The 133615-nt window shown below is 39.3% G+C and overlaps 11 protein-coding genes across 15 annotated transcripts; 5 read left to right on the plus strand and 6 right to left on the minus strand.

Moving 5' to 3' along the window:
- Positions 1 to 25081: 25081 nt before the first annotated feature.
- On the minus strand, positions 25082 to 45542 carry LOC110947384 (forkhead box protein O1-A-like). Its single transcript, XM_022188797.2, has 4 exons — positions 44747 to 45542; positions 30395 to 30586; positions 29027 to 30218; positions 25082 to 28471 (listed from the first exon to the last, which is right to left on the minus strand). Exons 1-3 carry the CDS (start codon positions 45314 to 45316, stop codon positions 29049 to 29051), a joined length of 1932 nt encoding a protein of 643 aa, XP_022044489.1. The 5' UTR covers positions 45317 to 45542; the 3' UTR covers positions 25082 to 28471; positions 29027 to 29048.
- Positions 45543 to 48930: 3388 nt separating this feature from the next.
- mrps31 (mitochondrial ribosomal protein S31) lies at positions 48931 to 52701 on the minus strand. Its single transcript, XM_022188246.2, has 7 exons — positions 52512 to 52701; positions 50805 to 51266; positions 50442 to 50594; positions 50144 to 50287; positions 49991 to 50067; positions 49685 to 49825; positions 48931 to 49588 (listed from the first exon to the last, which is right to left on the minus strand). Exons 1-7 carry the CDS (start codon positions 52679 to 52681, stop codon positions 49353 to 49355), a joined length of 1383 nt encoding a protein of 460 aa, XP_022043938.2. The 5' UTR covers positions 52682 to 52701; the 3' UTR covers positions 48931 to 49352.
- A 226-nt stretch (positions 52702 to 52927) lies between these two features.
- Positions 52928 to 59557, plus strand: taf6 (TAF6 RNA polymerase II, TATA box binding protein (TBP)-associated factor). The gene is made up of 15 exons (XM_022188786.2): positions 52928 to 53149; positions 54660 to 54817; positions 54951 to 55037; positions 55166 to 55319; positions 55419 to 55475; positions 55575 to 55694; positions 55826 to 55947; positions 56209 to 56286; positions 56394 to 56495; positions 56603 to 56785; positions 56947 to 57021; positions 57103 to 57228; positions 57350 to 57523; positions 58508 to 58699; positions 58996 to 59557. The coding sequence occupies exons 2-15, from the start codon at positions 54662 to 54664 to the stop codon at positions 59284 to 59286; spliced, it is 1917 nt and encodes a 638-aa protein (XP_022044478.1). The 5' UTR covers positions 52928 to 53149; positions 54660 to 54661; the 3' UTR covers positions 59287 to 59557.
- Positions 59558 to 60597: 1040 nt separating this feature from the next.
- On the plus strand, positions 60598 to 73793 carry sat2b (spermidine/spermine N1-acetyltransferase family member 2b). 5 transcript variants are annotated; one of them, XM_051937257.1, is made up of 6 exons: positions 60598 to 60798; positions 60973 to 61024; positions 63158 to 63241; positions 63762 to 63863; positions 63958 to 63998; positions 72975 to 73793. In XM_051937257.1, the coding sequence occupies exons 1-6, from the start codon at positions 60736 to 60738 to the stop codon at positions 73155 to 73157; spliced, it is 525 nt and encodes a 174-aa protein (XP_051793217.1). In that variant the 5' UTR covers positions 60598 to 60735; the 3' UTR covers positions 73158 to 73793. The 5 variants fall into 5 exon arrangements, with proteins under 5 accessions (XP_051793217.1, XP_051793216.1, XP_051793215.1 ...); XM_051937256.1 differs by lacking the exon at positions 63958 to 63998 and adding an exon at positions 72792 to 72832 and having other exon boundaries at positions 60599 to 60798; XM_051937255.1 differs by lacking the exons at positions 63762 to 63863; positions 63958 to 63998 and adding exons at positions 72538 to 72639; positions 72792 to 72832 and having other exon boundaries at positions 60599 to 60798.
- Positions 73794 to 73921: 128 nt separating this feature from the next.
- On the minus strand, positions 73922 to 80382 carry cldn15b (claudin 15b). Its single transcript, XM_051937258.1, has 5 exons — positions 79550 to 80382; positions 78089 to 78253; positions 75540 to 75621; positions 75343 to 75453; positions 73922 to 75253 (listed from the first exon to the last, which is right to left on the minus strand). The coding sequence occupies exons 1-5, from the start codon at positions 79764 to 79766 to the stop codon at positions 75160 to 75162; spliced, it is 669 nt and encodes a 222-aa protein (XP_051793218.1). The 5' UTR covers positions 79767 to 80382; the 3' UTR covers positions 73922 to 75159.
- Positions 80383 to 84690: 4308 nt separating this feature from the next.
- Positions 84691 to 91341, minus strand: grk1b (G protein-coupled receptor kinase 1 b). The gene is given in 9 exon segments (XM_051937911.1): positions 84691 to 86313; positions 86456 to 86657; positions 86738 to 86862; positions 87950 to 88036; positions 88884 to 89013; positions 89015 to 89049; positions 89168 to 89441; positions 90098 to 90376; positions 91327 to 91341. Coding segments are annotated over 9 exon segments (1431 nt in total). The 3' UTR covers positions 84691 to 86029.
- Positions 91342 to 96679: 5338 nt separating this feature from the next.
- slc25a35 (solute carrier family 25 member 35) lies at positions 96680 to 107287 on the plus strand. The gene is made up of 5 exons (XM_022188749.2): positions 96680 to 97151; positions 98634 to 98699; positions 98787 to 98939; positions 101244 to 101378; positions 103284 to 107287. The coding sequence occupies exons 1-5, from the start codon at positions 96780 to 96782 to the stop codon at positions 103452 to 103454; spliced, it is 897 nt and encodes a 298-aa protein (XP_022044441.1). The 5' UTR covers positions 96680 to 96779; the 3' UTR covers positions 103455 to 107287.
- A 214-nt stretch (positions 107288 to 107501) lies between these two features.
- On the minus strand, positions 107502 to 115450 carry LOC110947541 (mannose-P-dolichol utilization defect 1 protein-like). The gene is made up of 7 exons (XM_022188920.2): positions 115271 to 115450; positions 114994 to 115059; positions 112883 to 113015; positions 112008 to 112093; positions 110615 to 110730; positions 110367 to 110477; positions 107502 to 110273 (listed from the first exon to the last, which is right to left on the minus strand). The coding sequence occupies exons 1-7, from the start codon at positions 115359 to 115361 to the stop codon at positions 110151 to 110153; spliced, it is 726 nt and encodes a 241-aa protein (XP_022044612.2). The 5' UTR covers positions 115362 to 115450; the 3' UTR covers positions 107502 to 110150.
- A 1201-nt stretch (positions 115451 to 116651) lies between these two features.
- Positions 116652 to 119056, plus strand: LOC110946729 (transmembrane 4 L6 family member 4-like). The gene is made up of 5 exons (XM_022188235.2): positions 116652 to 116893; positions 117244 to 117312; positions 118211 to 118344; positions 118425 to 118611; positions 118714 to 119056. Exons 1-5 carry the CDS (start codon positions 116717 to 116719, stop codon positions 118720 to 118722), a joined length of 576 nt encoding a protein of 191 aa, XP_022043927.1. The 5' UTR covers positions 116652 to 116716; the 3' UTR covers positions 118723 to 119056.
- A 2771-nt stretch (positions 119057 to 121827) lies between these two features.
- On the plus strand, positions 121828 to 124507 carry tm4sf21a (transmembrane 4 L six family member 21a). Its single transcript, XM_022188224.2, has 5 exons — positions 121828 to 122130; positions 122868 to 122933; positions 123741 to 123874; positions 123949 to 124135; positions 124261 to 124507. Exons 1-5 carry the CDS (start codon positions 121954 to 121956, stop codon positions 124267 to 124269), a joined length of 573 nt encoding a protein of 190 aa, XP_022043916.2. The 5' UTR covers positions 121828 to 121953; the 3' UTR covers positions 124270 to 124507.
- Positions 124508 to 125067: 560 nt separating this feature from the next.
- On the minus strand, positions 125068 to 133189 carry slc25a15b (solute carrier family 25 member 15b). The gene is made up of 7 exons (XM_022188729.2): positions 132899 to 133189; positions 130223 to 130300; positions 129484 to 129742; positions 129245 to 129382; positions 128041 to 128216; positions 127511 to 127669; positions 125068 to 126194 (listed from the first exon to the last, which is right to left on the minus strand). Exons 2-7 carry the CDS (start codon positions 130275 to 130277, stop codon positions 126073 to 126075), a joined length of 909 nt encoding a protein of 302 aa, XP_022044421.2. The 5' UTR covers positions 130278 to 130300; positions 132899 to 133189; the 3' UTR covers positions 125068 to 126072.
- Positions 133190 to 133615: the final 426 nt, after the last annotated feature.

A 133615-nucleotide genomic window follows, 5' to 3' on the forward strand; every position in this document is an offset into this window, starting at 1 on the left:
AGATAAATCTGTTAATAATCTGAATCCAACAGATTTGTGCTGGTTAGTTAGACGACTGTTAATATGTGAGAGTACTTTAGAGTACAAAGAGTAGGCTACGCAGTAGTATGTGTGTTTAGTATTGGGTGCATAATGCAGAGTATGCAGGCCTGTGACATATACTGTACGTACATCCACTTCAACTTATTGCACTTTGTGCATACACACAACTTCAGGAGTGTCCAGTGTCTGTCGCCAGATGATCATGAGTGCAGTGTTCACATATGCAGCAGTTTGGCGCCTTCTTCACAGCCAGTGAATTTCCAGCAGCGTGGGAAGTGTCATCAAGGTCAGCAGTAGGCCACTGCAGCTTTGTAATAGGACACTCCATGCTGAGCAGGGGAGGAGGAGCTCTGCAATAAGAAAAATAATGCAGGTTCAGAAGGACGAGCATTTTGTTTGGCATGCTCAAATGGATTCTTTTCACAATAACCGGATGTGCACAGCTGGAGGAAACAAACGACCACGAGGACAAGCGGCTCACTTTTCTCGACCACTGAAGTTTTGGTCGCCGTGCCTCCGTCAGGCACTTTGATGTTGCAGGTGAAGTTGGACTTGCCCTTGGGCAGGTTTTTAAACAGCAGGCGGCAGACGTTGCCTGGAAAGATGCGAGCTCTGGCGCGGTGCTTGAAGGGGGCGTGCTGCTCCTCATCTGGGTCGGTGGTGTCCAGGAGTCTGTCGCGCTGCGTGTACTTGCAGAAGGGCTCTGGTGACTCAGGGGGGACGGAATATTTGCAGTCCATCCTGAGGTGATCCTCGTCTATGGAGCAATAGGCCAACTGAATCACCTTCTGCGCTGACGCAAAGCCTGTGGACGGTACAGCACAAAGAGATGTGTGTGATCATCTTCAGAAAGTTAGAAAAAAAATCCTCTTTCGTCTGTAGGCAGATTGTCTTACCAACAAGTAACATTGCGGTGAGGATGAAGATCCTCCCAAGTTTCCTGGAAAAAATACAGATTAATCAACCAGTTATTAAACATCAGGAACGGGCAGCGAGGCCATTCATTTTGCTGTCTTTGGATCTACATCACTGAGGTTCCAAACAAATAAAGCTGACTCTGCTGTAAAGGCTCAGATTTCCCAGACACGAATACCACACTTCTGCAGAAAAGTCTGTGTCCCACAATACAACAACTGATCAGCCCCACTGTTTACGCTGCAATAAGATGAACTGCAAACTTCACTGGTGAATTGCCAACACTGACGCATTTCTGTGCTTAACCTCTCTGGAGAACAAAGGCTGATTATTCCCCTCAATGTGTTAAGAAAACACACAAAAGCAACATTTTGCTAGCTTGATGAACGCCCCACTCTTACCTTCATTCAGATATTTGCTCTAGTGCAGTGTTGAGCCAAATGTCCATGCAGGATGACAGAGTGACAGAAAGCCACCCTGAATAGCACGGCTCAGTATTTTACCGTAGCTTACATGCAACACATAATAGCACATAAATCAGTCTCACCTTCTGTGATGCATTTTGAGCCTTCCTCAGTGCTCTGCAGTGTGATGCCAGGGGTAGATACAGTAGAGGTCGGCTTATAGAAGAAACCGAGGAGAGAGGGAGGGGGACAGAGAAAGAGAGAGAGAGGGAGAGGAGGGGGAGAAAATGCTGCTCCAGTGGACTTTGGGGACATTTCTCAGTACTGTATAAGCTTTAGTATTGATTTCTATCTACTGCTTTTACCAGAGGACGGAGGATCACATGTCAATACGCCATACCTCCGATTCCACACTCAAAGATTCACGCTGCTGACTGAGAGGGGGGGGGGGAAGGAAAATGTTGTGATGGGGGTTTGATTAGCTCAGACACTTCAGCAGCTGATCTACATTTCCCCATTCAGTGCCAGTACAATGTGTGTCAGCAGTTTCTCCACCCAGCACAGATCATAGTGCATACATATTAAACAGGCAGAAGCTTAAATCCTTCTGATGGACTGAAAATCTATTACACTACGTGCATGATTAAAAACACGTGAAGTATTCTGCAGATAGATGCATCATTATTTTAACCTTTAATACAAATACATTAAAATGAATATGGCTTTTATACATGGGAGGTTAATTGCTGATTCTAAACTGCCTGTAAGTTGTGGATTTGACTTTGAGCATGAGCATGCATGGTTATCTGTGTCGGTGCTGCAATGAACTGGTAACCTGTTTTAGGCGTCGTCTTGCAAGATAAAGTGGGTTTAACTATCATTTCGGTGGATTACTCATTGCCATTCGTACTACTACACTTCTATCTTGCAGGAAAATGAGTAAAAGAATGCCTCGGCATCATCTGATAATGTACAATTAGGACATATCAACCCCTTAAATTAGCATCAAGTGAAAAGCTACAGAAAAACCAGCGGGATTTCTACTGTTCTACATCCTCATCACTTTTTCAAATACATAAATTGAGGTTCTTAAAGTAGCAACTTGAGAACTGAGGAGTTTCAGTGAAAAGCCTGGAAAATGATCGTTCTAATCCAATTCTAAGCCTGAGAGATTTGCCCAGGCACACTTCTAATTAGCTTATCATCTGTCTCTTAACAGCAATATCACTGTAGAGTTGAATACATATATATATAAAACATGGCAGAGGGTTTATCTTAGCATTGAGGGCTGTGGCTGTGTAAAATTATGCAACCTTGTCTTATGCAGATAAAACCACGAGGAACAGCTGGGATTGCATCCTGTCAAATCCACTGAGCCACAGTTTCCTCCGTCTCCGCTGAATCCTCTTCACACTGCTCATCCATTTTGTCAAGGTTCTTCCTTCACAGCTGCTGAACAACTGCCACGCTGAAGCAGTCTCCCAGGACACTGACAGGAGTGTTGCAGAGGTCCCTGAAAGACACAAACAACAACAGCACGCAGGGAGAGCAGCAGATATCAGCCGGACCACACTGTGTTTTATTTAGCATATTAACATCACGTATTCTCAGGATTGTGTCTGGCTCTTTCTGAATATGAAAAGCAGAGAGGGGAGGTTGTAGTGATCCCTGCCAAAAGTATTCATTTGAGATTCTGTGGCTGTGATCCCTGCTACTCCTCCACTGGAGGCTGCTGTTGATACACTGCAGATGAAACACGAGCCATCGCCTTTTCTTCTCCATTCATGTGCACTATATTACGAGTATTTTGCTACTATACTACTATTATTATACATGGCTATCACATTGCATGTAGTACTGATTCAGAAAAAAAATGATGTAGTTTCATTTTACAAAAGCAATTAATCCACGTTTGTGTTTTAGTTTTCTGGTTTCTAACTTCTACTACCTGAAACTGTTCACATTACTGTGCCTGATCTGACACGTTTTAGGGTGATTTCATCCTCCTGTACGGTGCAGTAACTGGGACGCCTGCTCAGAGGCAGTTTTTTTTTTTGGCCCAGACTTGGCCAGACAGATGCGTATCTGATGTTAGTCAGTCAGGCCAAGACTGGTGAAAACCTGCAATGCATGCAAATGAGGGAGTGCCTGACATATGAAGTCTGCAGAGATTGCACACATCTGTTAATGCAAAGTATTAGTCCTATTTAGAAGCTAAAATTTAAAGAAACAGGCATGTTGTGCTTTTTTTTTTAAAGCTGGGATATTTTCTTTTTGAGAGAAATTCTTTCATTTATCTGCACTTAAATTGGTAATTGTGCTTTTATTTTGAAAGAAATGGCAGCGTTATGCAGCTGCTGACTGCAGAGTTTTTTGTCTGCAAAGTTAATGAAGGGCCTGATGGTCCACACGCTGTATAATTCAGGGAGGCACCCAATAACTGACATCACTAATCAAAAGCAACAGTAACACACTCAGACTGGACGGATGTTTGCATTAATATAATGGATAATGTGGCTAATTTCATTAGTAAAATCTTATTTTATTGCCTTATTAATTGCCTGCAAGAGCATAGGATTTCATTACGGTGCTCTGCATAGTCAGAAAAACTATTTGAAAAGCAGGACATCAGTGCTAATATTGCATAAATATCCAATAATATAATGTAATTCAATACAGCAGTACCACATTGTAGCAGTGAAGTCCCTCTTTGGTCATTAATTAAACCCCCAAAAGTCATCCCTGTGCATCAAAGTTACTTATTAGGAAGTTTTCCATGTAAATTATCAGCTCCTGCCTCTCATTCTTCAAGAATACTCACCTCAATGAAATCCCCACCTTTCTCTCCACCCATCCCTCCACACTTGCTGCAGCTGGAGCACACCAGCTCACCCATAACTCTGTTCAAACACTGCAAAGCTGCTCTGCACTACACAATGGAAAGTTGTAATATTGCAGTAATTCAGCCACACATGTTTTATTCTAAAGAAGAATATTGATACAGAAAGCCCCACAAGTTGCCAGGATTGACTTTTTATGTTTGTTACGTATGGATCAGAGCTCCACAGTGGCTTGGTGGTTAGCAGTTTCACCTTGCAGCTTGAAGATCCCCAACTCACATCCAGGCCCTCCCGCAATCTCTCTGTATGGTTTGCATGTTCTCCTTGTGCACGTGTGAGTTTTCTCCGGGTACTTTGCCTTCCTCCCACAGTCCAAAAACATGCTGAGTTACCAGTTAACCTCAGTGGTCCACAAAGCAAAGTCAGGTTAGTTGGTAACTCTAAAACTGTCGATAGGTGTGAATGTGATTGTTTGTCTCTATGTGCAGCCCTGTAAAGACTGGCAACCAGTCCAGGGTGTCTCCTGCCTTCATCCTAAGTCATCCTCATTAGGATTGCAGGGGGATGACTCTAATGAGGATTTAGCAGTTTATAGGTAATGGATGGATGGACATATGGATCTGAATCTGCGTTTTCATCATCAGTATGCTGCAGTCTCAGTTTAAAATGATCCAATACGGTGTTTACTGCTTATACTGCTCAGGATATGTTTTCCAGCATCTAAAAAACATCATATGGTCATGGTAACAAGGGGAAAAAGTAGATTTTAACTTTTTAAAGTGTCAAAAATAAAAAATATACATTATGACGGAAGCGCTATCTGTGAGTGTTCTAGTCTATTCTTGGATAAATAACATGCAATATCTAAGAAGATTTTAAAAATTAAGATTTTATGACATTTTAGAACTAAACATAGGACAGCATTTTGCTGATGATGCTTCAATATTTTAACTTAAAGAATTTGTGGGAAAATTCAAAACGTTCACATCCTCTCATTAAAGAAACTTCAGACCTTTCTTCTTCTGGAGCCTATCTCTGCTGACCTAGGGTGAAGGCAAGGGACACCCTGGACAGGTCGCCAGTCTATCACAGGGCTACACATGGACACAAACAAACACACTAAACTAAATTGTCCTTTGGCAAATTAGAATAATGAATTAACCTCAGCATGTTTTGGGACTGTGGGAGGAAGCTGGAGTATCTTCAGAAAACCCACACATGCACAAGCAAAATATGCAAATTCCATGCAGAAAGATCCCAGGCAGGGACAAAAACCAGGGATCTTCTAGCTGTAGGGCAACAATACAAACAAACATGCAGTCTGAATATGCAACAGTGAAGACCATTTTCTATTATGAGTACCAGATTTCATCTAGATGTCTACTTTTTGTTTCCATCATTCTGTAATCCTGTTCAGATAAACTGCACTGCATTTGCACATGCACATGTCAATACACAACAAATACAATGTTACACAAGTACTGTTCTCTAACTGCATCAGATAAATCACTGTGAATTAAAAATATGTGAACTTCCAATAAGCTAAATCTCCCCATAGGCCTGTAGGGAAAGAGCGGTATGGAACATGGATGGAACACATTTAGAATCAAAGTTTACTTTCTAACTCTGAGCCAGAGGAGGTCTGACTTCCTAAACACGTGTTCAACACACTCTACTCCTCTTCCATCTGTCTTTTACACTAGATGTCACCAAAATATTGACTTGCTGCATTTGCCACTTTCTGCAGCGGTGCTTCCAGTTTCTGTCCTGCAGAGGGAACTCTTGTTTTGCACCAAGACTTGACAGTGCCCCCTCCTAAAAAAATAATCTAAATACCTGGACAGTGGTAGTAGTGAAGAAAGACAGGATAATTGCATGTTACATGTAACACAACAAAGTGAACACGTCAAGAAAAAGTTTACACACAGTTTGCACACATTTTAACCCACGTGAGTCAGAAATGAGTTCAATGAGGATGAAATCTCAGCTCAGAGCAGAAACTGTGACTGATTTAGTGTAAAACAATGCATTAAAGGCAAACTTTTGGATACCATTTGCAGTGTGTGTGTGTGTGTGTTTAAATGAGGGCGTCCAGTTCAGAGCACTAACAGCATCCTCAGTCAGCGCTGCTCTGATGCTGCCGTGCGTGTTGGCACATGAGCGCTGCAGGAGCTGACAGCGACCAAAAGCTCAGGTAAGAGCTGCTGTACATCTGCACAGTGGATCATTTTTCTTTTAAACATCTTATTATGGGAATTTGCCACATCTCAGGTTGAGCTGTGCATGTGTCAGCAGCATGTGTGCACGGCTGCAGTAAGGACAAGCGGCGCGCACTGACAGCTCGGCTGCAGTCTGCTGCAGTGCTCTACACTGCATGGGCGTAGTCCTGCTCTGCGTTTGGGATGCAGGCTGAGCCTCCTCCAGGCCCGCTGCTGCTGCTGCTGCTGCTGCACACAGGAGGAGGATATATGGTGCTGCTTGTGCGTAAAGGATGCATGATTACCTAGCGTGTGTGTATAGAGTGGAACATGTCGTGGTAGAGTCAGTGCTGACACTCTGAGGCTGCGTGTTTTTAACTTCGTCCTGTTGTGTCCCACGCTGAACTTTGAAGGTTATTGATCTGATCGGACAGACAGGCTGCCTACAGACATGGAGCTGCACCTACTCGTCGCGGCCTGCCTCCTGTTTGGCAGAATAATGATGACGCACCAAACTCACAGTATGTCTTTGTTTCTTATTTATTTGTTCTTTTGCTTTCTGCCCTGTCACCGCATTTTTTAACAAGGGCTGAAACTTATGACTCATCAGTTCAAGTAGAAGGACAAAATTTGATTACTGTCCCAAAATAAATGCAGTGATGCCAAAAACTCCATCTGGCAATTAAATTTATAAAAAGAAACTTGTGCGTAAATTTTGCCATCAAGTCCAAAGCAGTCAATGTTCTATGATACTGCAGCAGAGGTGTTATTACCCTGTTTGACCACAGAGGTCAGTAAAGTTTCATCAGGATTGTGTAATGGTAATGTGAAAAAGACCACAGACTGTATACAGTATGAGGTAAGGACAGATACTGTCTTAGGCCTGCTCACAAAAAGACTAGATTTAAGTGATCATACTGCACTGAACTGGATGGGAGAACATTAATATAAAATGTTATTTGTTCATTCTTCATTTCATACCTTTGCAGTTTATTTTTAATTTGTGAAAACAAATCTCATAATGATAGATTTCATTTCATGTGACACATAACAATGCATTTTATTGCTATAGCTGTGTTTTTACTTTAAGACCAGACTACACTGTAAAAACCAACACATAAACAAACAAACAAGAAACACACAAATGCAAAAAAAAAAAGATTAAATATTGGAAAATAATACCAAATACCAAACATTTCGTGAAAATACAAGGATTTTCCAATGAAAATACATCCAATTAAAATACATTTTCCAACCTAATTTTGCATAAGCTCATGTGTATTTATTTGTCTTTTAAATGTCTAATGAAGGATATTAGCATGTTTGAAAACAATTAAATTACTTTGTCAACATCACTTATTGATTACACATGTACAAGAAAAAGGAATTTGCATTCTGAAAGATCACCAAGGTTTATCGTTATTGTACACAGATGAAAAGACATTCGGTCAACATTTATGTCATGAAAACTTGTGTGATAATACAAGACGTCTCGCATTTAGCCAGCAAATTTATTTAAAATTTATTCTGTAAATTGTCACTAAATTTAAAAATATATCTACAGTATTAAACCCATATAAAGTTATGAAAAATTGGTTGATGTTTTTTAACTGTATGCCAAAAAAAGTAGTTTTTCTTTTTAAGACATTGACATTTTATGGTTTTTCAGCTGCCGATATCTAATTTTACACTAAATATGCATGTTTATTAGATATTTATGTAATTTAATCGACATTTTTGTGGGTTTTTTTCAATGGTGCAAATAAAGTCTCTTAGGTTAGTATGATCAGCAGCTGCCCAGACCAACCAGTCATCTCCATAGACTACATAAATCAAATTTTGTGTCAGCTGTTTCTCACGTGAGGTATAACTAAGTCAAGGGTCGATTAAAAGGCTTGAAAGTAGAATTGCAGACTGACATATTCTTCCTGCTGCACTGGGGTCTCACTAAGACAAAATAAGTCAATTTGATGATCAAATATTAGATCATTAACTAACAGAGATTTAGACGAGGGAGATCTAACGTTTAATAATCCACATAATCCTCTGCTCTCGTCTTGGTTGTTGATTAATGAAATGTAGGTAATCTTGGATCAGACAGGTTTTCAGAGGGTGACAGCTGTCTGGAAGCTTCATGTTAAGCCTGCACCTTTGTCTTCCGGTCTCACCTCTGGATTTTCCTGGTTTAAGTTTTCTAATAAACTCAGCCATATTCCTAGAAATGAGTGCTGCATGATCCAAAGTGGGATAAATGCTGTCTCTAGAAATCAGACAATGTTTTCCAATGAAGGTTTTCCAGCGCTCTGTGAAGCCCACTTTGTTTGCTTTGTGTTCTACGTATTTTACTGCGTTAATTTCACAATGAATTCTGAATGTAGCGTCCTATTCGCATCTCTTCCAGTGAACTCCGTGTCCACGTTTCTGTTCACTCCACGAGGGCCGCAGATGTTTCCGTGTCTAACCTACCTGGAGAGAAACGTCAGGGTGGACTGTGAGTTCCCGGCCACATACGAGATCCCTGGACCCTACTGTGAGTATCGGCAGGACAGCCGGCTGGTGGGCAGCACTTACCCCAACGCTGTCATCTACGTGTCCACGGAGGACCGCAGGAGGAGCAACGTCAGCCTGGTCAACCCCACTCTGTGCCGCCTCACCTGGGCCCCGCTGGCCGACGAGAAGCCTTACACCTACACCTGCAGGGTCTATCAGGGCGACGACTGGAAGGAGAACAGCATGGCCGTGCATCACAGTGAGTAGAGTTCTTATTTGGGTCTTAGTTTCACCCACAAACACCAGCCGAAACTATATCTAAACTCACACTCTTCTCCATTCCAGGGATTCTTCCCATCTGCTCTGCAATCAGTGTGATGTTCAAATCAGCTCCGTGGTTTCTGTCGCTGGTGATGTCCCTTCCTGTGGCCGTGGGTCTTCTCAGTCCTTGAAGTCTCACTTTCACTGGGTAAAAACAACGCAATGGGCCTTTCTCACATGATTTCAGACTCTCTATGTGTTGATCATTGGTGCTTGACTCAATATGGGGGGGATTTTATTTGATATTATTTCATTTTTAGGCAGACAGGAGAAGCCTGAAACACGAAAAACCCCTCTATCTGAATGAAACCAGATAAAATCAACCTCTCAGTGAGAATTCATTAAAAACGTACCATCGAAGTGTGAGTGCTTGTATGTAATAAACCTCACTGTCACCACTGTACCTTGAACACCATTGTTTCACAGTGCTATCAAAAAGGGGGACGAGATCAGATGACAGACACTGCAAACAAGTGTTTGTTTTCTATTATGATGGCTGTTTTAACAGATTACTTTTTAAAATCTGTTGTCCTCATCGGGTCTATCTTGTGCATAAGATTGATTAGAAACTATGTGGATGTACAAATTTGCTAAATAAATATTTATTTTATGTTTTTTTTTGAATGAAAACAGATGCTTCTTATAGATTTATATTAAAACAAATGGGTTTGATTATATACATTGACATTAAAAGTGCAGATTTTCTCTTCGCACTTATGTTATTGCAGCATATGGATATATATGTTAACAGTGGATTGGATTTATTGTGCTACAGAATCATAAAAGAGTGAAAAGTTGCAGCTTATCAGTTATACAAACAGTATGTAACCAGAGATGTATTCAGGTGGTGTTATGGCTTTTGAACTATAGTAATAAATAACAGTTGAAACACTGCCTTCTTTGCTGGCACTGGGCCTCTCTGACACCTTCAGTATCTTTAACTGGAATCTACAAGAAGTCATCTGCACATTGATTGGACCCCATGTGAAGTTTAAGCCAATATTAGAATAAATCAGCTAAACAAAAAGCACTTTTCTACTCTCCCCTGTGGACAGCAATAATGAAAACACTGACTGGATGAATATTCCTTACTTGAAGACCTTTGGAATTAGACTCTATGCTTCAGTTTTTGCTTTGCTGCTTATCCACCCCACAGCCCAAAAAGACACGGAAGTGCATGACTGTATGCAATTCTGTTAAATGACATGGGTCAGATCTGCAGCCATGTATTGATAAAATAATGATTGATGCTGCAGCTGTCCGTCAGATGGGTCTATATGAGGTCCAAGAGATGATCTGAGTGTAATATTTTACAATCACCGTTATAATCCTGCTTAAATGCTTACAAGTGCACATGTGTTAAATTGCACAGTATAAAAGATTGTTACAGCGCTTTCATTTAAATGTTTTCTGTTTTGCACCTTCCACACTGTCTGAACACACATTTCGGGCCTTTCTAGCCTCCGTTTATGCTGCTTGCTTAATTCAACTTTGGTGCTTTTTTACTTTTGTGTCTTTGATTCCTGTATTATATTGCCATCACTTTTAATGCTGCTCTGCTCACTTTGATTTGCAAGCTAGTACTTGGAATAAAGATGTCTTTATATTTTTTCAAATAGACAAATCAGCTTGTTTGGTTTCTTTTGTTCTAGCACTAAAGGTGTACTAAACAACATAGCCAAAGTATAGTAACGAATAAAGGTTATAAATTATAAAAGTTGCCTGTGTTTTCTCTGCACAAACCACTGATTCTTAACCTTCCTGTTGTCTTCATCTACGGACACCAAACAATATTGTTTCCTTGTCTGAAAAAAATTCAAACTTTCAGCAAAAAAAAAATTCTCCAAATTTCTGAAAATTTGCAAAACCTTCAGGAAGAAAATTCCAATAATTCCTTAAAAGTTTGCCTTAAGTTTTTTTTAAATCCTTCTAATTTGGCAAGAAAATTCTTGTAAATATTTTTTTAAAAAAATGAGTAAAAATCTTCCCCAAAAAATCCTAAAAATATCTACCGTGATTACATACATATCAGTAAAACTAATATTTTCTTTAAGAACATTCACATAAAAATCGTTGGATTTTAGTTGATTTTTATGTGTGAATATTTTTAAGAAACATTTTGAACATTTCTTTTTTTTCCACCAAAAAAGGTTGAAAATGTGGACATCAGCAGTTTCACTGTGAAAATACATGTTTTTTTCAACATTCTCAAATTTTAAACTGGGTCAATTTTGACCCACAGGACAACACAAGTGTTAAATATACAGTCCTGTAGCTCTTTAAGCAGTTTGGTGATGCTCAAGGCAATATGTACAGTATGTTACACAAATGATCATTTATTCACATATGCATCTACAGGAACAGAGATATACTGTACTTCTCTTCCATTGAATCCATCCAACCTGATCATTAAAACAGACAAATCTGTATAAAAGTGGACTTGATTATGAGCTTGTTTTGGAACCGAGATGCCAGTACAGGCCTCAGGCTCACACACATAACTTTCTTAAACACTAGATGTCACCAAAACATAAGGTTGCTGTATAGTCAGGCTTGGTGAAGCTTCCTGTTGAGGCCTGCAGAGGGAGTTCATATTTTATGCTACATTTAGACAGGTGCTGCACTTGGGCACACATTTTAATACTTTTACTAACCATAATATCCATCCATCCATTCTCTATACACCGCTTTATCCTCACTAGGGTCACAGGGGGTGCTGGAGCCTATCCCAGCTGACTGGGGCGAAGGCAGGGGACACCCTGGACAGGTCACCAGTCTGTCGCAGGGCTACATATACAGACAAGCAATCACACTCACATTCACATCTACGGGCAATTTAGAGTGATCAATTAACCTCAGCATATTTTTGGACTGTGGGAGGAAGCCGGAGTACCCAGAGAAAACCCACGCATGCACAGGGAGAACATGTAAACTCCATGCAGAAAGATCCCAGGCCCACCCCGGGATTCGAACCAGGGATCTTCTTGCTGCACTAACCATAATATTTACAGTTTAATATTTCTACTATACTTAATTGGTTCACTACATTTTACAGGGAACTTTTAGGATTTTTACTATGTTTTTTGACATCTTTTTAAAAAGCAATAGGATGTATTTTCATTAATGCTCCCACTGCAAATACAGAATTTAAAATTAGATCAATTTTTGTTGCTTTCTGCCACTTTTGCCTTTGCAGAAACATTCATGAGGAAGTCGGCTGCAGTTGTTGGAAAGCTCCAGCTGCATGGAGAGAAAAGGCTGGATGAACAAAAACTACAATTCATCTCTGCAGCACTGAGGCCTTCTGAGTTTTCAGTGACACGTGTATTAAACTGAAAGTGTGTGTGTGTTTGATCAGATGATTAGTGGTGCCTCTGTCACATTTCAGTGATTTTCTGGTTGGGATCGTCCACACAGGAGTGAAGCTAAATACTTAAAAAAAAAACAAAAAAAACACAAGAGCTGAACGACTGAGCCCCCATACAGAGCAGCTGTCCACAAAACTGTGGCGCACTAACAAAGCAGTCGCTGGTGGTGAAGACATGAAGAATGGCACAATGTGCGGCAGATGTCACTTCCTGTGATAAACAGAGAAACCAGTGGAAACATTTTCTGCCTGGAAATGACATGACCTCTTATATAAAGGAACGTATAAAAAAATACAGCGCTCGACTTCCTGTCCTTATGTCATCACAGTAAAAACCAACAAAAAACCCTTTCAAGGCGAACTGTGTGTTTTGCGCTCAGTTAGTAGATGAATGGAACATACCGTACACATCATACACCTTAATGGGACACTAAATCACTTCTTTAATTTCTCCTGGGGCTCTGGACTGAGCATTCTGAGAAAATAACTTGTACAGTGTCATCAAGTTCACCTCAGAATGGGACAGAAAAAGCCTATGTTACACAGCAGGGCGGGGTGTAATGTGAAGGTTCATTCGGGTGCATTAGGGTCAGTCAATGTCAGTTCAGACCGAAGTGTGGCTCCACTGTCTCTGATTTGGTTCAGAGTTAATAAATATTTGCCATTTAAGGCCCAATACTAAGCTCTGTAAAAAATATTTTGGCTGATCATACCTATGAAACTGTCTTACCAGAGCAGTCATTTTCAGGGTTCAATTTGTCCAGAAGCAGAACTCGTAACAGCAATGAAATCTAATGAGGACACAGACCACATTGTTTCCAGCAGATTCAAATGACTGAATGGGTCCAACAGAGGCCAGAATTTCATTTACTGACCCTTGAAAATAGATAAAAGTACAGATTTATAAACAAGGGTGGCATTGGAGTCTCAGAAAATTCCTGTAGGTGTATATGCATGTGGATTTATCTATATTTTTGACTAAAAATACAGTTTTGGTTGACATTTCTTAAACCTTTCAGGCCTCTAACATCAGCGGGATTTAATGTGTGGCTAGTATGAAAAGCAGTTTTTGCTATTTTATCACGTACAAAGGATAATAATAATAATAATAATAATAATAATAATAATACATCGAATTTATATAGCGCTTTTTTGGTCACTCAAAGACGCTTTACAAGATAAACAGACAGAAAGATTATGAGAAGGAAATAAAAATTATGCAAAAGCCAGATAAACAAGTGGGTTTTTAGAAGGGTTTTGAAAGTCAAAAGTGAGTCTGAGTTCCTGATGGGTGGTGGAAGTGAATTCCAGATTTGGGGGGCAGCTGCTCCAAAGGCTCGGTCCCCCAAATGATGACGTGGACTAGCTCATAGGAGCACAATAACTGGTGTGCATTGAGGTGTGTTTATTGTCATTATATGTGCAAAGTTGGCTTCCATGTTGTCTTCATGTTGAAATTTAAAAACATGTGAGGCTTATTTTGACTTACCTAAAGTTCCCGCACATAGAACTCCACATTAAAATGAAAACTGAGCAGAGAAGCTGATAATTCAACCTTTATCACAATGGATCTCTTTAAAATGGATTCCCAGGCAAGGAAATTTTATTGATGCGGTACTTTATGGACGCTAGTTTTTGGTCCCAATGAACACACGCATAAAAACCGAACAGACTGAGACATTGCAGCAACATGACTTGAACTGACACAGAATGACTGATTACTGAAAGTGTGAAATCTGGTGTTTTTGGAGACTGATACTTGCTGTGAACTTGAAGTCCAGTCAGCTTGGCCCCCGATGCATTGATTCTGACGTCACTTCTCTCTAAAATCAGAGGATCATAACTTTATCCAGCTCTGATGTGTTGCTTTAACTCACTCTTCTTAGTGCTGTCAGAGTTACTATGCCTCTGCAACAGCTAACAAATAAATCTGACATGCTTTCTGGTCCATCCTTACGTCTGTTCTATTCTCATGAGCATGAATCACCAAGAACACCCTGAAGGAATTTGGCACAAAGATCTCAAAGGTCACTATGGCACTAATCTTGGGTTCCCACCTAAAACTGTGATAATTGTATTGATCATCTGTGCTGCTGGGTTGAAAATGCGTGTGAAATGTCCACATTTTAGAATCTGTAGCTTCTCTGCAATCATATCCATATTTTAAGCATCATCTACTGTCATGACTGCTGCTTTGTGCTCCATCAGAATCAGCTACATTAGCCAACATGCAGACACAAACAACTTTACTACATGTGTTATATGAATCTGTACAGACATAGATACAAACTGACTGGTTGGCAAAGACAACCACAAGTCAATAACTCTATTTTGTTACATATCGTCACTGAGTTATTCATGTCTCACTGTTGAGCAGTAACGCTAAAAAAGACACGCATATCCCAGCGTCCAACAGCATGAGTACTAAATCAAAAAACACCAGCAGAGCTGAAAAACACATTTGGAATGTAGATCTATTTTCAAATCACCTTCGAACTCGATTGTTTGACTGTTTGAGGGGCTGCAGTCTATCCCAGATGACTTAAAGACAGATCAGCAGTCTATCACAAGGTTACACATAGAGACAAACAAGCATGCTCACATTCACAGCTGTGGACAATTTAGAATCACCAGTTAACCTCTGTATGTTTTTGGCCTGTGGGAGGAAGTCAGAGAACCGAGAGAGAGCTCATGCATACACAGGGAGAAAATACAAACTCCATGCAGAAAGGTCCCAGGTCCAGGCCGGGATGCGATCTTCTATCTGCAAGGCGACAGTGCTAACCACCGACAGGCATTATTAAAAATCTATAACAAATAGTTCAGTTCACAAACAAACTATATGGTGGTTTGTATAATTTTACCCAACAGCAATAAATCAGTTTTGACCCAGTTTTTTTTAATCTGTGTCATGTGTCCTTAAACTGCAGGAAAGTGATGCAAAAGCAGAAGTATACATTCAAATGTTGAAAATGTATGTCATCTATTGTCTTATGCACCATCTGCCCCCTTTGAACTTCTCCTTCTGTTAGCAGCTGAACACACTGACTAAACACACAGAATCTGAATAACATATGAGCTTTTTTTTCTGAAACAGAAAGCACCCATTATACTGTCACCCTTAGTGAAGATGTCGCCCTGATTCACAGGTAACCAGAGTCATTTGCCTCCATACAACTGACCTGATTTTCGCCGTTTCCTGTTCAAGAATCATTTGATGGGACTGATCAGCAGGCGGCTGCCAGGTTAATCTCATCACAAATGAATCTTCATCTCGGCTTCCTTCTGAGAGACCCAGACATACATCGCATCTCTGACGCTGGGTGTGCATGTGCATATTGTGTTTTAGATTAGCAAAGGTCCAAAAGCCCAAACCACCTAATGTCCTTGCTTTGTGCCCGGGCCACACAAACAAATTAGCCCAGCATCAGCTCGCTGTGCAGCCCCTCCAGGCGATAACCCCCTCTGATAGAAACCGTCACCAAAGGTCCATGTTATTTACACAGGCATGGCAGGAATAAACTCCATCAGCCCTGAGGCGCCTCACACAAGCGTTCATCTTCCACTCCATGCAGATGTTAATGGAGGCTCTGCTGCTTTTTCTATGAGTCGATTAGGAGCATCAGCTAGGAGAGGGAGCACAGCAGGACACATCTGTGCCATGAGATCATGTTTATGGAACCAGTCTGGTTTGTGATGTGTTGTTCTACAGAATAACCCCTGCATTCATTATCGCAAAGACAAATGTTTGGGATTTAATAAAGGCCCCCTCTGGTGAAAATGTTTTTTATCTTGTTAACACAACATAAAGGAAGCAAGCAGTCAGAGCCATGCCAGAACAGCTTCCATCTAAAAAAAAAGATAAACAAATATGGATTCATATCATCAGGGTTTCATTTAAACAAACCTATAAAATCAAGGTTTCAGGGTTTAGTGTTACCCTTTTTTAGAACTGTGTCCACTTGGAAAATGTGTGGCTAAATTACTCCAATATCGCAACTTGCCATAAAGTACAATAAAGTAGTTTTACAGTATTTGAGCAGAGTCATTGGTGAGCTGGTGTGCTTCAGCTGCAGTGAGGGTTGTGTGGAGAGAGAGGCGGGGACTTCACAGCCATTTAAAGGCAGAAATGTTTATATTCGTAAGTGCGTTTTGTGTTTGTAATTTGTAACCTTGATACATTTTCGGGTTTTAATCAATAACAATCAGAGGTTACTCACAGACTACAACTATTGTACTCGATGTACAGATAGGTTGATATCATTAAATTAGCATAAGAGTATGCTGTTAAAAACAAATCAATCCGTAAAAGCAATTTTAAATCTGACGTTAAAAACTGTTGAATACTGAAATATCAATAGAACAATGATATTTTTAGCTGGTTTACAATAACACAGTGTGATTTCACGGTCACACAATGTAAAATAACAAATTACTACATGTGAAAATACATTTTTATACATTTTTATATTTTCTGTAATTCAGTAAAACAACAAAAATATCTTCATATAAAAATAACAACTCAAAATTATTTACAGTTTTTAATCTTGCAAATCTATGCAATCTTTTTTAACAATTTACATACGGTAAAAATGTATTGGATTTTTTATCAAACAAAAAAGAACAAATCACCTTATTTAAAAAAATCCAAAACTTTGATGTGGACATTATTTACAATTTTGACCTGTTTCTTGCAGTTAAAATGAACATTTTTACATTTTTTGTGATTTTACGAGGTATTTAACAAAACAGGGTCAATCTGTAAAATACCAGCAGCTGGCTCAAAAAACTACAGGTATAAAATATGAACAAATATTATTTTTTTACCGTGTAGCATTAACTGTCAGTCATGCATCACTAACCCTAACCTGGTGTTGTTTTGTCCTAAACAACTGATGCACAAAGTCTACACTGAGTTCTGAGTTATCTAAAAACTCTGGAGTGAGCCTTTAGCATCTTTTCAAATGTAGTAATTTGCACTGATTGCTCTAAAATAATCAGTAATCTGCATATTCAGCCCTTAAATACAGACCACTGCTGACATTTCTTCATATTTTTGAGTCAACAGGTGCTGCATTATTGAGAAGTGCAGCCAGAAAGCCAGACATTGGTGTTGGAGATCTTTGTAGTGCACTCCCATTTAACATTAATCAGTTTGGAATTGCACTTAATGTGGTGAACCTCTGCATGAATGAAAAGGCAGTCAGAGTGAGTAGAGGGAGCCTGCTGGGCCTGTACTGTATGTTATGTTACCCCCCTTCTTGTTCCTTCCTTTTCTTTCTTTACATTTATGAATCAGACTCATAAAAATCCTGCATACAAGAGTTTTTGCTCAACAATCTCAACTCCTCTGGATGTTCCTTCTTCTTCAGTACTATGCACCAAAACTGTGTCTTTCCATCAGCTTCCTTTGCAGTTTTACCACCTCAAAAATTTTGTCTGTACACGCAGTTCCTCTTGGCACGGAAATTTAAAAAAAAAAAAAAAAAAAAAAAAAAAAGGGTATTTCCCAAAACATCTGCATATTTCTGTATGTCTCCCATCCCACGTGATCTGCAGTGCAGGTTTAGAGGGAGGTGAGCGCTAATGTAACAAGACAGACAAGCCGTGCACCAGTGAAATGAGTAAATGACAGCTGCTATTCCTTTAAAATCACACTTGATACACTTTACTGACCAGAGTGGCAGGAGAGGCCTAAAAACAACATCCACTTCAACCACTTCCTTCACTGTGAGATGTGTGAATGCCACTGGGTGTCTTTAACTGTCTTCTAAGAGAAACAGAGAACTGAAAAAGCCGTCACAAGTATGCCACCATGTCAGAAATGAGTCAAATAGCTTCATTTTTGTTGAATAATGAAAGTTAATGCCATCCATTATCAGGTAAACTACATTTTTTGTGACGTTACATTAATCATTAAAGACGTTAAACATCGCTGCAGGCTGCCTGTCGCTGCAGTGTGTCCTTGTTTCATGCAGGAAATGGACCTGTTATCACTGACAGCATCAGGTCTGTTTCGTTCAAAAGAAAAGCAAAGTGAGAATAAATTGATGCCACTATGATGACCTGCTTTCCGTTCTGTCACATTCGATATGTTAATTAGATATACTCGAACATTTCCTGGTAACCGAGCTTATTTTGTATCACATAAAGAATACCCTTCAGATGGCAAAAAGTAGGACACAGATGACTAATTTACAATTTGCTCACATTTACCACAGTTAAGGATCTTTTGAGCTTCATGGTTTAAGTGTTGCCCTGACTGCTGATCACCTGACTAATCTGCTGATCTAAGATCTTCATCGTGTACCTTAAATGTCACGTGGTTTTTCCATCGCTTTAGGGGCTTTTTTATTGGAGTTATATTGAAAAGGGAACATTATAGGGTCATTGTTCAGCAATGTGTTTTATAAACGAGTTAGCAACTTACCATGAAGACACCGCCTGACTCCGCACCACTGCCTGCTCGGCTGTGATGCATTCTCTGCCACATGTGCTGCATAAAGTGCTGCCAGTTTTTTAAACAATAGAGTTGGAGCCACTCTGCTGAAAAAACCACATGGTGACACTGTTTTAATATTAAACACTTTTTTTGCATTATGTTTCAGCAAGAAAAAAAAAAGCTTTCCTGCTGGTGTTTTAGATAACATATATGTTGAAAACAGTATATTGATGACAGGCCAAGAGCAGCATCCTCAGAGAGCTGAGAAAGGCCCAACTCCCCCAGGATCTGATGCTCAACTTGTGCTGGAGTGCCATCCTCATGAACTGGTGAAGGTAGCTCCCTCACCTCCACACACTCTATGCTAGCACACATTTTAATGGACACTACACACCCGGGCAACTCCCTCTTTGAACCGCTACCATCTGGGAAGTGATCCAGAACAAGCTGTGGCCTCTATCACAGCCCTCCCACCTCACACACAAAATACACCCCAGGAACTCACACACACCTACAGCCTACACACATCAGACAGTGTGTAGGAGCATACGGACTCAAGGACCGATCTACACACTTTACTCATCTGATTCACCCACAGTTTTTCACAATAAATGTCACTTTGTAACTATACACATGATTCACATCTGCTGTAATTCTGGTTACATTCTGCTACTGCTCTGACCTTTTCTGGTACTTGTCTGTTTTGTTAAGCTCTCTCTCTCTCTCTCTCTTTCTCTCTCTCTCTCTCTCTCTCTATATATATATATATATATATACACACTACCGTTTGGGGTCACCCAGATAAATTTATGGTTACCATGGAAACTCACACTTTTATTCATGTGCTAACATAATTGCACAAGGGTTTTCTAATCATCAGTTAGTGATGGTTGCTGGACATGTTCCTCTGTACCCCTATGTAGATATTCTATTCAAAATCAGCCGTTTCCAGCTAGACAATTTCTAGACTGTATTTCTGCTTCATTTATCTTCATTGAAAAAAATCCTTTTTTTTTTCAAAAATAAGGACATTTCTAAGCTCAAACTTTTGAACAGTAGTTTATATATCTAATTATATAAAAATGTGTGTGTATATATATATATATATAGCTTTTGTCTGTAATTTTTATGCATTTTCCTTCTTTTTAATATATATAAATATATTTATGTCAGTCTGATATTTGTGTATAAGGGCAAAGTCAAGTGCAATGTCAATATATATAAACACAATAAAACTGTTTCTGATATCATCTGATTGATATATCGCTCAGCCTCTCCTGTACACTGAACAAATGATGATGTTATATGTGAGGATTATAGAAACTGAATAAAATTAACAGACATGTTGTTTTGTAGATTCAAAGTGTGAAGCTGGTTTTATTTTTTGGTGTTGAATCTAGCTGTAGGTGCATCATGTGTGCCATATATCATAGACTGATGACACAACAACACAGGCCATAACTGTGATTGGTCCACCTGGCAGGAATATGTCATGTTTAGACAGCATATTGATTTGCACAAAGTTAATGCATCTGTAAAACAAAATGTAAGATGACAAAGGCTGTAAATGTATCTGGTTTGTGCTTAATGCTAACACAACATTCTACCATTAGCTGGATGCTAATTTCTTGGTTTCATCACTCTAACAATCTGCAAATAGATTCAGTCAATTCAAATGTTTTCTCTCTCTTTTGCATTGCGGTAATGTTGGTAAAACTAGCTGTTGTTGAACATTTATTAGCTGAAACAGTATTATCCTCTCCTTTGGAGTGGTCATTGACATATATGACAAAGCTCCTCCACCGCTAACTGTGTTTTGGTTGTGTAATTGCAGAGCGACACAGACATCATTACAAATACTCACAACAGTACAGGTCACTCATGAAAGCCAGCTTCTGAGTAGATTCAATGCAGAAATATAAATCAAGCTTTGTGCAGGAGGATCTAGAAACCATCCATCCATCCAGGCGCCCGCTCCTGCCTACTGCCCGGTTGACATAGCACCCGACCCTGACTTCCTGCTCTGTAGGTGGTGGGCCTACTGGGCGGTGTTACTTCTTCGGGCTGTGCCCGACCGAGCTCCACGGGACCCCAAGGCTCAGCCACCAGATGCTCTCTTGCGAGCTCCCCCCCCCAGGCCTGGCTCCAGGGGAAGGCCCCGGTTTCCCTAATCCGGGCGAGGTAGCGGCTTCACCTTTGTTTGTTATCATCAAGATCTAGAAACCAATCAATGAGAATAACAATTTCTTTATGAACATCTCTCTCTTGTTCAGAGTTTCATGTTCTATAATCATTGTATTAAGTAGAAATAGAGACAGTGTGATTCAACTAAACGCGGTTCCCACAGGTCTGTGAACGCCTCAGTGTGATTCAAAGGAAGTGCGTGCTTAGTCTGAAACTTTCTGGCTGCAGAATAGAAGGCTGCAGCCAATACATTTTGCAACATTTTGAAACAGTCATCACTGCTTCATGCACTGATGAGGGCGAAAGTATGCAGGATTCTTTCAGTCAGCTGTTTCTGTCACTTCTTATGTGCACAGGTAAAAGCAACAGCAATAATAACTTCATGCAAACACTGTCCATAGGTGTCCACCAGTATGCTATCTTGTATGATCCATTGCATGAAGACTACAAAGACACACAAGGAAGCATGACAGAGGTTTTTCACTCCAATTTTGAGTTTTGTCATTTGGAACTGGCAGAAACATTCCCAAATGTTGCACAATATTTTTTTTATCATTAAGAAAGTCTCATTCTGTTCCAACCAATAGTTATCCTATTAAACTATTGAGGAAGTGTTATATTTTCTGCCCCCCCGACATACCCCAAAATTAAACTCCCAGTCAGCCAGAAAACTGTGGAGACCGAGTGACTCAGAGTAGGAAGGAATGAAAATGTGTCCTGATAGTGATCAAAAGTTGTGGTGAAACCAGTTAGTTTGTAACTGGGGTTGACAACCTGGAAACTATTTTTGTTTGGTGATATAATGTAAATCAACAACAGCTCATTTCATTCATTTATTGCTTTAACCACAAGGACATGCGCAGATGTCTGTCAGGAAAAATGCTGCATGACTCAGTGGTTTGTTTTCACTGCAGGCAGTGCATTAATTCAAGCTATAAATGTAAATGATGCCTGCTGGTTCAAGCAATCAACACTGATCAGATCTTCAGCATTAAAAGGGAACTTCGGGTTTTTTCAACCTGGGGTCTGTCTTCATATGTCATTTCATACATGTGAGTGATGGAGAAATGAATTTTCGACATAGCTCCAGTATTTAGCCAGGCAGGAAGCTTAGCAGCTCAGCTAGCGAAAAGTATGGGGCAACTTGCCCCCCCCCCCGCGTCAAAGTCCGCCCTAACGTTCTTTTTTTCCCACACTGACCGGCTCGGATAGTCTCAACGAGTGTCCCACAACATACTAGAGATGAGAAGTGAACGAAAACCTCCACATTACTTGGTGATCGCTATTTGTTGTGGTCTGTATCCAAAGCTCAGGCGCCATACTTTTCGATAGCTGAGCTGCTAGCTGAGCTGCTAGCTGAGCTGCTAAGCTGACTGCCTGGCTAAATACTGGAGCAATGTTGAAAATTCATTTCTCCATCACTCACATGTATGAAATGACATATGAAAACAGACCCCACGTCGAAAAAAAACGAAGTTCCCCTTTAATGAGCTTTTCATTTAACAGAACTCAGACAGAGACAGAGTAAAAGTGACGAATCTATCGCTGGTAGTGATCTTGGTGTTAATTCAAGCTTCCAGACTGATACGCTTATTAAAGCCTGCAGTGGAGTATCATGTCTGCATGACTCATAGCTGCTTCACACATCAGGGAAAATATTTTTTTTTAAAGTTTAGGGTTGTAAAGCTGCACTGTCGCCTCACAGATAGAAGATCCCCGATTCATGTCCCTGCCTGGGCCTGGGATGTTACTGTGTGGAGTTTGCATGTCCTCCCAGTGCATGTGTGGGTTTTCTCTGGGTTCTCTGGCTTCCTCTTACAGTCCAAAAACATACTGATCCTAAATGACGATTGTAAATTGTGACTGTGAGTGTGCTTCTTTGTCTCTGTGTGTGGCCCCTGTCAGAGTGTCTCCTGTCTTCATCCTAAGTCATCTCGGATAGACTCCAGCCCTATGCGGTCCTAATGAGGATTAAGCAGTGTATGGATAATGGATGGATTAGTTATGGTTGTTCAGAAACAGCGGAAGGACAAATTTGTTCTTCATATGTTAGATTTTGTCTGTTGTTTTATTGCTTCCCATCCCAAAATAACAGTACAAGTGATCCTGAACTGAAGCACTTACTGATCTGAGTGACCTGATGTAACCTCTAAGAGTCTGGATAAAGGCAGGTGGGCAGCATGTGTGCTTAATGACGGGTGTCCATCCTGCACGAGCCTCATTCCTCACAATCTGCCTTGCTGCCTTCACTGCTCTGGATTGTGATTAATAACCTCAAGTCACGGTAGGTCAAGTTGTTTTTAGATAGAGTCTAAAAGTCTTGCTCTCCCCAATACAGAATAGTTCTTCCTAAACACTGAAGTAGGGGTTGATGTCGGTCAACAAGAACAGAAACTAACTTTTAAAGCCCTTCTGTAGCCACCGCTTTAACCCCTAAAAAATCCTCTTTGTATCAAAATGATAAATTTTGACATTTTAAATGCTGTCATACCTTCGTAACTCTACCCCATTGTGCAGATTCATTAAGTCCCTGTCTCTTTTTTCACCTACACTTTTACTGCAGCTTAAGCACACCAGCTCACCTACAACTCTTTTACAACTATAAAACAACTCTGAGCTAAACAATATAAAGTTATAACACAGAGTGATTCAGTCATACATGAGTGACAGAATCATGACTGAAAGCTGAACCCTGCAGGTAAACAGAATTTGTTCTTTGGTTTGTTACTTATGAAACCCTAAAAGTCTGAATCTGTATCTTTGAAACTGTTATCAGTAAACTGCAGTTTTAAGGTGAAATACTCAGTCATGATGCTGACTGCTTATTTTGCTAAAGTTATGTCTTCTAGGATATAAAAACCAACATATGGGCATGTTCACAAGGTAAGAAAAGCTTGATTTTCATCTGAGGGACTCTTTAAAGTATATGTGGTGGCTACAGCTGTCATAATGAAAATGAGCAATAAGGACTGATCACAGAAACTGTCATAGCTGGAGAAAAAAGACAATGGCAAATTTCATTTTGACCAAACCATTTAGTGATCACTTGTGCCCTAAGAATGGGTTCATTGTCATCATGAGGATGGAATGTGTCATCACAGGATAAAGGTGATAACTCAGAACAACTTTGTATTGATTTGCGGTGGCCCTTCCCTTTAAGGGCAGAAGTGGACCCAAACATGGCAGCAAAATACCACCCAAGCATAACAGAGCCAAAAGATACCCTCAATGTAGGGGTCAAGGGTTTATGTTTTACTTTTACTTTCTTATCTGTCTGCACCTTGTGGTGCATTCCTGGATGGGACACATTTTAGGGAGTAAAATTTACTCTGAAATTACATAAAATTTAAGACCTGAATCCTTCCATCCATCATCTATACACCACTTAAACCTCATTAGGGTCATGGGGGGCTGAAGTCTATTCCAGCTGACTTAGGGTGAAGGCAGGAGACACCCTGGACAGGTCACCAGTCTATCACAGGGCTACATATAGAAACAATCACACTCACATTCACACCTACAGACAATTTGGAGTCATCAATTAACCTCAGTATGTTTTATGGGCTATGGGAGGAAGCTGGAGAACCCAAAGAAAACCCATGCATGCACAGGAAGAAGATGTAAACTCCACGCAGAAAGATCCCACACCCAGGCTGGAACACAAACCAGGTCTCTTCTAGCTGTGAGGCGACAGCGCTAACCACCGATCTACTGTGCAGCCCTGTGACCTGAATACATCTCACAAAATATTATATATATGTACGCTGAAAATAATGAGTGGAAGCAATTCATACATTTGACAAGAAATTAAAAAATGCAACAAAAAAAGCACTTTAAATAATCAAAAGCGATATATTGCTGTGATAAAAACACACAACTTCAGTTCTGTTTTTGTCCTTTAATTGCAAGTGGTGATTTATGCATTCAACGGGTTACATAGAAAAACTGCATTTGTTCAAAAATACCTGGATGTGGATATCAAAGAAAAAATAAATCTGTATTTCTTTTTCCTAAAAAAAATTTGCACATTAATAACATTACAGATGAAAAAAAATGCATTACACTTTCTTTTTCTAACCAAATGTAACAGACTCAAGCACCCCTCAACTAAATCCTATTTGTGCAAGGTAACTATTTCAAAATGGTCCCGTCGCATATTTGTTTTTATTACAATTCAATAACTAGGGAAGTAGTGCTTCTATACCACAACACAATTAAATCCTTTTATAGTATACCTTTCAACGAGTTAAAAAAAAAAAACTTTCAAAATATACAATTTCACACAAATTCACGGTTGATTTAAAACCATTTACTGTGCTGTCACGTAACATTTACTATCATCTAATGGCTATAATCCTCAAGCACGAGAAAACATTAGAAATGTAAATACAGATGGGTTCAAATATGACTGGTTTCAGCATTAAGCAAATATGAAACAGACAAAAAAATATAGATATGTACAAAGCAAACATCACTTACTGAGGAAAATGGCAGGAAAAATCCCTTCAACACTTCAGAGGTAAAATATTTTGAGGTATGAGTGTTCATATATTTACTGATATAGTTTGGATTGAGATATGTAAACATCCATGTCTAATACAATCATACATAGAGTATAATGTTTCAGCACAATGACAAGTAACAAGGCCTGTAAAACTTACATGCAAAAATGTACGACTACAGAAAATAATATGTACAGCTTTATAAATCTAAGATTTGTAGGCACAGTGAATTAGCACAACTTCTTTAAATGTGTTTGGAATCAAGAAGTCTTTGGTGCACGACAACCGTAGCTGCTTAGAGGTAAATCGCAAGCAAACCTTTTGCTGTGTTGGCTACATTTTACAGACAATCATCTATTTTCAGTCAACTCGGGTTTTCACCATCAGCCTTTCCATTCACATTGCAAAAGTCAGGCAAAAATCCCCCAGATTCTCCAAAACATCCCTTTTTTTTTAGATTTCAACTTGACCTCATTTTTCTTAAAACACAATATTTTAGGGTTTCTAAATTATTGATAGTATCCTATCTTTGTCATGCATCTCTAATTTTCTGTGTCGTCATCATCATGGTTATGTGTAAAATTATAAATGCATATACCCATGCAACCACCAAAAAACAAAACAGAAGAGTAAACCAAATCCTCTAAGGTATCAAAAGCAGGACAATTGGCTACTTTTCATGTGTTTTCTTATGATTCCTATTCATATGATTGGGAATATTGACAAATAAAAATAATAGTTTTCCAGGTATTTTCACTTCTGATCATCAAAAATTAAAAAAAGTGAATCCTGTTGTATTTCGCACACTAGTTTCTCCAATATGTTTTTGAAAGATTTCCTTGCTTCCAGAATGGCAGAATTTACAGAGGTTCATCTAATCAGAGGTTAAAAAATGTTCATGACTACCCTAAAAAATTCAAAAAGGTCAAATAACTTGAGGAACGTTATTCTTTAAAGGCGTTCTCAGACACCCACATTTTCTAAACAACATAACTGGGAATTTTCACAAATACATGAGTCGAGATCAATATAAACTTTCAGTAAACCATTTTTAGAAAGCAACATCTCTAATGTATCTATAATATCCTTGTTTCAGATTAGTTTTATGTAAAAGGACAAAAAAAAACCCCAATCACTTCAATTCAATGCACACATTGTACACAGCAAGTGCATATAGCTTTACAAGCTTGCAAAGTACAAAGCATGAATCGTCCAGCCAACACCACAATAAAAACATACATAAATGCCTTCATACAGTATATGACTGATGAGTTCATTTCAGTCAGACATTAAAATGATCTTGGGACCTCTAATAACATCTGATGAAGGTTTTAATGGAGGACATATTGGTTGATATTCCACCAGAGAGCTGCATCTGCTGTCGCTGTACCACCGCACTCTGTAACATCGGAGCTGCGTGTGTGTGTGTGTGTGAATGAAAAATTTTTAAAAATTTACTGTTATTTAATTCATAATCTGCAATCTGGTGTTGCAAATTCCTGCACATAACTTACTGTCACACTCCATTCTTCTTAGGTCTTAAACGTACTATTTCAATAATGGTAATTATGCGTCATTATGCAGACGATGGACCGTTTTATGCATCATTTAGATCTAATAATTTCACTAAATTCTTAAATGTAACCCTTAAAAGCTGAAATTCCTCATTAATCACATAGAACATCAAATCTGACAGACATTTAGATTGCTGGAAAATACTATCAAGTCCTTTGGAGATTTTGGTGCCATTTTCAAATTTCACTTGTATTTCTAACCACTGGACCAAAGACTGTTGCTTGATGAGTTCAATATAAACAAATTTCCATGAAGAGCTATATAATGGCTGCTCACTGTGGTTCTTATAATAAGAATGAGGTTAAAGTAAACAGAAATCAACATTCTCCCATTTTGAACTTTATATGAAAAAATACCAGACAGTTGGGGGGAAACAACAATTCCTAACTCCTGCTTTTTGACTTTTTAGGGGTATTTTTTCATCTTCAGTGACACAGATATCCTGATTTATTACTGAATATTTTCTTACAATATACTGACATTTGCCACATCGCTGTACTATCATACCATTGTTATCATGATAGCATCATATTGTGTTCTCTCTGATTCCCACCCTGACAGTATGCTGGCTCCTTTCACCTGAAGGTGGCAAGTAAAGAACTGATTTTAAAGCCATCACCTACAGAGCAGTGTGCTAAAACACTAACGTAAAAGTGAGTTATTGTTGTGTCCCAAATGCACCTTAAAGTTCCACAGGAGGGCCTACTTACTGCTACAAAGCACAGTCCTAAAATGGAACGTAATTGTGCAGCGTTGGCCAAATGTCAGGCTGACCACAAATCATACATTTAGAGAAGTCATACCAGCTGTCTTTGTTGTCACACACATTTAGACAGTGATGTCTGCCTTGTGTAATCTACTATACTGTATATTTGCATCTGCTAAAAAATAATTGTATCTACACATATTTTCAGTTTCTGACAGACAGTTGTAAACAAGGCCAATGCAGGTTTGTCTTTGCTAGCATGTGTCCTATTTCAGTATCAGGATTTGCATAATAAGCTTCTTCTTTTTACTCCTACCTGTAAAGTATTAACATGGCTGTGCAACTCAAGATGTACATTTTTGAGAATAACTTTATGCCTGATGGTCCTTGGAAAGTGATGGAGGTGGCGTCTTTGGATTTATATTTTCCAGTCTTTGACTGAAGGTGAGCACTGGGGTGATGTTGGTAAACACCTGTGATGGAAACTGGAAAAAGTACAGAAATTTAAAAACTTCTAAGGACAGTTCATTTGCTGCCATTGTAACATGTATACTGTACCCGGCTTTGCAAAAGTTCTGTTACACGGTTTGTTGAGAGTTGAGATATCTGCTCTCCTTCATGCTGGCCACAACAAGTCTGACAAAGCCAAGCAGCTGAACATCAGCCTGATGACCGTCCACAGAGTCGCGGAGAGGCTCAAGAATGGTGAAGATCTTTCAGTGATCTTTCAAGAATGGTGAAGACCCGAAAAATCTTCACCATTCTTTAGCCTCTCCGCAACTCTGTGGACGGTCATCCGGCTGATGTTCAGCACAAAGGAGAGCAGATATCTCAACTCTTTTGACTTCCATCTTGATACAACTTCACCGGAGAAAAAAATTTGTATCAAGGACACCTGCCTATAAGGTAGAACTTTCAGTTTATTTAATGGAATTTTTCACTCCGACATGTAAACGTCTCTAAAGATCATGAAACCGAGTGTAACAGAACTTTTGCAAAGCCCGGTATGTATTTACTGCCAGAACAACTGCTGGTCTCACCTGTTTGTGTGCATCAGGTGTCTTAACCTGACACCCAGCTGTGTGTGGTCGTCTTCACTCTCTGAGAAAACCCATGAGGCGCAGCTGCAGGATCAAAATTAAAGTCCAGCGCCCCGCCGTCCATGAGGGTGTCGTGGAGGACAGACTCCAGGTCACACTCGAACCTCTCGATGGACACGTTGTCCAGGTCGCTGGGCAGCCGCTCCTGATGCTGACCGTGGGGGTGGACCGAGCTAAGCTCCCTGTAGCTGCTGTAGCCCGCCGAGCCGTCGATAGTGTGTGCTGGGTGTCCACGGGGCACCTGCATGCACGTCCTCAGGCTAGTCATCCGAGGAGGGGGACTAGTCAGACTACTCAGGGGAATCATGTTGCAGCTATTCAAGTCTCGTGGGGCAGCAGGACCCTGACTATGTATAGCTTGTGGATTTACATGAGGAACTGGGTGACTTTGAGGGGGATTCATCATTTTGACCCCATTATGACCCCCCACATGGCTCTGGCTGCTGTAAGGGGGCAACAGGCAACTTCCCCGCCCAACCTCTGACACCAGTGTATCTCTAGAGGGCATCATGTCCCTACTGGTATCTGCCTCTGTGGTCAGCAGCTCTTTGAGGAGGCCAGCAGGGCAGATATACTGGTTCTCATAAGCCCCGAAGCCCGGCTTGTTCTCTGGAAGTGTCTGCATGGGAACAGGGGACAGGGAGTTCATCCTCACCGGGCCGTACATGCACTTATGGTAGTCCTGCTGTGGCCGTGGTGTCAGGCCAGAAGAGCTGTAGGTGCTACTCTGAAGCATGGCAGCATTTGAGGAATGTGTGGACTCAGAGCCAAGCTGGGGGGTCTTAGGAGACAGCAGGTTCAGGTTATCCAGCAGACTCTCCATGACATTTTCTGAGCCACGCTGGCCCATTGATCCAGCCACCTCTGACAGGCTGGGCAGGGTGGAGGTTATCTTGGTCCCCGTCGCTCCAGGATACATCATGTGGCCATCAGCCTCGCCAAGGTCATCCTGCTCAGGGGGGAAAGGTGAACGACGGCCGCTCAGAGTGCTGGCGTCAGAGCTGGTCCGAGTCCTAAAGGAGCTCCAGGCTTCAAAGTCCTCGTTACTGTGGGAGTTTGGGCTCCCCAGCCAGTTAGAGTACTGGGAACCAGGGCTGCCTGCTCCTCCCTCAACTCCTTCCTGGAGAGCCATCTAGGGACAGAAACCCATAAAAAGCTCTCATAGACTGCCATAAGACTACCAGAGTACTATTAACAATCACCGAAGTAAATCTTGGGTCAGCAGAATCGTGAAACAAAAAAAACATGTTGCCAAAATATCTACGGATGCTAATTATAGGAGCACATTGTTAATAAAAGCGTCTGTACCTTTTTCTTTGTGGCCCTTCCTCTGCTCTTGACGAACTTATTGTTGTTGTCCATGGAGGCAGCTCTGCGTCGAGGCGACTTTCCATTCTTTCCTCCTTCTGGGTTCAGCATCCACCAGGAGCTTTTTCCTGTTCCCTCATTCTGAATGCGAACAAAGCGGCTGTGCAGGGACAAGTTGTGCCTGATGGAGTTCTGAATGGAAAAAAGAGTCAATCAGCTTGTCACAGAAACATCACAGTTGTGTGAAAGTTAGAGAAATTTCTGAATATGACATTGAGCAAAATAAAATGGCATCTGCAACATAATTGTAGAGATACTTTTCTCTAAAAACACAAGAATCCAATGAAGGAAAGTGATAAAACTACAGATAATAAATGCTAAGCTACTCTCTTAGCCCAAAAATGAAAAGAACAACACACAGAAAACAAGAACTTTAGGTTCAGAAGACAAGCTAGAGAAAAAACACAAATCATAATCCCTACAGCTGTGGAGGTGGGGGGCAGCATAGCTCAGTGGGTAGAGTGGCCGTCTTGCAACCAGAGTTGCCGGGAGAGCAAGACACTGAACCCCTAATTGCCCCTGATGAGCGGCCTTCCATGGCAGCTTCTGCCACGTGTGAATGTGACGTATAATGTCAAGCACTTTGGGTGTCTTTCAGGTATAGTAAAGTGCTATATAAGTACAGACCATTTACAGCTACAAGACGTGTATAAAATTTTGCAACTATGCTACAGAAAGAGCTAATTCAGCTTGGTTTTACCCAGCATACTCCCTTTTTACATGTGGTCACATTTTTCCTAACATGTATACACCTAAAGCCTCATTCAGTCCATTTTCTGTAATGCTATGTTATGAACCCTAAACAGGACACGGAGGCGCCTCCTGCGGTGGTTCTTTTAGGAACAAAAACAACGTTGGCTGAGGGTCAGGGAGACGATCATACAGGACACAGACATACTCTACAGTCTGGTCTTTCTGAACAAACTGTGGACCTAATATGCAACATGCTGAGCTGGACGGTGGCTGCAATAAAAGGCTCAAGTGCAGCCAGAAGGGAATTTCCCCTAAATACCCATGTGAACGACAAAGCAGCTCCCTGCAGTTCATACAACCAGATGTCCTCAACCACAAGATCCGACAGGGATATAAGAGGCATGGAGATAAAGACACTCACATTGAAAACAATAGATGGTTTGTCTGAGAGAGTCTCTGAAATGCTGAGGCTCAGCTTTTGGCAAGTATATAATTCATATTCTATTAACACAACAGAATTATATCTATCTATTTGAGCTATTGCTGAATCACTTATTTTATCATTAATACTTTCTGGTTCATTCAAATGTTTCATTGAAGTACATTAAAAAAAAACAGCTGAATAATCCACAATAAAAGCAGAAAACCAAACAAAGTAGTTGGAGTATTTTTTCTGGATGTCCACATACAAAAGTGGTAAACCACCACTACAACCACAAACTGAACGTCAGCATGAAGTGAAGGCTGAGGGAGATTTTTATTATTTTTTTTTTTACTGAAAAGAAATTTTGAGGAGGTTACGGAGTTCGAAACAAAGATGGGGAGGGTGACACAGTGAGATGTTTTTGTCGGCAGAGTTGGGGTCAATGAGTTCACTGTGTGCTGAACACGAGCTCCTCGGCCGGTGCTGACAGAGACATGCAAACAGGTTGGATAGAAAGGGAACAGAGAGAAGCATCAGATGTGACACTCTGGGGTGAACATGCTCTGTGGCTCACCATAACAGCCCTGAGTGCCCCACCACAGCACCTCAACCACCTCTTCCACTGACTTTTAAATAAGACTTCCGGTGTCAGGGGGCATCCTGCACACACACACTGAAGAGACTTGAGGTGGAGTTAGCACTCATAGTCATAGTCACAAAATGCAAAGCTCAGTCTGACTTCACTCGTGACATTTTCTCTTTTTACATGATGTCAAACTAACCGAAGACAGGAAATGAGTCATTAATGGAAGACCTGAGACCTTGGCAGACAGCTGCACAGACAGTCTGCAAACCAACCTTTTATTCCTTTAACCAAATACCATGTCTTGCTCAGACATGGCTGAGATCACTGCTGATATGCAAATGTCTGCAGCGTCTGATTAGTGCCCACAATAGATCACACACTGCATGACTGGACCCTGGAAAGGAGCATTCTCTTCTAAGCCTGGGATAATCCTCGTCTGAGACAGACCTCACCTCAGCCCAAAGAGAACAAAAGACATCCTTTGGCTCACTAATTCAGGAGGTGCCTCTTTCACACATTATTTCACTGAAAGCCTGACCTAAGGTGCCATATATGTGTCATTGTGGCTAAACTTCTTTATGCAACGCATTGTCATAGCCTTCTATTTTAACTGGCTTTGAAGTATGAAAACCTATGCACCTGTAGCTGCTCGACAGCTCATCTGAATGCGCCACATTAAGAAATATATGTGCTCTCCATTGACCTTTCTTGGCGATCAGGAACATTCCCAGACACAGATTAAAGAGGCCCTTAAGTGACATAAATATTTAATAGAGATCTATTGAGCAATAAGAGTTGAGTGTATAAGCGCCATCAACTATTTTAATATAATCTCGCTTTGCCACTGCCATTTGCTGCTCTTGACTTAAGGACGGAGGCTGTAAGCAATTATTTGCATTGCCAGTTAATCTGTCGATTATTTTTCTTCAGTAATCAATTTGTTGTTTGGGTTATAAATGGAGAGAAAATGGTGGAAATGTTATTGAGTGTTTCCCACAGCCCAAGATGACAAATGTCTTGTTTTGTCCACAGTGTTAAAGATCTTCAGTTTATTGTCCTAAAGGATGGAGGAAACCAGAAAATATTCACATTTAAGAAGCTGAAATCTGAGAATTTAGAGTTTTTATCTCTAAAAAAGTACCCAAGCTGAGTAAAATAGATGGTGATTAATTTAATAGATGACAACTAATCAATTAATCAATCTATGTAGGAACAAAATATCTAGTAAAACAGCATCTAATGCAAAGCTGTGCGACAATGGAGAATATGTCACCACATAGGTACAAGGTCAGCACCTGACATAAGGAAGGACTGACTTCTGACGAAATCTATTTTCAGTTTGTCCTTAGAAATGCCCCATTAGGCAGCATGCTGTCAACACAGGGCAGCAGTTGTCTCTCTACAGAGTTGCTGTGAGTTTGTCTGCTGCTGCCCAGCTCAGATACATGACAGAAGATCTGCGTTTAGATTACACAGAATCATCCACCATCTCACCCATCTTCAAATGCACCCACTAGTCTCTCAGTCGTCTGTAATCAATATCCTGAAGCCACACTGCAGCAGCATGAGATGACTCCTCCTACTGGACTTCAAAACAATCGAATTGACACAGCTGCCGTTTCTTGTGTAGTGAAGCATGAGGCTTGCAGTAACGGTCGCAGGATAAGTAAACAAACGGGACCCGTGTTGCAGCAACAGGTGCAGCCACAGTGAAAGTGGCCTCACTTGCAATTGGTCCAATCATTTTACATACAGCACCAGACACAACCACAGACAGGACAGAGGATCTCCCAGGAGACAGACGGCTGGAGCCCAGCTGCTTCTCAAATCACAAATTCAGTTTTGTATTAATGATGGGGGCTGATATTTAGTTAGTGATGGAGAACTAAAAGGAGGAAAGAGCTACCCTAAATGTGCATACTGCATGTAGAGAGCCCACACAGTTACAGATATCAAAAAATAAGGGAGGCTATGTAACTTTTAAATATATTTTTTCCTCTAACAAGCCAAGTGCAAATGCAAATTACAGAATGCACTTGAGAGTGTTTGTTACTAAAGTCTGCCTTGGTCTGGTAGCCTATGGTAGCTAAAGTTAGTTTAAATTTGCAAGCATCAGATGTTAGAAAAGTACAGATATGTACTTATCTATGCTTGCTAATACTACTTCACTTCATGGCATTTCTCATATCACAAAAGTAAAAACAAAGGAAAACATGAGTGTATTAAAATGCCACTAAATAACATTCTAACATGCAGAACAATTTAGCAAAAAAATGTTTTTTAAAAAAATCAGCAAATTTATTCTTTAAATAACATTGTCAGCTGTGCCAAGGCTATCCCAAATTTGCTAACATTAGCTAATGCTAGCCACCCTTAGCATAATCTCTGGTTGTATGATAGTCAGTTTATCAAACATTTAACTCTTTATTTTCTGCAGTGTGAATATGTTCATCTTCTTTGAAAATAATCACTGAAAAGGTCCTGTTAGGTGAAAACCCATTGTTTTTTGGTTGTTATAAACTTAGAGGTGTGAGAGAAAAAAAAAAGCTGTGGATATATTAGTACATTTACATCAGCCATTCCTTCTTCAGTGAAACCTAAACTCTGCCTTTGTTTACATGTTTTTGCTTCTCTCCTGTCCACTGCATTCAAATAACTTGCATGTTAATGCATCTGAATTCCTATTTCAGTGATACTTCCATGTTGAATGATAGCGCAGACAGAAAGTCACAGGTGATAGAAAGTCCTGGCCTTACACGCTCATTCACGTCCAACGTTTTTCTCCAAGCTATATTACAGACAGAGAGAGTCTCCTTCCTGAAGGGGGCTAGAACAGCAGAAGTTCAGCTACATTTATGCTACGGACACTGAAACTGTCTGTTATAACAGGATGTTTTTTGTTTTGTTTTTTTTTAAAGAAAGAGGTTATACAGTCATGGTAAAATCAACCACTGAACTGAACCCATTGAACTCTGCAGTATATTGAGCTGAAAACTGAAACTCACATTCTAGGGACATGTGAGACTTTCATTAATGTCTGACCTTTATGGTATTTATTTTTTACACTGTATTCATTTTGCAGTGATTTTGTGCTGTAAATCCTGTTTATTGTCCTACTTGGCCCCAACGATTGAGTGCAACTGCATTCAGAGCATTGTCTTTGTGTTTCTTCTGCCCAAGGGCATTTAGACAAGCGTTGCACAGAATGAGGAAACACGTGGAACAATTGTCCATGCTTCAAAATCACATTAACAGTGAAACAAGGAAGTAATCTCTGTGGCTGCCAGTAACCACAAAAAGACAAACTTCTTGACCAGTTCGTTGACCACCCACATGCTGACTTGGTCCTCGGCCATGTAGGAAATAAATACTGACTTCTGCTAACTGGTTACCTGTACAGTTCACACTCAGAATAAGCAATATATCTGACCTCAGCATGACATTATCAAGATATAGCAAGCATATGCATTACGTTTAAAATAATCAAACGCTAGGTTTTTTTTTACATTTGTAAAATAAAAATTTAAATCTTTACTTATGTTTATTTTTTAACCCCTTGAACCCCAAACATTTTTTTTTCCAAAAATTATTTTGGATTCTGTAACATTTTTGCTCAGTGTGGGCTCATTATTCGTTGTATAAATACATAAAGTTTGCATTTGTGTGGAAACAGAGTGCAAACACAGTCTGTGGATCATCCAAACAGTCACTGATTTTTTGTCATTTGACTGTTGGTCACTAATGGAATCATGGTTGCAGCGAAGAGTGCAGAATATTTATTCATTTATTTATTTATTTTTTTACAGAATCTAGTAAGAGTAACCAGTTTATTTTTGCTTAAATTTTAAATGAGACATTTCAATTATGATTTTAAGATTAGATTTGGTCAAGTTTTCCAATGAAGTATGTGAAAGACCTTAAAAAAGTTACAAATTTGACAATTCTTGTGTAATTTTGCCATATTTTTTTAAAGATAACATGCAATTCAAGCATTCTGGCAGGTGTTTTTGTTCAGAGGTGGCTCTACTAATTGATTTAATAAAATATTAAACAACATCTTTATTTCATTACAAAGCAATTCTGCTGAAAGATAACACTGAATTGTTTCCCTGCTGCCATATTTCTTATTACTGTCAAGTTAAAATGCAAAACAAGCAGGCAGTCAAAAATAATTTGCTAAAAAGTCAAATAAACTGTTATTCTTGTGAGACGTGAGTTGATGCATGTGTGAGGTCAAGATGCAGTTTCTTTAGTGCACTTCACTTTAAATCCAAGCAGTTTTCTCTGATCATGTAACTGGCACCACAAAGCAGGCAGATATTTGTTGTAACTAGGAGAATAAGAAAGTACAGCACTTGCAGAGATTACAGTAAAAGGACAAGCCACTTCCTGAGAGTGTCTTCCTGTGCACCCTCCCCCTCTTCTTCTCTGACCCAGCACGCGTGAGCAAAGTCGAAAATGAGCGTGGGACCTGAGTTTTCGGTTACGGGGCGGCAAAAAAGATGAGCACGGCTGCTGCAGAAGAAGAAGAAGAAGAAGAAGAGCCGTGCAGCTCGGTATGGACAGAGCAGGTCACCTCTTCATGGCTCCAGGCACAATGCAGGCTACTTCATTAACACACACTGAGTGACCTACTTCTGCTGTGGCTTAAAAGTGGGTTTATGAAAAGGAATGGAGAGCTTTGTGTTTGGGGGTCAGCCTTTAGATAAACAAGGAAAGAGCAAATGAGAACAGTGATATCCTAATGGCAAAATAACACATACTTAAATATTCAGAAATACCAAGGTGATTAAAAACTGGAGCTCTAATCATTCTCAGCCTAATCTTAAGAGTGACACACATTCTTTGCACACTTTCCAGGGTAAAAAGGCCAACTTGTATTTGAACTGGATTGGACACTTATCTCAATTACTTTTGATCCTGTTTCTTTTTCTTCACACGATATTTCTTTGCCTTTCCTTTCCTCTGCCTCCCCCTTGTCCTTCATACTTTGCATAATGGAGTTGAGGCCAAGCACTTTTTGTGAACTATAGAGGGGGATTATTATCCTGCGCAGACTGGAGGACAATGCAAAGATCCACATGCCACAGATTCCACAGACTCACATGTGTAGACAGCAGACTGTACACATGCCTCAACCCCCAGCCAGCCAGTCAGCTGATTGCTCCCCTCCTTCCCTCAAACCAGGGTTGCTCCTCTTTGAAAAGCCCCTGCCCCAAGCCTCCCTTTCTTCATGGGGTTACTTAAAGCTCTTAGTGTGCCTCTTAAGTTCAGGACAGGCCTCTCTTTTTAACCTTGTGATCCCAGGGCAGATAGCTGGCAGTTATTCTTTTTTTTCCCCTCGCTTCTTTTAGTAACTGTTGTCTCTTTTCAGGTCAGTGTCCTCTGTGAAGGTGATAATGTCAAAAACTTTACATCCATTACTGTCTGTTAATTGCACTGGAAATTGCTTGCAGCACTCAAGTTGTTTGCAGCTCATATGAGTGTGTTTTCCAGTTTCTACAGAGCACTAAAGTTTTGAAACCCTTGTGGATTAAAAATAATAAATTCTTAGTTCCAGGTGTCATATAACATTACTTAATGGACTTTTGGTTATTAGGAGTGGTAAATGAGAAAATCAAGCAGCAACCTCTTGTGCTGGAAAATGAAACCAACGCAGAAAAAAACAAAAACTGCAGTTCCTCCAATGGCCACTTGAGGCTGGCTCCGAAAACATCTTAATTCCCCATTGACTCCAGTGTTAAAATGTCCAACTTTACACTAGAAAAAAACATGTTTTCAGCCTAGTAAAAAAAACTGTTTTGGTCTGTATAGCTAATTTGCCTTTTCATTGCAACTGCTCAGAGGATTTATTTTGAATATAACTCACCTGTTTGAAATATGTTAATGCTGAAAGTTCAGCATAATTAAGGGCATGGCCACTAACAGGTGGGCAACGTCAGGATAGTGCATTGCTAAAACGCAATAAAGTTTCACTAGTTTCTTTCAGCAGCTGAATATCCTGTTAACATATTAGCTAATTAGTTTTTCCAACTTAATGGCCTACAGCAGGGGTCACCAACTATATTTGCCAGAGGGCCAGAATTGTACCGGACAGTCACTTTGGGGGCCGGACCCTCAAACAAAAATTAAATAAAAATCGAATTTTGGCATAACATTATTATTTGATGTTTATTTTTTATATTTTTTCCATTTCATTACAAAACTGAAGGCATTTTTAGCCTTTATGAGTCAGTGCTCCTATCACCTGTACCACAGTCAACCACTAGGAGTGATAGAGATATTTTGCCTCATCTCAAGTCAACTTTATTCACAGAGCACTTGAAAAAGAAACACCGCAGAAGTGACACGAAAAGGCCTCTTAACACGGGTAAAATGGCACTCTCTAAGGCCACGAAACGAAAAGTTGATGTGGAAAACAGATCCTTTAATAATGACTGGACTGACTGCTTTAATATTGTGGACCACATGATATTTTCTCTTTGATCCTCACAATTTTAGAATCCAGTCGCGGGCCGGACTGGACGGTTCGGCGGGCCGGATTCGGCCTGCGGGCCGCCAGTTGATGATCACTGGCCTACAGTATGGTCATTCCTTAATCTACTGCAAAAGCTCAAAGTGATTAATGTACTTCAAGCAGTTTGCACAGCAGAACAAAGGGAAGGAGGAGTTTCACAAACATATCAGAAGTCACAGAGGTTACCATATAAAAGAATGGGGTCCGCTTCATTTGCATAACTGCACAAATGTGGACATGAGGCATTTGGGACCGAAGATGGCGATGGACATAGCGACCTCACTAAGCATCAAAACTGCTGATCCAAAATGCATGGCTGATATCACAGAGGGTTTGTTTATCTGTATAGACAGTATCAGTGATCCATTCATCCAATAGTTAGAGAAACATTAACTAAAAGTTTAAATCACATGCTGGCACTAGAGTATTGAAATAGTCAATGGAATTCAACCTCTGGAATCATCAATGTCATCTTCCAAGAGATGTTGCAATATTCTAGTCTGAACTAAACTGTTCTACAGAGGAAGTTATATCTCTTGTTGAATTTACCTTTAATCTCCATAATACTGGAATATTTTTAGTTTCAAGAGTTTACATTATGTAGTTTAAACCCTCTGTATGGTTGATAATACTTGAGGTACTTGAGGACACTGGAACAATGGCTTCAGTATACAGCTGAATCCACTGGAGGAAATATTTATTCACGATGCTATCATCTACACACATTTCTTACACGAGCATTCATTTATATTTTCATATATGATGCACTCAGCCTGCCGCAGGAGAGTTTGAGTTTTGTCTAGTCTGTAGTTCCACCAGTAGTTTTCATCATGATCTGACCGGTGTTTGTTCAAATGGCGGCATAGTGAGCTTTTCCACTGTGTAACTCAGCTCATCCTGAATAAATGGCTTCAGTGTTCAGTGTCATTAGTTTCCACTGCGGGTATATGTAAACATCAGGCAGCAGACAGCCTAATCAACAGGCTGCAGTTTTGTGCTGTATGGGCTTTTTGACACCCAATGCTAGATGGCACAGTGAGATAAACCCCTTTACAGTAGACAGTTCTGCAGGCTGCCACCAAAGCTGCAGTAAATAAACCACACTTCCTTATATCTGTGCAGCAAGACAAACCAATGACTTTTATGCACCACAGAACAGTTAAAAAGTTGAAAAAGTTGTAGATAAAATATTTCCGTACATGGAATAGATGTTGAAACACGACAGAGTTTTAGCACCAGTTAAACTCACGGGTGCAGCTTCCTGTTCCATCATTTAATGTCATGGTTCACTGAGAAAAACAATGGCAGTACCAGTAAGAAGCTAAAGTACGTTGCAAGCTGCACGCCACCACTCCTAGACCCACCAATATCCCAGGGGAACCAGTCCCCCCAGTTGACAGGGCCCCTCTCTTTTGGCATCACGATCACAAAGCTGCTGCACAATTTTTAGAGGGAAAACAAATGATACGAGGGAGGCAGGAAGCTGCAGAGGCGGCAGCATCGCCCTCATCCTGCGCTCCACCCAGCTCCAGTTTTCTAGGTGGAGTGGTATAATCACTGAGGTTCAAACTGAACGCCCTCCACCCACCATGAGGTCCCTTGCTTATCTCTGTCTGTCACTACAACAGTGGACACGCATGCACGTGGATCATAAAGTCAACACACAGGTCAGGATGTGACGCAAAGCATATTAAACAGACTGATGATTTTGTTTAATATGTGGCAAGAATTTTGGAATGGAATAAAAAATGACCTCACAGACAATTAGATGCAAAAACCAAATATGGTCTCTCCTACTGATTCCTCCCCTTTTTTCCAGGCCGGACCCTCATGTTTTGCAGGGTGGGGATGTTAACACATGGCACTGTTTTCCATCCACTTGGCAGGAAATGCATCATAGTTCATTGTGGGGGGACCGTCGTGTTTTTTTAACAGGGAAGTGTAAAAATAACTATTAGCCAGCGGTTCCAAGGCCTGGCGGGAATGCCAGCGTTTAGGAATGCAGAGGTTGGAGCAAAGATGTGTTGATTTTATAGAAAGAATAAACAGGCAGGAGCGTTTTGTTTTTGATGAAAATCGATTAGGCGCACAGAATGAAGAGTGGCTACAGCAGCACCTTGTCTTCTAACATTTGGATTAGGGAAAAGGATTTGCCAAAACAGCAAAAAAAAAAAAAAAAAAAAAAAGGATCTTATTGTCCATCATTACAGGGGCAGCAGGGGGAAGTATATGATCCAGGTTCACGTGCTTGTGAAAACCGGTCCTTTGCTGAAGTGCAAGCCACAACTACACCTATATAAAGTATTCATCCTCTTAGGAAGTTTTCAACTTTTATTGCTTTTCAGTAGTGAATCAAAGTTAGTATAATATAATGAAGTTTACAGAAGAAAGACTCTTTAATGTCAAAGTGAAAGGAAATGTCAGTTTTTTTTTAAGTCTTCATACTACAATCTCTTGAGACACACTCACTGCACTCAGATGATCTCCATTTCATTAGCTGTGTTACTTCTAACACCAGTTGGCTGCAACTGTAATAAATTAAGTCACATTAAAAGTGGTGAATACTCACGCAAACATTTATTTCAGATTTTAGATTTCTAGTTAATTACTATTCTTTCCCTTTGACATGAAAGAGTCTTTTTTTGAACATTCTGAATGAATCTGAGTGCAGTGAATGTTGCATAGACATTTGACTTTACTATGTAGAGATCTGATTTCACTTTGACATTAAAGAGGCTTTTTTGGCAAATTCTTATCAAAAAGGTCAAATTAAATTAAAATGATTTAATGTTGAAAAGCAGTCAATTAAGGAAAATAACGTGTTTGAATACTTTTTATCAACAGTGTGATTCTCCAAGGAGAAGGAATGGTAAAGAAAAAAGATTAAGACCGACAAATAAAGTAAAAGAAGCATTAAAGAACTTATTCGTCTTCCTGCCTGTTACTTACAGAACCTGGGACTTAAAGCAATGTTGCCCTTACTACAAAAGGTCTCACTCCACTTGAACAAGCACAAACGCCTCCAGCAAAAGGCCTGAGAGAGGGCACAAAGGGAAGCGATAGGATAAAGGACAGCAATCCCTTTCTCCAAGCTGTAGCATCCGCTGAGGAAACTCTAGAAGACAGGGACACAAAGATATGAGCGCACAACTCAGGAATGGAGGATGTGTGACGTCGATCCCAGCATCCCCTTCTCCCAGCCCCTTCCCCTCCGACACACTCCCTAACACTGATTGAGCTGTTTGTGTCGCCTCCTGTTATTGTCAGGGGAGCTCTGGACAGTTTACTCCACGCTGTTTCCCTTTTTTTTAAAAACTGCCTGCATTCCCACCGACCAGCACATTTAAGAAAGTGCAGGTTTAGAAGTAAGAAGAAGGAGGAAAAGGAGGTTCAGTGGAGCCATAAGTCACAATATAAGCTATGATCAAACTCTCTTCACGTAGGGGTGCTAAACAATGGGAACTATATTTGATTGAGGTTTTCCAAAGGCATTTCCTGACAACTTTGAAATTACGTCTCATGAGAATGCAGGGGTTACAGGAAGGGCTGAAATATGAATTTAACTTAGATTTTGTTTGAGTATGCCTCTTCTGTTCCTCCACCTTTGGCTTTGTCTGCTTTTATTCTCAGATAATTTCTCTCCCTCTCGGCTGAGTGACTTCCTCACCGGGCGAGACAGTATTAAAACCTGGATTAACATGTTTGTGCAGGCATTAAGCAAATGTTTTTACAACTTATCCTTTGTGCTAAATATTTCCAGGGAGGCAAAGGCAGATTTCAAATTGCAGGAGGGTTTTCCATGACTCTGGAAATGCTGCATGTGTCAGTAGGTTTTGTGGTAATACAGGCTAGACTGCTCCCACGTAGGTCTGTTTGGGAATATTTGGGAATATTTAAAGGTGAATGTGAGCTCTGATTTACAAAGCCTCGCTGCATTTATTCTCCTCAGAGATTTCAAACATCATTCTGTCTTGCACTCAAACACCTTGTTAACCCTCCTGTTGTCCTCATTTCCAGGCACTGAAAAATATTGTTTCCTTGTCTGAAAAAAATGTAAAAAAGTCAGCAAAAAAAATCCCCAAATTTCTGAAAATTTGTGAAATCTTCAGGAAGAAAATTCCAATAAATCCTTGAAAAAATCCCTTAAAAGTTTTATTTAAAAAAATCCCCCAAGGCAAGAAAATTCTTGTAAATATTTTCAAAAAATGAGTACAAATCTTCAAAAAAAAATCCTAAAAATATCTAAAGTGATTCCATATATATCAGTAAAACTCCTAATATTTCCTTTAAGAACCTTAACAAAAAAAATCAACCAAAATCCAGCGAATTTTGCTGGATTTTGGTTGATCTTGTGGTGAATGTTCTTAAGAAACATTTTTAACATATCCTTTTTCCCACCAAAAAATGTTCAGAGTTTTCCCAAAAATGTTGAAAATGTGAACATCAGAAGTTTCACTGTGAAAATATTTTTTTTTCCCCACATTTTTAAACTTTAAAGTGGGTCAATTTTAACCTGCAGGACGACACCAGGGTTAACAGCAATTTTAATATTGTCTGGTTTCTTTGCCCCTCTGCGACAATAAACTGAATATTTTCCACCATTTTCTAACATTTTTACAGAACTATTTGCTTAATAAACAACAAAAACAAGCCCTATAGCTGGCAGATAAAGGTAAAGACTGCCCGTTACAGCTTCTGGATGGCAGCTGTTCTCCATTCTAAACTAGTCCAAGCCTTTTTTTTGCAGTGTTCTGCTGAAGAGCTACTTAAAGAGAGAAACATTCTCAGGTGCATGTTTGGGATGTTTACAGTCAGATGGGCTGGATGGTCCTTTGTTGCTTTCACGCTGTATATTTCCTCATTGACACAGCAGAGAGGCGTGTGCTGCCACTGACAGAGGAAACCACTCCAAAACTTCAAAGGTTACTGAGATGCCAACATTCAGCAGCCCGTTTTAAGACAAACCCATTGAACACTTCTGAAGCTGTGTTCATGGAAATGGCAAAAACAACATTTTAAACCTTAGTGCACTAAGAAAATATGTTAATGAGTCTAACTAATGAGGAGAAAATGCTTCAATTTCTATTACTGACATTTGATTATTTGGAATTAAGGTTTAAAGCTCGGTTCACAATGATATCTGCAGATCTCTGACTGGAGCAACTCTGCAGAGGTGGCAGCTATAAGTAGCTTGATTCTGCACAACCAAGTACTTGCCTGTCAGACTGGACATAATGAGTAGACACTGAACTGCTTACTGCATAATCTCCTCCCCAAACTCAGTGGTCCAAATGGGATTAAAGGATAAATTCATACTTAAGAACATAAACTCAGAAGTGCTACTGCTTTCTTTTTGAGGCTTAGTCAAAGAAGGCGATGTCTCACCACTTATGTGGCTGCTGGGAACGAAAACCTTTCGGTGACATCACTTACTGGATAGTACTCTAAACATATTCATGCAATTCATCCAGAATTATGACTTCTTTTTACTTACACCTGTGATCTTCCTGTTACATGTCAAAATGTAATGAAAAGGGTTGGTTAATTCCTGAATCTATGCAGAGAGATGGAGCCACTATAACAGTTATAGTCAGTTAAGTGGCCTTTTGCTGTTTTTTTAAAAGCAGGACAAAGACAATTAATCTAACAGACAAAAGACTCCAAAAAGGTTGAAATTGTTGCGGTTTTTCGGAACCCCCCTCGCAACTCACCTTGATATGGGAATGCTATAAGAATAAAGTTTATTATTATTATTGAATTTTGTTCTGCTTGTACACAACAACATGCAGAAGATGCAAAAGTTGCACAAGAGAAGTCAGAAGATCTGGAATCAAAATTTCAGAGCACAGCAAGCTTAAAAAAAAAAGACTCTCCCTTTTGGATTATCCAAGTGTGCTGCAAGCTGCTTTGAATGACACATTCAGCATTTAACAATGGGCTCTGTTGTTGTTTCCCTTCAACTCTGCGTTTTGCTCTTGGGCTTGGTGTTTCTTGCTGTGCAAAGTGATAAAGATGTCATCAAACCATCTCAGGTTCCTCCTAACAACCAGACGCCTGCATGCAGACACTCACCTTCCAGCCTGCAGAGCTGTTGCTGTCTCCCTTGTCCTTGAAGTAAGGCACACTCTTCACCATCCAGTCGTAAATCTGAGACAGTGTCAGCCTCTTTTCAGGCGAGCTGTCTATCGCCTTGGTAATCAGGTCAGCGTACGACATGTTGCCCCAGGCGTTACGGCGCGACGAGCTGCTCTTCCTCTGGCCGGGGCCTCCCAAAGGTGGCACGCCGGGAGGAGGCACCTGTTGCTGAGGCTGCGGAGCCTGCAGCTGCTGGAGGTGATGGTGCTGCTGGTGCTGGTGGTGATGTAGATGTACACAGTTCCCATCACGGCACTGAAACACACCGCAGGGCGCTTTCTGCTCCGTATACTCTCCATAGTCCTCCTCCAACAAGCCCAGGTTGCTGATGATGTTTCCCCCCGGCTCCTGCTGCACCGACGGCGCCGGGGAGGAGGTGTTGGAGCTGGCCGGGTCGGTGACCTCCGGGCGGGGCAGCGGCCAGGTGCAGGAGCGCGGCCGGGAGAGAGGCTCAAAGTCTGGATCAATTTCGACCGGTTGTGCCTGTGGTGGCGGTGCCTCAGCCATGTCAGGGTCACACCATAGACACTCACATAAACACAAATATCAACCACTTGAGGAAAAAAGTCACTCGGCTTAACAAAACAGAAGAAGATGATGCGTTCAAACACCAGATCCCAGAAGTGAAGCCACACGAGATGGGTGAGGTCTGCAGTTTAAAAGACAGAAAAGTTTGGTTTGAGATCTTCGCTGAAGTTCACATCATCCTGCAGCGGTTAGTTGCAACTCTCAAGTCTGCCGCTCTGTCAGAATTAACAAGAGGTGGTGCTGCGTTCAGGGACCACACACAGACTAAATACTTTGAGTTCTGCTACTTGACAGTGCATTCAAGTGCTCTTTCGTTGCCCCAGTGGGCTTGGTAGGAATTAAAATTTTCATTGTTTCAGCACTTTGGTCCCTTAAAACTTAAAAAAAGCTTAATTAACTAGATAATTAACAATTAAAACACAATTATAGGTATTTTACTTAATGTTATTAATCATTATGAAAGCTGAAGGAAATTTTCTTCCATGATTTACAGTGTACGGTGCTACCATGATGCTATTAATGACAGCAATTCAGACACAAATTAAAAAGTGAGCTATTCAACCAAGCTATTCTGTAATGTAAGCCCATTATGTCTTGTTAAACTGTTTGAAAATTCTTGTCATAAACTTTTCCTACACTGTTTGACAGCACTTAAATGCACCATATGGACAGGGGAAATGTAGTCTCCCCCTACCTCTTCAAAATATACTGCACCTGACCAATAACTATTCTTTTTTCTTTTAGAATGTTGTTCCAGTAAAATCTGTATAGAAGTGTGTTATTTTTTTTAAAAAGTGGCAGGTTATATTTGGTAGTAAGTTTTTTCCTATGCCTCCATTTTTTACCCTCTGTTTCTTATGATTTTAATATCTGAAACACTGCCATAACTTTCCCAAATGTTGTGACTCCACTTTAATGTGATGCACTGCAGGTTTGTTTTTCCATGCACAAGATAATTTTTGGATTTTGGGGTGCTTTGCAAGAGAAAACATCCAAAATGCGTTATGCTCAGTGATTTATGAAGAGATAAAAAGAAATACTGTAACCTCTCTTTGGTAAAAATGTTTGACTCGCAAATCAACAAAATGGAACAAGAACTTTGAAGTGGGCTTCATCTAGTGTTCAGATTTCTGTTGTGGAAATTAAAGCAAATTATAGAATTCTATATATACACAACATTCATTTGATATATTTTAAATGAAGTTTCAGAAAATTTGCAAAACTATATATATATATATATATATATACATTGTCATATCATAAGTGATCACTTGGCAAAACTTTAAGGTGATGTCTCTTAAAACTTTTACCCTACTCCCTGCAGTTTCTCTCTTTTATTATAATCTAATCAAAAAAATCATTTTTTTAATCATACCAGTTAAAACAAACACCACAGTACATGTAAGTGTATTGCAGAAGGAGCTTTCTAAGTTGCTGCCATATCAAGGTTCCAGACTTGATGTCTGATCATTAAAAATCCTAATTAGACGTAGAACCACGGCTGCCAGTGGCGCCATCTAGTGGTTTATATTCACACAGGACATTTCTCAGCAGAGCCAAGTTTTCTTCCACAAGAAGGTAAGGAGCGACCCTGGGAAAGCCTTGTGATGTGTGTTTTAGCTTCTGACAGAGAAAAACATATTTACATGCTTTATGCAGCGCTGCCTACAGGCATGTTGTTCTGCATGTGTGTCTACTTTCCTTTGGTCTGTAATTGCTCGCTGTGTGCTTCTGTACCATGAAGGTTTACGATTTTTATTTTATTTTTGCAGAAAAATGCTCCCAACTTAGTTTAGACATTATGATTTGAGCCATTTATGTAACACAAGAAGATGTCATTTGAAAATTTTTAAAAAAGCAACCATTAGACCTGTTGTCCTTCTTCTTGTTTGAACAGTTGAAGCGTCTGGTGGGGGGCACGGCAGCGATTTTCACTTGGGGCCATTTGTTTAGATCGATAGTCTGCAGTCAAGTCCATTTACTGGATTAGCTGAACACAATTTAGCTCGGTTGTGTTCTTTAGTGCTGGGAGATAAACACAGACTATTATCACATAGTTTAAGTCCCATCTTTTCTCCAAAAGAAGTCTCTGTATTATCAGTGGCTGAATGGTTAAAGACGTGTGCTTCACTACATAGTCCTGCTTTATCAGACTCCCACTTTTGATTACGATTTCTCCCCAGCCTCTGTAATTAGATGTCTTGACTGTGACCTGCTGCATGATTTCACCTTACTTGTTTCTAAAGGAAATTAACTGTAGTAGCAGTTATTGTGTTTACTCACTTTCAGTTAAACCCTCGTGTTGTCCTGCGGGTGAAAATTTAAAGTTTGAAAGTTTAAAGTTTGAAAAAGTGGGGAAAAAAATACATATTTTCACTGTGAAACTTCTGATGTCCACATTTTCAACATTTTGGGGAAATCTTTGAACATTTTTTTGGTGGAAAAAAGAAATGTTAAAAATGTTTCTTTAAGAACATTCACATAAAAATCAACCAAAATCCAGCGAATTTCGCTGGATTTTGGTTGATTTTTATGTGAATGTTCTTAAAGAAACTAGAAGTTTTACTGATATATATGTAATCACTTTAGATATTTTTAGGATTTTTTAAAAATATTTTTACTCGTTTTTTTTTTAAATATTTACAAGAATGTTCTTGCCAAATTTGTTTGTTTTTTCTAAATAAAACTTTTAAGGTAAATTTTTAAGGAATTTTTGGAATTTTCTTCCTGAAGGTTTTGCAAATTTTCAGAAAATTGTAGAAATTTTTTGCTAAATATGGGGATTTTTTTCAGTCAAGGAAACAATACTTTTTGGCGCTCGCAGATGAGGACAGCAGGAGGGATAAAAGGGAAAAACAAAAAACAGGATTATGTAATTGGAAAATGAATATTATTTCAGTACCCAGACCTTTGACTGTTTTCTCTCTCAGCTTGAATCTGTAAACTGATTCCATTTGCGATTCCAGAAATGCTGGGCAACACAATACAGACTTAAAGGGAGGCCGAAATGTGAAGCGCTGCCAACGTCTTATCATGCCAATCACTCTGTTTAAGGAAAAGTGAACAAAATGTGGAAATGAAGCACTTTCAAACGTCAACTTGTCACTTTCCACTTTCTCAGACAATAGATGGAGGAGGGTGTTTTTAGACTAGAAGGGATCCGTGTGGCACATTGTTAAGAGGTTGTTTAACTTTAAAAGCACTTCCCTCTCGAAGGGTACCGAGTTCAAGGTCTAATTACGCTCCTACTGTGAACCCGGTCGGAGGTCCTTGATGCTGCACACAATTTTTTTGCTCTTTTCACAGCTTGTGTGGAAAAAAACACCATTAATCATGAGTGCAGGGGTTTGTGTGACCTGTGAGACAAAGAACACAAAAATATTTTCATCAACTTATTTTTTTTTTTTATGTGGGGGCATTTACATCCATCTGGCTCATCAGTCCATTGATGTTTTTTATGTAACCTGACCTGTAAATGTGCTCTGATACAAAAGTAAGCCTTTTATATGAATACTGTAATAAACTGAATCCGTATTCGATAGTTTTCGTATCACCTGTGTATCCTCCACAATCATTGCACTGATAACACCATATACGGAGAATTCAAATGCATTTTAATGCAGTTGTATCACCACATCAGTGACACATGATAGTTATTTTCCTGCAGTAGAATTGGACAGTGCAAACACAGTATGAAGAAATGTTCAGCGATAGATGGGATTACTGACGCATGTTGGTAGAAGCAAAAACCCATGACTGCACTTTTCTACTTAAAAAGTGTGCGTACAGCAATGTTTCACTTTCTTTCTGGACATTTTTTCTCCACCCTGTTGCAAATGTTGACATTATTTGACAGTGGTTCTCTTGTCTGATCACCATTTTCCAGTTCACTCTAACAGGTCTCCTTGGAGGAATGAAGAAACCGTCAAAACTGCATCGCTAAAGATGATCATAGCTCTTGTTTTTATGTGTCCACATCCAGTACAATTAAAAGATGCATTTAACTGTCTTAAGTTTAACTGAGGTAAGCATCATCCTTCTTGAGGATCTCCTCGTTTTGATGGAAGTAGTCTCTAAACCAGGAAATGTGCTCCTTCTTCTGCTGCACGGTCAGGTAGGGGTTTTTGGACAGGCCGATCACCACCAGCTCCATGAAGTGACGCACCGGTCCCTGGCGAGGGAAGCCTTCCTCCAAGTGTTTCTCCAAGAAGACGTGTTCGTGGAACGGGACGCTGGCCTCCTCCTCTAGGCCTAACATAAAGTTGCAATGTACAGTCATTGTGTCGTTCAGGAAACTTATTTTTCTCGATTCATATAATGAAGTCAAATATAGAATTCAATCCTCACCGGCTTCATTGTCGACTGGGTACTGCCACATTTTCCCCTCTTTGGTCCATTGGATCATTTCCTCAAGCCCGTTGCGAGGTGTGTGGTCGGTCACCTGAGACAAATTATTGGCAAACTCCATGTCCCATAGAGTTGGCTGAGCTGAAATTACAACACAAGCGTTACGAGCAGCAACCCAGTGAAATTAAAACCGAACAACTTTGCAACATGACAAAATGTGTGCTATAAATTTTGAATCAGTCGCTGTAAGCAAACAGACAGTAACTAACAGTTCAAAGTAAAAATCAACATTCAACACTCTCTTACCAGCTGTTGATTCCGCTGCATCGTCTTCAGTAGAAGCAGAGAAGATGTTAAGTCTTTTCCCCAATAACAAGTTCGTCCTAAAAAATAAAAACACATTAGACACTTGATCTACCTCAAAATTTATCTGAGTAAATATGTGATAAAAGTATTTACCTTTTTCGAACACCAACCAGCTTGGCAGTGAGTCGTCTGTCATGTGTATATCCTCGCCCGTCGTCATCGAACCGGATCGGATTGAACGGCCGAGCATTTTGTTGGTTCTGCTTTTTTCCTACTTTCATTCCAGTGATAATTTCTCTGAGAAAATAATAATAGATTCATGTTTACCTCAAGTGAATAAAGCCTTTCATTTTCCGTTATTTAGACTAAAAGACCAAATAAAGGTCAACATGTCAATTAAACATTAATTTCAGCGCCATGAATATACTGGTGGTAAATGTAGGAAACATACCCAAGATTATTCATGTCTCCTTTCTTCTGAGCCTCAGTGATGGCCTTGCGCTGCCTCAGCTGCCTGAGCAGCTCAGACTCGGCCTGGTTGCTGTTAGGAAGAGTAGCGGCAGCAGCAGATGCAGCTGCAACCAGGGTAGGATCCAAAGTCTCACTAAAAAACACAATGCAGAGAGGCTGGAATGAGTGAATGAAGTAAGAACCAAGCTTCCGGTAAGATCAGGGTGTAAAGTAGCTACATACACATGAAACAATCAAACTTGCAGTACTGATCATCTCATCATAGTAAATATATTTACGTGAAAAAGAAGAACACTTTAATAAGGCAATGCAACCTGTTTGAATAAGCTCCCAGTTCCCTCACCTTGGTGATGAAGCCTCCTCTGTAGCTTTCTGAAACATACTGATCGTGCTCTCCATATCTGCTGGCTTCGACTTATATTCTGGAAGAGACTCAGAGTTTTGCTTCACCTTCAAGTTTTTGAGCCTCCTCTTATTGGTAACTTCCACTTTCATGGCTCCCAGCAGGTCCAGGAGACTCTCCTTCCCGCTCTTAGGTACATCTGCGTTGACTTGTGTTTGCTTTTCCTCAACCTGTTCAGTTTTAACATCGGCCTGCTGTTGTACAGTACTTCCATCTTCTGCCATTAAGACCACTGGCTCCTCCGTTTGGTTGGCCATCTTTGTTGAGCCAGTTTCTGTTGGACCATCCTCTTTGTCTGCAGTTGTTTTCTCATCTTGATTAGATGGGACATCATCGTTTTTCTTTTCGCAGATCCTGACAGAACTTGTGCTGAGAGTGTTTACTCCACCTCCTTTTACAACTCTATAAGAGGAAAACAGTGTGTCATCATAGGTGAATGAATCAAAAGAATTAAATAATGATCCTATATAATAATATTTAACAATAAAACGTGATGAATATTATTAGTGGGCACGGATATCATAAAATAATACTCTAAAGCAGGGATTATACATTTACATGTAATTTTATGAATACAGTTTAATGAATAGTCTTAAAGTGGGCAATAAAATAAGAATTATATGTACCAGTGGTAGGTTCCTAATCAATAACAATAAGGAAACTGCCCAAAAGAATGTCTGATAATTTCATTCAGATATATCAGATGCAAATCGCCATGAAAGCTCATTACGTCAATGCAACGCTCAGTTGAGAGAGCAATCCCAAGCATAAACCTAGTTTGATAATCCAATCCAGCTTTATTTGTATAGCACTTTTAACAACCACCGATTGAACTAAAGTGCTGTACATACATGCACACAGAACAAGGCAAATAAAAGCAGCACTAAAAGCAAATAAAATATAAAAATACACAATCAAAGCACTAAAAACAAATAAAACCAGAGATACAAAATAAAAGCACTAAAAACGAATAGAATCACAAAAACGAAAGGCACAAAAAAACGAATAAAATCCAAAATACACAATAAAGGTACTAAAAATAAATAAAATCAGTGTATCACTCTGGATGGAAAGCCAGGGAATAAAAGTGTGTTTTAAGATGGTTCTGAAAGATGCCTCTTCACCCCCCCGTTTCCCATTATTTTATTTATTACTACCTGTGTACCTTGGTAAAAAGACTGCAGTGGCTGAATTCACAGTAAGGTGGTTAGATTCAAAATAAGCCTTTTTCTCCTGGTCTTCAGCTAAATTGCCCAGTCCTATTCTGCCCCAATTCCACTCTATTAAATTCGTATCAAACAGATACAACAAAGCATGGTGTTGTAAATAAATTCACTGTCAAACATATGAATCTGTACAAGATGTGTAACGCCATTTACATGTTACCATGCAAACGGTCTCCAGAAGAAGTGTCAATCAAAACGTCCCGCCCCACCTGTGCAAGTTAAGTAAGCTAACAGCTAACTGTCTTTCCCCTCAATTTTATGAAAACAAGCAAAGTCCAGCTACTTTGAATGTACACCGTCAACATTTTCTTCCACTCAAACAAATCAATAAGCAGCCCAGCAGTCGTATTTGTCCTTCAGTAGTCATCTTACAGTGTTTCACCTCGTTCAGTCCCAGCTGACAGTAGCAGCCGCTGCTCACCTGAAAACTGGAGCTGCTGCCTTTTCACATTTAGTCGGTAAAGCACACGACTCATACACAATAACTGAAGAACTCCGAGCCGCACACACAGTACGAGATAAAAACCTATACATGATTGCTTTTGCTATGTCCTTCCACGTTCCCGACGTTTGTGTCCGTTGCCACATCATAAGGTCACCCCCCGAAACTCGAGGATAAGATTAGTTCCGACTCCGTAAAGAATTCTTGTGTAAACGGCGTTCTTTGTATGGAAACTGACTTTTGATTTAGCAACAAAGTGAAATTATTTATTTGTGGAATTGATTATTTGTTTCCTTCCAAAGCACATTTTCTTAACTTACTTGCAATACGTTATTTTTTGAATAGACTTAAGGCGGTTTCTTATCTGTCATGTCACTAATTGTACTCTCGCGATATCACAACCGGAACGTGACTCAAAATGGCGATGGAACACAAGCGCTAATTCACGAACGGAGGTCTCAGCTACAGTCCGTGAATTAGTTTGTTATTTATGCCGAGAGATGGATTTTTACAGAGAAGAAACAGCTTTGCCAAACCACCATTGTTGTAAACATTAATTGTTTTTATTTGTATAAGTTTCTGCTTAAACTCAGAGAGGAGAAGGCAACTTCACACAGGTAAAAACGTCAACGGAAGCTAAGTTATTAGCATCCAAGCTAACATACATCAGATTTAGCTCCAGTTAAAGTTAATATTAAAGGCGTTTGCGGTCACTGATGTGCCTAAAATTAACACAGATTTTCATTCTGCAATGAAGTGTTTGCGTTTGAGTGCATACAGCTTTAGTGTGACTTGTCTGTTGCATGCAGCTACTTGGTTGTCGTTCCGTTAAAGTGATTAACCCGCTCTCCGTGGAGCTCAGTGTGTTTGTTTACACACAAGAAGTGTTCAAAACTGTTAATCCACTTTTAATCTGCTTTTCACGCTACATTATTTTATGACTTTGACAGAAAGTGTATGGAATCGGGATTGTTGACAATGAACGCATAGGAGACTTATTGCCATTCTCTAGAAATGAATGTTACTTTATGGCACGAAGACATGTAAATATACCTAAACCCACTATTTAAATTGCGCATCATTTAGAAAAGACTTCCTCCCATCTATGAAGGTAAAACCACGTTAGCCCTGCAAATTTGGAAACCTTATTTTTTTCTACATTTCGCACACTTACGAATATGAGACTAATGAGGTGTAGTTTTAAACTTCTGCCACAAATATGAAAGCATTATAATTACAATCCCTAAATATATAAACATAGTTTTGAGATGCGCATGCTTTTGTTGTTACTTGTTGCATTTATATTACTTTTATCTGTGTGCATTGCAGAGTGTGCCAGAGATATTTATCTGTCAGCATAATGGTGTCAACAAAAGGCTTTATAGTGTGAATATAGTGTTTTGTTGATGTGTGTGTTTGTGGCTTATGGTAAATATAACATGTTATTGGTGATCAGAAAGGGTAATTTTGGTCTCATCAGACCCCCAAATCTTTGGAGCATTTACGGTAAGTGTCTCACTTACCCTCTGGAAATTGCGAAGTGAGTTGTCAGATTAGTCATTTTAAACAATGTTTGTTTGTGTGTTCTGACATACCACTGTAAAACACCCAGGAAGCAGTTGTATTCACCTTGTAAATCTTTCTTTGGTGTGATCAGTCTCCTTGGTGAAGCTCTCTCAGTTATGCTCTTCATCTAGTTTGGTTTGATCTAGTTCTAGGTTTTTGAATGATGGCCTCCTCTTGACAGATCCAAAGCTGTACCACTGCCAGATTTGTGAAAAATGTTGAAATGATGAGCTTCAACAGGACATACATTATCTCATTGGTCGTACGGGACTAGTAGCACACTGACAATGTGCTTTCCGCAGAAAGATGCCTATAAAAATCATCTACAGACTGTTGATAATCTCAGTTAAAACATCACAGAACTATCTGTATTTTATCAGGGTACTGTGATTGTGACTTTAAACCTACTGCCTGTATATTTTGACAATGGATCATTAAAGTTTTTTGGAACTGACAATGTTTTGCCGACAATTAGACTGCACCAAAAACAAAAGTGTCTGCTTTAAATGTAAACTGTTATGTGTGGCTGTATTTACTGAACTGTGTGCTCTGTTTTCCCAGCCATGGCAGAGGAACGTCGGCAGAAGCAGTGCTCGGTTGTCCTGCCCACAGAGTCGATGAAGGCCATGGCAGAATCTGTTGGAGTGGGCCAGTTACAGGAGGAAAGCTGTGTAGCTCTAAGTGAAGAAGTCAGTTACAGAATAAAAGAAATTGCACAGGTAAATCATGGATGATTGAAGCAGATATTTCAGTGTTTTGTTTGCTTGACAGACAGCCACATGCTTGAATGTTTTGGTTTTTGGATTTATATGTGAATGCCTTTTGGTATCTTTCCTTTTTTGTTTTACATAGGATGCTCTGAAATTCATGCATCATGGGAAGAGACGTAAATTAACCACCAGTGACATAGACAATGCTCTCAAATTAAAAAATGTGGAGGTAAGGGAGAACTTGCAAATTTGAACTCACAGTTTCTTTGGTTGCCTTATAAGATCTTTTAATAGATGTTAAGGAAAAGCTGTAGTGGATCTAAATTCTGCATTTTAAATACATTCCTCTTGTTACAGCCCCTGTATGGGTTCCAGTCGCAAGAGTTTATTCCTTTTCGCTTTGCAAGCGGTGGTGGAAGAGAACTTCATTTCTACGAGGAAAAGGAAGTCGACCTCAGTGACATTATAAACACACCACTCCCCAGAGTTCCACTAGATGTGTCACTTAAAGGTACCCTGAAAAACCATGTTACATGCCGTTATACTCTATGTTTTGTATTGTCTTGATGATTTGTGAGCTCATACACTGTGCTTGTTTGTTAATCCATAGCCCACTGGTTAAGTATTGAGGGGGTGCAGCCTTCTATTCCAGAAAATCCACCACCAGGTTCGTCTTCTTTAAACTTTCTACTTTTAGAACACAAAAGCTTATAGTATGTATCTGGACAAAAAAATGTAACTGTAAGTTATATCTACTGCTTTTCAGCACCAAAAGAACAACAAAAGGCAGAATCTACAGAGCCGCTCAAAGTCGTCAAACCCGGTCAAGAGGAAGAAGGTACGATTCAAGGCAAGAGTCAGGGTGCAACGGCTCCTGATGGCAAAGGTCAGTACCTTCTGTTATATTTCACTTTCCTCTGTTTTCTTATCCTGTCTACCTGCCTGCTTCCTTCTTTCCTCCCTAATCATTACAATAACATTCATCTCTCATGCTGTGTTTGTGTCTGTCTCTTTCAGGAAAGGAGAAGGGACTAATAAGACTGAAACCACGCAGCACTCATGAGCTGTCTGTGGAACAGCAGCTGTACTATAAGGAAATCACAGAAGCGTGTGTTGGCTCCTGTGAAGCTAAGAGAGCTGTAAGTCCTGCATGTTTTTCTCCATTTTTAATTATTTTTTTTAATTGAATTAAAACATCAATTTATTTAATACATTTTCAGTAATTACATAATTGTTATCAGTTTGGTTTGACAGCAAATTAAAGTTTGACTTTTCAAAAAGCTATAAATTAGGAATTATCAATGCAGTAACAAAATCCTGCCCCTGTTTTAAAGAACTTATTTTGACGTCTTCTGTCGTGGGACTTTTGTTTGATAAATGCATGCTTTTGTTTCATACAGGAAGCCTTACAGAGTATTGCTACTGATCCTGGACTGTATCAGATGCTCCCAAGATTCAGCACATTTATCTCTGAAGGAGTAAGAACGTTTCTAACTTCTTCTAATGTTCTGAAACATTCATCACATCACATAAAATGCCCAAGCATCTCTCTGCTGAAAGTACTGACTTTAACCTCTCCTCAAAGGTTCGCGTAAATGTGGTGCAAAACAACCTGGCTCTACTGATTTATCTAATGCGGATGGTCAAAGCTCTAATGGACAACCCCACTCTGTATCTGGAGAAATATGTGCGTGAAGAACACAAATCACGTATCGTATTATTTTTGAACAATATAATATCAGAAATACTATAGATGTTCTATTCTAATATTATTTTTTCTATTTGTATATTTAGCTACATGAGCTCATCCCAGCTGTGGTCACCTGTATTGTGAGTAAGCAGCTTTGTTTGCGACCGGATGTCGACAACCACTGGGCTCTACGAGACTTTGCTGCTCGCCTCATGGCCCAAAGCTGTAAAACCTTCAGTACTACAACCAACAACATCCAGTCCCGTATTACCAAGACTTTTACCAAAGTGAGTTCTAGTGTTGGATATTTTGTTGCTAGAAATATTGAGCTAAAAAAAAATTGGACGTGGTTGTGGAAAGCATGACGAAACACATCCTGTTGTGCATGTATGTCTTTTGGATTATTTGAAAATGTTGTAACTTTCTAACCAGACTGATGTTTTTGCAGAGTTGGTTGGATGATAAAACCCAGTGGACGACACGATACGGCTGCATCGCTGGACTTGCTGAACTGGGACCTGATGTGAGTGGGATTTTATTTCCTCCTTTGTTTTCTTACTCATCATGTTCCATTAGTACCAACCTTTTACTTCCATCTCTGTAGGTGATTAAGACGTTGATCCTTCCTCGGCTTGCTGTAGAGGGTGCTCGCATCAAAGCAGTGATGGAAGGACCTGTGGTCTCCAATATCGATAAGATAGGAGCTGAACACGTTCAAAGCCTCTTACTGGTAAGAAATGAGCTTTTATTTGTACGTGAATTTGTGGGCAAAAGCTATCAAACACACAAAAGCAATGTTGTAGTTGTTGTAATTAGTAGTAACCATTTCTCTTGGTCTTTACTTTTTCCAGAAACATTGTGCCAGCGTCATTGCCAAGATCCGACCTCAGCCTGATAATGTGGAGCAGTATCGGACAGACTACGGTTACCTCGGACCTATGCTTTGCTCCCACGTAATGAAGGCCAGGACTCAAGCAGCACTGCAAGCTCAACAAGTCAACAGAACCACATTAACAATCACACAGGTACATTTAATACTTTAAAAAATATATATTGCTTGGGTGAAACACAGTTAAATGTAGGATATTTTAGCTATAATAGAATGGTAAAAGAAAGATACTATAAAAAAAACATGTCAACATTAGGGCTGGGACTGTAACGCGTTAATTTCACGTTCATTTTGTCTGTTCCCTAATTTCTGGCACACTCGTAATGCTAATGCACACTCCAGCCCAGTAGGTGGCTGTAATGAACCTGAAGTCTGTTTGCCAGCCGAGAAGAAAATACACAGGAGTGACGTCAACGCACAAATAAGTTTGGTGAACATTGAAGGAAGACGAGACCATATTAAGCTTGTTGGAAATTTTCTTTAAAAAAACAGCAACTTGACAGCTTAGATAAAAGTGTGGTTGTGTGCCAATTGAGCAACAAAGAGTTTTCTGATCACTGCAGCACTTCTAGCCTAGGATATCACCTCAGTGTAAAACATGTTGCTGTGAGGACCAGAGCTACAACAGTCCTGGTACCGGCAAATGATGTAGCCATCCCATAATAGGCCACTTTAGCAGACATTGAAAGTGCTTGAGTTCACAAAAGTCTTAAACTGTTGAATATAATTGCTGCAATTGCACTTTGAGTTTGCAGTAACCTGTAAATGTAGTAGACAGATGAAAAACGCAGATAAATATAAATGAAACCAACATTTTTGTTAAGTTTATGTATATCTATTCATCGATTCAGTCGTCAACCAAAATTAATTTGAATTGGAAAAACTTTGCTTATTGTGACAAGTCTTGCTGTTTGACCAAAATGTGATTAATCCAATTAATTACAAAGTCTCTAATTAATTACATTCATTTTTTAATTGCATCCCACCACTAGTCAGCATATATCACATCGTTTAGGCAGTACACCTACAGTCCAGAGTTAATGTGAAGCATCGCTGAATCACAAGTGAAGGTAAACAAGCTATCTGCTGTTTATTAATGAATAACGACACTTTCTCGCAGCCTCGTCCCACCCTCTCAGTCTCACAGAGTGGGTTAAGTGGATCAACGGGGCCTCGCACTCCCAGCATCATTAAGGTTCCAAGTTCCCTCGCACTGATGTCCCCTCGACCTGGTACGCCGTCACAGCCATCTCCCCCGGCAACCAAGTACATTGTTATGGCAACTAGTGCAGGAGCCGCCTCGACTCAGCAGGTACTTTCATCTTTCAGTGTAACATTCACCCACGTTACCTTCATGGGTTTATGTTGATGGTGAGATATGATCCAAAACCTTTTTCATACACTTCATATCAGTGCTGATCTTTAAAAAAATATTGTATTATAATGTATAAGCAAACAAAAACACCGACAGAGATCAAAATATCTGAATGCTGGCACATTAAAGTTATTAAACCATGAATTATATGATGATTTGACTCGATGGTGTTAACTGAAACCATTTTCTCCACGGTGCTTGAATTTACATCTCTCTCCTTGTCTTTTCTTCAGGTAATCACTCTCAGCTCTTCCCAGTCCGCTTCACCAGTAACCAGCACCGTTCCCAGTGCGACTTCGACCTTGCAGCCTTTGGTAAAACTTGAGTCTGGCAGTGGGCCTGGACTGACAGCTTCACGACCTCTACAGAAATACATTGTTGTATCTCTGCCCTCATCTGCCTCTTCCTCTTTGGAGACTAAGAGCTCTGTGCTCCCCACCTCAATTTCCTCAACTCCACTAGACACAGGGATGAAGCTGGACCGGTCCGAGTCTCCTGGAGCGAGCACACAGTCGCCACACTGAGGACTTGTACAGCTAGTGAAGATTTTTATCATGTTGGAGCAGCTGAACACACAAGCTGATTTGTTTGGGCTTAAAGGGTAAAGTATGGAGTGGTGTGAAGGGGAATATCTGAACTCTTGACTGACGAAGAGAAAATGTGATCAGACCATGTAAATATGTTTATGCCCAATGAAAACTGATCAATCTGTGAGATCTTCAGTGTTTCGGCTTATATTCTAATTGGATTCATGTCCCTTTTTTTACCCTAAAATAAATCTGATTTTGTATGAAATGCTTTTTCTGGATCCGTGTTTTAACTGTGACTCCGACTGACCATTACGGTGAAGTGCTATTTAATTCACCATCCACAACCACAACAAAATGACGTTTGTACTCAATCTAGTTTGGGTTTTAATGCCATATTGGACTAAATACTTGAATTTATTGACACCGTCTCAAATTGAGCTACATATTATTGTGAAAGCAGAGTCATTCGGGCCAGAGCCATTTCGGTCTGTTTAGAGTTTAAAGATTGGTTTTCTTCGGACACCCGAATTAAGTTTCATAAGCGGATAGCAGACTTTGGTTTGAAACCTCAGAAGTCTTAATCTGTGCTTTTGAGATGAACATTGGTTCACTGCAGCTTAAAGGCAGAAAAGCAAAAAACAACCAAAAAAAACAGCAGTAACTTGACTTTTACAGCAGAAGGTCTTTAAAATATCAAAGGTAGAAGTATACAATACACAGAAAGAATCATCTGTGAATGTTAATGTGTATTCTTGGATAAATAGCACTCATGCATTAATTTGAAGGACAGTTTTATAACTTGATTTGGTCAAGATCAAGTTTTCACTGCTGTATTTGCCATTAAATCTTTAGTAATGCATCATATTTAAATGTCTTATGTAGTTGCCAATGTAGCTAATATTCCAACTGTTGTTTAAGTAACCAATAGCTACAGCTGACACCTGTCAAAAAAATGTAGTGAGGTGTAAAAATGCACAAAAACACCTTAAAGTTCTGCTTAAGTGCAGTGAATTAGTAAATCAGTGTAAATAAAAATAGTTTCTATCTAATACCTCTCAGTCGAGTGAGAAGTTTCAGTCGTAAAACAAAACTTTTAATGTGAAAATTTAACTTTTAAATGATCATTACAGTAAACTGCCACTTAATATACCCTCAGTAACCACGCCTTTTTAAACTTATGCTAGTTTGGGTTTTAATGCAATATTGATATAAACACGAAGTATAATTCAAATTAAAAACCTTGTACATTTCTTTAAATCCGCAGATTTTTGATTATTTACAGTGTATAATAGTTCTACATTTACTTTGAAAGCGGGGTCACTGCTGAAGCGCTTCCGGTGTGTTTGAAGTTTAAGTGTTTGCTTTCTTCTGACTCCTCTGGACAAAGTTTAGACTCCACTGTGGCTAAAAAACACTTTTGTGTTTGTTTCTTCTGCTGTAATCATGAATTTTAAGATACGAGCTGCCTCAAAAGAAGATTGTAAAGACATATCGAGGATGATAATGGTGAGTCGCCGCTAGCTAACTTCTGTCTGCAAGTGCTGCACAATGCTAATAATGATGTTAGCTTAACGTCTGTAAAGTTATGTTGGGATGTGTTATTTATTTCGCTTTGGTGCATTTGTTAAATTACTTCACGTTGACACATAACGATAAATTAATACATAAAACGTTTTGCAGGAGTTGGCAGTTTATGAGAAAATGCCCGACCAAGTGAAGATTTCCCATGAAGGTAATTTTACAACAAGCTCTTCAGTTAACAGTGATAAAGAAATGAAAGATGCAGGATTGTTCCCAGTTAAATTCCACCATACAGGCTTTTACAGAGACTTATTTCATTGGCATTGCACCGACATTTCACAGACGTTTTGCCTCGTTGTAGCACAAAAAGAACAGGTGAATTATTAACATAAACATGGCTCATTTCCATTAAGTGTCCCTTTATTGCTGAAATGGAAGGCAGCCATCAGTAAGGTAATCCACATGGACTGTGTAAGAAGTAGCAATGCACCTGTACTTTTCCTGCTAACAATATACACTTGCAGTACAAATAAGTCTTTTTATTGAAATACACTCACATATTAAACAAATAACAATGCAAAATCAAGTGTAATTGCCTGTTTTTTCCGGTTTTGCACAAGTTTAATTAAAGAGAATTAATTTCTCAGTACTGATAGGCTGTTATTGGTGACCTGTGATCGTATAATGCTGGAGACTACAGTGGTGACTACTCATAGAAATGAGTTAGTGTAATTGGGATTGGTTCAAATAACAAAAATAATCAGAAAAATGCAGACGTCTGATGATCTAATCATCACAAGGCCAATGAGATGACCACTACATCTTATCATTGTGAATATGCTGTGAACTCCTATGTTGAGACACAGAACATAACCAAACGTAATGCGTTGATGGAGTATTTATGATTGTATTTAAACCTGCCTTTCCTGCTGCAACATGTCAATACCTTCTCTGAAAATTGTCCACAGTACAACCCTGGCAGACAATACTGGCTTGGAACATTGTGTGTGCAAAGTATAACATGCTCTGAGAGATTAGATATTATACAGTGGTACCAGATTTTATAACCACAATGGGTAATAATAGATGGAGCGCAGTGACAGAGTTTTTTTCTGCTTAACAGAGTTGTTGGTGCCCATCCAAAAAGGTTTTAGGAACCCTCGAAGAAAAGTCACAAGCTACAAAATGATAAGAATTGAGGTATAAAAATAGCAATTACATTTTGAGAACTTAGATGTGTTAGTTGGGGTTTAATTTACTCAAGATCAATGGACATTTTTGTTTATTAAATGTATAGATGTCACAGAAGAATGCATAGATTTTTGTCAAATAAGATAACAAACCCTTTGCCTTTACTGTATGCAGACTGATCCTGCAAAATTACCCCTCAAAGACCCAGTCTGAGCTGTATATGCCTGACTGTGTGTGGAAAGTATAATATGCACTGAGGGATTAGACAGTAGTGTAAGACTTTGTAACCATCCATGGGTAATTATAAACAGAGTGCAGTAATCAGTGACAGTAAAGAGAAAACAGGCAGCTTAAAAAGTAGGAGCAGAGATCAGCCTGTTATTGTTATCGCAGGAAGTATTGGTGTAGCCGTGTTTATGGTCAATGGCAGTTCTTCCTGGTCTTTATCATTTGATATGCAAGTCATGTTTGAGCCCTAAAGTGTCTGTTTCTAAATGCAGTGGTTAATATAAAAACAACAGGCAGAGAGAACATAGTATAATTGTGATGTTTACAACATGACAGTACATTTAATAGTTCCTTGTAGAGTTCTTAAATGCTCAAGGCGCTGTTTTGATACCCAGGATATTGTGAGCCACCAGCTTGCTCAAAAGTAAGCTACACAATGCGAGCGCAAGCAGGACACGATAGACATTTCTCCTCACTGAAGATGATACGAATCAGCAGCTAGTGGAAGTATAATGTGCCATACGGGTAGCATGGCATCACTGAGAGTGAATGAGAGATGAAGACTGCAGGAGAATGCAGGTTTGAAGCAAATTATTAACTTAGTTTACATAAAATGTGCAGATGTATTTGTAAATCTTTACATTTGTTCATCAGGAGTACATGCTATAGAGCTGCTATATTATAATTTCTTTACATCCAGATGCTTTCCCCTCATGGATTATTTTGATGACATGTCACAGTTTGTTTAGAGTTCACCTGCCACTGTTAAATAAGAGGCAACTTTAAATTTAAATGTAAATTTAAATCTCTAGAGTATTAATTTTTTGGCATGTGTTGTTACTTGAGTGCTGTTGAATACTAATACTATGTCTAATGGAAGGATAAAATGAGTCCATTTGGATAAATCTGTCTTCTATTATTTCAGAACTTCAGCGTGACGGTTTCTGTCAGAATCCCTTCTTTCAATGTCTGGTTGCAGAAGTACCAGAGGAGCAGAAATCCAAGGAAGGTAAGTGATTAATCAAGACTTTTAAAATTATTGTCTTCCTTGCTAATCAGCGCTGATCAAGTCAGCAAGCTACACAATTAATAAAGGGTCTAAGGCCTCATTTTTATATAGGTAGAGATACGATTTTAGTGTCCAGCACATCTGACAACACAAGTGCCACCTTGGAAATCATCAGTAACAGGTGTAGTTTATCTATTCTTCCTCACAGCTGAAATTTAGGAAAATGTAATTGATTTTTTTAAATAGATTTTTTTTTAAAAAACATAAACATTCCAAGGCCAAAGGGTCAGAGCTTCCTTCAGATTTACAATTAGTTTTATCACCTTTCTTTCTGTCACATCAGCAGTGCATGGGAATGTGTAGTTTGGTGACAGATAAAACAGATAAAAACAACAGGCTTGTTATTAATTCACCTTTTTTGTGGCGCAAGCAGTTATTCCACAATATTTGTAGGGATTTTTCTTATTTTGGAGTTTCCATGTTTGCCTTTTTAATTGCTCTTTTCTTTTTGTCTATATAGGATGTACAGTTGTTGGATACGCGCTTTACTTTTACACCTACAGTACATGGAAGGGCCCGACAGTATTTCTGGAGGACCTGTATGTGATGCCAGAGTTCAGAGGTACAACATGTGTCACAATGTTATCAGCAAGGTTGGAAAAAAAATACTGTATAAAAATGTTTTCATGCCATGTCTGAAATACATTTCTCTATAGGAAAAGGCATTGGCAAAGGCTTACTGAGCAAAGTTGCTGAGGTAAAAGTGTTTCCTTGCATGACCTCATTGCATATGAATAGCAGGAAATTGTGATGTGAGAAAAACGTGTTTTTGAAAATGATTGCCACATGATTAAGCTCAGGACTGTTTTGTTTGCTCAGGTGGCGAAGAAGAAGCAGTGTGTGCGGCTGCAGCTGTCAGTGCTGGACTGGAATACTCCTTCTAGAGATTTCTACGCCGCTAAAGGAGCTCAGGACCTCACTGTCACTGAAGGCTGGCACTTCATACGCTTTGATGGACAAAACCTGGACAATTTAGCAAATGAGGCTCCCAAAGATTGAAAAGTTGCCATAAAAAATACACTGTGTCCTGCTGTGTGCAATGTTTACCTTTTTGAGGTTGTTGTCTACCTTGTCTTTCCCAAATTTAAATCCCACTCACAAGCACCTATGTGTCATTTAAAAATAGTGTTTTTAAAGATTATAGTAATTATTATGAATTCTTAATTCACTTTTAAATGATCTGTGACCTTCCTTCATTTTGCAGACATGGTTGCCCTGGCTGAAGTCTTGAATTTAAAATTGGAGGTAAAAGTTCAGTGTCTCATATACTTTTTGGTTTGTTTGTTTTTCTGTTAAATTTTTTTATTTTTATTTTTTTATGCAATGTTCTAATTAGGGTCCGAGCACCGAGGGTGCGAAGGACAGGCGGTGCCAGGGCACCGACTGTCCAAGGCACCAGCGGTGCCAAGGACCCTATTGAAACCCTAGGGTTTATTATTATTATTATTAGGGTCCGAGCACCGAGGTGCCGAGGACAGGCGGTGCAAGGGCACCGGCTGTCCAAGGCACCAACGGTGCCGTAGGACCCTATTGAAACCCTACGGTTTATTATTATTATTATTATTATTATTATTTGTCTCTCAGAACAATTGCATTTTTGAGGGCCTAAACATGCTCAAAAACTCATGAAAATTTGTACACACATCAGGACTGGTGAAAAATTTCATATTTTAAAGGAATTGTAGAGGTGTGTGGCAAAATGGCTCCATAGCGCCCCCTACACTTTCCCACGGCCATCATGTTTCACCTACAGCTACCAAATTTGGTACACATATGCAGCACATCAGACTGAACAAAAAAGTCAGTGACAGCCATATTCCAAACCCAACAGGAAGTGAGCTATTTTAAGTTGAATGTGAGATTTTGCCCATTTTTCATTTTTTTCCAGAGCGAACTCCTCCCAGGGGGAAACTCCAATTCGCCTCAAATTCAACCAGTACATACAGGAGGCCTTAATGAGCAAAAGTTATTAAAATCTTTTTCAAAAGTCAAAGGGCGTGTCCGTGGCGGTCTGTGGAATTTTGATCCTTCGCCATGAAATTTCAAGTTGTGTGTAAATGCCCTGAACATGCTCCAATCTGCCTGAAACTTTATATGTATGATCAGATTCCTGCCCTGATCACATCCATATGATGAAATCCATTCACAGTCAGAGCGCCACCTGCTGGCAACAGAAAATGTCATTTTTACACTTTGATGTATTATTCTTTGTCTCTTGCTCAGATTCACCTCAAATGTGGTGAAATAAACCTTAACATGTTGATGATTATTCACAGTGAAAATGGTGACGTGTCATAAAAAGGTGTGTCTGTGGCGGCGCGGCGAATTTAGATGTCTCGCCATGACGACTAAAATGTTTATATCTCAGCAAATCCTAATCGTATCTGCCCCAAACTTCATGTGCTGGACACCATTCCCAGTGTGAGGTCATCCACGGTGAAAATTTTGGAAAAAGTCATAGCGCCACCTATTGGTAACAAGAAGTTTAGAAATTACATTTGCACACACCATTGCTCCAAACTTTTTCATATCATTCTGAAAATTGGTCAGCTGATTCTTCACCCCCAGACAATACCACAGTGTGAAGATTTTGATATTTGATGAAATGCTGTTGCCGTGCCAACGCGTTGTTTTTGTGACAAACAAAGTACTTCTTGACAGGCTTAGAATGCTCAACAGCTCACTTAAATTTACACACACATCACTGTCCCCTCAAGGAATAAGACTGTATGCATCTCTGCAGGGCATGTGCTATAGCGCCCCCTACAGTATGTTTAATAAACAGCCCCGGCAGCATGTTTCACGTACATCCACAAAATTTGGGAGGCCGATAGAGCACATCACGATGCACAAAAAAGCCTCTTGGAGCCATCCCCTAAACTCAACAGGAAGTCCGCCATTTTGAATTATGTGGATAAATTTTCTCTATTTTTTTAATTTTTGAGAGCGAACTCCTCCTAGGGGTTAACTCCCAGAGACCTTAAATTTTACCAGGGTATACAACACGATGTTATGATCAAAAGTTATTAAAAGATTCTTCCAGAGTCAAAGGGTGTGGACATGGCGACCTCCAGAATTTTGATGGTTCGCCATGAAACATCAAGTGGTATCTTACTATCCTCTGCATGCTCCAATCTACCTCTGACCTCACATGATTAAACACAGTCCTGTCCTGATCACATTTATAGACTAAAATACATTCACAGCATGTACCATCGCGCCCCCAACAGCATTTAAAAAATAGCCTCCACAGAGGCTTTCACCTATGACTATGAAATTTGGCATGCAAATGTAGCATGTCAGTGCAAACAAAAAAGTCTCTTGGAGTCATTCTCTAAACCCAACAGAAAGTCGGCCATTTTTAATTAAATGTCAGATTTTTGGTGTTTTTGCTCATTTTCAAAAATTCATTTCTCACAGGCAATAACTCCAAAACATCTGAATTTGGGAAAATATATAAGACACGTCTTCAGGTTGCATATTTGCGAAAATTGTTCATAAAACTCAAAGGGCGTGGCCATGGCGGGCAGCTGAAGTTTAATGTTACGCCATGAAGCAGGATGTCTTGTGTAAATCCCCTGTACACGCTGCAATACGCCTCAAACTTTACATGTTTGATCAGAGTCCAGTCCTGATGAGTTTCATAGACCAACATACAGTCACAGAGATAGCGCCACCTGGTGGATGGACACAAAGTGCTGCATAAATAGCCTGTACATGCTCAAATCTGCCTGAAATTTGACCTGTGTGCTCAGAATCCAGCCTTTGTGACATTCATGGGCCTAAATACACTCTCAGTCGTAGCTTTGCCTGGTGGAGATGCTTGGGGTCGCTGACCAGGAAGTATGCGAGGACCCGTTCAACGCTGCTCGCAGCTTTAATTATTATTATTATTATTATTTTTTTTTTCTCCCGTAAAGTAAATTGGCTTTTTGGCGGCCTTATCATACTCCAAAACGCGTGAAATTTGGCATGCACATCAGGACTGGCGAAAAATTTGATATTTTATGGGAGTTGCGCATGTGCGTGGCAAAATGGCTCTATAGCGCCACCTGCAAAGTTGAAAAAGTAGTCATTAGGCCAACTGCCACAATGTTTCATGTACAGCTACAATATTTGGTGGGCATATGCACAACATCTGGACACACCAAAAAGTCAATTACAGCCACGCCCTAAACCCAACAGGAAGTCGGCCACCTTCAATTTGCTGTAAATTTTTCAAACTTAATCGCTCCTCGGGAAATGACTTGCCTTTTTGGCGGCCTTATCATGAACCAAAACGCGTGAAATTTGGCGTGCACATCAGGACTGGCGAAAAATTTGATATTTTATGGGAGTTGCGCATATGTGTGAAAAAATGGCTCTATAGCGCCACCTGCAAAATTGAAACAGTGGTCATTAGGCCAACTTCCACAATGTTTTATTTACAGCTACAATATTTGGTGGGCATATGCACCACATCAGGACACACCAAAAAGTCAATCACAGCCACACCCTAAACCCAACAGGAAGTCGGCCATCTTGAATTTGCTGTACATTTGTCAAACTTTATAGCTCCTAGTGGATAAGTCTGAGAGAACTGAAATTTGGCCAGTACATGCACCAGACCTTTCTGATGAAAAGTTATCAAAAACTCAACCAGAAGCCAAAAGGTGTGGCCATGGCGGAGCCTCAAACAACTGATCCTTCGCCATGAAACAGGAAGTGGTGTCTAATTCTTCTCAACATGCTCCAATCTGCCTGAAACTTTACATGTATGATGACAGTCCTGTCCTGATGTCATCCACATAGGGATATTCATTGACAGTCATAGCGCCACCTTGTGGTTTCAGGAAATAGACATCTTTTACACTTTCATGCCCTATTGTTACCCGGTTGATCATATTCACTTCAAATGCAGTGACAACAGCCTAAACACATTGATGATGCATCCCAGTGAAAATGGTGACTTGTCATCAAAGGGCGTGTCTGTGGCGGCCAAACCAATTTCGATGTTTCGCCATGAAAATTTAACGATTCATATCTCAGCTGAACAACATCCTATCTGCCTCAGACTTCACATGCTGGATACCAGGTCCAGTCTGAACACATCCACACTCATAAATTCTGAAAAAGTCATAGCGCCACCTGTTGGTAATAGTAAGTTTAAGGCCTTATATTTTCAGGTACAATGGCCCCAAACTTGGTGATATCATGCTGGAAATTGGTCAGTCGAGTCTTCACCTCTTGACAATCACACACTGTGAAGGGTGTGACATTTCATGTAACGCTGTTGCCGTAGCAACCAAATATCGCCATGAAAAACAAAGCCCTTTCTGACAGGTTAGGAATACTCCAATGCTCACAAAAATTACCACACACATCACCATTGACCCAAGGAACAACACTGTATGCATCTCGGCACTGCACATGCTATAGCGCCCCCTACAGTATTTTTAACAAACAGCCCCCCCAGCACGTTTCACCTACATCCATGAAATTTGGGAGGCTTATAGAGCACATCAGGACGCACAAAAAAGCCTCTTGGAGCCATGTCCTAAACCCAACAGGAAGTCGGCCATCTTGGATTAATTGTGAGATTTTTGATGATTTTTCTCATTTTTGAGAGTTAATACCTCCTCGGGGATAATTCCAGGAGACCTGAAATTTTGTCAGTCCACACAGCAGGACTTGGTTTGGAAAAGTTATCAAAAGTTTAACCAGAAGCCAAATGGCGTGGCCATGGCGACCATCAGCGTTTTGATGCTTCGCCATGAAACATCAACTGCTGTATAACTCTCCTCTGCATGCTCCAATCTGCCTCAAACTTTCCATGTGTGATCACAATCCAATCCTGATCACATCTACAGGCCAACAGACACTCTCAGTCGCAGCGCCACCTGATGGAGGGACAGTAAATGCTGTATAACTGGCCTCTACATGATCAAATCAGCCTGAAACTTTTCATGAGTGATCAGAGTCCAACCCTCATCACATCCACTGTGTGAAATACACTCTGAGTTACAGCGCCACCTGGTGGATAGACAGGAAATGCTCTATAACTGCTCTGAACATGCTACAGTCTGGCTGAAATTTTAAATGTATGATTGGACTCTGGTCCAGATGCGATTCAGAGGCCGACATACACTCTCAGTCACAGCGCCACCTGGTGGACGTGTGTGGATTCACGACCAGCGTGGATGCGAGGACCTGTCCATCGCTGCTTGCAGCTTTAATTTTATTTGGAGTTCTGTGTTGTTGTAAAATGAAAAACATGTTAAAATAAAAAGTTTTAAAAAAAAGTTTAGTGTCATCAGCAGGATGCATTTGAGTTCAAAGAAACTTTCCCTTTTGAGCAGAACAATCTGACAACAATCTTCTAGCGTCAAACTCTGATCACACATCATTCTTCACATTCAAATATCCAAGAGAAATGTAGCAAGTTTGTGAGTGCAAGGAGAGATAAGTTGTTCATGTTTCAGTGTTTCTTGATATATTTTTTTATCAATGAAAATAATCCCTTTCTGAGGTCCCCCCCCCCCTCCTGCACCCCTTCACCTCACACCAGCTCACCTTTGGCTCTGCTCAAACTTTAAAAATAGATTCTGAAGAGGAACAATGATATGTAGAGTCTCATCCTCGAAGCTCACAGTTGACTGTTTTTTACACACGAAATGGCAAAAGTCTGAAGCTGTACGTTGCAGTTTTCAAGGTGAAAAGCCTCAGCCATGGCATTGGCTGCTTATTTCAATCAAAATGTCTCTGCTAGCCTATACAAAAAAGTAAAATAAAAACACCACATGGCCATATTAACAAGGTAAAAAACAACTCGATTTTCACTAGAGGGAGGTCACTCAAGTGTCAAAAGTAAAACTACACATTATGCAGAAAAAGCCAGCTGTGACTGTTAATACATATTCTTAGATATATAACACATTTAGGTAAAAAAAAAAATATACTATTGGAGTTGATTACGATGACGTGCTAACTGCTTTATAAAGTGTTAAATCTATGATATTGCACCATATTTAAGTTTATGAACATAAATCTCACAAATACTGTTGTGAAAGTCACCAGAAACTACAGCTGACACCTTTGAGATGCATGCAGTTAAGTAAAAAATGTGCACGAAAACACCATTAAGTTCTACGTAAGTGCAGTAAAAAATCAGTGCAAATGAAAACGATGACATATTACTTCAAATTCGCAGATTTTTAATCAGTCTAAAAATATACGTTTATTTTGAAAGCGGAGTCGATGCTGAAGCGCTTCCGGTGATATTTGTTTTCTTCTGGCTCCTGAACAAAGTTTCGACTCCACTGTGTTTGTTTCTTCTGCTGTAGTAATGAATTTTAAAATACGAGCTGCCACAAAAGAAGACTGTAAAGACATATCGAGGATGATAATGGTGAGTCGCTGCTAGCTAACTTCTCTCTGCAAGTGCTGCACAATGCTAATGATGTTAGCTTAACGTCTGTAAAGTCATGTTAGGATTTATTATTTATTTCCCTTTGGTGCATTTGTTAAATGGCATGCTGTATATGTTCACACATAACGATAAAAATACGTTTTTCAGGAGTTGGCGGTTTATGTAAAAGCGCCCGACCAAGTGAAGATTTCTCATGAAGGTAATTTTACAAGAAGCTAATCAGTTAACAGTGATAAAGAAATGAAAGATGCAGGATTGTTCTCACTTAAATGTCATTATGCAGGCCGCTACAGAGAGCTTTTTGGATGACATTTTACAGACATTTTGATGTGTACTAACAGGGAACGGCCAGGTGAATTATTAACATGAACATGGCTCATTTCCATAAAGTGTCCCTTTAGTACTGCAGTGATAAAAGAAACACAGTGGAAGTCAGCCATTATTAATGTACTGCACTTAGACTGTATAAAAATATGAAGCAATTGTAGTACATGTCGAAATTCCTGCTATGGAAAAGGTCTTGGACGTTTCAATACACTGAATAATTTGTTAGCATTACATATTTAGTCATTGTGTGACTGAACAGCTGATTAAAATTACCTTTAACAGGCAGAATATAAAATAATTTTAAAATAGGATAATATTTGTTTTGTTTTCATGTGTTGAGCCCAACCATTTTGTAACGCACAACCGCAGTGAAAGCAGCAGTAGATGTCTTATATTCATGTTTTAAGGTCAACAGATGTGAGCATTTGTTTTTTTTTCCTGTGCTGATGCTAATTATTAGTAATCAAAAAGACCAATAACCAGTATTAGAAAGAAATACACAAAACTCAGTTGAGTTGCCTTAGTTCTGTAAAGTTATTATATAATTTAAATTTAAATAAAAAATACGTTTTTAAGTTTATTCTTCAGTACTGACAGACGATTATTTGTAAGATATGACCACAAATCTGTACCAGTAAAGAGACTACATGTAGCTCGATTAGTAGGAGCAGAGATCAGTCCAACATTGATAAATTCTCTGGGACTTATGTTTCCAAAAACTTGGTTGCTGAGGTGATAATGGTAAATGCTTATTCTCCCTTTTCATACATTTTAAGGTAACTTGTAGAGCTCTTAACGTCTTGTGGCGTTGCTTTGATGATCACCCCTTGCATTATTAATATTGTGTGATCCACCAGCTTGCGCATAAATAAACCGGGCACTGTGAGCACAAGCAGGACACAATAGATAGACATTTCTTCTGACTGAAGATGATGCGAATCAACTGTTTGTGGCAGTATAATGTGCCATACGAGTAACATGGCACGACCGAGAGTGAATGAGAGATGAAGACTCTAAGAGAATGCAGGTTTGAAACATTCAGGATACGTATTTACAGGTTAATAACGTAGTTGGGATAAAACATGCAGATTTATTTGTGAATCTTTAATTTTGTATGGTAGAAGTACATAATATTAAGCTGCTATGTTACAATCCCTTACATCTTGATGCTTGTTCTAATGGATTATTTAATAGAAATTTCACAAGTTGTGAGGATTTCTCTTTACATGTATATGAAATATTTTTTTAGCTATATAAACCATTAGTTTTTGTGTAAATTTGTCCCGTTTTACTTCAGAACTTCAGGGTGACGGTTTCTGTCAGAATCCCTTCTTTGAATGTCTGGTTGCAGAAGTACCAGAGGAGCAGAAATCCAAGGAAGGTAAATTATCGATCAAGACTTTTTCGATTGTCTACTTTACCAGTCAGCACTAATATAATTGTAGTGTTTTTTTGTATGTTTGCATGCATGCCATTTTAATTGCTCTTTTCGTCTTTATAGGATTTACAGTTGTTGGATATGCATTTTACTTTTACACCTACAGTACATGGAAGGGCCCGACTGTATATCTGGAGGACCTGTATGTGATGCCAGAGTTCAGAGGTACAATGTGTCACAATGTTATCAGCAAGGTTGAAACAGAAATACTGTATAAAAATGTTTCTCTGGTATGTGTGATTGCCTAATTGTTTTGTATACTTGATTTATGTTACCTCTTTTAAAAAGAGATTTTTTAAATTAGTTTTTTCCCATAGGAAATGGCATTGGCACAGGTTTACTGAGCAAAGTTGCTGAGGTAGGAATGTTTTTCTTCACTATTGACACCTCATTGTCTATGAATAATTGTTTGTAGTTGTGGTATATGACTCGTGAGAGAAAAACCTGTTTTTATAATTGTTTGCAGCATGATCAAGCCCAGTTCTGTCTTATTTGCTCAGGTAGCGAAGAAGAAGAAGCAGTGTGTGCACCTGCATTTGTCAGTGCTGGACTGGAATACTCCTTCTCGAGACTTCTACGCTGCTAAAGGAGCTCAGGACCTCACTGTCACTGAAGGCATTCATGTCTTACGCTTTGATGGACAAAACCTGGACAATTTAGCAAATGAGGCTCCCAAAGACTGAAAAGTTGCCGCGAGAAATACACTGTGTCCTGCTGTGAAAAATGTTTACCTTTATAAAGAAATGCCCAAATATGTTTTAATATTTTTGTCTACCTTGTTTTTCCCTGGAATAGCAAATGTAAAGCCAACTATGTTGAGAAGTACGTACATGTGGTGTATAAATAGTGTTTATAGTGATTATAATGATTATTATAAACTCTTAATGCACTTTTAATTACTCTGTAACCTTCCTTCATTTTGCAGACATGGCTGCATGTGGTTAATCTTTGTCACTTTTCACATCAGTCTTATAATTGTTTGTTCATCATGTATCATTAATACAGATAGCAAGTAATAAATTGTGTTTATCATGAAATTCAACACAGTCCGACAGTGGTTTGCTTAATCTCTGAAAACGCTGTCTGGTTTCTCAGACGCGACTAGACGAGAGTCAATCCACTCACAGATGTGACACCACATCTTTCCAGTAGGTGGCGTATTCAACCAACAATCTGTATACGGTACTTCAAAAGTCATGTTAAAGTGTGTTGGCTGTCTTGGAAGGCGATGTTCTGTGAAAATTGCTCCGTCTTTGATCATGTTCATGCACAATGTGTTTTCTAAATGAGCTATAAAGGAAAACATCCTGACTACAGTCTTCACTATGAACATTTTCTGTTTTCATTAACAGAGTCCAGCTAAAACTGTGACTTCTGTAATTGAGTCCTGCTTTACTTTAGCATGTAAACCAGTTCTTTCTGTTGTTTTTTGTTTTATTGTTTCACAGCTTTGTTCATCACGAATTAGTGCATCCAGTCACTCAACATGGTCTTTATTTGTGTATAAAACATATCAAAAGCCACAGGAACAGATGGAAAATCACCGTATAACATACATTCATTCAAAATATACATGTGCCAATACAGCATAAAATACATAAAACCTACAAAAGATATGCTTGTTGTAATTATTTCAACTTTGGAACTCAAGTGTTTGATTAATAGTTGGAGGCAGAATGTGACTGAATATATGAAATATGGGACCATTATGCAGTCCAGCTATTATTGATTACAGGTATAAAAGAAAAATTTCTATCATGATTTTTTGCACATTTAAAAATCATGGAGCCAGAATTACTCGTACAACAAATATATTCTGAAAGATGTTATATAAAACCTTTATTTCCTTCAAACCCAGCCAGATGTGTAGATTGTAGAGTAGATTGCAGAGATGGATTGATGTTATTTCTCAGAGAAAAGAACTTTTTGAGCTTTTAACCTGTTTGCAGACAAACTGGATGATTGTCCAACACGAGACGGTTTTTCTTAGCCAGAAAACCTCTTGCAGGTTTGAACATATGTAAGCTTAACAATTACAACACTTTGCAGACTAACAAAATCTTATATACAAACCGTTAACTCTAATATAGAAAATCAAATCAGAGAATTCAATTTTTCCGATTTATGCATTCATCGATGTAGTTGGAGTACAAAAAAGCTGTATTAAAAAGAAATAAAACAATGTTATTAAAGTAGTGTGTCCCTTGAAGTTAGAGGCTCAGATTTAATTAGTTTTCTTGAAACTCTTTTCATGTAATTAATTCATCTTTTATCAACATTTAAAGCAAAGTAAAAGTAATTAAAGCCTATTCTTTCTGTTTATTCAGAAAGAAATCGTCCTATTTTGGGATTACCACCACATTCTAAACATGGTAAATGTGAGCAACTTATTTGTCTTCCTCACGCTAAATCTTAACTCTAGCAGTGATCAACACTGTTGTGTTTTCTTTCCATTTTTACAGTCACAATTTTCATTAGGTTACAGTTTCATTTGGTCAGCATAAACACGAGAAAAACAGCAAATATATTTCATTAAAGACTGACATTGTATAAAGCTCATAAGCCCCCAACATTAAATCTAAAACATTGTTTTATCATGTAAATGCAAAGTACATTTAGACTCATTAACTCTTCATTTTCCCAGTAAATAGACCCAAGCAGCTTTCAGTCTTGTGCTGTTACCTTTCAGACGTATGCGTTTCGTCCGTAGTTGCTCGGTGCAGACGTTTCTACAGTTGACAGCACATGTCCTCTGGAGGACGATTGATACGGATACGATCTGAAACACAAACGATGTGTTCCAGTTAGTACAGTGTGCACCCAGTCCACCATACATAGTGGAAGAATGTTTCAGCAGCAGATACTCACACTTTTTCACTGGGGTTCTTGAATTTGCAGGCACACAGCAAACATGAACCTCCACAGATGGCAAGTGTGGCTGAAGACCAGCCAATGTACAGGCCCTCTCCGATCTCATACCTACCAAGTAATAACATTTTCATATTAACCTGTTGTTCTGCCACTTTCAACTCATTTAATTACAAATGCTGAATATGTTGGCTTACTTTGTCCCTGGATAAAACTGGTCAAAGAACTGCTGCGTGATGTTGGCTGCATACCAGGACACAGCAATCATGGTGGAAAGCCCTGCAAAACACCACATCTCGACTTGAATTCAAAAATAATGCACATGGATAGTTGGTGAATCAGTTTAGATAAACAGAGTGAGGCAAAAAGCTGTTCAGGGTTTGTTGTATTTAATACGTAAACAATTGCAGTAGGGCAGTCAGTACTAATGGGGTTAAAAACATTACATACATTAAGATGATTTATGAGGCCACTAATGTAGAGCAAAGGTACCTGTTAACAGGCGTATAAATCAGCTTTTTGAAAGGAGGAACTGGTCCTTCTGACAGTTTTACACTTGTAGTGTAATATACTCACACGCAAAAGAAACGCAAGTTTTTTTTACCCGATGAAAAATTAAATTTGGTTTCCCAAAACAAAAATGCATTTGGTACTTTGTGGTGCATGATGTGTTCTCAACATTTTCTGTTGCGTTTTATAAGGTTGGTGTGAAAACTGAAAACGGAAAACGAATCATCGCAACACACCAATGCATTGATGATGTGGACATGATTCACACTTTGCACATGCAATTGAATATGCACAATTTATCGACACCCTCAGTGGGTATAAATTTCATTCAAGATCATAGGCATTTCACTTGCTGTTTAACTATGCCACGCTTAAACCAAATTGAGAGGAACCAAGCCATCAGACGTCTGCAAGCTGGAGAGTCTGTCCAAGACATTGCCCGTCACTTTAATGTCAACATCACCACCATTTACCGTCTCCAGCGTTGATACAACACCACACAGAGCACCGATGACCTTCCCCAACATGGACAGACTCTCCAGCTTGCAGACGTCCGATGGCTTGGTTCCTCTCAATTTGGTTTAAGCGTGGCATAGTTAAACAGCAAGTGAAATGCCTATGATCTTGAATGAAATTTATACCCACTGAAGGTGTCGATAAATCGTGCATATTCAATTGCATGTGCAAAGTGTGAATCATGTCCACATCATCAATGCATTGGTGTATTGCGACGATTCGTTTTCCGTTTTCAGTTTTCACACCAACCTTACAAAACACAACAGAAAATGTTGAGAACACACCATGCACCACAAAGTACCAAATGCATTTTTGTTTTGGGAAACCAAATTTAATTTTTCATCGGGTAAAAGAAATTTGCGTTTCTTTTGCGTGTGAGTATAGATTACAGCTGACATATGAATAACATGAAAAATAAATTTAGCCTTTCAAGTTTATTGAAATAAACAGCTTTTTTTGGTGTATTTTACATGGTTCAACCTACAGTGTTGGACTTTGTTAAGGGGATATTTCACTTTCTTTGAAGTGGGGTTGTATAAGGGGCTTTTCCTTCACCAGTCTGTTACTGACAGTAGATGTTGGTCGGAACACTCTCAGCTCCGAGAAGCAGACAGAAATACTGGCAGGGAAACTAAGTTATGTATGCTCTGGATTAGGTCAAGTACTTTGAAAAGTGCAAACCCCTCAGTCCTGAGGCTCCAGGTTCTATGAGCTGGGTGTGGTTTGAGCAGAATGAATAGTTTTTATTGCATATGGTAGACTATGTCACGTATTTGACTTCAGCAATCCACCAAATCTACAGAAAATATCCACCGCAGCTGCTGAATTATCACTCGTGTTCAATACTTTCTTGACCAGACTTCAAGCTCGTGGGAAGCAGTAACTTCCCAAACAATTGTCAGTGTAGCAGAAGAAACTCTGCGATGCCATTGGTGGCAGTGTTTGTTTTTGCAGATGAACTAATGATGAATACATCCTCAGTGCAGTGTTGGGTGATAAAACCTGCATAAGAGAGATCTGAGGTGCTGCATTTGGAGCATGCAGTGTTTATAAAAGATGGACGTAGCAACTGGCTTTGTAGATGTAAATGAAAAATTTACATAGAGGTTATGACTTGGACCCACTTGTGTATTTTAGCTTCCAAAAAAAAGTAGATAAATCAGTATCCATTATGCACGATCCGGGTACAACTATTAGCGGGGATTTCCTCAAAGGAAAAGGCTGTCTGACGGCAAAGTACAAAATTTGGTATCGTAATAGTAATATAAATATTAATCAGATATTGACTTTTTAGACCTCCTTTTATGTGTCTAAAATATATTTTTCAGTTAACATCGTGTTTAGTACTTCATTCAGCCCCACTTCAAGAGCTATCCCTTTATAATAGCAGGCCTCTCTAAACCAGCGAGTTTGTTAGTGTTGGGGATAACCTTTTGAACTGGTGAACCATTTTCTGATAGCTTGTCTTCTGTACACAGAAATTGGAGCCCCACACATGTTTACTTACCCAGGTGTTTCTATTTAAAGATGAACTCTTTGTAAAATCTCTGGAACCAATTTTTAACAAGTATTGTGTCAAACTCCTGTAGAGACTCTTATTTTATTTGTTAAGCCATTTTAAAGCAACAAATACACTTGAAATTAATCCAAAAAGATTTTTTTTTTTTAAAAGAAATCTTTTTCTGTTTCGTGACTGTTGCATCAAACCTCAATTCTTTACCTTGTAGTAAGAAGAAAACCCCTCCAATTGCAGCGATCCTTCCCTTCAACAGGTAGTTCTCTCCGCCTATTTTAGAGCATTGCATTCCTACGAGAGTAGCCACGAGCCCAAACGTCCCAAACACAATGGAAGCAATCATCAGCGCTCGGGACGCCTGAATGTACCCTGCGTGCACACATTAAAAGACACAATAATATACTTGATTGTAATCCGTATAAATAGAAAACACTGCACACCTGAGTATGAACAGGTACAGTTTTTTTTTTTGAAAAAGCAAATAAACAATAAGCAGGACAGTGTGTAACAGTTTTTCTTGTTTTTACATTTAAAATCCATATTGATTGCTATACATATCTCACAGACTAAATAATGATATAACCTCTTAGCAGTATTCAGTTGCGGCATTTAAACAGTTTCATATCAGAGTGAGGACTTTTCTTACATCTTTTGTACAAAATATGTGCCTAAATTTGTTTCAAACATAGTTTTAGCATTACACAATCACTTTAGTAACCAGTGCTAATGGTGTTCTGTGTGTGTTAAATATACATAGCCACATCATTAACATTCAGTGTTGCAAACTGCTGTTCATGTAGCAATGAGCCCCCTAGAGGCTCGCTGACAGTAACAAGATTAATCAGTAACACTGGTTCTGTTTGAACAAGTAGAGTTCTATGAGTTGATAAGTCGAGGTGCTGCAATCAAAATGTTTAGCTAATGGAAGATCCCACATATTCCAACAGATAAAATACCATATTGTCATAGTTGTATGTACCTCTGTTGTTTCATTTGGTTGAAGTAGAGCCTCACAAAGGTCTCAACCTTGGTACTTTTTTAATACCAATCAGAAAGAATTTCTGGCATAGGAAAGAGATTTGAGTTTTAAACAATAATTAACACGTTCGATTGTATCCATAGTATCACTGAAGTTAATATTTATGGTAAATGCTTAAATTCATACTGTGTCTATAGTTCACCAAACATTAGCCAAAGTAGCTAATAGGCTCCAACAGATTGGACATAAACATTAATATTTAGAAAGAAGTTTTTATTTTACAACTGTCTGTTTGTTTGATTGTTCTTGCTTGTCCTCTGTCATTGCGTCATATCTTATATTCCCTTTATTTCCTACACATTATAGGTGGTATAGGGGAATGCTCCTGATTTTAAAAGTAGACCGCAGCTGAATCTGGAACAAGTGAACGTGGAAGGAACCACTGTACAACGTTCAAGGTCAGATAGTTTAATTGTGCTTAACATTCTCTCTTCTTTACACATTAGATATTATCTGCTACTATTTTTTGTTGAGTTTTCTAATCACAGCTGTTACACAAAGTTCCTTTAAGAGTTAAGTCGTTGTTGTCAGCTATGTCTTCAAAATCCTGATTACTTGATTTGGTGGATGGCATTTGATATGTAGTTATTAATACCAATGAAACGGTTTCTGTGTTGGCCACATACCATTAAGCGCGAGCAAAGATGGAAAATCCCGGCAGTTGTGAACTCCTGTCGAGTCCGTTGCGCAGGACATCCATAAGTTTTCATAGATGGTGGATGTGGTGATAACATTACCGTCCACTGAAGAGACCTTCCAGTATCGATTTGGAAGGGCGACCCCAACCATCAGCCAGCCCAAAAAACCCAGGAAGAAAGCAAAAGCTTCCACTATTGGATTCATCTTTCCTCAAATCTTCAGTCGAACCAGTACAGAGTTATCCAGAAAGAGGAATATTGGATATAAATTTTAACTCTCTCAGAAAATATCTTCCTTTTCAAACGTGAGGATTTGTTGGCCACACAGCTTCGGTGTGCCAGACCAACTCCCAGCAACCCCTGAGCTCAGATGCTACAGAAAACCACCAATCAATGATTAATTCCTCATAGCCCACTTATGATTTTCCCTATTATTCTCAGTTCTATTGAAGCCTTTCAGAAACTCCAAATGTTTACCCAACTTACGGGAACACAGAGAGGTGAAGTCCTGCCTTCAGACCTAAACCAACGTCTATAGACTCAAAGCTATTTGCCACGTTTTGCCATTTGCTTTGAACACTGTGTCAATAAAATTAAACCGTTATTGATGGGATTCAAGGGATTTTCAGGCTCCTCGCTTCTCTCTGAGTCTCTCTGAATGATGGAAAGCTTGTGGCACCGAGGGGTGAGGGTCCATGAGTACACAATGACCCACAGATGACCAGGTGTGCTGACCCAAGACTGCTTGCTTGTCTGACAACCCAAAAGACATTTTTATCAAACCTCTATCATCACGGTGTTTGTTCAAGCATACAAAAAATATTATTCTTTAGATTTTACTCTGTTCCATTTAAGGCAAGACAATACAGGCAGGTTTAAGATGTAAACTAATACATTTTGCTATGAAGCTTTCAGAGCTGATGGATTACATTGAGCAAGTTTTCTGAAATGATATGGCGAAATTTCGTATGAACATTAGGGGGAACACATCAAAGATTGTTCTAGGTGTCTGCCAGGAAATATCAAGCTCTTATTTCCTGCATTCTGGTGATTTTTTTGCCTAACAATTTGGGTCTTTTCTTCATGAATTTACCAAGAAAATGTCTTTATGTAAAGAAAGACACAGAATTCAACACGAGTATAGGAATATAGCAGTTTTTTTACAAATACAAATCTTTTGCATTTTTTTTTTAGGTTTTTTTTGGTGGATACAAATGCACAAGTTCTAAATATTGATGGGGACATATCACCTAGAATAGTGCTCAAAAACCATTTAGCTTCAAAACTTTAAATCTATGTTGACTTTGAATATTTAGAAAGATAAAGTTTTAGTGCTTCTATCATGGATTGCATAAAATTTGCCCGAGTTCACTGTCTAGATAAAATACCATTTCACAAGAACAAGAGCTGCTCTATGTAATTACTATGCATACAGTAGCTCAGTAGATATTCATCACACAATATCTAAATACAATGAATATAATGAAAGATACAGTAGTAACGGAAGCACGTGTACAGTCATTTTTATGGCCCAATAATGTTGTTTATATGGTTTATGAGCTTATTTTTATAGAACTGGGTGTACCTCAAGGTTTAATCGTATCCAGATCGATCTATGCCTTCATAAATCACCCTAAAACTGATTGGAGCTTGAATAAACCTGAATCAAAAACTTTAAAGAGGCTTTGTATTGGATTAAATAGCTGTTTTTTTTTCTCTTTCTTTTTTTCCCCATTTTCAAAATTAGAAAATGCTCAGAAATTACAGTAATTTTGATTCTAAAAGAAGAAAAGTATGTCACAAAATTGTTAAAGAACTGAAACTTTCCTCAGCTCAACTTTGTAGCTTAGAAAATGCACAGTTGGCGATTATTACAGACTGCTGAATCATCGTACAAAAAAATGAGAGCGCTAATAATAATAATGAGCAAAATATTAATAGAAGCCAAAATAGTTTGATAATAATTTCCGCTAATTGTCACACATTTTCGCTGCTGATAGATTCAGTGACTTTCCCAGGATCAAGCGGTGTTAAACTTTTTAAATAAACAGAAATGGTTACTTCGTCTGTGACTTACCTGGGAGAGCAAAAAGGGATGGAAAGTCTCGACAGTTGTAGATCCCTGTCGAATCGCTGGCACAAGACATCCAGAGGTTCTCATAGATTGTAGAGGTTGTAATTACGCTTCCATCTGTGGTGGATTCTTTCCAATACTGATCTTGAAGTGATACGAAAATCATTATCCAGCTTACAAAACCTAAGAAAAGTGCTGTAACCTCAACGATCTCTTTCATCTTGCAAGTGATTCCCTGTTAATAATTAGCAGCACCAACAAGATATTACCTCTGCAAGGAGCTCTAGTCGCAACTTGTGTATCTGATATACATTTTGGGAGTGTGAGACCTGACTCAGGATTTTTCTTCTCATGCCCTCAAACCTGGACTTATTTGAACATTGATTTGTTGCCATGGCTTCATTATAAGTCTGCTATTCCCGCCCAAAATTGATGACATTTCACGTGCCTTGCAAGTTGCCATACAAATGTGAGTATACAGACTGTTTTTTTTTCTCTCTCTGTTGATTGGTAGTTGAGAAAGAGATAATCTCCTGTGAAATCACAACTTTATCAGAATCAGAATGAATGCAGTGATCATCATGGGAATCATTAAATTAAAAATGTGTGGTTGTAAAATTATTCAAGAATCCAGGAAATACAGCATTATTTAAAAATGCAAGAAAGCAGTGTCGTGCATAATCTGGAGTTTTTCAGTGTCACGATGGACCCTCAGTGAGTAAATCAAGTTTAAAGGGCTTTTAAAGGGTTTTTCTTTGGCATGCTTTGAAAGATGCTTCGGCAGACAACAACTTAGCAACACATTGTATTATTCAGAAGTTTCCCCTCAGGACTCCTCTTATCGTAATGGCAAAATGAGTGCAAAATTGTAATAATATATTGTATATGAATGTTTAAATGATGTAATGTTCCTATTATACTGCGTTTCTCATCTTATCCTCTGGCCTGTATCCCTGTTTGAGGAATTGGTAGCTTCTGATTTAAATGAGGTTATTCTAAGTTCCGTAAACAAACACTTATGGGGAAATACTGAATAAAGGGCAGAGCAAACACTGAAAGCCGGGGAATAAGTGTTGGATGATTAATTGAATGCAGAAGGTGCCTTCTTTAAAGTCCTGGTTAAGCATTAACAAGTGAGACAAAAGATAGGCTGAAATTCTTGCTCTTTTTAAATACTATTTTTTTAACACAAGCGTATAGATTTAACAGTAATTTCTGTTCTGTTGCAATATTATGTTGACTCAGGACAGTGCTGTCACCTGAAAGAAACTGGCCAAAGCCCAGGCTGTTCTAACACACCCCTGTAATTAATTAGTTGTCTCTATATGTGAGGAGGAAATATATGATAATGTTCAGAAATGTAAGATTTGTAACAACTGATGAATACAGTCCAGCATTGTATTCGGTGTTTAGACCTGTACTGCATAAATCTACCCAAAAATCTGTCAAGATACTTTTAAAAATAAAATGAAATTGTTTAGCATTTTTTCAAGGCAATCAGTTATTTGTTTGTGTGAAATGTCAGACTGACGATTTACAATCTGTGTCTTATCATAATGAATTCTCCTTTGTCGGCAAGCAGTCAGAAGCACAGTTCAAAGTACTGTCGTATATTGTATTTATAGTATTGAGGAGGCATTCAGGCTTTAAGGTGTAATCTTGTGGCTGTTAATGTTTTATTTCCTTGTCCTTCCCTGTCACATGAAAAATTTATTCAGTTGTGTCCGTGTTGACCTCGCCACTTAAAGTAAAAGTTCACTTTAAACGGATCTGAAGTGGTTTTTAGTTTCTCGGCTCTGACACTGACTGTGACCCAACATCTCCTGGTTTTAAATCCAGTAGGACTTTATGGTGGACACAAGACCCAATAAACCAACAACGAATTTTATTTAGATTTTTGAGATTTCAGTGATTTGATTTAGGTGGATTGATGAGCAGATACTTTGAAGTGATTGTAACAGCAGCGGCAGAAGAACATCAGCACCAACATCTGCAGTTAGATACTAAATAAAGTGATTTTCTTTAGCCGTCTGTTACGATGACTTTCATAATTTAGAATATAGATAACCGAACAAACCTTTGTGTAGTTCTCCGCTGAGCTGAAATTAGAGCATGATTCATGTGTGGGTTCAGCCAAAGCTGTTTAAATAACACAACATTTGTAGACCTTTCAATAGTCACTGTTTGTGAACTGCATGTAATAGAGTTTCGGTGGAGTCACTACTTTAATATGTGGTCCTATCAATCAATGTGATCCCTAGCTCTGTGTGCCGTTCTGTTTCCTTCTCTCACTCACACAAAGAAATGCTTGTGAAACCACTGATTTGGTTGGACCACAACTGGGGTTCACACTGAAATATCTCAACAATTATTAATGGAACTGTTGTAAAATTTCATACAGATATTCATTGTACGAATGAATTATAGGGGCTTCGATAATCAGATTTTTCCCCTAGATCCACCATGAGAATTGCAGCTATAGCATGGTCGTAAGTCTCAGTCCGGTTAAAACAACATTTTTCTTTTTCCAACTGTTCTGTTTTCATATTTAAAATTAATATGGGTATTCATATCTTGCTTTAATCTCCACTGAAATACGTCTTATCAAAGGCTTTTTGATGGAAAAAAGATGCTGCTGAACCAGAGCCAAAACTGTATGTGGAATTTCTCAGATTCAATTCTCCAGTAAGACCGACTGTATATGGTGACCAAATACAAGCCCACTGTTACTTTTGCTTCTAAATTGCTGTTACTTTAATATATGTGGCGGTTTAACAGTTTACTCTCACCCTGAAAACTGAGCTCATTTGTAGCACGCTACATAAACAAATGTGATGTGATTTATTTGTTATTCAACCAAATTCGAAAATTTGGTTTTACCTACAATACAGCATCGCAGTAAGGATTATTGAGGCTGTGGACAGGTGTCTGTTATACAGATAACGAGTTCAAACAGGTGCCATTAATACAGCTAACGAGTGGAGGACAGAAGAGCTTCTTAAAGAATAAGTTACAGGTCTGTGAGAGCCAGAGATCTTGCTTGTTTGTAGGTGACCAAATACTTATTTTCCACCATAATTTACAAATAAATTCTTTAAAAATCCTACAATGTGAATTCCTGGATTTTTTTCCATATTCTCTCACACAGTTGAAGTGTACCTATGATGAAAATTACAGACCTCTGTCATCATTTTAAGTGGGAGAACTTGCACAATTGGTGGCTAACTAAATACTTTTTTGCCCCACTGTATACCACAGGACACAGTTAGAATATATAAAGAATAGTATAAGCTATGTCATTTATATCAGAACTGCATTGATTAATATATAGATAAATGCATCAGAAAACATCACTCTTGTCACCAAAACCTGTCTGAACAACAAAAAAGGTGTTTCCTGTTCTGGGAACCCCATCATGTTTGTGACTAATATTTCTCCCTATCAGACGGTTAATAATTGATGTAAGCAATTACACTTAACAGTGCAATTAAGATCAGTATCTGTTTTCCCAAGAGAGAACTGAGTGCAAGAAACAAGTTCGAGACAAACATGTTCCATTTAAAACCGCATAAACAGGACAAAATGTTGATTGCACAGTATCACAGGCGACAAACACATGTAACAAAAGAAATGTTTTATACATTTGAAATAATTTTCTGAAATGTTCAAATGGAATACACAATTTTTTGTGAGGCATTGCTAATTTGTAATTTTCAAAAAGAGCCTTAATTTCACTTTTTTTCAATAAGAACAACCCCACCTTCTAATGTAAGCACAGGGAGATAATCACTGAAATTGGCTACATTAAAAACATTTATTTTAAAAAAATATATATATAATAACCAATCTCATAAACAGCTACCACATACAAGAAAAAGAAATCAACACATACTGTTGTGCTTTGCAAGATTTTATTAATTGCTTTTAACTCTTCTACCTACAATGTTCACTTTGTTATTAACTTTAATCTTGTTAATTATAAATATATAAAGAATAACACAACATTATAGTGTCCAAATAATGAATATTATAGAACTTTTTTTATGTCATGTGTCTGTGTTTACTAAACGAAAAACTTGGCATGTACAGTAAGATTACAACAGTCATTACCAGGGCAGCCATATTTACATATTTGTTACAGAATATTTCAGCTATGTGACCATGCTGCCACTTTTATCATAACCCTCTTAATATTACAAATATTGCAATGTAGATACATAAAATATGTATAATAATATGTAAACACGAAGATAATATTAATTTCTTACAGCAACAACATGTTATTGTACAAATTACAGATAATACAGATCAAGAATAAGTGGCTCCAAATGAGCTTATCGAGATCTAAATGTAATTTTAAATAATCACCTGCCTGCTCTGTTTTCTTCGCTAACTTAAAGCAGCACACATCCTCCACTTTTGCTCCCCACAAAGTTTGGGTCAGGATCATTGGGCAGCTTGCCGTTTTCTCCCCAGATGTTCATCTCTCCGAAAACACGGGTCTCGATCATCTCCTCCTGCCAGGGGATCGGGAGGTTGCCAATCGAGAACTCATTGTAGAACTCGGTGTCCTTGTTGTCCAGGACGACACCTCTGATTGTACTGAAGGTGCCCACGTCATCGATATCTTTGGCATAGACCATTTTTGGATCGGGGACAAATGGTGGAGGGAGCATACCTGTACATGAAACACATAGGAAAGTAATTAGCAGACAGCAAATAATTGTTGTTTACCATCCCATACATTTCTTTTTTGAGATTACACACAGGTGATAGTTTCAATGAAGGTGTTTTTGCGTGTGGATGGTTTTGTGCATCACCTGCTTCCAGACGGCCCCAGTTGATTTCTTTGAAGAAGGGCTGTTTCTTGAGCTGTTCACAGTCGATATTTTTGAACCCCAGTCGTTTTGCTAAGTCATTCTCCATCAGCCCTTCACAGATGTCTTTACAGTCTTTGCTGAAGTTTGGAGTGTAAGCAACCGGATTGTTTAAGATTCTCTTAGCTATCTCACTGTTCTCAACCTAAAGAAAGAAGGACATTATGTATATGTTGTTTGGCAATGGAGAATTGGCATTGGATAAGAGCAAACAGGATAAACTACCTTCTCTCCCCTTATTCTAAAGGGGCCTTTGGTAGCAATCATCTCATACAGGGTGACTCCCAGAGTGAAGTAGTCCACTGTGTAGTCATACTCCTTCTTCTGGAGCAGCTCTGGAGCCATGAAACCTGTATTTATCGTCAGAATGATGTCACACACAGTAGACAGTCTACATGATTTTACCAGGCGTAAACTAACCGTGACGTCAACCGTTGGTTTCAATGCCGAGAAAATGAAGCCCGGATTTTGCAACTTCCTGGTCGCCGTTTTGGATTTTTTTGGAGCCAGTGACGTAAAAAGCGTCATCAAACAGACTGGACCGGAGAGCAACTCGGGGCAGGATTGGCTGAGGACTCTCTTATCCCGCCCACAGTTTACCGCAGAGGCTTCTGTTGCTGTCTATCAAGTATAGCCACGCCCCCTTGCTCCGCGAACTTTAACAATTTATTTAAAATTCAGTACTGATTTATTTTAAGATCAGCCACCTGATCTCTCATTTTGACCATGAAAACTAACAGGAAAAAAATCCTGAGCTGTAGAAAATCAGTCTATCAAATTTTATTTTTTCAAAAAATGAATTGGGGTCTATGGAGAAAAAGCTTTTTGGAGCCAACCCTAGCGGACGGCGTGATATTGCAAGTTTTTGACACTTCCGGGTTGGCTTCAATTCTGGAGCCAGATGCTATGTCCACAGTCTATGGATTTTACAGACGTTTTACACAACAAAAGTGACCTGGAGGATAGTATTTCCTCTCCATTTTTGAACTGTTTAACCTCGACTTTAAAGCTGCAGTTTGCAAAAATATGGACATGGAAAAAAAAAATAAAGCAAAAGCCCAGAATTTGAAAATATACTTATAACTTGAACCACACAAAGATACTTAAATAAAAAATCAATATTAGAATGCGTCTTCACACTTCAGTCTCCCCAGTGACGGTCACTATCTATTCCACTGTGCTACCATATTGTATGCTCACTTAAGACTTTTGTTGCTGTTTAGACTGTTATATCTGTGTTGATAGAAGTTCTGTGATTGGCTAAAATTCTGAAAACAAAGCCAGGAGTAGGTACAGATGGCTTGTCTAGATGTCTGGTTTCTCAGATCACTTGAATTACAATATGCCAAAAGTTTAGTCTGGAATTTTTGCCCAGTGATGCCAAAGAAATACTGCCTACCTCAGCTTTAAGTACAAATTAAAGTTTTGTTTACGTACCTGGAGTTCCTGCATATCCAGATGTTTTGTCTTTTCCTGGTGGAAGCTCAACAGCCAGACCCAAATCTGACAGGCGGACATGTCCTGAGGGAAAAGTCTTTCATCATTACAATGAATAGTTATTAGTTTGTACACTCCAGTCCCTTTTATAGAGTCTCACTTTGTAGGTCTCATATGGTAAAAATGGATTTTTATTGTGTTTCGTGGTTGATATAAACTTTGAAGTGTAAAATTTATGCACTTGCCATATAAATACATCTACATCTAGCTGAGGAATAGGCTAGCAATGTCTGTCTGTCAATCACAGATGCAGACAGTGTTTTCTTCCTGAAGGAGGCGGGAACAGCAGCAGCTCATTGGTTTTCAGAACAAAACAGTCCTAAAACTAATGGTTATACAGTCATAGTGAAATTGACCATTTTTGCAGTATTTTGCACTGAAAAATACTGTCTGACTGAAAGGTCTAGCACTGTAAGAACATGCTAGACTGTTAAATTTGCTTTAAAAAAGGGGCACAATATTAGACATTTAATGTCAACACAGTATTTTATTCAAGTTTTGATTCTGCAGAATGATGACGTCTCTGGACTGAAGCGTGTTTTGGTCCAAACTTCTGAACCATGTCATGCCACATTTACATAGCACATATGAAAAGAACATTCACCTAAAAGAGTAATAAGACTGCCATTACAAATGTTTCTAACAAGTTTGAATAAAAAATGGCCCTACAATATTACATATTATACGAATGTGTAACCAATCTGCTTTTCCAGCTGGCGTAGAGATACAAACGCACAGCCACTCACAGCCCATCACCCCTGTTCTTCATGGTCATGAATCAAAGGTGGAGGAATTAGGGCAGAGGTGATGACTTTGGGACTAAATGTCAACACATCCATGCAAATTAAATGCTGCAGAGGAAAGTGCTCTCCTGCGTCATCCAGCAGTTCATTCTCTGGCTTCAGGTTTCTGTAGATGATCCTGTGCTGACGAAGATGCTCCAGTCCACCGATGATCTGAGCCGTGTAAAAACATGCTTTCTTCTCATCAAAACCAGGATTTTTTTTCATCTACATTATACAAATGAAACCTGCAAGAAAGTAGTCGATGTCACTGCGCTTTAAGTCAAGTAGAAGAGAGGAGACAAATAACTCATGGCAGTTACTAAATGTAGACATGTATGTATGATGTATTTCATAATGTATGTATAGTAACTATAAGGTTTATCTACCCCAGACGGATTGGTAGAAATGAGAAGCTTGGACATTGCTCTCATGTTGTAATTACAGAAACTAACATATGATTGCAAGCTGTTCAGATTGCTATATGGAGGATATCTTTACTGCATTCAGTGTAAAAAGCACCTGAGGTCTCCACTGTTCATGATGGTCATGACCAGTCAAAGGTCAGTCTTGGTCTGGAAGGCGTAAGCCAACGTCACAATGAAGCGACTGTGAACTTTTGCAATGATCCGCTTCTCCACAATTGCTCCCTAAACCCAAACCAAACATTGGTATACGATAATGCAACAAAACCAGGAATGTCCAGTGCAAACAGTTGCAAAAAACCATACATCTCCTGTCAAACCATACAAGTGTTATCCCTGATTGAACCTCTACCAGGGACTCGTCAAACACAGATCCTTTCATTTAGGAGGGACACATTCATTTTGACATGTTAAGGCAGGAAAAGCATAGCAGCAGTTAATGTTCTTCTAAATGGGTGTGTGCGCTTCTAGAAGCCAGACATTATAAAGACTGGCCTTCTGCTTGAGTTGTTATGGTACACGAAGAACAATAAGCTATGTCCAGGTACCACCTGAGCAGAATAACCAAAATATCTGTTTGAAATTCGGATGCTGTGTTGTAGTCCAACCAAAAGAAAAGTTCATTATCCACTGATGCTTTCAGAAGCAGTGGACTGCAGTCTAAATACTGTTTCTGTGTCTGACTGAGCTGCTTTGTGGGGTCTTTAATAGAGTCACAAGCTTCTTTACATTGAGCTGTTGTGATGAGCGCTAAACCCCTGCACTCACAGTCAAATATTTTCATTCTCATCCCCTGCCGCAGGTTCCTTTGAGGTTGCCGGTACAATGATCTCACGTATGTTGTACCTAATTTTGACACTATCATATTAGATGCCACTTACATCGTAGCCTTTGCGTTTCTTCAGCCTCTTTTTCTCCAGCTTTTTGTTGACGTACATTTTGCCTGTTGCCTGTGGCTGACAAGCAAATACTTCTCCAAAACCTCCTTTCCCCAGGACCCTGAAGTCCATGAACCACTCCTCACCAAAAGGCTGGCTCTTCAACCATTTAAACTGGACGAAACGCAGGAAGCACATGCTGTTCTTGAAGCCATCTACAGGCGTCTTCTCCAGGTGTTTGAACAGCTGCTGCTCACTCTCTTCAGTGGCTGTGCGAAGTTGCTGGATATTAGCGGGAACTGGTACACGCTGTCGTATACGCCGATCCAGAACATCCCAAACATGCTCAATGGGTGACATGTCCGGTGAGTATGCTAGCTATGCAAGAACTGGGACGTTTTCAGCTTCCAAGAATTGTGTACAGATCCTTGCAACATGGGGCCGTGCATTATCCTGCTGCAACATGAGGTGATGTTCTTGGATATATGGCACAACAATGGACCTCAGGATCTCGTCACGGTATCTCTGTACATTCAAAATGCCATCAATAAAATGCACCTGTGTTCTTCGTCCATAACAGACCCCTGCCCATACCATAACCCCACCGCCACCATAGGCCACTCCATCCACAACATTGACATCTGAAAACCGCTCACCCACACGACGCCACACACGCTGTCTGCCATCTGCCCTGAAAGGGTGTAAACTGGGATTCATCCGTGAAGAGAACACCTCTCCAACGTGCCAGACGCCATCGAATGTGAGCATTTGCCCACTCAAGTCGGTTACGATGACGAACTGGAGTCAGGTCGAGACCCCGATGAGGACGACGAGCATGCAGATGAGCTTCCCTGAGACGGTTTCTGACAGTTTGTGCAGAACTTCTTTGGCTATGCAAACCAATTGTTTCAGCAGCTGTCTGTGTGGCTGGTCTCAGACGATCTTGGAGGTGAACATGCTGGATGTGGAGGTCCTGGGCTGGTGTGGTTACATGTGGTCTGTGGTTGTGAGGCTGGTTGGATGTACTGCCAAATTCTCTGAAAAGCCTTTGGAGACGCCTTATGGTAGAGAAATGAACATTCAATACACGAGCAACAGCTCTGGTTGACATTCCTGCTGTCAGCATGCCAATTGCACGCTCCCTCAAATCTTGCCACATCTGTGGCATTGTGCCGTGTGATAAAACCGCACCTTTCAGAGTGTCCTTTTATTGCGGGCAGTCAAAGCCACACCTGTGCACTAATCATGGTGTCTAATCAGCATCTTGATATGGCACACCTGTGAGGTGGGATGGATTATCTCAGCAAAGGAGAAGTGCTCACTATCACAGATTTAGACAGATTTGTGAACAATATTTGAGAGAAATGGTGATATTGTGTATGCGGAAAAAGTTTTAGATCTTTGAGTTCATCTCATAAAAAATGGGAGCAAAAACAAAAGTGTTGTGTTTATATTTTTGTTGAGTGTATATATTCTGTCTAATCTTACATTTACTTTTTTCCTTTCCTCTGCAGCTGTTCTTCAGACTGAGGCTTTCAGTTTCACTAACATCATTTAGGTCCTGTTTTTACAATAGCAGGAAAAAGTAAGTGAACCCGTTGGAATTATGTCCTTTTAAATTTCTCTTAGTACATGGTTGACACTTTATCTTAAGCTGCAGTTATGAACTGACACTATTTTTACACAAATGAGTATTATTCTTGGCTATATTTAATATGCCATGCAAACATTACCAGTGCAGGCTGGAAAGAGTATGTAACCCACAGACTAATGACATAAACAAAAGTCACTGATGTCAGGATTTCTTGTGCATAGAGACTAAACGATTACATAAGATTGGAGCTCAAGCTGCTATGATCAAGAATTGTTGATTTGCATTAAGCTTGAAAGGTTTACAAAGTAATTTGGAAGAGTTTAGATATAGAGACAGTTTAGTCCACCTCACAGTGGCCCCCAGATAATATGACTCCAAAAGCAGATTGCGGAACGCTCATTAAGCTGAAGGCTTAAAGTTCGTCTGCCACATGTAAATCATGATGCAAACTTGGATGGAGCATGGTTTTCATTTAAGGTAACCGTGAAGGAGCTATCCAAAAGAGCATTGGTGTACAACTGTGAATTGTAGACTGATGAGGCTAAGGGTGACTTGTCTGTGAAGTATGTGACATAAAAAGAGCTCTACACCCCAACAGGAAAGCATCATCCCAGCTGAAACCTAGCAGGCGATGACAATGACCCCAAAAAAGAAAAGTTAATGGTTTCGAACAATTTAAGCAGCTCGACCAAAGTTCAACTCTTAAACCATGAGAGGTACACTGAAGAGACCTCACTGCAGCCATCCACACCCATCATGTACAGAATATGGTGGAGTGGAGCCAGTTCTATAAAGAAGAATTGTCATAAAATTCCTCATAAAAGTTGTACAGGTCTAAACTGCAACTACCAGAAACATTTGTTTGAGGTTACTGCTTCCAAATGAGGTTCAACCAGTTATTAAATCTTCACTTAATGTTTACACGAGCACTGTGAATGTTTAATGGATGTGCTCAATAAAGATTAGAACTTTTTGCATGTCACTAGCTTCTGCATGTCGTGTTTGTTATGACCCATTCAAGCAAGAAAATGAGCAAATTCCACGGAGTTCACGCGCTAGTTAAGCCAGCACAAGTTGTCTTTGTACTGATAGTTGATTTGAACCTGAAATGTGAAACACAACTCAATGTGACTTTTTCATTGCTCTTGGTGTCGCACAAACCACATTATCTCCAGTGTGTTTATCTGGGCTCAGCTGTGTTTACGTACAGCTTAATGCTGGTTAATTAATTTGGAATGGCAAACAAATGCCTATCTCGTGTGTCTGGTTACTAAAAGTGATATGCTGCACTCTGCTGTTCAAAAACCAAAGTGAATGAAGAGGGCTTTTTTAAATTTCAAACGCTATAGACAAGCCTTTCGTGCAGCTGCATGTGCAAACACTCACAACAGCTGCAACCCCAGGAAGGAGAGCATTAGCCCACAGCGGGTAACCCAAAATGTCTTCACTTCCTCTGCCTGGTTTCTTTCTGTCTTTTCACTTCTGCAGATCTGGGACAGTCTGAACCATAAATTGTTCTCTTGCTGCACAGAAATATATATTAAGGAGAAGCAGCAATCGTTCCATGGCCAAATTTGTTGGATTCTTTTCAAGTAAACCTCTAAGTTCATGCAACTGCATTGATTTACTTTAGATTGACTGAATAGTTTTCTGATCTTTTGCATGAGGCTTCTTCTTGTATTGTTAAGTTTTACTGAAGAAAACTTAAGGAAAGAAACTTTTGCTTGTTACCTCTGACAGACTGAAGCTAAGAACTGTCAAATAATCACCTCTGACATTAAACATTATTTTATTTCTGCTGGATCATTTCTGCAGAATATTACACTATATGCTGGCCCCAGAAGAAGAAAACGGAAAATATTCTCAGCAAAGTGGGACAGACAGTGTAAAGTGGAGCACTGGGTTGCTCCAAGTCCATTTTCTGGTGTCTGTTTCATGTGTATAAGCTGCTCTGGTGCATGAAGTACTGAAAGTGATATTGTTGGCTGAGAAGATGCTGCACTGTCTCTGTCTAATCCAATTAACACTGACTGTTGATACAATAAATAATACCAATTGATAATACCAACTGTTGATACCAATAAATAATCCATCCATCCATTCTCTATACACTGCTTTATCCTCACTAGGGTCGCGGGGGGTGCTGGAGTCTATCCCAGCTGACTCGGGTGAAGGCAGGGGACACCCTGGACAGGTCACCAGTCTGTCGCAGGGCTACATATGCAGACAAACAATCACACTCACATTCACACCTATGGGTAATTTAGAGTCATCAATTAACCTCAGCATGTTTTTGGACTGTGGGAGGAAGCCGGAGTACCCGGAGAAAACCCACGCATGCACAGGGAGAACATGCAAACTCCATGCAGAAAGATCCCAGGCCAGGATTTGAACCAGGGATCTTCTTGCTGCAAGGCGAAAGTGCTAACCACTACATCACTGTGCAGCCCAGTTAAGAAACCATCCATCCATCCATTCTCTATACACCGCTTTATCCTCACTAGGGTCGCGGGGGGTGCTGGAGCCTATCCCAGCTGACTTAGAGGCGAAGGCAGGGGACACCCTGGACAGGTTGCCAGTCTGTCGCAGGGCTACATATACAGACAGACAATCACACTCACATTCACACCTACGGGCAATTTAGAGTCATCAATTAACCTCAGCATGTTTTTGGACTGTGGGAGGAAGCCGGAGTACCCAGAGAAAACCCACACATGCACAGGGAGAACATGCAAACTCCATGCAGAAAGATCCCAGGCCCACCCCGGGATTTGAACCGGGGATCTTCTTGCTGCAAGGCGAAAGTGCTAACCACTAACGCAGCCCTAAGAAACCAATAAATGATAATAATAAAAAAATCATCTGACTTTATTAGATATTAAGGCTGAGATGCTGCACTATAAAGAATTGTGGAAATATACCTGACTAATTTAAATATTACAGTTTAGAAACTACAACATAATGTAAAATTCAAATTTACCTGGCCAAATTAGATAATAAAATAAAGTAATATATATTATAAATTACGCAAATTTACCCGACTTTATAGGTTATGAACCTGCAATATTATTCTAACAAATGGCCTAATTTAAAAGTGAAAATTAATGCCCTACAAAATGATATCAAAATTATATATAACTAAACAAATCCATAGTTTTTCTATAAATAGGTGACAGTGGAGAGAACCAACTCGCAGGTCTCCGGATATCTGGAATATTTTCTGGTCGTCTGGCCGCTCATTAACTCGCACTCAGTTTGGTATTAATCCCACAGACTGCATTAGTAATCTCATTCTTCTGTACTGTTTGACGTGAACCAACTAGAACCGCTTTCATTGGCTGAGATGAGACGCTTCAAAGGTGCGTCACGACGCTCTGGTACGGATCTGTACAGTGAGATGTTCAGGGGACAGACAGAGTGTAGGGCCAAACTTATAAACCTTGACATCACCATTATTGTGAGAGTAAAACTTTTTAATGATTCTGTTTAGATTTTCTTGTAGGATGTATTTGACATGCTGCTGTTCTTTCATACGATAAGCTTTTATGAATGCCACAGGGTTGAAATTTGCAGTGTCACAGCAGTAAAAATGATCATGCAAAAATGTAGGGGTATTAGCAAAAAATAAATAAAAAGGGAACCAAACACATACATAAATACTGTTGGTATTGTACAGATTCTTTCATATGTGCAATCTTGGAGGCAAAAAATCCTCTGAATGTGGAAAATTATATTACCTTTAGGGATTACTCTATATGTACAAAAACATTGATAGAAAACAGATTCTTCTATGAACAGAAATTATGGATATTAAAGAAATATACTAATACTGCACAAACTGATATTGATATTTGACAGAAAGTAACAAAAATGGCACTCAGAGCTCAGTGCTTCACCAAGGATGTTCATTCCACCATATGGCATTGTCAGAAATGCAGCATTTGTTCATTAGTTGTGGAGCATCAGAAATCACAATAACATAGAATGTGGCCGGCCATTTAATATAGATGTACCCACAAAAAAATGACCTTGTGCTGAGCACAGATGTGTGTTATGCATGTGTACGTTATGTACGGATACTGAATCAATTGTTCCTTGTATGATTTCCGACAGATAATTCAGAAGGCAGCTGATGTAGTGTTCACTTACTGTCATAGTGACGCTGTGCCGCTATCCTGCAATAATACAGAAATCTTTAACAAATCCGTGGATCCAGATTATAATCAGAATCAGCTTTAATGGCCAAGTATGTACACAACATACAAGGACTTTGGTTTTGGCTGTTGGTGTCACCCTACGAATATGGAAAGAGAAGAATAATAAAAATAAAGCAACTACAGAAAGAAGAAAAAAACAGTGGGACTAAAATATAACACAATATATACAGATATTTACGGCCGAGAAAGGAATATATAACCACAGTAGTGCAAAATGATAATTGCATGATACAGTACAAAAAGCAGAGAATACTGTTCTTAGTGCAAAAAGTACTGTACATATCTATTGAAATACTGTCTATTGTACAGGTGTGGAGGAATGCCTCAGCTGGATAACAGATAGTATTCCAATGGATATGTACAAACCGCATCACTACCAAAATCTAATCACTTGTTCCTTGTGTCATTTCTGACCTTCTCTGAAAATTTCATCCAAATCTGTTAGTCCATTTTGGAGTAATTTTGGGCACAGACACACAAACATATGCCCAGTGTCACACACGTAACTCTGCTGCATTCCTTGGTGGAGTAATAAAAAAAAAAGAACAAGAGAATGACAAAAAAGAGAACCAGCAATAAATGTGTGTGTAAATGTGTGTGTCATGTGATAATAGGGTGTTTCAAGACATTTGTCAGTGGTCTGTGAGGATTTTCTTTTATTATTTTTTATTCCGATTTTTTCCACCATGTCTGTCATTCGTATATCGGAATTTCGTGTTTTCCGAGGCGGCCTGAAGGGGCCTCATGTGTCGGTGCTGTCAGTGGAGTGTTTGGGCTGTGGGAGGGGAAACTCTGAGCAGCCGGCTGACATGAAGGTAAGGTCGGACTGTTAGCAGGCCTGAAGTCCGCATCTGTCGTCCGGCCGGTGCTCGTCATGGACTTCGTGCTGAGCGGAGTGGCGGCCTGCGGGGCCTGTCTGTTCACCAACCCGCTGGAGGTGGTCAAGACGCGGATGCAGCTGCAGGGAGAGCTGAAGAGCCGCGGCACCTACCAGGTCTACTACCGCAACGTGTTCCACGCTTTCTACACCATCGGCAAAGTGGACGGGCTGGCCGGCTTGCAGAAAGGACTGGTGCCCGGACTCTTCTACCAGTTCTTCATGAATGGAGTCCGGCTCGGCTCGTACGCCATCATCGATTCCTCCGGTTACATCCACACCAACGGCAGGGTCAGCGCGGTCAAGACCATCGTAGCCGGAGCGGTGGCCGGAGTGGTGGGAGCCGTGATGGGCAGCCCCATATACCTGGTAGAAGCTCCAGCCTCAGGAGGCCTCCTCTCACTGTCTTATCTCGGACTGACCTCGTAGACTATCGATTTTTCTATGATTAATCTATCGACTGTCTCATAGATCGATTAACCAAAACACTCAGATAAACGCATCATGGCCTGGTCATGCAGGTGGTTTATGTTACTGTGACAAACTGTATGTGTCTGTATAAAGCAGCACAGTGTGTGAAACTAAGGTTGGTTCACATGCTTAAGTGTAAAACTGTAGAGTTAAACTGATGAAGAATGTCTGACAAAAAGAGTTGTCGTTATTTAAGTTAGTTGCAACTCCAAAAGAAAAAAGTCTGTATCTTAAATAAGGTCCAACAAGGACACAGTGGATAAACTACAAAAACTAATTCAGGAAAGAAAAAAAACTCAATCTGGCAGCAAGGGCGAGAGAGAAACTGTTTTTTAAAAAGCGGTTGTATGCTGTAACACCCAAAAATTGTCAAAATAACAAGAAATATCTGTTAAATAGTAATATTTTCCACCTGACTAAATTACAGTAATACAGTCTAATTTATACTGCACATTTTAACAGAATGAATTTTCATGTGTCAAAAATACAGATTCTTGATGTGGATATTATTTGCAGTTCTTCAATGTTTTCTATTTTAGAGTTAACATGAATATTTTTTGCATGTCTTAATTTGAGACATGCAATTTAACATATCTGGCCAAATCTCTCTCAAAAGAAGTACCAGTCAATTGTAATGTGTGTCATGTAATTGTTGAAAAAAACTTTTTATTGTGCGTTTTACAACCACAGAGCAGCTAAAACGGCTAGTTTTCCTTCGTATTGTGTAATGGCCCTCCGGCTTTGGTAGTAACTTAGAATCTTCCGAAAATAATACTGAATTCACTGCACAGTAGTTGACTTTAATTTCTATGTGTTGTGAGTTGGTCAGACAGTATTGTTGGTATCAAATTAGTATTTTAATGGTGATGGTGACTGCTGGTTAGTGTGTAGCCTTATTGAACCACATTTCAACAACTATACTCATTCTATTGTCTAGCAGGGGGAGCAGAAAAATATCTGATTTCACTTTATTGAAATGTGAGCACAGGGAGTAGGAGAGAAGTGCTGGTTAACTTCCATGCTGCTGTGGTTTGCCATTGAAACTTTGAAGCTCTGTGATCATTTGAAGTACTTTCATATTTTTGCAGCTTTAGGTCTTTAGAAACTGCTACATTTAACTGAGTTGGACTCTACTATCACCACCATTGTCCAAAGTTTTTGCAAAGCTGACAAATGACAGGGGTGACAAACCGCTATAATGTGGCCATTACACAATGACACTGAAGAAAAACCTTTGTTGTATTGAGGAAAAAAATTCAATTAAAAGTATTGACGTAGACATATTTTCACCATTGATGCCATTGACTGTGATAAATCACGGTGGCCATTTTCTTATTCTAAAACTTAATGAGGTCATTTGTAACTGTCTCTTCCTGACAGGTGAAGACTCATCTGCAGAGTCAGTCTACCTCCTCTATCGCAGTTGGCCATCAGTACAAACACCAGGTAACTTAAAAACCCAAACTGAAGGTATAAATATGAGCCTGGGACATCAGCAGTCCCCTCATGTGCTCCTCCTTCTCTTCCTGACAGGGGATGATCCACGCTCTGGCGGCCATCTACAGGGAGCACGGCATTCTGGGACTGTGGAGGGGCTCCAGTGCTGCTGTACCGAGGGTCAGCGTGGGGTCGGCCGCTCAGCTCAGCACCTTCTCCTCCTCCAAGGAGCTTGTCATTGACCTGCAGGTTAGTAGAATCCACCTCACTGGGGTTTGGTCTTGGCATGGCTCAGTGGGGATGAGGTGGGATTAGAGCCGACTGGGGGGAGTTTTGTTTACTTGGCACTCCCAACACGTGTGCACATTTTCCACATGACCGCACAGTGTAAGAATAAACACGACTGTTTAGGGCGTCTGGCTGTACTTACTGTGGAATTGGGACAGAGCTGCTGTGGTATGTTAAGTGAGAAAGTGAATCAGCCTGCAAAAATGCTTCAGTCATCCTATAGCTCTCTGAAGATGAGCTTTATTTCTTGGTCTTCTGTGATCGTATAGTGAATATCTTTGGTTGTAGATTACTGGTTGGATATAACCGACTATTTAAAGACTTCACACTGACATCTGGCAGCTTAATTCACACTTAATAAAAGTAATCAGCAGATTCACAGGCTGTAAAATGTATCATTAGTTAGAGCCCTAAACTCAGAGGTACAGCCTTAAGAGGAGGTGATTTGCAGTAGGAGCTGTGTGCAGGTTACAAAATCACTCATTGTGGTCCTGACAAAGCGGTCTGGACTGCACTGCTCTGGAATAGAAATCCAACACCTTTTATTGGCCCCCTGGCTGAAACCAGGAAGCTTACACAACTAGTGCATCAGTTTACTGGGTGTAGATCACTGACCCAACTCCAGTTCTAAAAGCTCTTTTTTACCAAATGCCAGAACAGTGTTGGATTCACTTGAGTGGTCCAGGAAATGTTCAAAAGGATCCTGACATTTATGTACAGTTTTCTTATATTTCTACCAAGATTTTTTTGGGTTGTTTAAACTGGTTGGTTGGTTGAATGGTTGGTATGAAAGCAATAAAAGGGTAAAACATCAAAGGGGGTGAATCCTTATGATAGGAACTGTATGTGATAAAGATATATTGAAAAGAAGGGAAAAGAAAGTGTCATTCCAGCAGTGTGGTTTACAAATTAGTTAGCTTGATGCCACGACACCATGACTCCACACCACCATTAGCTCTGCTACATGTGCTGCAGACAGCACTGAGAGGACTGAGCTGCTCTGCTGGACTAATTATGTGACGACACTGTTTCTAAGTTACACCCAAGACTGTGCTCTGTATTAACCCTCCTGTTGTCCTCATTTACGGGCACCGAAAAATATTGTTTCCTGGTCTGAAAAAAATCCAAAAATTATGCAGAAAAAATCCCCAAATTTCTGAAAAGTTGCAAAAATATTTAGGAAGACAGTTCCAATAATTCCTTAAAAAATTCCCATAAAAGTTTTATTTTAAAAAAAATCCCCCAAATTTGGCAAGAAAATTCTTGTAAATATTTTCCAAAAATGGGTAAAAGAAATTCCCAAAAATATCTAAAGTGATTACATATATATCAATAAAACTTTTAATATTTTCTTTAAGAACATTCACCAAAAATCTAACAAAATCTAGTGAATTTCGCTGGATTTTGGTTGATTTTTTTTTTTTTTTTTTGGTGAATGTTCAGAACGACCTGTCCAGGGTGTCCCCTGCCTTCGCCCGAGTCAGCTGGGATAGGCTCCAGCGCCCCCCGCGACCCTAGTGAGGATAAAGCGGTGTATAGAGAATGGATGGATGGATGACTGTTCTTAAGAAAAATTTTTAACATTTCTTTTTTTCCCCACCAAAAAATGTTGAAAATGTGGACATCAGAAGTTTCACTGTGAAAATATACATTTTTTCCCACATTTTCAAACTTTGAAGCGGGTCAGTTTTGACCTGCAGGACAACACGAGGGTTAAGTTCTGTAAAAGAAAGTGTTTTTTATCACACAACATATACACAGACCCTGATATTTCTGCAATAGGCCGATAATATCAGTCAGCCGCTACATTGTTTGGGTTTTCGTAAAAAGGCTCTAGCTGCTGTGGTATTGCTTATTTATTGAATTGTTGTTTTAAGACCTCATATCTTCAGGTAATGTCCTCTTCTGTGTGTCATAAAGCTGTGTTTTGTATTGTTTTGTGCTGTTAGACAACCACATATAAAATAGCTTCCACTGTCGTTGCTGGACAGTGTGCAACATAACATAGGCTCTAATAATTGACCCGTTCTTCTGTTTCACTGCATGTGAGGCTGCAGCCGTGGCCTGCTAAAATTAGTCGTGGCTGCCGATATGTTGGCATGGAAGTTGATGGTGATTTAGTGATCTACTATCACTGCACACTGTGTTCTGTCACGTTTCACTTCTGTAACACTGTGACCAGAGCAACACAGAGCCTTCAGTGCAGACTCTGTCGTCCTGTTTGAGATTGCTTACCTCACAAATTGTCCTTTTCTTCTTCTCAAGGTGTTTCCAAAGGACAGCTGGCTGGTGGCCCTGAGTGCCGGCATGATCAGCAGTGTGGTGGTGGTGCTGGCTATGACGCCGTTTGACGTGGTGAGCACACGGCTCTACAACCAGCCTGTGGATCATTTGGGCAAGGTCAGTAGGAGTTATGTGACGATCAGCGTCTGTTTGTCTGTCTGTGAGCAACACTACTCAAAAATGGGTTAACGGATGTGGATGAAATTTTCAGGGAAGGTCAGAAATGACACAAGCACCAAGTGATTAGACAGCTTTTAGACTGGATCCACTGATTTGTTAAAAGATTTCTGTATCGTTGCAAGATAGTGGCACGGCGTCACTGGAACTATGACAACAAGTGAACACTACATCAACAGCCTGCTGACGATCACATGATTGCGATCCTACTACAAATCGACTGCTGCAGACTGATCAGGATTTATCCGTCGGAAATCATACAAGGAACAATTGATGAAATTGTGGGGGTGTTTCTGAGTCCCATCAATTCCTGTTCTACATATTTACTTTGCGCGATTCGATATCCATACACATCGTACGCATGCATAACACACCTGTTCTCAGCGCAAGGTCATTTTGTTTGTGGGTACACCACATTCTATAGTGTCAGGATTTCTGCCACAATTTTTCTTGAAGATTTCAGCCATCGGAAATGATACATGACTGAGCAGCCTTGGCGGGGTACTGTGCTCTCCGAGGGCTTTTCCAGTTTGTAGTGTAAGCAACAGATGTTGGCAAGAAAGAAGAATGAGAGGAATTTAAATAAAACTCTATCTCTGGTTCTGCTGTATTGTTTTGCATGCTTAAAAAAACTGTTAGTTATTAGTCTAACAATGTTTCATAAATGCTAAATTTAAGGTTTCTGCAGGTTTTGAAAAAATCCGAATAAGTATAAAATCTAATAAGCAAACATTTTAAAACACTCCCAGTGAAGTTTTTTCCCCTGTTACCATGGCCACATGGTATTTATTTTTAAATGCTCGCTAAGACATCATAAGTTAAATAAGCGGGTAACACTATGGCTGAGCACTGGCCTTTTAATTCTGGCAGGGGGGACAGCCGATGCAAACTAGCCTTTTGGCTAATTCGGGTGCATTTACATTTTTTTTAATGTATATAAAATGTTTATTAATGTGCAGTGTCCCTCCGAAACAAATAAAGAGAAAAGAAAGAAAGAAAGTACTGCTGACAGTTCCAGAAACATGGATTCAAATTTCCAGGCTTACATGTGCACTAAACCTATAAGGAACCAATCCTGTTTAGTTTCAGGGTTGGGTGTTCTTTAGGATTATTCCTCTTTCGAATTAGTTTTTCTGGTTTGAACATGTATGACTGTGTCACTCCAACGTTGCAAGTTCCCATTGTGCAGCGTGGAATAGTTTTGCAGTGTTTGAGCAGAGTTGTCGGTGAGCTGGTGTGCTCGAGCTGCAGGCAGTAGGGAGAGGTAGTAGGAGAAGGAGGCAGGAACTTCATAGATCTGTGTTTTATTAAGGAACCAGCAGTGTAAAGTTCCATGTCAACCATTTGTTGGAAGGAAAACAGTATTAAAAAAACTTTTAAATGTGTAACTTTGATAGACAGAGATGAGTTTACAGAAGTTAAATCGATGACCAGAGAGATACTTTAAATTCCCTTCTGCACTAAGAACGTTAACTCTTGACGTCCAGACAGCATGTTGTTCTCCAAGTGCTTTGGAAAAACAAGTTTACCTCGTGTTTCATATTTTAGATTGTTGTTTACCACAGTAAACGGTACGGCTGATTACTCTGTTGTTGTTTCCTTCTGTCAGTTTGGTTGTGAAACAGATCTTAAGCTGCTTTAATGATAATCTTAAAAATTTAAAAATTTCACTTGTTAGAACCTATAGAAGCCCTGAAGTCGGTAAAGTACTCTTTTAGGGATTGTAACTGATACAGTGAGTAGTGATCACAGAGAGGGGATCAAACTCTCACATTTGGTCTTGCTGGGCCTGTAAGACGGCTTCTATTCAGCTGACTGATTGACAGTCATTCTCTTTTCTTGCAGGGGCAGCTTTATACAGGATTCACTGACTGCTTTTCCAAGACACTGAAGAAGGAGGGCTTGACGGGACTCTACAAAGGCTTGGGAGCCTCTTATTTCCGACTCGGCCCTCACACCATTCTGTCTCTGTTCTTCTGGGATGAACTGCGCAAATTTTACAAGCAGTTCAGATAACACCAGGGACGAGGAAAATGGGTAACTCATTAAGTTCTGAGTGCATAGGTTAAATGAATCCTCATTTAATGAGTTTATGATTATGAGGTGAAAGGAAAAAACAGGAGATGCTCTGCTTTCTTAATGGCAAAGAGCAAAGGTGACGTTTTACACTCCAATGAGGAAACGCATTGTAGGCAAAAGGTGTCAGGAAGGAAGGCGAAAAGTCAAAACTGCATTCAGGAGCTCAATAATGACAAACCTCATAGATGCACTTGGATTTGTCTTGGCGACAGATGTGCACAGATATAACCGTACAGGAGGCCGCGTGTCCTCCAGAGAAAGTACATCAAACATTATCACTCTTTTATAGCTCTTAAACTCTTTAACTACGTCATTCCAAAACATAAGATAGAAACAAAGAACCTGCTTTCAGGAGAAAGCATCCAATGAGGCCTTCAGACTGAGAAAATGAGCAGTGCCACTTAACTACAGCCACATCGTTATGGTTCAGTCTTATTAAACGCCTGTGCAGAAGCCGAGCTGAAGAAAATGTGACGGTTAGAAAAATGTCCTGCAAAGACCTCGCATTGGCAGGAGGTGACTCGGACTGTAATATAGCGACAGAAGCTATAAGGCCTGGAGGCCAATTTGCCTTCAAGGTAACAAGTCTTGTACGAGTCAAACCTGCTGAGTCACCAGTGAGTCATTCAGCCAGAAGCTGTCCAAAATGCTGGAACTTTAAGGTGAAGTGGAGATCTGAAAGTTTCTAGAGATGCCAATAGGTTAGACTGAAGTTTGAGTAGCTTGAATAACTCAAATAAAGCTAAATCTAATGGCAGTGTAAAGAATAAGATAATCTGAATAGAAAAGGGATGACTTTAAAGGGATTAAGGGCAGCTCTTGGCCAAGGAATGACATCTGTAGTAGACTATAAATGCTTCAGAGTTTCCTCTTTAGTTTTCACAGCAGAAGAAGAAAAATCAGTCTGGATCTAATATGCAAACAAAGCATATCGTTTTCCCAATGAAACTACCAGAACAGGATGTGAAAGCCGATGTTGCACAGGATGTCTGCTACAGTCACTGTCGGGATGTATGAAGGAGGTTACATGTTTTACATAGGAATACAGTGTGCACCATTGTTGTTTTAGTTACTGATGACATGATGCAGCATAAATATGAATCTGGTGTTCTGTGAAGGCAAAAATGAGAATATGAATGCCATTTAAACAAGGGAGTGGAGTGCCTGCACCTCCCTTACATGAATGCGTTTTATTCTTCAGCTGCCTTCAATATAATTCTTAGTAAATACTGTGGATTTGGATCATTCTGACCAGAGACCAGTGTACTGATTCAGACCATGTTAAGGGTCATATTTGTTTATTAGAGACTGAAACATAAACCTACAGTTGTAAATGACTGGACTGATGCCAGACTACAGCCGAATTAGGCTGTACACAGTAAAACCCAAACAGTACTAATTAAAGTAAAAGTAAATGAGGAAAGACTCCTTACCATCTGTCATAAAACAGTTTTCTTCAGTGACTCTTCACGAATGCATATCAAGTAGTCGAACCAGAAATGCTCAGAGGTTAGTCGCACATTTATAGATATGTTTTAAAGTGCAAGAGGTACTTTTACTATTAGACATATTTTACAGAACTTTACGTATTAGTGCAGAACCATCACTTTTCCTTTATATATTACTAATGAACAATTAAAACTGAACAAATAGATGAGTTAACTTATAGTTCATGCATCGTTGTCTTTTTGTTACATGTATTTATTCTATTTATTTGGGTCCAAACCTGTTATCTCTTTCAATTCAGAGACACACTGTTAAACCTTTACGCGTGCTCACAGAGGGTTTGTCAGTGAAGCTGGACATGCTTTTTTGAGTGTTTTCGAAATGTTCAAATTGACTTATTCATTTCTGATGGCAAATCCAAATTATTCTATCAGTATTGCGGCATTTAGCACCTTTCAAAATTGAAAAAAAAAAAATCATTCTGCTAGAATCATTCTAATATGAAAAGCTTGTTACTGAATGATACTGTCGACCAAAATGATCCACATGCAATGAAGACACACTACATTTCAAATACGTACATATCAGCAATTTTAATTTTATTCAGTTATGATGTCAGTCTTTTGTTACTTGTTGCCAATAAATATCAAAATGAGTAGTTTTAAAAATCCATCGCAGCCAGAGTGACAACTTTTTGCAGTTTATTTATTCCAACTGACACACTCCTGCCTATTAATGATAATATTTCAGTGTTTGAAAAACTTTAAGACAGTGGAGTTTTCTTGAATGTTAAAGAAGGATGTTAATTTACTGATCATTGTGTGAAGCCTTTGCAGTTTAGTCCAACAGTCAGATTACCATCAAATGGTCGCTGTTTTGGACGCTAAAGTAACACAAACTGTTCTCTAACCTGTGAGCCAGATTTGGTGCTTTCTTCTAAAAGTGTATTATTATTATTATCAAAGAGTCAGGAATTTAATAAAACAGTATCAGTTATCGGTCAACATCTTTTAGTGTGACAGCGCAACGTGTTTGTCGTAAATGCACTGTAGCTATGAGAACACGCTTTTGTCTGTTAAACTTCCATCACAGACAGCAGGAGAGTAATGTTACTTGAGTTTATTTTATATAATGAAGTGGAGGTTTTATTCTTTTAGGAACAACAGGTCCACAGAGAGGGTTGCCATTTTTCTACTTTTGAAGTAACTTTGTTTTATTTTGCTCATTTGTACTATGAAGGCTGTATGCGGTTCCTCTTGCCTTTTTCTTCTGTAAACGAACATATTTTTCATTTTGTCGGTGAAATGAATCCAAGTGGCCAAGGTCACTGTGCTTAACTCCAGTAGCTGCTGTACTGTATGTTTCAGTTATAATTATGAGGTATAATAATTAGGGATGCACGATGATAACAGCTCATCGTCGGTATCAACTGATCAGCACAGAATGAAGGATGAGAATATTTCATGTAAACAAATATAGCCTGTTTTATGTTTTCTTATTTTGCCCAGTGAATGCATTTCATAAGCATTCTATTTCATGTCTGCACCTGCCAGTGGACCATCAGAACAATGTGAAAAAGGCCGATATTGACGTTTTTATGTGCTTATTCCACTTTTAGAGAGATCTGATGTTGTGTGCGAATAGACTGAAAAACTATGTGCATATATCGGTATCTGCTATCAGCCGAAATGAGTTCCAAATATCAGCAAGAACCCGGTCTTGTGCCTCCCTAATTAGAGTCAGTATCAGTGTTCTGTGAAGCCTTTAGAGTTTAGTCCAACAGTCGGATTACCATCAAATGCTCGCTGTTTTAGACGCTAAAGTAACACAAACTGTTCTCTAACCTGTGAGCCAGATTTGGCGCTTTCTTCTTAAAGAAAGCACCAAAGAGTCAGGAATTTAATAAAACAGTATCAGTTATCGGTCAACATCTTCCTCAGACCACACTATGAGACTATGAAATATCGCCTTTTAAATAATAGTTGAAGCACATCTGACCACAAATGTCAGACTTCGTGCCAAACCTGTGCCATCAACCGTCAACAAGTCCTCCACCTTCCGCTACTTTAGCCACGCCATTGAAATAAATTACAGAGAGAGGTTAGCAAATGGTGTCAAACATGTCTAAAAAAATCAATTGTCATATTAATATTAATGATTTCTTTGTAAAGATCAAACCTCTGTGCAGCTCTAAGAGGTGAGAAGAGTTTATGAATGTCAGCTACATTTCATGAATGTGTTACATCCTGTCATGAGAGGTCATTATTTATGTGCACTGGACAAAGAGAGCCAATAAATGATCAAATTATGTCTTTATTGCCAGACGTTGTGGTGTTGCTTGCTTATTTTCTATCATATGACACTCAGCCTTGTTACTAATGTATGTGTTGGCTTTAAACAGTTGAGCTGTGGCTGGTTTGAGGCTCATTTCCTCAGATTTAGAAGAATGCCAGTAATCTTCCCACCACTACATTCAAAATTGACCAACTGATGAATTTCCCCACCAGCTGATGGAGAACAGAAAGTGCAGGACTCTGATTTCACATTTCAACTTGGATTTATTGGGTGGCAGAACAGGAATGCATCAGAACTGAAAGGCTAAAGACTGTTCACATGTATGAATGGTAATTACACGTGTAAACAAGAATGATAAGGCTGATAGGCAGTCAGGATAACTTATCAACTTCTTAGTCTGGCATGCAAACACAAAGTGGGATTGAGCCTGATGAGAGTTTCAACCCATATTATTGCGCAATAAATACCAACTTTTTGAAATCAGTCCAAAAACATGTTTTCTCTAAGCTGAAGAAACATTTTGCTGAGCTCAGTTTGCTTCTCTGAGACGTTTCACTTTAAGATTTACTTTGTTTACAACTTTACTAATGTCAGCCGGGTCATCTTGACCCAAACTCAGGAATGTCACAGTGCTGAAACGGCCGTTATGACACTCTGCTGCTCGAGGAAAATCTGATATTATCGTTCACAAAGTCATCTGAGTGAAACTGAGGTGTAACATGACTCCCAGAGGAAAGTGTAGGAGGTAGATGATGTTATTTGCACACAGATAAACAGATTCTACAGTCCTGACGTAAATGGTGACTGAAGGTGACACTTTTTTTAATCCTGTGTGCTTTCTGTCGCGTACAGTTCCATCTATTGCTTCGAGTGAAGTTGCAGTAATTCACAGTATTAATAAATTCAAATAACATGTTTTAATGTAGCAAAATTCGTAAAATGTCAATGCAAAATATACATTATAGAGGGCAACTGTTCATATGGGACAACAATCAGTGTTCTGTTGCAGACAAACGAGTAACCTTGTTGCAGTATGTGTATTTAGCAGAGCTCCTACAAATACGTGGAGGGATTCGGAGCGACACTGGACACGTTGTTCATGTTGGCTTAAAATAGTTGAAGCTCAGCAGTGAAGCTGGGAGTTTTCATGAAGAGGTTCTTACAGCCAACTGTGGCTTCCAGACTGTGAGGAAAAATGAATGACCGAAAGCACTTTTCCTCCAGTAAGCTGCTGCACGGCTGATTCTATAAATCTGATGTCAGTATGTCTGTATGTGAACCAAGGCGCAGCATAAAAGGTGCAAGCATGCACAATGAAAACAATTAAGATTTTTTTTTCGAAAGCAAATCTAAGTGACTGAGCAGAAAATGAAAGTAAGGACACATGAGATGCTGCTGTGTACATAGGCCTTAATGTTAAAAATATTCAAAATGATGAATGATAGTGTGTCGTAATAAAAAGGAAGGTCTACACAAAAGTTCCCCCCAAAAAAGTTTTGAAAATACCTAACAGATTTGATCGTTTTTCCAGTCTGCAGTGTGAACAGTAAATCCAGCAAAGCAGTGCAGTCCTTATGAGCTATAGAGGAGAAGCTAACTGATATCACCAGATCCGTTGAAAGGTTATATGTTTGATTGTGCCTGCTGCAATAATTCGTGAAGTCTTTTAGAGTCTGTTCAAAGCCTTTAAAGACCGTTGAAATTCCTGTGAAGATGTTTGGAGACATGTCTGTCTTTCAGTGCTTGTGAACAATACTCACCCCTTTGGAAATTTTTACGTTTTCATAGCTTTTCAATAGTCAATCACGGTGATTTTTTAAAATGCAAAGTAAAAACATATTTCGCCAGAGTAATAATTCAATTTCTAAAATGTAAAATAAGTGAAAAGCATCCAGCCTTTTAAAGTGACTCACCTACATTCAACACAAGTGCAGCTATTGGTGCTAGAAGTCACATAATTAGAGAAACAGAGATAATCTGAGTGCAGTGAAAGTGTCTCAAGTGACTGTTGCATAAAGACACCAGTGTCTGGAAGTTCCAGTTACTTATAAGTTAGTACTCCTGCTGGTAACTACATTGTGAGTACAAAGGAATACTCTAAGCAACTCCATGAAAATGTTAGTGAAAAGCATCAGTCAGCTGATGGAAGTCACTGAATATCTCTTGGAGTACAGTTAAATTCATCATTAAGAAATGGAAGGGATATAGTCCATGCCGAGAGCAGGCCGCCCTAAGTGACTGTACAAGAAGGAGATGAGTGAGGGAGGCCACCAAGACAGAGGAATGGGGGGTAAATTGGAATATCTGACACTCTGCAGCACATGTAGCAGAGAATGCATCACAGCTGAGCAGACAGAGGTGCAGAGCCAAACTTGGTCTTCATGGCTAGTTGCTAACTACTTTGCAAAGTAAACGGCTGTAAAATTTATGAACAATGACCCTCACAATATTTCCCTTTTCAAAATAACTCCAACATGCATACAAACAATATATGCCACTATACTGATATCAGAATTCCCAAGTATTCCCAAGAAAGCCTGTTTCCCCTGACAGTAAAGTAATTCCCATTTACATCACTAGAGGGCACCAAAAGACTTCTCATTCCATTACCTTCGCAACAATTGGGAAGTAATTGCACCAATAAAATGTAAAGTTAGCATAAAAGCATGACAAAAAACAGCTCTTATTTTCACAGACGCACAGCACATGAGTCGTTTTAACTTAGAGCTCAAAGTACCGATCAGGCTTACTGGTATAAAAACACCCTGTAAACATTTACAGCCACTTTACCGTTACACTGGAAAACCCCAGCATCCTGCACAGAATCACAAAACAGTCTCATGCCAGAAAGGATGTGGATGTGATGTGTTTCTTTGTCACCACCGTCCATCTCTACTCCGTCTTCTTTGCCTTGGCGGCGGTGCTGCTGCTGTAGCAGAAGACCTGGACCAGCAGGACACAGCTGAGACCGGCCGACAGTATGCGTGACAGAGTAGCAAGAAAGCCCCCAGTTTCCTACAAGAAAAGGTTTTAAAATCAGTTAGTGAAGACAACAGTTACAAATTAGTGTCAAATCTGCAGCTGTGTGTGTAATCCCTGACTGCATACCTGTAGAGAAGTAAAGACAACACCCAGAGACCCGGCCCATGATAGCAGCACTGACAGGGTGGACAGCTGACCTGTGTGGCCGTTCTGGTGGTTGGTTATGGTCTGGAAAACCTGGAAACAGCCAATCCAGCACTAAAGTCACTCCCCTCTGATAAAGATGCATTCTTACTTTGCGTAATCACTTTACAGTAATGACGAACAAGCTCAGAAATGAAGCTCTAAACACATTTATGCCAGTGAGTTGCTACCTTGCTTGCAATTAAAGCTGCCAGACTGGAGGATTGAATCACTGAGACGACTGCTGCAGATGCACATGAGCCCAGGAGGAACACAAGACCACTGAAACCAGAGAGGAGCAGCACTCCTGCCAGATAAATGATATAAAATGCAAAAAATATTTGAAATCTGAACGCTCCACAAGAAACAAAAAATCATTTGTAAACAAAAATGTTACGTATGAAATCAACAATTGTTTGACAAAACTTAAAACTCAAGGTTTAAACAATCATTTTAACCTCTAAAAAAAGAATAAAACCATCTCTCTGTTCCAACAAAATTATCTGTTGAACGGTTTTGAGTCGAGACACCAGAAGGGGGTGCTGCAGGAAAGCAATGAGCAAAAGTTAAACAAGTATGTGAGAGTTGTTTTAATCTACGTGCTTTAGCCGATACCTGATAAAGCATGTTCCACATTCAGCAGAAGATTAGATGAGAGAGGCATAACATAAGACATGTTTTAGTATTCTGTTTCTAATCCTTCATCATCATCATTGTGTTTCCTAAATGTAACTTCATCACTGACATGCACCACAAGAGATTTAGACAGCTGATAGTCCCATCAGTGGGAGGTACACTGTAAAAAATGTCAAACCATGAAGGTAAAAATCTGTAAACTCTGAAACAGTTTGATGCGGTTTATATAACAATGAATCACCGTAAATACGTTAATCAGGAGAAAAGTGTGTGTTTTTTTCCACTTGAAAAATTACATTTCCCAACTCCTGCACAGTTATTAATGTAAAAATGCCAGAAGATGTATAACAATACTGTATTTTTTGCATTTAATTCTCAAAAAAAATACAGTTTTTCACAGTTAAATGTAGAGATTGTTGTGCTGATAATGGAAACATGCTGCAATATTTATAACAAGTAACATGGCAATTTCTGCATTTATTACATGTAAAAAATACAGTTTGTTACTTCTGTGTTAATAATGAACATATGCTTTAATATTTATGACAGCTTCAACTACAATTTTTGCTAAAAATACATATATTTAATTTTAAATACACTGAATCCACACAGGTACTGAAAGCATACAATGAAGATAAAAATGGCGGCCACAGAGTGATGAATGATATAGCTTAATTAATTCATAAGAATATTAATGAAAATTCTCCCTCTCGACCATCACATCTCTACTAATCAATGCAAAAAAAAATACACGAAATACAACAAATGCATTTCTGCTGAATCCTGCAGCTGTTTTAGGCCATTTTCAAGCATGAACCTAAAGAGCGATTTCTACTTTCTCAGAAGAACTGGGCCGAGAGCCACAAACAGGGAAGTCAAAGCACTTAGAGATAAATTGTCATAGTTTACATTTGCAAATCAAAAAATGCTGCAGACATGTTTGCTAACCTGTGAGAGTGTCACCCCGATAATGCAGGATGAGGAAGATAATCGCTGCTGTCTGGGCCAACGTGAAGAGCCTCTCTGCCCAGGCACTGTAGAGCAGATCGATTAAAAGGTTGATAATAAATAGATTATTCCGTTTTACAGCTTCCAAACAGAAAAACATTCTCTACTAAGACAGACAGAAATTGCTGCTGTGTTTAGACCCATAGCCTTTGAACTCAACACACTTCTGTTGAGGTGTGCAGAGTGAATATGTCTATATGTAATGAATGCTTGTCCACTTGCTTGTGAAAATAGCAAGTGAGTTGTACATTAACCCTCCTGCTGTCTTCATTTACGGGCACCAAAAAAATATTGTTTCCTTGTTTGAAAAAAAAAATCCCAAAATTTCTGAAAATTTGCAAAACTTTCAGGAAGAAAATTCCAATAATTCCTTGAAAGTTTTATTCAAAAAAATCCCCCAAATTTAGCAAGAAAATTCTGCTAAATATTTTCAAAAATTGAGTAAAAATCTTCCAAAAAATCCTAAAAATGTCAAAAGTGACTACATATATATCAGTCCTTAAGATTCTTTAGAAACATTTTTAACATTTCTTTTTTCCACCAAAAAATGTTCAAAGATTTCCCAAAAATGTTGAAAATGTGGACATCAGAAGTTTCACTGTAAAAATATATATATATATTCCACATTTTCAAACTTTAAAACGGGTCAATTTGACCCACAGGACGACATGAGTGTTAAAGCATAAGGAAACTGGAACAACCTGTTATTTAAACTGACAGATGTAATGCATTCTAGCGCAGTCGTTCAGCATCACTGAAGTAAGGAATACCAGAACAGTGTGGTCTTCTTTATTGTCTGGTTGATAAGTACTTACAAGAGTGGGAAGTTGTTGGCGATGGCATACACGACAGGACATGAGAAAGCATAAAGTTGCAGCAGGACAGAGATCAGACTCAGACCTTCTGCACTTCTGCTCCACAGTATCTTCAGCAGCTGAGGCAGCTGCGCTGCAGAGAAACGACAGACGATGAGGGGAAATTTGTTATCACACAGAGGAGTCAGGCGACAAATTCAAGAAAGAAAAACAAAAACATAAAGTGTCATAGTGAGGTGTTGGACCACTATGTGTCACCAGAAGAGCTTCAGTGCTCTTTAGCATTATTTTTTTCAGGTATCTGGAACTCTAACAGCATTCTTACAAATACATGACTTCTTTTAGTGTTAGAATTATGGTGGTGCAGAGAGCTGTTCAAAATTTCTGATAGGTGTACAAACGGGTTAAGATCTGGGGCTGTGAAGGCCAAAGCATATGGTTCATGTCATTTTCACTCTCATCAAACCTTTTAGTGTCATTTTCTGTTTTGCTTGCATTGTATATCCATTGTTTTCTCCCTCTCCCATTCATTTACAATGGTTTTATCACCACTGGATTCCTTTCCCTAGTTTCCCTCTCCAACTGCAATAAACCTTTGAAGACTGTGTAGCCAACTGGATATAGGAAAGGAAATAATCATAATCATAACACTCAGTGAATTCTTGTTCCTTGTGGATGGAGGAGGTGTCTCTTGGAAGAGGCCACTGCCATCAGGACAGAAATGTTTCGTCACAGGGTAAAGGCGACCTCTCAGAACAAGATTCTGTTGATCTGCAACGATCAGTGAACTCAAACCATGAAGGCAAAATACCTCCAACTGCATAAGACAGCCACTAGATCAGGGGTGTCAAACATGCAGCCCGCGGGCCAAAACTGGCCCGCCAGAAGGTCCAATCCGGACTTTGTGAAGTGTAAAAAATTACAGAGAAGATATTACCTGGAAATTTTAAATTTGTAATACTAGAATTTTAAAATAATTTCTAGACCATTTTGTGTCTCATTTTTGTTGTTTGTGGCATGTTTTTGTCGTTTTGTGTTTCCTTTTTGTCTCATTTGTGTTTTTTTGTCTTAGTTTTGTCATTTTTTTGTTTTGCTATATTTGTTGTTTTGTGTATCATTTTGTGTCTTTTTAGTCTCATTTGTGTTGTTTCTCATTTTTTTGTCCCTGTACATTTTTTTCTAATTTTTTGTCTCTTTTTTGTTTTATTTTGTGTTGTTTCATTTTGCTTCTCGTTTTTGTCATTTTGTGTCATTTTTCTAGTATTTTGTCTTGTTTTTGCTCTCTTATTTTTGTCTGAATTTTGTCATTTGGATCATAAAGTAAAATACTATATCGATACCTGTGACTAAATGTCTTGTGCCGTTGTAGGTCCAGTGTGATCTGTACGTTGTAAATGAAAAACTGGGGCATAATAGTGTTGAAACTGGAGGTTGTTCACAATGTTTTGTAAAAAGATTTTCCTTAAATGTGAGCATGTTTGCACTGAAACAAAGGAAAAATTTGGAGTTGTTGTTATTTATAGGTCATTATGCTGTGATTTTACTGGTCTGGCCTAATTGAGATCAAATCTGTCTAAAAGTGGCTCCTTGAACTAAAATGAGTTTGACATCCCTGTACTAGACTGAGAAGTCACTGTAGTGGTCAAGAGTCTAGCTTTTTCTTTCAATTTGTCACCCCTGTAGCCAGTCTGCATGACAACATGCAGTAAGCTGTGATTTATATCTAGTACAAAAACTCTATATGGAAAAACGCATTTCTAATGTTCACATTAAATATCCAAACCTGGCGTGATTCAGCTTCCATCTGCATATGGATGGCTTAGTAATGCAGCAGCTTTATCACCAGGCCAGATGTTCTCCTAGTTATCTACACACTGGTTCAGCAGTTAGTCCTGCCTGGTAGGTCCTTGGAGGTATTTGGATCCTAATTTAATCATTACACACAATCGTTACAGTGTAAAGACACATGAGTGATATGACAGCAGGTTAATCAGTGATGCTAATGTGATCTCATGGGTCTCATTAGGCATGTCAGGAGGAAAACTACTGCATAACCATAGCGGCCGTGTTTGTTAGTTGCATGATTCAATCAGGCAGATTTGCAGTCTTACCCAGGAATGTGTCCAATATGATCCAAATTCCGACAGCTTTGTTTAGTACAAACTTCAGGCAGGGCACTAGAAGATAAATGGGCAGTATTAGACCGCAGCAGACAGCCTAAAGCAGGACTTTGTAAGAATAACAAAGCACAGCCCGCATATCTGTGCTTCAGGGCTCCATCGTGAGAGTTTACGAACAGAACATCCTCCATTGCGTTCCGCACATCTGGACACGTTTTACGCGACATTTCACCCGCAAACACCGAAGTTTCTCAAGCGCAGTCCTCACCGTGCCAATTTAAGCGGACGAAAATCTCGTCGTAGCACTTTTCTGGCATTAAATAGGTAACGAGGAAGTCTCTGAGCGGAGACGTGGCCATGGCTGGTCTGTAGGCAGCAGAGAGCCTCGGGAACAGAGGGAGTGGTCCAAAGGTTCCCCAATATTTACAGCAGAGGCCGCAGACTCTGTCTGACCTGAGAGAGACACACTGATCTGAAACCAGCCAACGAGGATCTGCAATCTTTGTGGGGGAAAAAATCAATGTGTGGGTTATTAAACTGAAGAATTCACAGCTACTGCTACTATTCACTATGTTTAGATATCGCCATGAATTCAGACTGGATTGATATTGAAGATATAAAACACTTTGCTGGGATCATATTAATGAATGATTTGTGTCTGAAGATCAATTAGCAAGATAGATAGATAGATAGATAGATAGATAGATAGATAGATAGATAGACATAAAATTGATTGGTTCCATAAAAATACAAAAGAAAATTTGATGATGTGATGGTTTATTTATTTTTTGTTCAGTTTTGAACACGTTCTGTTTTTTTGCTGACTTTGATACTGACAATGTTGAGAACTGATATATTGAAAGTGTCAAAAATTAAGTTTTGTTCGTTTTTCTTGTAAACAGCAAACAAAAAATAGAATTTGGATTAGTTTGTATCTGTCTAATGCAGCCACATCTTTTGATACACATAATATTTCATGATAATATTTGAGATTGTGTAAAATTGTAAGAAAGAAGCACTGTATTTCAGAAATATACACTATATTACTGTAGCTGATAAAATTCAAATTCAATAAAATAGACTACAAAAAAGATTTGGAAAAACATACAATCTCACAGGGCAAGACAGAGTTGAATGTGTAAAAGCACCAAAAAATAAAATAAAAGTGAATGTGCAATATAATGCATTCATCTATGTAAATTTACCTCAATCATTTAAATATTAAGGTTAGGAGCCTACAATATTAGACAGTATGTAGACCAAATACAAATTAGCCTGACTAACTTAATTGTTGCAATGTATGAAGGACACTTTACTTATAACATCTTTCTTATATTAAATATGTAACTAGGAACTCAAAAATATACAATTTGATCCCCAGTTTGTTGGACAACTTGCATGTTAAAATCCACACTGAGACAAGTAAACAATACATTTTTCTTCCTATTAGTGAGAGTACAAAGTACAGTGGTTCAAAACTACTCCAGCAAATAGAATCTATGCAAAATGTTATTTGAATACATGTAACAGCATCTCCTTCGTGGTTTATTAGTCCACTGGTTTGCCATCATGAATATTATTAAGCTGCCTGTACAAATTCATTTCTAGCTATTTTTGGTTTAGTTTTTCTCTGAGAACAGGAAGTTTAGTCTGAGATAAAAACCTACTGAACACCAGCTTCCACAGCAGTCGGTTAGTTTCTCTCTCTGACAACATGTGCACTGGAAAATGTGCCCGTTGCATCGCTGTTACTCTGTATCCGTTGGTGTTTCTATCCATCATCTGCAACATTATCTTGTTCTTTCCCGGCTGGGATGTAAAGTACGCCAAAGATGGACATATTACAGAGGAGGTGAAGTACATGGGGGGTCTCCTCGGAGGAGGGATATTGGTGAGTTATCTCTTCTTTACCATGATACTGAAGGGTGACAGCTTAGATTAAAGGCTGATGTAAACTTTCTGAAGTATGATGTATGACTTCAGGTGAAAGTGGAAACACTGGCTGTACACTGTGAGCTGTTTGTGCTGTGTTACAGACTTGATTATTTTTGCCTGTTCTGAATTCTAATGTTGTGTTTTGGTAAAAATCTGCAATTCTCTCAATCTAGAAACACTTGCATTATGTATGAGGCCTATTTTACACAGTTACCGAATTGTTTTTCCTAATTTGCGGCCTACTTTGAACCCGCTTCATGCTGATGCTCCATCTAATCCCCCGTCAACCACTGTGCACCACCACAGATGCTGATCCCAGCTCTGTACATTCAACTGACTGGAGAAGAAGGCGGCTGCTGTGGAAATCGCTGCGGGGTGAGTCAGTCACAAGTAATTAATTTCAGGAGCTCAGGTAAAGGTGAAGGAAAGAGTCAAACTATAATTTCCAAGTTCAAGAAGAACTGTCACACTCAGCTAAATTCAGGTGTTTACTGGTGGCCAGTCAAGCTGAAAATCACTCGGCTAAAAAAAGAGGGGATGAAAATATGCAGTGTAGTGGTGCATGATTATTGCGCAACACTTGAGACGGATGATGCAAATACATCAGAGGATGCTTCTGTTTTTTTAGGTTGAGAACCAGAGAAAGGGCTTTTTGAAAACAGGTTTAAAGTAATCAAATAATAATTATCACGTGAAATATTTAAATAAACAGAGTTAGATTTGTTTTTGTACAATAAAGGGAGAAATAACGAGAATACAATCCATGTTGTTGTATGTGTTTTGTTATTTGTGTATGCATTTACAGGGTCACAATTTGACAAAAACATGTTAAATCTCTTTGCCTTTAATAACTGCATCAAAAATTCCCCAAATTTCTGAAAACTTGCAAAACTCAATAATTCCTTAAAAGATGTATTTTTTTAAAAATCCACCAAATTTATCAAGATTTTTTTTTGTAAATATTTTCAAAAAATGAGTAAAAATCTTCCCAAAAAAAATTAAAAAAGTGATTTCATACATATCAGGAAAACTTGTAATATATATTTTTACTTAACATTTCTTTTTTCCACCAAAATGAAGTTTCAGAAGTTTCACAGTGAAAGTACTTTTTTCCCCACATTTTCAAACTTTAACACAGGTCACTTCTGACCCGCAGGACAACACGAGGGTCAAAAATATGTCAGTAGAAGGAAGGAAAAATATGTAAGAATGGCTCAGAATTCTGGGAGATGAATATCTGTGAACTTTGGTTTTCACGTCTCTACTTTGGCAGATGTTCTTTTCCATTGTGTTCGCTGCAATGGGTGTGCTTGGAGCCCTGTACAGCTTCATTGTGGCCTTGAAGGGCTTGGCCAACGGGCCCCTCTGTCGCAACGGTGCAGAATGGACTCGACCTTTTCTAAACAGGTGACAAGCAGGAGCAGCCTCCTGATGACTCATTAACGCGATGGAGTCCTGCTCATTCATAAGCCTCTTTATTTACGCAGCAATTTCACCTACGTGAATGACTACAAGTTGTGGAGCATGTGCCAAGAGCCAAAGAACGTGGTGCAGTTCAACATAGGGCTGTTCGTCACTCTGCTGGCAGCCAGCAGTGTGCAGGGGTTGCTCTGCGCCATTCAGATGATCAACGGCCTCTTCGGATGCCTCTGCGGAACCTGCTTCAACAAACAGGTGAAATGCACATGCGCCACATAAGCTGTGCAATTTGAGAGTGTCTTAACTTCAGTTCCCCATTTCATTTGTTCTATTGTTCTCTGTTTTCTGTACTTACAGCACGCATAAGTTCCTGATCAGGAGGTGTTTGATCATTTGCATTCATGCCACAAGATGGTTCTCTCTGCTGGAAGTATGAGAGAAATGTTCCTGCCTGTATTTGCATAAAACACTTCATGCGTATTTCCAGATGCTTCAAGCTGTCACAATGCATTATGGTATTCTGTGAAAGGAGTACACAGTTTAAAAACAGGATTACTCCTTTTAACAGATTTTTTTGCATATTTTTGAAATACAATATTAAGAAAATTACAGAAATAGAATGCTAGTTTATTTGTTTAATGTGAAATAACGTTAAAAGCCCGCAACTGTGAATACCAAAAAAAATAAAAGCCCTCAGAGAGTGCAGTACTCCTCCAAGGCTGCTCATCATTGTATCGTTGTATCATTTCCGACGGAAAAGTCAAGATAAGTCCTTAACGGTGGATTTGCAGTAGGATTGGCATCATGTGAACATCAGCATTCAGCTAACGTCCACTTGTTGTCATGGTTACAGTGACGCTGTGCCACTGTCTTGTAATGGTACAGAAATCTTTAACAAATCCATGGATCCAGACTATAAGCTACATCACTGCCAAAATCTAATCAGTTGGTCCTTGTGTCAGTTCCAACCCTCCCTGTAAATTTCATCCGTATCTGTTGGTCTGTTGTTGAATAATGTTGCACACAGACAGACAGACAGACAGACACTGATCGTCACTTAACTCCGCCGCATTCCTTGTAGGAGTAAGAAAAAACAAATAAATAAGTAAATGCTGCTTTAAAAAAAAAAGAAATGAAAACACTGTTAAAAAATTGCAAATTTGAAAAATTGTTATAATTCCACAAACATTTCCTTTTTATTTAACAACTGAAACTCTTTGAATTCAGGTTTATTATTGCAAATATATTTTTAACAGTGGAATTTACATGCAATTAGTAATAATTGTCAAATATTTGTTTAGCAAGAAATATCTTTCATACATGCATATATAGAAGATACCATTAGGATTAAAATCCGACCAACACTGGATTTTGTGGCAAAGACAGAATTTTAAGGAGTAAAAAAAAATTGTGATAGAAAAATTATTATATGATTTTAATGACAGTGTTTTAATTAGATGATTATTTTTTCCATATTATTTTTGCACCACAACTGGGATCTTATCATTTTTATTAACAGTTTATTTTTTACATCACAATGTTAAAAAAATCATTTCTAATTTAACAGTCAATTTGAAATAAGCTAATTTCAAAAATAAGCCGCTGATCCACTCATAAGCGTCAGTTTAAGGGGGGACGGTGGGGATGTGCCCCCCCACCCACCCACACGCACTTTTTGTCAGGGGCCATTTTGTCTCCAACACATTCAAATTCTTCACATGTAAGCCGTTGTAAACCCAGTTATTTTCAGCAGTATAGAAAATTCCGACGCTCCTGAACGCACCATCCGCACTCGGCCGAGAGTTGCACAGACACGCGGCACACCTTCGTGAGGTTATAAAAAAAAACGTGCTGATGCTAAATTTGCGCCCGTGCCAAGTGGAAGCTCCGACCAGAGGCGTGCAGGGGCAAAATTTCGGCCCGGGAGAATTAGTATTATAGCAGCCCACGGACCTCTCCACTGGTATGTACTGGTAGCTCAACAGGTTGAGCCTCTGCCTTTGGTGTGGTGGTTGTGAGTTTGAGCCCAGCCTGTGGCATTTTGCCGCCGTTCTTCGACATTTTCTCAAAGTGCTGTCTTACCAACGACACGGAAGCATATGAGAAAAGCAGGCGTTTCGCACCAATGCTAAACTTTGATCTCAAGTAGAGGCCCACAAAATATCGTCCAATGGGCTGCAGTTGGCCCACGAGTTTGAGACCCATGACTTAAAGCATTATTATTATTATTATTATTATTATTATTATTATTATTATAAACAATAATATCCCCGGTGTTCCCGATTACCCAGCACGCCACCCAGGGTGTGCATTTCCATCTGACAATGGCTGTGGTCTCCATCCCCCCCACTTTTAAAAACAAACTGACGCCCTTGGATCCACTGCTACTGATCTGTGTTGTGTTTTGTTAACACAGCATTACTGTATGCCATTTTCATGCAGTGACATCTGAAATAAAAGCAAATGATAATCTATATCTTAGTTTCTTCCTTAAGCACAGTCATTTCTTAATGTTCAATAGATTTATTTATACTTCTGATGTGATTGCAAACTTCAAACTGCTTCAAAAGAGAAAAAGGAAAATTCTATCTGCTCTGCTCTGCTCTGATGGCTGTAAAATGTAGGAAAAGAGAAAAGGATTAAAGAAAATAGCCCTCAAAGTAATATTTTTAAACTCACACCACCCTTAAATATGAATAATGTTCATCCGGTGATAAAGGAGAACTGAGATTCGTCAGAATACTGTTCACAATTACAACTGCTCAATGATTAACCTACAATCCCTGCAACACCCCAGTGTTGCTCAGAGACCATGTGTGTTTTGGGAAGCATGACTTCTTTATCTTAGTTCCCCCGAAATTCCAATTCTTTCTCCAGTTTTCTGAAGAAACCTCATAAAAAAACAGTTTTTCCATTGCTCATTGGAGAAACTAAAAATGCAGTGTCCAGTCAGTGTTTAACCATCCAGAGTGTGGTCATTTATCAGTGGTTTGCAGGTTTGCAGTGGATGTCAATGACACATTGTACTGGCTCCGTTTAGAGCGCTGCCACAAGTCTGAAGTCCAACCATGCTGTGATCCTGCAGTTAAAATGCCAGTATGCCACCAAAATACCAGAAGGGATAAGTGGACTTCAAACAACACACTGAAGCTAACCCAGTAGCACCAAATATATTACAGCAACATATGACAAACTCTTAGAGGTTTCATCACTCAGTTAAACATAAGTATGTCGTGGTGATAGGATTAACAAACTGCATGTCTGACTCATGTGACCCGAACACAGTCATGCCTTTTACCATAAAATGTCCACATTGCCTCTAATAAGTCAACAAAGCAAGCGCTGTCTCTCGGAGTTACCAAGTGGTGACTCATATATGCCTCTGCAGCCTATCCCAGGCTGTTTGTCCATGTTATCAGATTGTCAGAACACCTCCCACATCCTCCCATCACTCCCCTTAGTTTCCCTTCCCATTGTAAATGCATTTACCTCTTTGGGGTCAGTTTCAAGTGGAACCTCTGTCTGCGAACAGGAAATTTCATCTTAGATAAAAAAAACTTCTTTCAGCAGTCCACAGGTTTTTCTCTCTCCGCCAACATGTGCACAGGAAGGTGTTCCCGTTTCATTGCGGTCAGCCTGTACCCTTTAGCGGTCATATCCATCATCTGTAACATCGTGCTGTTCTTTCCTGGCGGGGACGTCAAATACGCCAAAGATGGACATATAACCGAGGAGGTGAAATACATGGGAGGCCTCGTTGGAGGAGGTGTACTGGTGAGTTATCTTCTCTCTGCTCTGTTGCTGAAAAGTCGGATTCTGGACCAGGAGCCGCTGGAAATTCCTCAAATGTTACATGGAGCCTACATACACATGAAAAACTAAAAAATATTGTGTGATCACTCTATTTTAGGTTTCTGAGTGCTACATTTGTGCTTTAAGGTCTATTTTACGCTGTATGAAACTCTCCTGGAACAAAACCTCAAACTTTCTCATGTATGTGATGCAAAATCGTCCTTCTGCAATGTGTCCCAAAGTTTTTTACTGTAGTACACAGTACAGTTTATAATGCAGACTGCTGACTGTACATGCCACAATTTCTTATCTTACTGGAGTCTGCTTCTTTTCAGCAAACCCTTGCTTGGTATTTCTGGGACTATCCAAGCCAAAGCTGTCTAAAAGAATACATTCATCACAGATCACCCTCATATTTGCCATTTTTGATTGATATAATTCTGCGTTTGGAGTGCTGTATTTCCTCTGTACATCAACATATTCACTTTCAACATGTAGAGGAACCACTTGTCCACTATCACACCCAGTTTGAGAACAATCAGGGCGTGTGTTAAGAAATTATCAGGGGCATTGTCTTCCATTCAACTCAACTTTATTTTGGAGTTTGAAAATGTATGCAATGTGCAGTCTCTTGCCAATTAGCACTGCGTTATTAAGATTAAGTCATGTTGCTGAACTGAATCGAATAACGTACTGTAAACTCATGTGTCCTGCTACAGGTGTTGCTACCAGCACTTTACATTCATTTGACTGGAACCCAGGGCTGCTGTGGAAACCGCTGTGGGGTGAGTCAGTCCTGAGTGCAAGGAGATGTTTCAGGTGCTTCTGTTTAAATGATGAGGAACGGAAACTACATACTGACTACGCTACTGCGCATGAAACTACATTTGTAATCTGTAGACTGCCAGGAAGCAGTTAAAGAAAACACAAGCCAGTGGAAATAAAAATAGCTGATGGAAAAATATTGAATGTCACAGAAACATGATCACAGTTCACAACTCATTGAATCAAGACCTTAAAAATGCCTTTAGTGGATGTACATTTTTTGCAGATTTCTACGTAAGATAAAGCTGCTGCATCACAAAGTCATTGCACAACATCTAGATTGTAGATGTGCAATTCTGAATTAGCAAACTGTCAGAACATCAACGGTACACATGTCTTTATTGGTTCCTGCTTTAGAGGTCAAACCTTTTTGACATTTTACTTGTTTTCTTTCTTTCTTGATTCAAAAAGAATATTTAAAGTTCAAGTCACATGCAGAACGCTTGCGCATGTTGGTCCTCTCTCTTCAATAACATCAAGATTAAAAATGCATTCCTGATAATGAATTTGCTTCTGGCGGTTGTGATAACAGCGGGAAGCCTGCTTCAGAAGTAGAAAAAGTCTCCAAGCAGCGACCAACTTGTTTCAGCGTGTTTGCTTTAGCCTGCAGTTATCATGACAGAACTATTAGTGGACATCCAAGATCCTGCTCCTCCGTAAACACTGAAATGCTTCACTTATAAACAGAATGGGATAAAATATGAGCCTGTCTCTTTACGCTGCAGCAGAAATGTTCCTGACTTTTAATTATCCTCCAACCTGTGCAGATGTTCTTATCAATTGCGTTTGCTGCCGTGGGTGTGGCTGGAGCTCTGTACAGTTTGGTCGTGGCAGCGCTCGGTTTGCAGAACGGGCCCCTCTGCAAAGACATTGTGTTCTGGTCAACACCTTTCAAAGGAGAGTGAGTAACTTTCTGGTGATGTGTGTTCAGTTTCTAAAGTCCTGGCCACTCACAAAGCTCCTCTTTTTGCACAGTGATGGCAAATACCTGAGTGACAGCTCTTCGTGGAGGACATGCAAAGAGCCTAAGGACGTTGTGCAGTTTAACATTGGCTTGTTCAGCACTCTGGCGATCACAAGCTGCCTGCAGGTGATTTTCTGTCTAATTCAGATGATCAACGGGCTCTTCGGCTGCCTGTGTGGAACCTGCAATGCCAAAGGGGTGAGATGAAGCTTAGCTCAGGTCTTCAATAGTCAGTTTTTGCCACATTTAGGATATCTGAGGCCATGCACTTTTCAAATGTGCAGAGAAAATCTTGACAATAATTCCAATCTTTGTACTTCCAGGTACTGTAAGCCTGACAATCGACTGTCACCCCCTGCAGGAAGACAGTGTTCCTGACTGCACCTTTCTTTTCTATTGTCTCTGCTTCATAATAGATTGTTATATTTTTTAAGTGTGTATTTCATGCTTCATATTTTATTACATTAGCCATCACAGGAATCTTGAATGCAATGTAGTGTTATGTTGTGAAAGTGCACAGTGTTTGAAATTATTTGGTGACCGGTTTTAAAAAAAATGGTGTTAAAAACAGCCCCTACACTTTTGAACTGTGTTTAATTGTACTTATATTAACCCTCGTGTCACTCTGCAGGTCAAAATTGTCCCGTTTTAAAGTTTGAAATTGTGGGAAAAATATATTTTCACAGTGAAACTTCTGATGTCCACATTTTCGGGAAATCTTTGAACATTTTTGGTGGAAAAAATGTTGAAATTATTTCTTAAGAATGTTCACAAAAAAAAATCTAGATTTTTTTTATGAATGTTCTTAAAGAAAATATAAGTTTTCTTGATATATACATAATCACTTTAGTTATTTTTAGGATTTTTTGGGGAAAATTCTTAATCATTTTTTGAAAATATTTACAAGAATTTTCTTGCAACATGTGGGGGATTTTTTTTAAATGAAACTTTTATGGGAAACTTAAGGAATTATTTGAATTTTCTTCCTCGAGATTTTGCAAATTTTCAGAAATTTGTGGATTTTTTTTGATGAATTTTTGGATTTTTTTCAGACAAGGAAACAATACTTTTCAGTGCTCATACAAGAAGACAACAGGAGGGTTTATGTTTATAAAAATACAAGACAACACTTTCCTTCACTGACACCTTTAATGTAGATTGTATTAGTACAATGAATATCAGCACTTATATCTATATAAATATCTAAAAACTCAAGATTTTTGGACTAAAATACCTACAAGAATGCAAATGATCAAGTAATGGGGAAAAAATGTTTTTTTTCAGAAGTGTCTCCAAGGAGTGCAAATGTCACATGGCAACTGTTATTTTCTCATTGCCCTGTACATAAAATAAACATTAACACAACAAAAGGGAGCAAATGTAGTAGTTTCAAAAGGCAAATGCTGGTTCTCGAAGGAGTGACAACAGGAGTGGAAAATAACATCAGCTGAAAAACAGTACTTATAAGACATATCAGGCTCAAAGTAGTCTGGGTTTGACGTTTCTTTTGAAGCCTGTAAAATTTCTAAAATGTAAAGACATATTTGAACACATTTATTGGCAGAACTGCATGTTTTGTTACTCAGACAAAACTGAAATATGACTCAAAACTCCCCATTGAGGGATGCTATAATTTAAAAGGCCATCATCACAACGCGCTTTAGGCATCTTAAATGAGTCAGTATATGCCACTTGACATTTTTGTATAAAGTCGTAATGCGTCGAGCTGGGCAGTTTAAGCGTTTGTGCGTCAAAGATAACCTCACAACCCAACAGAGTGTTTCTGTTAAGGATGTAACTCATTACCTGGCAGATAAAGAAATGAGTGCGGATATGACTTTGTTGAAGTAGACATAAAACAATAAACAAGTGTTTGTCATAAAGCGGTTGCTCACTACCGTTTGTCAAATACTGCATGTTGGCAAAAAGCTTTTTGGAGTGTTAAATACAAAGAATAGTCAGATCTAAAAATAAAAAAATGTAGCTGCAGTTTAAAAGTCATGGAGTGTGGCAGTTTCAGTTGGATAACACCCGAGTAGGGTGTTATTAATACCCACACATTTGGGTGTATGGCTAAAATACTTCTCTTCCAGTCAACCGTTTCTTCTACATTTGTGCTCTGCATGTGGACCAGGTTAGCTGTCAAACTGCTTCATCATGAGCTTCCGGCTGGCTTCATAACCCAGGAACAGCGCTCCGTTAGCAGGGAAGGTGCGCACCATGGTGGGAGTGAGCCCGGAGTAGAGCGCCCTCACACCTAAACACGAGAAACAATAAAGCTGAGTGTGACCGAAGACAGAAAAGGCACTCATCTTTTCTTGTTTTTCACCCAGAATGCTTTGACTATGAAATCTGAATGCATAATACAAATGGTGTGCAGACAGAGATTGAAATATCGATACTTCAGATCACAACAATTTAGTTTTAGGAATCAATTCACAATTTTTTGTTTAGACAGAGGAAACAGTACCGCAGTGATCAGAAGGACTTCTCCCTCCACCTCTCACAATCACATCAAACTACTGAAGCTGGTTTGAAGCAGAAAACTAAGGTGCTGCTATGATGACTGTTTTTCATTGCCGAGTAGTTGGTAACAGGAGTCAACATCCACACACAGGATGAAACTGTCGCTATGGCAACATTCATCACCGACCGTAGGGAAGTGCTTCACGTCTGTGGTGATGTTCATACAGTGGGAGTTCCCTGAATTCTTTAAACCACAAAACAGTTCTAATTAAATTGATGTCAAAAATGAAGCATGGTTAAGAAACAAGTAATAAACTAAATTAATTCCACAATAAATAGCTGTATAAAACTTAGGTCTGCAACTTCTAACTTCCGTTTTGAGTGAGATTTGAGTCCCTAGAATTACCTCGCATCAGTTTAATAAAACGTTTCTTTAGCTTTTCTGCCGCATATTTATCCTTGAACTGTGTAAGACCGTATAATGATGGGTTATTCTCTGCATTACTGTAGAAATACGCACATCTTAATTATCCATCTGCTGGACAGAATATTGTAACAACCTAGCTCACATCACGGAGGGTTGGGGATGTTATTTTAATGGGCATAGAGGCCTCATTACAGCTCAGAAGGTCATAAGCTCTGACTTTATAGTTCTCTGAGGAATTTTCAGTGGTCTTGGACTCATGCCATGACGATATGATAAAGAGTGAGACTTTAAAGTCTCAATAGGAGGGACATATGTGGTATATTTTATGTATCTAATCTGTTCAAAACATTTAAAATACTTGTCAAATCATATTGATGATTTTCAGCATAGCTTGATCAGTCTTGTATATTTCCGTTGTTTCTAGATCATTCTCAGAGCAGCAACTCTTGCAAAGTGTCTAGAAAATGGGCATAACCTACTTTCTAATTTGCTTTTTGAACACGTTGAGCTTTTCTGACACAACAAGTTTTAGTATTTATACTGGCATCAGGGAAGCCAGCCTGGGTTTTACTTGTCACTAGATAGAAAAGACAATAAGTGGTGTGGCACATCACTACAAAATAAATACTGCTATGACAACAAACTAAAGAAAACATCAACCCCCCCCGACTCAAGCTTACCTTCAGTACGAGCGATGGTCACAAAGGTCTTGAAAAACCCCGGCTGTCTGCCCGTCATAGACATGACCTGGATCCGAGATTTGACACAATCCATAGGGTAGACCACCAGCCACAGACAGGCTCCTCCGAAACCACCGCTGAACACGATCGGAGCCACACCTTTGACAGTAACCGGTTAGACATGATAAATGTGTGAGAATAAGGCAATCACAAATGAATGAAAGGAAAATAGATTTTAGAAGGTCATGACATCTTCATTCATAGGAAAATGGAATTCTCATTTATTCATTGTTCACTCAGATGACCTCCTCTAACTTTTTTTAGTAACTCTTTCAATTTTCCAGAACCACAAAACATACTTGAAGGATGAAATCATCTTTGCATGAATGTTAAATTTCAGCATAGCATAAAGAGCCTTTTCCTCTGAGCCTAAGGGATGACATCTTTAGTGAACATTTGGAGGCTGTGTTTTCAACAGGAGAAAAAGTTTTCTGCTCGGTGTTCATGCAGGGAGAATATTTCGACAGTACCTATGTCATCCTTTTCACATTTCATGTAGTCTGCGAAGGTGGTGCGGCAGACCTCGTAGGCACCGAAGAAGCAGAAGTAGCCAGGAACCTCTCTGGCTATAGTGGGGGTCAGACCCTGGAAGAAGCCCAAAAGTCCCTCGCTCTTCATGATGGACTTCATCACCGACCAAACAGAGCTTCAGACAGAGCAGACACAAAAACAGCACAAACAGATGAACATGTCAAGAAGTACCTTATTTCACTGAAACAATATTTTTATCAACAATATTATTAACACTATTAGTTCTAAACTCTGCCTAAAAACCAAATTGCAGGTCATCACTGGTAAAGCCACAGACTGAGCTCGGAGGTGATATGAACTGAAACACAAACTTCAATGCAAAAGACACCGAAAATAATTGTTCTTAAATATGAAGTTACAGTTTGTATATCTATTATTTAAATCATATATAATATAGACTAAATTTCAGTTTGTAACATTATCTTGTTCTTTCCTGGCTGGGATGTGAAGTACACGGGAGGTCTCGTCGGAGGAGGAGGAGGAATAATGGTGAGTTATCTCTTCTTTAGTCTGATACTGAAGGGAGGCAGCTTAGATTAAAGGCTGATGTAAACTTTCTGAAGTTTGATGTATGACCTCCGGTGTCCCTGACTTTATCCTGTTAGCTGTTTGTACTGTGTTGCAGACTTGATTATTTTGCCTGTTCTGAATCCTAATCGGGCTGCATAGTGGCTTAGTGGTTAGCATTTTCACCTTGCAGCTAGAAGATCCCTGGTTTGTGTCCTGGCCTGGGCCTGGGGTCTTTCTGCATGGAGTTTGCGTGTTCTAACTGTGCATCTGTGGGTTTTCTCTGGGTACTCTGCCTTCCTCCCACAGTCTAAAAACATGCTGAGGCTAACTGGTGACTAAACTGTCCATAGGTGTGAATGTGAGTGTGATTGTTTGTCTCTATATGTAGCTCTCTGATAGACTGGTGACCTATCCATGGCGTACCCTGCCTTCATCCTAAGTCACCTGGGACAGACTCCAGACCCCCCCGTGACTCTATAAGCGATGTATAAGTGATGGATGGATATACATGCAAACAAAACTTACATTTCATTTGTTAAAGATTCTAGTTTGAGGTTCATTAAAACTGCTAGATATTAAGCAACACACAGTCAAAAAACTGAAGGAATGTGTGACCATTTAAAACCCGCTTACTTCTGGCTCTTTGCGATCTTGCCCGATGCCTCCATCTCATACATGGTTTGCAGTCGACACTTGACAAGCTCGGTGGGGCAGAGCACCAGCGAGGAGAAGATGGACGCCACTGAGCCGGCACAGGCTTTCTGCATGTCACTAACAGACAGGGAAGGCACATCAGGCAATGAGAGATCATGCATGTACTCCAAGGGTTGGTTTGTTCTCATAAGGAGGAGAGCCTGGTTCACGTTTCCTACCTCAGTACAGCTTCACTGTGCAGTCCGGCTGTGAAGCGGATGACCTGCTGGCAGAAGCCGTAGCTCATGAAGAGCACCGAGTTCTCTGCGATATTGGCCATCAACGCCGGCGTGGTGCCCTGGTAGAGGCCACGCAGACCCACCTGTTTGTAGGTGGACATGACGCAGTGGATGAAACCCCGGTACAGCGTGGGAAAGGTCTGCATCTTCACCTTTGCTGTGTCCAGCGGCTGCCCACTGAAGACACATGCAGCTCCCCCTTGGAGGAGAAAACAGTCAGCAACAGAAGCGATCTAACACTAACAGAGTGTGGCTGTTATCAAAACTGCAGGAAGAAAAAAATAAATAAAAAAATCACACTTTGCACAAAGCAAAGTGAACGTGCTGTGAAGAGAGATAAGAATCGAGGCTGCATGGCTGCACTCCACTGAGCGCCATCAATGGAAACAGAGAGAAACGAGCCGGAAAAACACAGGAGTCATCAAAATGTCCTTCTACGTCAGGCAAAGCAAATTTAAAGCAGTAGAAAAGCCACAGAATTTAAATATCACACATGGCGAACACCCTTAAAATGTTTGTTTGCAGAATGTAGCTGTTCTTTGCCTTGTGGTTATTTTACTTTGTTCTTTAATATAATTTGTTTTCCCTGTATTTTAATGTTTGCTTTGTAGAGTACATTGACATTTTGCTTTAAAAAGGTACAAAACTAATAAAGCTATTATCATATTTCATTAATTACCTATGGCTCCTGCAGAGAGATCAATGATAGCCTGGACCACTGGGTGTGGAGCCATGGTTGTCTTCTTCTCTCAGTAACCTGATAAAAAAAAAAAACTAATAACAAATCCTATTAGAGCACTATAATTACAATAAACACACAGATAGCATAATCTGTTATTTGTTACTGTTAATATCCCCTGATACAATGAAAGTGTGTTTGTTTCAACACAAGGAGCAGTTCTGTGGACAGAAAGCAGCAGGTGGGTTGTAAAGTTCACAACAATAAAAGCTGCCTTCTTGTGTGGCAACAGTAATTATTTACAGTAAATCAAGGGTTTGTACGGGGACGCAATAACTGTGCAAATGAGTACAAGTAATGAAAATTATAACTATCAGATAATACAAATACTATAATAGAATCGTGATAAGTTTGCATTGACAGAAACTAGAGAACTCTGGAGTCTTTCTGAGATGAGAAGAAAAAAAAGTACATGTCCCTGTAACCAATATTCTGACATAAAGCAATCAGCTTTACTTCATTGTGTAAATCGGCAACTAATGACTACTTTCACTGCTGAATATTCAGGTTATTATAATCTTACTTATCCAAAGTAGTTTAAATAAATCCACTGGACTTTAAGAAAGTTCCTTGAAGACGTTTCACCTCTCATCCAAGAGGCTTCTTCAGTTCTGGTGGTGGTTGGTGTTGCCTCAGCTATTAAACCTTTGTGAGGTGTGTCCAGGGCTATCATTCCAACGACCGATACCAAATCTCATGTGACTACTCAACGATGGTCGTTGTGAGTATCGGTGGGGGTCGTTGAAATGCACAGATGTCACTGAGCCCTCGTGTGCTAATGGTGGTCATTAGCATGAGTCTGCTGAGTAGTTCTTTTGGGGAGTTTTGAAAGGGCCTGATTGTAAATTGGCGAAAGATGATGCCGCAGACCACCCCCACCCCACCCCCCACCCCCCCGTTCAGAGATGGCTTCTCTACTTTGACATGGAAGACTGCCGAATCCAACACATTGTGGCAGTCTTCCTTCACCTTAAGGAAGAAAGACACTCATTTCAAGACACCAATGTTCAGATTTTGGACAGGGAGGACAGACGGTTTGAGAGAGGAGTGAAAGAAGCCATCCATGTCAAAGTAGAGAAGCCATCTCTGAACAGCGGTGGTGGTCTGCGAGTCTGCCGTAGTCAGATGAGTTTTGGCATCGGTCGTTGTAATAATAGCCCTGGACACACCTCACAGAGAATTAAAAGCTGAGGCAACACCAACCACCACCAGAACTGAAGAAGCCTCTTGGATGAGAGGTGGAACGTCTTCAAGGAACTTTCTTAAAGTCCAGTGGATTGATTTAAACTACTTTGGATAACCATGACCTGGATGAATGAGAACCTACACAGACATATATTCTTACTTATTCAATTAGCTGTTTGGGCTATAAAATGTCAGAAAATCTTGAAACATGTCAATAAATGTTAAAGTTTAATATGACCTTGTTTGCTTCACAACCCAAATATACTTAAATACTGTCACAGAGGAGAAAAGAAACCAGAAAATTCACATTTTACAAGTTAGAATCAGAACATTTTGACATTTTTTGTTTCTTAAAAAATAACTTAAAATAGTTGCCAATTAATGTATTGGTTAAATACCAATTGATTACATGTTTCAGTTTTACTATCCTTACAGATTTTGAACACAGCTCAGTACTCTGACTAAATACTAATGACAGATTATCTAAATCTGACCTGTCACTGTCAGTATTTTTCTGTCAGTGATACTACAGTGGTGCTGAAAATATGAGACTCTATGCAGCAACTTCTGAAAAAAATCTGTCACTGGAGCTACATTCAGACTGCAAACAAAAAGGGCTTAAGTCAGATATTTCAGTTTTCAGTGGTGCTGAAAATATGCCTGAAAAACACATTGTAAAAGAAGAATTTATGATTTGGAAAAACACTGATTTGTGATGGGGAGATTATGCACAGTTTGGCCAGTTTGGTTAAGTCATGTAAATTATCTTTTTTTCAATGTGATTTCATTAAATATCATCTACAATTTAACAATAAAAGGGAAATTCTGTAAAAAAAAAAAAAAAAAAAAAAAACATTCTAAAAATAATTTACCAGTTTTCAAACATTTTTCTTTCAAATATCAGCAGATATGTGTGAAATAATACTATTTGGCCCGGTGTTTTGTTTTCAACAGTTAACTACTAAATTAAAGCCTTATTCTGTAATTTTAGTAGGTATTTTCTGCAATTTAGGAAAACAAGGAAAATAGGTAAAATATTTGTAAACTATTCAAGACAATTACACTTCAAGTCTGTTGATGAACTTTTATTTTTTTAGAGCGCACTCTCTTCCGGTCAGGACAGACGCTCTGATTTAAGAGGGCACCAGTAGAGGGGGACAAAATGCGGCTTTTTAATGCAGAAATTAGCTTTTCGGAAAAAATATATCTACTCACGTGTGACCTTTTTCTGCCGTTTCGGGTCAAAAACTGAGAGGAAAGAGTCAAACTACTAATTTTTCATTTTGAACTTTGCAATTTAAAGCTGACGTCAGACGTATAGCAGCAGCAGCAGCCAAAAAGTTAGCAAAGAGCTAAAGTTACAGCTTTATTTAACGCTGCGGATAATGTCAAGAAAGAAACGGTTGAGAGTAAGAATTTCTGAATACGAACCTCACAGGACAGCCACGGGTCGAGCTCGGAGCATCAAAGTGTCTCTGCCGGTAGGTTAACGTCCAGTCTTACCGTTAAACAGACGTGGCCGGTAACGTTACCGCAGCGAGCTGCTGAAACAAGCTAGCGTGGTCCAGCTGCATGCTAACTCCAGCACCCGGTACAAACATTCACTTTATCTGACTGCTATCTCATTTCTACCCATCAGACCCTGAACAGCTGCTGCAGTCAGTGAATGGATCCGACATTAGTTACAACTGAGAGGAGGAGGAACCACAGACAGGAAGAAGAGCAACGAGGAGCCACTCTGATGCTAATCCCAGGTACCAAACCTGTTGACACTATCTGGTTGATACTATCTATTCAAACTTCCCTCTTATCTCTCCATTGCTTTTTATCTTCATTTTCCATTCATCAGTAATAGGTAATAAACTATCAAAGGCTTCACTGGCTCAGCTTACACATCAATGGTACCATTTTTATTCCATGTTTTATTTGTTGTTTGCTAACCCTATTCTGATCACAGTAACAGGGTTGCTAGTCCATGCTAATGTTTGTTTTTGCTCAGGAGTAGAAGCTAGATATTTAGCTAGCTGTTACTGCTAACCAAGAGGAAAAACTTACTGATGGAAAATAGGAAAGAAAAAAGTAAAAACAATTAGTCTTATCCTGATATTATGAGGTAGAGTGAGACAATCAAGGCTGACAATGTTCTGA

Source organism: Acanthochromis polyacanthus, chromosome 17, assembly GCF_021347895.1.
Source record: "Acanthochromis polyacanthus isolate Apoly-LR-REF ecotype Palm Island chromosome 17, KAUST_Apoly_ChrSc, whole genome shotgun sequence".
NCBI lineage: Eukaryota > Metazoa > Chordata > Actinopteri > Pomacentridae > Acanthochromis > Acanthochromis polyacanthus.

Excerpts from the sequence above, each read along its gene's own strand:
- LOC110947384 (XM_022188797.2), bottom strand. The coding sequence starts at position 45,316 with ATGGCTGAGGCACCGCCACCACAGGCACAACCGGTCGAAATTGATCCA. Across the intron at positions 30,587-44,746 it reads ACAGCTCTGCAGGCTGGAAG|AACTCCATCAGGCACAACTT; the intron begins GTGAGTGTCTGC and ends TTTTCCATTCAG. Across the intron at positions 30,219-30,394 it reads GAAGGGCCACAAAGAAAAAG|ATGGCTCTCCAGGAAGGAGT; the intron begins GTACAGACGCTT and ends TTCTGTCCCTAG.
- cldn15b (XM_051937258.1), bottom strand. The coding sequence starts at position 79,766 with ATGAATCCAATAGTGGAAGCTTTTGCTTTCTTCCTGGGTTTTTTGGGC. Across the intron at positions 75,622-78,088 it reads GGTTTTCTTCTTACTACAAG|GGCTTTCCACCATGATTGCT; the intron begins GTAAAGAATTGA and ends GGTGTTTTGCAG. Across the intron at positions 75,254-75,342 it reads AAGAACCCCAGTGAAAAAGT|ATCGTATCCGTATCAATCGT; the intron begins GTGAGTATCTGC and ends TTTGTGTTTCAG.
- slc25a15b (XM_022188729.2), bottom strand. The coding sequence starts at position 130,277 with ATGGCTCCACACCCAGTGGTCCAGGCTATCATTGATCTCTCTGCAGGA. Across the intron at positions 128,217-129,244 it reads AAGATCGCAAAGAGCCAGAA|CTCTGTTTGGTCGGTGATGA; the intron begins GTAAGCGGGTTT and ends CTCTGTCTGAAG. Across the intron at positions 127,670-128,040 it reads ATGTGAAAAGGATGACATAG|GTGTGGCTCCGATCGTGTTC; the intron begins GTACTGTCGAAA and ends TTACTGTCAAAG.
- LOC110946729 (XM_022188235.2), top strand. The coding sequence starts at position 116,717 with ATGTGCACTGGAAAATGTGCCCGTTGCATCGCTGTTACTCTGTATCCG. Across the intron at positions 117,313-118,210 it reads GCTGTGGAAATCGCTGCGGG|ATGTTCTTTTCCATTGTGTT; the intron begins GTGAGTCAGTCA and ends CTACTTTGGCAG. Across the intron at positions 118,345-118,424 it reads ACTCGACCTTTTCTAAACAG|CAATTTCACCTACGTGAATG; the intron begins GTGACAAGCAGG and ends TTATTTACGCAG.
- tm4sf21a (XM_022188224.2), top strand. The coding sequence starts at position 121,954 with ATGTGCACAGGAAGGTGTTCCCGTTTCATTGCGGTCAGCCTGTACCCT. Across the intron at positions 122,131-122,867 it reads TCGTTGGAGGAGGTGTACTG|GTGTTGCTACCAGCACTTTA; the intron begins GTGAGTTATCTT and ends GTCCTGCTACAG. Across the intron at positions 122,934-123,740 it reads GCTGTGGAAACCGCTGTGGG|ATGTTCTTATCAATTGCGTT; the intron begins GTGAGTCAGTCC and ends CAACCTGTGCAG.
- taf6 (XM_022188786.2), top strand. The coding sequence starts at position 54,662 with ATGGCAGAGGAACGTCGGCAGAAGCAGTGCTCGGTTGTCCTGCCCACA. Across the intron at positions 54,818-54,950 it reads GAATAAAAGAAATTGCACAG|GATGCTCTGAAATTCATGCA; the intron begins GTAAATCATGGA and ends TGTTTTACATAG. Across the intron at positions 57,022-57,102 it reads TTGCTGAACTGGGACCTGAT|GTGATTAAGACGTTGATCCT; the intron begins GTGAGTGGGATT and ends CCATCTCTGTAG.
- sat2b (XM_051937257.1), top strand. The coding sequence starts at position 60,736 with ATGAATTTTAAGATACGAGCTGCCTCAAAAGAAGATTGTAAAGACATA. Across the intron at positions 63,864-63,957 it reads TGTGATGCCAGAGTTCAGAG|GAAAAGGCATTGGCAAAGGC; the intron begins GTACAACATGTG and ends ATTTCTCTATAG. Across the intron at positions 63,999-72,974 it reads TACTGAGCAAAGTTGCTGAG|GTAGCGAAGAAGAAGAAGCA; the intron begins GTAAAAGTGTTT and ends TTATTTGCTCAG.
- mrps31 (XM_022188246.2), bottom strand. The coding sequence starts at position 52,681 with ATGATGTGGCAACGGACACAAACGTCGGGAACGTGGAAGGACATAGCA. Across the intron at positions 50,068-50,143 it reads CTGGTTGGTGTTCGAAAAAG|GACGAACTTGTTATTGGGGA; the intron begins GTAAATACTTTT and ends TTTATTTTTTAG. Across the intron at positions 49,589-49,684 it reads CCCAGTCGACAATGAAGCCG|GCCTAGAGGAGGAGGCCAGC; the intron begins GTGAGGATTGAA and ends ACTTTATGTTAG.
- LOC110947541 (XM_022188920.2), bottom strand. The coding sequence starts at position 115,361 with ATGGCCACGTCTCCGCTCAGAGACTTCCTCGTTACCTATTTAATGCCA. Across the intron at positions 115,060-115,270 it reads CGTCCGCTTAAATTGGCACG|TGCCCTGCCTGAAGTTTGTA; the intron begins GTGAGGACTGCG and ends TTTATCTTCTAG. Across the intron at positions 112,094-112,882 it reads GCCAACAACTTCCCACTCTT|TGCCTGGGCAGAGAGGCTCT; the intron begins GTAAGTACTTAT and ends TCTGCTCTACAG.
- slc25a35 (XM_022188749.2), top strand. The coding sequence starts at position 96,780 with ATGGACTTCGTGCTGAGCGGAGTGGCGGCCTGCGGGGCCTGTCTGTTC. Across the intron at positions 98,700-98,786 it reads GCCATCAGTACAAACACCAG|GGGATGATCCACGCTCTGGC; the intron begins GTAACTTAAAAA and ends TCTTCCTGACAG. Across the intron at positions 101,379-103,283 it reads CTGTGGATCATTTGGGCAAG|GGGCAGCTTTATACAGGATT; the intron begins GTCAGTAGGAGT and ends CTTTTCTTGCAG.